The 138,023-nt window shown below is 35.5% G+C and overlaps 4 protein-coding genes across 6 annotated transcripts; 3 read left to right on the forward strand and 1 right to left on the reverse strand.

The window, feature by feature from the left end:
• The first annotated feature begins 1,694 nt into the window (after nt 1–1,694).
• Nucleotides 1,695–2,057, forward strand: LOC123680885 (secreted RxLR effector protein 78-like). The gene has a single exon (XM_045619004.1). It carries the CDS (start codon nt 1,695–1,697, stop codon nt 2,055–2,057), a length of 363 nt encoding a protein of 120 aa, XP_045474960.1.
• Nucleotides 2,058–29,232: 27,175 nt separating this feature from the next.
• On the forward strand, nt 29,233–97,248 carry LOC123680000 (ABC transporter G family member 20-like). 2 transcript variants are annotated; one of them, XM_045617625.1, is made up of 14 exons: nt 29,233–29,367; nt 52,825–52,930; nt 55,047–55,206; nt 77,527–77,663; nt 81,242–81,367; nt 81,421–81,514; nt 82,079–82,294; nt 84,114–84,232; nt 84,301–84,535; nt 88,658–88,835; nt 90,508–90,694; nt 91,565–91,830; nt 92,815–92,901; nt 97,023–97,248. In XM_045617625.1, exons 1-14 carry the CDS (start codon nt 29,364–29,366, stop codon nt 97,232–97,234), a joined length of 2,127 nt encoding a protein of 708 aa, XP_045473581.1. In that variant the 5' UTR covers nt 29,233–29,363; the 3' UTR covers nt 97,235–97,248. The 2 variants fall into 2 exon arrangements, with proteins under 2 accessions (XP_045473581.1, XP_045473582.1); XM_045617626.1 differs by having other exon boundaries at nt 29,235–29,367; nt 52,830–52,930.
• Nucleotides 97,249–107,209: 9,961 nt separating this feature from the next.
• On the reverse strand, nt 107,210–107,533 carry LOC123680887. Its single transcript, XM_045619005.1, has one exon. The coding sequence runs from the start codon at nt 107,531–107,533 to the stop codon at nt 107,210–107,212; it is 324 nt and encodes a 107-aa protein (XP_045474961.1).
• A 14,458-nt stretch (nt 107,534–121,991) lies between these two features.
• Nucleotides 121,992–123,743, forward strand: LOC123680337. Of its 2 annotated transcripts, none has more exons than XM_045618183.1 (2): nt 121,992–122,277; nt 122,335–123,743. In XM_045618183.1, exons 1-2 carry the CDS (start codon nt 121,993–121,995, stop codon nt 123,127–123,129), a joined length of 1,080 nt encoding a protein of 359 aa, XP_045474139.1. In that variant the 5' UTR covers nt 121,992; the 3' UTR covers nt 123,130–123,743. The 2 variants fall into 2 exon arrangements, with proteins under 2 accessions (XP_045474139.1, XP_045474138.1); XM_045618182.1 differs by having other exon boundaries at nt 121,992–122,374; nt 122,429–123,715.
• The last annotated feature ends 14,280 nt before the right edge of the window (nt 123,744–138,023 follow it).

Consider the following 138,023-nt stretch of genomic DNA (forward strand, 5'->3'; position numbering starts at 1 on the left):
TTAAACGGAAACGACTTAAGCTACGAAAAAGGATTGTGAATATCGGTACATGGAACGTTCAGGGTCTTTCCCTGAAGTTGAATGATGTTATACGTGAAATGAAAAACTCAAACATAAACATCGTAGTATTGACAGAAACGAAGAAAAAAGGACAAGGGTCGGAAAAGTTAGGATTTTATGATCATTTCTATTCTGGAGTAAGCACAGATAAAAGAGCTCAACAAGGCGTGTGGATAATAATCCGGAAAGATCTGAGAAGATGCATTTCATCCTGGGAGCCAATAAATCAACTTATGATCAAATTGGTTTAAATCTAATGGGATTCAAGATCACGATTCTGGGAGTATACGGGGTGAATGACGATGCGCTAGTGAAGGATAAGGATGAATTCTACGAACAGCTGTCTTATGAAAACTCCAATACAGGAACATCCAGGGAAATAATTCTACTAGGCGATTTGAATGCCAGAACAGGTGCAAAGTTATAAGATAATATTGTCGGCCAATTTGGCGAAGACATTTTGAATGACAATGGAACCAGGCTCATAGGAATATGTGGACATAATAGCCTAAAGATACTTAATGGGTTTTTCCAACACCGTTCAATTCATAAGTATACCTGGATTCAACCCACTAGAGATCTTAGGTCCATCATAGATTATGTGATTGTGCGACAACAAACTAGGATGAAAATTCAAGACGTTCGTGTTTACAGAGGAGTCACTTGTGAAAGTGATCACTACCTCGTCAAGGCTAAGATTGTTCCATTCGAACTGAAAAAGACAAAGCCCATATTGCCGGAAGCGGACGAACAAGAGATTAAGGAAGTCAGATTTAACCTTGAGAGTTTCGATGATGAAAGTATTAAACAGCTTTATCGATCCAGGTTGGATGAGAAACTGACAAGAAGACACTTTGACACCACCGAACAACTTTATGATCATATTAAGGTTTGTCTGAAGGAAGCATCGCTAGAGGCATTAGGGGAACAAGAGAAGAAGGCCGTACTGGTGGGATGAGGAGATCGAGGAGATAATTAAATTGAAAAAAGAAATACATACATTATCTGAATACACAAACAATTCAAAGTAGAATGGAATACAGAGAAGTCCAAAAGAGAGTTCATAGGGCAATTAGAGAGAAGAAGAATGAAAGTTGGGAAAGGACTTGTACTAGAATAAATACGTACATAGGAGGTACAAGGATCACAGAAAGCTGGAAAACCATAAGATCTCTCCGACAGCAAAATAATAAAGACATTATTTCACCAATATCTCTCCAAAAATGGGATGATTATTTCAGCGAACTCCTGACAGAAAAAAGAACTGAATATAAACAACAAAATACCACTGATCAGATAACAACTATTTCATCTCCCATCATAGTGAACAAGGAACGGGTCAGAAAATTATGCCATGGACTCAAAAATAAGAAATCACCAGACCCGGGAGACATCCCCCCCGAACTCCTCAAATACGGAACAGACAAACTATTCGAACAATTTGCAGATCTTTTCCAAAAGTGTCTTAACGGGGAAAGATCCCGGAAGAATGGGGGACCTCATACATAACAACCATACATAAGAAAGGTAGTAAGGAAGTATGTAACAATTTTCGTGGTGTAGCCGTACTAAGCACGATTTTTAGGGTGTATGGTAAATTATTGAAAGGAAAGATCGAAGCTGAGTATTGTTATATGGAAGCCGAAGAACAGGCGGGCTTCAGAGCGAGTAGATCAACCACCGATCACCTGTTTACTCTGACACAGGTTATTGAACAAAAGATTGCTCTGAATCAAGAAACCCGTCTTCTCTTTATGGACCTCAAAAACGCTTATGATAGTGTAACCCAACAAAAACTGTGGGACGCTTTGGAAAGAACCAATATAAGTGTAAACCTCATAAAGGCGATACAAGAGGTATATAGGGACAATTGGTGTCAAGTGAGGAGAGGACAGAGGTTGTCTAGAGGTTTCAGCGTGGATAAAGGTCTAAAGCAGGGTTGTTGTCTGTCACCCACCTTGTTCAAAATATACCTTGAGCAAGCCCTTAAAACATGAAAGAGGAAATGCCGAGGTATGGGCATACCATTGAACGAATCCATCCTTTTCACATTATGTTTCGCCGACGATCAGGTGGTTTTGGTACAGGATTACGAAGACCTTGCATACATGACACGTAAACTTGTTGAAGAATATGAGATTTGGGGCCTAGAGGTTAACATCAGCAAAACAGAATATATGTGTATTGGCGGAAAACAACGGGATTTGGTACTAGAACAACAGGTCGTAAGGAAATGTATTTAGTACAAATATCTGGGAGTACACATCACGAACAACGGAAGTATGGACGACGAGATAAAACGCCGTAATAACCTAGGCAGAATAGCAATCAGACAGCTGAACAGCGTTCTATGGGACAAATCCATCTCCAAAGACAACAAACACAGGGTCTATAATTCCATAGTTAAGAGCGTTGTAACTTATGGCAGTGAAATATGGCCATTAAACCAGAAATCGCTGAAGTTGATCGAGGCCACAGAGATGAATTGAATCCCCTGGTTTCAAAACCCGACAAATCCGTCAAAGTCAAGGTCAAATGTTGGAAAACCGCAAAAAACTATTCCGTTATGTTGGAATCGTTTGATTTCAAGAAAAACCTTCATTTATGAGAACATGAAAAATTTCAGTTAGAAAACAACCATGATTTAAAAAAAATCAGGTAATATCGCCAAAAATCGAATAAATAAAATGGAATTGTCGGGTTTTGGTTTTGAATTTTGGAAATGTCGGGATTTGAAACTTACTTGCATGGGCCAAGATATGAATTTTACCATTAGAAATCATTATGATGGTATCAATAATCTTCAATTATGGATTCAAACACATTTTTATTTATTGCTCTACTACTACTAACAACAAAATATTGAAAAAACTCGATAAAATTAGACTATTAAATCTGGTATTTCTTCTTCCACTTGCTCGCATAGATTTGCTGGCTCTGGAGTAGTGACATTTTCCGAGGAATTATAATATTTTTCTAGGACTGTCCCAGCGTCGGCCAATTTTCACCCCAATGTTTCTCAAATAAGGTCTTCACGTCACGGGACACACACCGCCGTTTATTCGAGATGGTATGATGCTGTTTGCCGACATCCCTTTTTTGAATAATGACTTGTATTCTCCAAGATCAGATCTTGTTTACCTCGTACTGTTTTAGTGTTATTCCTTCCTTTTTTTTATGTGAAATCTCTTACTCTGATTGAATCGGAAGTGCCATTGTGCTGGTAATTTGGTGGCTTTTTGGGATGCTCCCTTCCAGTCGTATACCTCTAACTCTTTACCCAAATTGAATAAAGTTTCGTGCACTCTAAATATCTCGAGATATTCCTCGGAGCAACGATTTGTTGAACATACCCACCTGCTAATTCTATGGTCAACATAGTATATGACATTTCATATATATGTCTGTGACTTTGACTTAACCAAGTTATAGCAGTTGTACAAGTTGTCGTAATACGTAATAAAAGTTTTATTTTCAAACCAAGTTCTTTACTGAAGTTATAACAAAATATTCCAAATCCTAAATATAATTTAACAGGTTATGGGACCAGACATGCAGATTGATATTTAGGTTTGGAGAAAAACAAGATTTTTTAAGAATAAAAAAATCTACCGGAAAATTGGAGGTTATAACGGAAGAGTAAAAGTAAGAAAAAGGCAAGAAAATGTCGTCAGTATCACTGCCATTTCCTCAATTGACGAATACGAATTATTCAAATTGGAGATTTCGTGTAGAAATCCTGCTGGACAAGGAAGGAGTGAGTCACGTGCTAAGAACCACTCAGGATGAATATAACGAACTCAGTCAGAAAGATATGTTAGCATTCGATAGATCAGACTCAAAAGCCAAAGGTACAATAGTTCAATGTATGTCTGATCAACACTTGGAATACATCAAGGATGCCAAAACTGCTCTTGAGATGTTACAATCTTTGAAGAACATATTTGAACGGAAAAGTCCACTAGCAAAGTTGTACATTATGAAAAGACTTCTGAAAATGAAATGTACAGTTGATGAACTACAGGAACATTTCATGAAGGTTGAAAGTTTGCTGAGAGAACTTGAAGGAGCGGGTGCAAATCTAGATGAAAGTGATAAGGTCTGTTATTTATTGTTAACAATGCCCGAAAAATATGACACAGTCATAACAGCCATAGAAACTGTTAACACAGGCATAACGTTGGAATTTGTGAAAAATAGACTTTTGAATGCAGAACTGAAGCTCAAAGATTTGCAGGGACCCACTGAAAGAAACACAGTATTTTTAACAAAGAAGAATCAAAAAGACTACAAATGTTATGGTTGTGGAGGAGATCATTTTCTGAGAGATTGTCCGGAGAAGAACAAAAATGAGGTATCAAGTTTAAGTAGAGGTAGAAGAAATTACACACAGAGAAAAGGAGGTAAATTCAACAGAAATGTCAATAGACGAGCTTACACAAGTGAGGAAAACACAGATGAGAAAGAAATAGTCTTCATTTCAGAAATTCTCAATTCAGGAGAGGTGAATATAACATATTCTGATATGAAAATAAATTTTGTTTTAGATAGTGGAGCCACTGACCATCTTGTCACTGAAAAAGTAGAAGAATTGATGACAGATGTAAGAAATCTAGACAATGAAGTGAAAATCAGGGTTGCAAATGGAAATTTTTTGATTGCGAAGAAAATGGGTACACTAAGAGTTATATATAAAAACAGGAACATACGATTTGATGCTCTTATTGTACAAAATTTGACAAATAATTTGTTGTCTGTGAAAAGGTTAAATGAAAGAGGACAAAAAGTGATTTTTGATGAAAACAAAACTTTCATAGAAAGTATGGATGGTACAATAATAAATTGCAAGTCTATGGGCAAATTATACATAGCATCATTCGAATTACAAGAAGAAGTATGTAACCTAGTAGCAACAGGAGATATATGGCATAGAAGGTTGGGACATATTTCGGAATGTTATATGAAGAAGATGAATTTGCCAACTCCAAAAACCACATGCAGTCCATGTAGAGAAGCCAAAGGAACAAGAGAACCTTTTGAGAGTAAACAACTACCGAGATCCAAATCTGTTGGGGAACTTTTGCATTCAGATATTGGAGGGCCAATACGAACCCCTACATTGAATGAGGAAAGGTATTATCAAACTATAATTGATGATCATTCACATTTTGTTACAGTATACCTGTTGAGGAACAAAAGCGAAGCACCTTTCAATCTAATGCAGTACATCAGAGAAATGAAAGCCAAAGGATTTGTGTGTTCGAGAATAAGAATGGATCAAGGAGGTGAATATACAAGTACCGAACTGAAAAATTTTTGTAAACAAAAAGGAATTAAAACCGAGTATACACTGGCCTACACACCACAACAGAACGGAGTTAGTGAGAGAGCCAATCGGACATTATTAGACAAGGTAAGAGCTATGTTTACAGAAACAAACCTACCTAGAAGTTTATGGGGTGAAGCTATTCAATGTGCCGCATACCAGTTGAACAGATCACCAACAGCTGCTTTGCAAGGAAAGATACCAGTCAGTATTTTCTACTCCAAGACTGACTTGAGCAAGCTAAGAGTATTTGGAAGTAAAGTTTGGGTTGTGAAAATACCAAATTCAGGAGACAAACTCGAAAGCAGGGCAACACCAATGAGAATGGTGGGATATAGCGCAAATGGATACAGATTGTGGAATCCACAAACGAATAAAATCATTATTTCCAGAGATGTCAAGTTTGATGAGAATGACACATCATATCAAGAATCTGATAACCACATGAAAAATGAAGAAAACTATGTAATTGGAGAACCGCAAGAAGACAAGCTATGTGACACAGAAACAACATCACGAAGACAAACAAAAATACCGTCAAGATTCAACGATTATGAATTATACCATGTTTATTGTCTTTTGACAGAAGCCGAAAATCCAAAAGACTATAAAGAGGCCATGAAAATTGGAAATGGATGGCAAGATGCAATAAGCAAAGAACTTATGGCACACGAAAATTATGGAACATGGGAACCAGCTATTTTACCAGAAGGAAAAACTGCCATTGATACACGTTGGGTATTTAGAACCAAGCAATGTGGAGTTAAGAAAGCTAGATTAGTAGCTAAGGGATATCAAGAAGAATATCATTATAATGCATATGCACCTGTAGCAAGATATCAAACAATAAGATTCTTTATTTCTCATGCTCTAGAAAAGAACTGGGATATAAAACAATTTGATATTCCTACAGCATTTCTCAATGGAAAACTGAACATCGATATCTTTATTAAAATTCCTGAAGGTGTCAATACAAAAGGAAAATACAATTCATTAAAATTGAAAAAGGCACTATACGGTTTACGAGAAGCTCCAAGACTTTGGAACGAGAGGTTTCAGCAATTTGCAGAAAAATACAAATTAAAGAGATCTAAAAACGATTTCTGCTTGTATACAGGAGACAATGTATGGCTCTTAATATGGGTTGATGATATAATTGTAACTGGCAGAAACAGTGACTTTATTCAACATAAATTAGAACTAGAATTTAATGCAAAAAATCTGGGAAAACTTCAAAATTTTTTAGGAATGGATATTATTGAACGAGACCACAAATGGCTTATCAGCCAGAAGAAGTTGATAAATAAAATCATAGAGAAGTTTAATCTACATGAATGTAAAGAAGCTCAAACACCTATGGAACCAAACTTCCAAGTTGAAGATCAAGAAGTTATTAAGGTACCATATAGGGAAATTATTGGATCCTTACTATATATTGCTACAATCAGCAGACCTGATATAGCATATTCTGTAATATTTTTAAGCAGATTTTTGGAAAAACCTACACAGCAAGTATGGAACGCTGCAAGAAGAATTGTACGATATCTGAAAGGTACTGTTAACTTGAATTTGACTTATGAAACAAGCAACGAAAACTTTGAGATAACAGCCTACACTGATGCAGACTGGGGAAGCGACCAACTAGACAGGAAAAGTGTAAGTGGTTGTGCAATATTTTTAAACAAAAATTTAGTGACGTGGATATCGAAGAAACAAAATGTGGTAGCTCAGTCAAGTTGTGAATCTGAATATCTAGCCAGTGCTGTGGCTGCTTCTGAGTTACTTTACTTAAAAGGTATTTGTGCAGATTTTGAATTGAACATTTCAAACACAATTTTATTGATAGACAATCAAAGTGCTCTTAAACAAATTGAAAGCTTTGAGAATAGTAAAAGGTCAAAACATGTTGACATTAAAGCTCACTTTATCAAAGATATTGTTGCAAAAGGCTTAATCAAACTATCATTTGTAAGCACAAGTGAAAATGTAGCTGATATTTTTACTAAATCTCTACAAAGAGAAAAATTTGTTTATTTCAGAAACATGTTAAATGTAAAATAATGTATTAATATTTTTTTGTTCGCAATTTAAAAATTGAACTCGAATCATTTCTAAAGCTTATTAACTCATTTTATGACGGTGTTCAGTTCACTTTGGAATTGGAAAATGTGGATAAATCACTCAACTTCCTGGATATTCAGATAAAAATCGTAAATGACCATCTTGATTTTGATATTTACAGAAAACCAACTTTTTCCGATGTTCTCATTCATAATAGTAGTTCACACCCTTATAGAATTAAAATGTCTGCGTTTCATTCCCTTGTGCACAGACTTATTTCCACTCCTCTATCGGAGAATAACTTCAAAAAAGAAGTTGAGATGTTAAAGTTATTAACAAAGAACAACGGCTACTCTCCTGACATAATAGATAAATTAATATTGAAAAAACAACGTGAAAAACTTTTAACTTGTATCTATCCACCTCAACCTAAAGATCAAATGAAGAGATTTGTATATATTAATTATATTCCACAGATTAGCGACATAGTTTGTAATAGATTAAGAAAAAACAGAGTTGATATTGTGTGTACAAACAAGAAAAATTTGAGATCAATGTTTTCTGATGGTAGGGATAAGTTAAGTGATTCAGAAAAAAGTGGTGTATATAAGTTGTTCTGTGACGAATGTCCTGCTTTTTATGTTGGTCAAACCGGTCGTTCTCTCAAAGTTAGGGTTGAAGAACATAAAAAATCTATTTTACAAAATAAATCCACAACGGGGTTTTCAATTCATTGTATCTCTTGTAACCATTTTATAGATTTCAATAAAACCAAAATTTTACACGAAGGAGAGAAAAGTAAGCGATTAGATCTTTTAGAATGTTTAGAAATATCTTCAGCACATAAACAAAAATTGCCAATTGTGAACGATCAGCTGGAGTTCCGCTTATCTCCGGTGTTAACATCTGTTTTGTTTGATGTATAATTTGTACCGTTTATTATTCTGTTTAGTTTTGAGAATGGGGTAAAACCCGAAACATGCATGTCAACGTAATATAATATTTTATTAAATTTGTGAACGTATAGTCAAGTGTTTTTATTTATTTATTAAAAATTTGTTATGAATATTTAAATTGAAGGGGGATGTTGAACATACCCACCTGCTAATTCTATGGTCAACATAGTATATGACATTTCATATATATGTCTGTGACTTTGACTTAACCAAGTTATAGCAGTTGTACAAGTTGTCGTAATACGTAATAAAAGTTTTATTTTCAAACCGAGTTCTTTACTGAAGTTATAACAAAATATTCCAAATCCTAAATATAATTTAACACGATTGAATCTTTTTTTTTATTATTTTCTCGAAACAACCAAAAACTCTATCTGGGGGATAAAAGAATGTCCAGTACCAAACAGAGAATATGAGTTCCAAGTTTTTAACTGTTGGAGGGGCATCTGCACTCAGCCATTTGATGCACATAGTAATCATTATCGAATTTTTATTTTGTCCCCCACCACCATCGGCAACTAGACGTGCAGTATTAATCTGGATAGAAACTTTCAGAATAATTCGTCAGTATTCACACTCAATAGAATATTGGTCGGAAATGACGTTGCACACTCTGTATCTCGCTTATGCTTCGGAAACGAGGTAAATGCCATAAAGCAAAAATGATTTTCCCGGTGTCATCTATATGACTATACAAGGTTTGTCCGGTATAAAATGAAACACCCTGTATATATCAGTGAAATTTCATAAACATCATAAATTCTGTTTTACTGGATTAGGTGTTTACATCTCATGAAAACACTGATGTTCAAATGTGATACCATTTTACCCTTAAATTATCACCATCCCGCATTTTATTTTTGTGTACCACTGAAGGAGGAATTGGAAATTTCTGATTCTTGGTGCACTTTTATCGATTACAACGCGGCTGATTATGACTCTATTGTTGACTTTTTGTCAGGTGTTGATTGGTCCGAAATGATAGGTATCGACGATATACAGTCGGCTGTGACTAAATTTTATGAAATTATTCAGATTATTATTGACAAATTTGTACCTCGATAAATATCTAAAATTTATAACTTTCCTCCCTAGTTCTCACACTAGTTGGTACTTCAAGAATTTATTATGTCAACTCAAAAAGCGCTGACTTTGTGCTTTTGGACTTCACAAATCCATGTTGAAATTTTGAAAAAATCTGGGATTTATGAAAAAAACTTAAAAATCTATTCACCAATTTTTTTTCCAAAATTCTTGGAGAATGATGTGAGGAGGCTTATTGGAAGATAGTTACTAGGATCCTCGACATTTCCTTTTTTATAGATCGGTCTGACAATAGCTATTTTTAAAGATTTTTGCAACAGCTATTTTTAAAGATTTTTGGAAAACACATTCCTTAAATGATTTGTTTATGACGAAGGCTAAAGGTTCTGCAATAGCTGATATAGATTTTTTGATAACCGTCATTGGTATTTCATCATAACCGAATGAAACTTTATTTTTCATTTTTTTGACAGTATCCACCACCTCCTCCATCGTCACTTCAAATAAATAAAAGGATTTAGGGTTGTAAAAGATGGAACCAGGGGATACTGAAGCCGAACTCGATACGGGATTGGAGTTCAGAATATTAGAGACATTTACGAAGTGGTGATTGAACAAATTTGAAAGCTGTTGTTTCCAACGGTACGGATCTTATTCAGAAAAAACTGCAAACTTTCGACGAAACGGTAGTTCGGTGAAAGCCCTTTACCGATTTCCAGAAGCGATAGAAACATGAATTTGATCAGAATTTCTTTCAACTCAAGAATTTGTCTAGTCGATAGATCAACATATCTGGTCCTGCGGTCCTGACAGAGGTTGTCCTGTACAGGGTGGGCAAATTTCGATGTTTTAGCTCTACAACTTTTGAACCAGAGGAGATAGACTAAATCTGGTACCCACTTCTCGATTTCTTTTTCTGAGGAACTAACAAGGGTAGTATTCATTTTTGGCCACCTTCTTTTGTTTTCGAGTTATAAGCGAAAATTGGAAAAATCGCGATATCGAAAAACATTTATATCTCCGCTAATACTGATGATAGAGCTCTGAAATTAAAACATTATACAGGCACTTTTTTAGGTAGAATCCAGTGGCGTGCTCGTCTTTTCAAAAGGGTTTTCAATTACGAAGCTATGACCCAAAGCTATGTTTTTTCAAATGGGAACATAAGATTTTCGTGTCATTTTCTGAAAGCTTAATTTTTCCCGATTTCAAAAATATATAACATCGTATGATTCGTATCGAAATAAATAACAGAAAATGGTCAAAAACCTTTTTTTACTTAAGAGTCTCAATATTTCTATGGTTTCAACTGTTGATGAGCCTCTCTATAACAAGAGCAGTGTTCTTCCGTCAATCTGATTATTTCTATGCTTTTCACTTATTTCTACAAAATTCGAATCTATATTTATTTTATACAAATAGTTTCGAAAAGATAAACGAACTTGGAAAAAGTTTCCCAGGTAGCTTGAACACAGTTTCAAATATTCATCTATTGAAATATCGAGAAGAGGTGTCGACTGTGCATTGTGCAATTGTTGTCATTATTAGGTTAAATATTATTTCTTGATTGTCCCTTCGTAATTAAAATGTTGAGTTCAATCATATATGCATTGTTTCATATGCTGTTTGAAATGGATTGGTACTTGTGAGTATCGATTCTGGAGACCTATGTAAATAATCTCCTGATACATGCATCTCAATACAACTCTTTCGATTGAAAAATTCGATCTTGTGGTTTCTCCGTTATTTCCAAATAAGATAAAAAATTTATAAAACATATCTAGTTTCGAATTTTGTAGAAATAAGTGGAAAGCATAGAAATAATCAGATTGACGGAAGGACACTGCTCTTGTTATAGAAAGCTCAATTTTTCTGTGTTCATCAACAGTTGAAACCATAGAAATATTGAGACTCTTAGGTGAAAAGAGGTTTTTGGCCATTTTCTATTATTTATATTGATCCGAATCATACGATGTTATATATTTTTGAAATCAGGAAAAATCAAGCTTTCAGAAAATGGCACAAAAATCTAGTGTTCCCATTTGAAAAAACATAACTTTGGGTCATAGCTTCGTAACGAAAAACCCTTTTGGAAATACGAGCACGCCACTGGATTCTACGTGAAAAAGTGCCTGTATAATGTTTTAATTTCAGAGCTCTATCATCAGTATTAACGGAGATATAAATGTTTTTCGATATCGCCATTTTTACAATTTTCGCTTATAACTCGAAAACAAAAGAAGGTGGTCAAAAATGAATACTACCCTTGTTAGTTTCTCAGAAAAAGAGATCGAGAAGTGGGTATCAGATTTTGTCTATCTCCTCTGGTTCAAAAGTTGTAGTGCTAAAACATCGAAATTTGCCCACCCTGTACAGTATGTATTTGACTAGACTCCTCCTAAACGGTTGGACGGATTTTGATTTTTTTGTGTTCAAGTGGATTGGCAAGAAAAATTCGGATTGAATAAAAATTGATTAGAGAAACATTATGAAAAAAACGTGGATCCAAACTCATTCTTGAATCCACTTGAACATACATACAAAATTTCATCGAAATCCGTCCAGCTAATGGACTAGTTTTCATTTTTTTGTTAAAGATTAATTCTGAAAATTTAAGTAAAATGAAACAAAAATGTGGAAGAATCATTGAAATATCTCTAGAAATGAAAAAGTTATGGGACTTTGAAGTTGCGCTTGGAAGAATAGTTTCATAGTACGTGTAAGTGGCGTGACGTCACACACTAAACGACTGGTATTCGCAGAGTGCTTACGAATTCATTGGTGTACAATCACTTGTGCCGTTCGTGTCGTGTTTTGTTCGTTACACGATGGCTGAAATAACTTACTATATACATACATATAAATTACTTTTTTCTCTTTTTACTTTTTACTCCTCACATAAATATGTTTTGCCATTGATAGACTTCAACAACCAGTACTCAACTACAAACTGTTTATGAAACGTTTTTTAAATAAATCATCGTTATAAGTTGAACCATGATGCAGCAAACTCAAACGTAGATACTTACTTGAAAAGTTTAACTCCTTTTATTTCAGCACTGACATAAGATGGATTTGAAGAAAAAAACTTCATCACTGCGAATATATCTATTTTAGATAAATTGTCACTTTGTCCTTTCACGAAGCCTTTTTCCATTATGGTGACATAAAAACAAAACTCGAGTTAAAACTACACTGTAAAACTATAAACGGCGCGTGAGCCTTGGCGCGGCTAACTATTTAAACGTAATTTATGGTGTAGCGATCACAGGCAAGTGCCGTGACGTCACAGACCAAAGACGTTCCGCGCTAAAATACGTAAATTTAAATCATCTATTTCTCAGTCATTTATTGATGGATTTTCAAAATGTTTTCACTGATTTATCAGTTCAGCTGAGTAGGTATATTTTTTTAAAAAGGGGATATATATTTTCTTCGCAGAATATAAATCTCCTCATGAAACTAAAAATATTATTCGTCTCCTTCGTTTTTTCCATAAATGAATTTTTGAATGAATGAAGATATGAAATGATTCATATTCAACATTCAATCACTTGTTTATGTATTCCATACGAACATATCCAAAAATCCAACAAGTTGTTTTCTTAATTTTACTTCATACCTCCTAGAAAACAGTCTAGGAGGTCACACATGTGTGACACCGCTATAATAAAATCTCACAAAAGTTGAATGTAGAACCAGAAAAGGATCTCGCTTATGAACGAGAGCCGTACCTCTAACCAAGTGAAAGGATTGCATGTATGAGCGGAAAACGCTCTCGCTCATGAGCGAGAGCCGTACGTCTCACCGTGTGAAAGGAACCTAAGGGATCAAATATTTGAGAGGTTTGACTGAGGATATTACGTTTAGTGATTGCTTCCCTGCTGTTTTACGACGATACGAATATATCAATTGCATTTGATGGTGTGGATATGGCGGAAGAGCTGTTTGCTGATATGCGGGCGAATGCCTCGAGGGGGTTCTCGGGTAATGGATTCTCTGTCAATAAAGAGAAAACTGAAAAGTTTGTTTTCTCTTTGAAGAGAACTGAGGTGAGTAGTGAGAAATTCTTGGGACTGCATTTGGACACACAGATCACTTGGGGGGCTCATGTGGATTACTTGAGCGCAAAGCTGGCAAAGAGCATTTTTGTATTGAGGCAGTTATCTTCCTCTGTGTCGGTTGGTGTAGTCAAGGCTGCATATTTCTCGTTATGTGAGTTCCATTTAAGTTATGAGATACTTATTTGGGGTCGCTGCAGTAGTTTTGAGAGAGAGTTTAGAGACGAGCTATACTTATTGTCTCCAACATAGGCTATCGATATGATTGCAGAGATTATTTTAAGAAATTGGAAATTACTTACACTTCCATCTTTATTCGTGCTGGAGTTATTGATGTATGCCCATAGGAGGTCAAGTATGTGGAGTTTTCTTGGATAAAGTCATCCTTATTTCCCTAGAATTGGGGATGATTTCTGTGTCCCATTTTGCAGGTTGAAGAAGTCACAGTGTGCGCCTGATTATTTATTGCCAACATTTTACAATGTTCTGCCTTCACATTTGACAAATCTTTTACTAATTTCTTTCAAAGATAAGATTAATTTTGTTACAACTGACTTCATTATGTAAATGAATTTCTCAACTGCAATTTTTCATTGTTTTAGATAGGTCTTATATCTTATTCTATTTATTTAAATATCTATGTAATGTGTCTTTTTTTGGACACAGGAGTGAAAATTATCCTAAGGTTACTTGTGAAAAAATGTAAGGTTTTAAACTGTGTACATTATCATGGAAAAAAATACAGGGTGTTACATTAGAAAATATCAAGAAAAAACAATTTGAAATTCTTCATATTTGGACATTGATAACGGACACCCTGTATAAGATAGGTTGATCTATCGACTAGGCAAATTCTTGAGTTGAAAGAAATTCTGATCAAATTCATGGAAATCGGTAAAGGGCTTTCACCGAACTATTGTGTCGTCGAAAGTTTGCAGTTTTTTCTGAATAAGATCCGTACCGTTGGAAACAACAGCTTTCAAATTTGTTCAATCACCACTTCGTAAATATCTCTAATATTCTGAACTCCAATCCCGTATCGAGTTCGGCTTCAGTATCCCCTGGTTCCATCTTTTACAACCCTAAATCCTTTTATTTATTTGAAGTGACGATGGAGGAGGAGGTGGATACTGTCAAAAAAATGAAAAATAAAGTTTCATTCGGTTATGATGAAATACCAATGACGGTTATCAAAAAATCTATATCAGCTATTGCAGAACCTTTAGCCTTTGTCATAAACAAATCATTTAAGGAATGTGTTTTCCACAAATCTTTAAAAATAGCTGTTGCAAAAATCTTTAAAAATAGCTATTGTCAGACCGATCTATAAGAAAGGAAATGTCGAGGATCCTAGTAACTATCGGCCAATAAGCCTCCTCACATCATTCTCCAAGAATTTTGGAAAAAAAATTGGTGAAAAGATTTTTAAGTTTTTTCCATAAATCCCAGATTTTTTCAAAATGTCAACATGGATTTGTGAAGTCCAAAAGCACAAAGTCGGCGCTTTTTGAGTTGACATAATAAATTCTTGAAGTACCAACTAGTGTGAGAACTAGGGAGGAAAGTTATAAATTTTAGATATTTATCGAGGTACAAATTTGTCAATAATAATCTGAATAATTTCATAAAATTTAGTCACAGCCGACTGTATATCGTCGATACCTATCATTTCGGACCAATCAACACCTGACAAAAAGTCAACAATAGAGTCATAATCAGCCGCGTTGTAATCGATAAAAGTGCACCAAGAATCAGAAATTTCCAATTCCTCCTTCAGTGGTACACAAAAATAAAATGCGGGATGGTGATAATCTAAGGGTTAAATGGTATCGCATTTGAACATCAGTGTTTTCATGAGATGTAAACACCTAATCGTAAAACAGAATTTATGAAGTTTATGAAATTTCACTGATATATACAGGGTGTTTCATTTTATACCGGACAAACCTATATAGTCATGTAGATGACACCGGGAGAATCATTTTTGCTTTATGGCATTTACCTCGTTTCCGAAGCATAAGCGAGATACAGAGTGTGCAACGTCATTTCCGACCAATATTCTATTGAGTGTGGTCAGTTATGTATAACTTTTGAAATTTCGAATTTTGGTCAAATCATAGTATTTTTGAGTGCTCAATTCAGAAAAGGTAAAGAACCTTGAAAAAAATTCAAAATGGCGGAAAACCTGCAACGTTTGCAATTTTTTTCCTCGGTGGTCAAATTGAATTTCATTTTTTAAATCAACTCATTTTTCTAAGAATTTTTGTGAAAAATTTTTTTCAAAAACAGAACAAAAATTTTTTTCACATGTCTACAGCGAAAAAAAAATTTCACCCAAAAATTGATGAAATTTCTCACGATGATATTTTTTTTCATACCTAACACGAATATATAACAGAATCGAAAAATATCAAACGGTTCCTTAATAACGGCCATCCGAATTTATCCTTCGGTTCTCTAACATAGTAGAAAAAAACAACTGGTTGGGCTATGAGTGGCAAAATTCTGAAATTGCACTGTCAAAACATTCCAGATGTTAGTATAAAATTATCAAAAATCAAACAAAAATTTCGTTATAATTTCAATGAATCTCTGTGGGGGAGCCGAACTCTCGTCTTCTCGAGTTATTACCCAGAATGTAAATTTGAACTGATGCAACAATATTAATTTTCTTTACCAACAATCCAGAGAATTTGTTTCTCTTAAGAAAATTCTGTTATTACATTGTAAATTTCGGAGAAAAATGAACAAAACTATGAACATCTGACTCAGCGTCCCCTATCAGAAGCAGCAAAAACAAATTTATCATGAGTATATTTTTTCCTTCATCAACAAGATCTCAAACGAGATCTACTTTGCTAAAAAATGTTGAGCCAAACTGAAGTTACAGACATTGCAATCAGTCCGATTCCTCCCTTTCTCCCACCCTTATTTGATGTCGTGAAATCGAAAGTGATAATTCAAAAAGATACAGAATTTTCCAAGGGTTACAGTTATGATATTTTTTCATCAACTTTATAGGAAATATTTTCGAGTAAAATTCATTTTTCTACTCGACGATATCTATTACGCCCCCTAGCGTTAGAGGTATGAACTTAAAACCAATTTCCAGTGTGTTTTCTAGTACACTTTAATAGTAAACATTTTCACCGCAAGTCTCTACGATGAGTGGATCCTGAGATATAGCCGCTTACCTCGTTTATTTGCCCATCCTGTACATGTAGATTTGAAATGAAACACATTAAAGAATTGAACATTTATTTGGGACACTTTTCCTCTTTTCACAATTCACCAATGGTTATGGTTATGCAACCCCCCCCCGAATCCGCCCCTGTGATGCTCGCACATTAAATAACCACTTGTAGTAAGGTACTTACATTTTTTCGCGTCCAGATGTGTGTGATACATAAATCTAATTTCGGTTTTTTGACCTGAATCGAAAAGATTGCAGTTTACGTTTCGTCGGTCTCATTATTATTGGCCGTTGTCCACCACATTATTATTAATAATTTTTTGTCAGAAATGTTTCTCGTTTCGCACACTTCCACCAGATTCCAATGAACTGCATAGGTTTTAAAGCCCCTAGTTTTTCGGGGCGTGCGCTTCGTGCGATTATGCGGTGATTCGCAATCGGGCTTCTTCATATTTTTAGTAATACCTACAATATGTATAAAATAACTGCTGAGAATTGATATGAATTTGCATATTTACATATGCAAATGCATCTAATCCGGTCTCTAGTCATAAATATGTTTTTCAAATATTTGAAAATAACTAATATTGCAGTTTATCAACGGAATACTACAAGAAATTACCTCTCTAACGTATGTCCTTGAATCCAAGATCTTGCTGCGATCATTTGAATTAATGAGTTCAATTATAATAGAAAGGAATAAACTGGAAAATTGATTGACTATGTAAATGAATATTTTACATCGGTTATACCCTTTCAAGGAAACATCGGTGTACCTACATTCATGGATGTTAATGAGAAAAATTGAAAAGAACTGTATTGATTCACTGTCATTCTCTCTACTCAATGTTTGTTGAGAATAAGAATATCTATACACTGTGTTCGTAAAGTATGGAACAAATTCATTTTCATCTTAACAGACCATTTTAAGAAATAATCCTGAAATTCCCAACAATTCCATACTCCAAAAAGGACTGTAAGAGGGCGTAATAAACCGTGAACAGAATCTTGCGAGGCAATATATTCACCAATAATTTGAATTTGGGTATCGAACATTTGATTATTTTTAACAAATATTTTATATGTTCGTTCCATCGAAGAAGACGGTCAACATGTATTCCCAAATATTTTATGGTATCGATCATTTCGAGGAACAACTCGCAGTCACAGCTATCGGTACAATGGTCTTTATCGTGAACAACTATAAATTTCTTTAAGTTCGAACAAGAAGCCTCCGTCAACGTAAAAGTTATAAATTTTTTTGTTTGTAGATTCATTGTTAGTAACAATTCTCATTTCTGATACCACGAAATTCAAACCCTCCTCAGTCCGCTTGAACACAGCCTCCCACTTATCATCCATAAATAAAATAACCGTATCATCAGCATAGGCTAAGATCTTGAAATTCGAATTCTGTTGAACATTATGCAGGTCATTTAGATAGATATTGAACAGTATCGGCCCCAAAACCGTTGTATCGTCCCCAAAACATGTTGATTCCAATTGGTACAGGGTGGACAAAAATACAATAGTTTTGTGTGTGCTCATAAAGTTACGCATAACATTCTTTATTAGTTAAATTAACAATATTATCAAAAATACTTATTGTCTAGCGGCAATTGGTTTGAATGTAACACCCTGTAGTTTGTTACATTTTTATATTAATAAAAATGAGATCTTTCCAAACATGTTTGGTACTTGTGGTCTAGCAGACAGAATATGAAAGAAATTATTTCTTATTTTTATACATTTTTAATAATCTAAAAATGTAACAAACTACAGGGTGTTACATTCAAACCAATTGCCGCTAGACAATAAGTATTTTTGATAATATTGTTAATTTAACTAATAACGAGGAATGTATAAACAACCAAGAGAAATGTATTGATATTTCCCGAAATCCAAAAACATACGAAGGCTTTCAGGAGAGGAGAAGAAAAAAATTAGTGAATATTGTCCACGAAAATATTTTGCTTGCATTTTTTGAAGATTTGGTATATTGCTCCGATTCTTGTTGTTCTTACATATGACTAATTTATGAAGTCCGTAGTTCCGGAAATATTCAACAGACAAGTGTGGTCAAAATTATCGATGTTAAGCTTAATGTTACAGAAAAAAAAACTAATGTTAAAATGATCGATGAAGCGGAAGCATTTGTGAAGTATAAAATTAAAGGATACTTTCCCAAATAAAATCAGGTGTTGTCCCGAGAAGAGCTCGAACAATTCTTGCAATGAGCTCCTAAAACATTTTTTTAATTTTTAAGGTGAAAATTTCATTGTGATTTCCTTTGTAGAATAGATTGTTATATCTGTAATAGAACGAAGCTCGAATTATGGAAATTGTTGGCGCCTGCAGAACGAACGCGTGAATATGCTCTCTTCTGATATCAATGGCTAGGTGATCGTGATTCGTTTCAAAGACGGATAAGGTAGTGGATGGGAAATTTACAATAATTAATACTAATAATAATCGTCTTTATTGGGCAAAAATAACTCTACTCTTACACTTTAACCCAGAATATAAAATATATCCCTTAATCTCAAACAAAAAATTAACAGATAGTTTTGGGCTGTTTTCATCAACTAACAGATGATAGACTATCTATCATATAGTTCATCATCAATATCACGACAACAATTGAAACATTAACAAATAATTGTTAATGTTTCAATTGTTGTCTTTGTTAATCATAAGATTAACAAAGGAAAAAAATAAACAATTATCTTTTGACACTTATGAAGCAATAGATCCGTGGCTGAATATAGTTGATTTTTTAATTTTTTATTTGAAACCATTCGATGTTGCTTTGATATCATAATCGATGTCATTGTTAATAAAAGCGGCCTGATATGAATTGGAACTTTTGAACTTAGATTTTTCAGAGTTAAAGAGAGTTTTTGCGTATGTTCGAAGATTTGTTTCAAATTGCCGTGCTTGGGTTGATTCAAGGATGCGATTGTCTGGGCCTCTTTCTCTGGATGAGTTGAAGGGAGCTCTTCAGGTTATTAGGAATCACCACTTTGATCAATCACGTTAAAATTTACAAAACAAAAAATCAATTGACAGATCTTCACGTAATTTGAATTCCTATGTTGACTCTGCAGGATTGTTCAGGGTGGGCGGTAGAATGCAATTTTCATGTTTATCTCAGGATGCTAAGCATCCAATTTTGCTTCCAAAAAAATGTGTATTATCTCGTTTAATATGTTTCCATTTTCATTTGGCTTCCTTTCATTCCAAACCAAACACGACTATCAGTCTTATTCGGCGAAATTATTGGATTTTGTCTTTCACAAATTTGGTCCAGGAATGCATTAGAAACTGCATCACCTGTACAAGATTTTTTCTAGGTGATGTGTCCACGCCTCAAATGGCCCCTTTACCTTCACCTAGGTTGAATATTTCGCGTCCTTTTAGCAAGGTGGGTATAGATTTCGTTGTCCCATTTTCCTACCGGTCAAACAATTCGCGTAAACCAACGATGTTGCAAGCGTATCTTGCTTCATTCGTTTGTTTTTCCACCAAAGCAGTCCATTTGGAGCTTGTGTCGTCACTAACAGTTGAAGCATTTTTATCTACCTTAAACCGATTTATATCTAGAAGAGGTCTACCTCAAGAAATTTGGTCCGACAATGGGCGCAACTTTGTGGGAACTTCTCGTTATCTGAACGAAGTTTCACATTTCCTGAAAGAAAATAATTGTGACATATGCGATAATATGTCACTTAGGACCAATCAGTGGAAGGTTATCCCCCCATATGCTCAGCATTTCGGTGGTCTTTGGGAGGCCGGTGTGAAGTCGGCCAAGAGGCTCCTCCTCGAAATTTTACGGACTACTGTTTGCATTTTCGAAGAACTCGCCTTTGTCTTCACCCGTGACTATCGCCAGATCCGTCAGAATCTGCAGATTTTCTGACAGCTAGGCATTTTCTGATAGGTGCCTCGTTGTAAGCAGCTCCCGAACTACACTAGTCGGATGTTGAAACTCCCATTAAGTGTTGGGAACAACATAAGAAAATATTTGAACAATTTTGGAAACGGTGGTTTAATATTGGTCGAATATTTGCACACTATGCTCCAGCGAAACAAGTGGCAATCAGAAAATAATTCTCTTTCCGTAGGAGACTGAGTCCTCATCAAGGCCATTGATTCCAATCCAGCCACTTAGCCTATCGGCCGCATACAAAAATTGTATCCGGAACCCGATGAAATTATTCGTGTAGCGTCTGTTAAAACCGTAACTGGTCAATATACCAGAGCTCTTATGAAATTGGTGCCTCTCAATTAATAATTTATATATTTCAATTTCACTTAGTTTGTCATCTTGTTATTATTTTTTTTGCCACCTTTTCTTTTGGTAGTAACTTCTCTTGAAATGATAACATTCAAAATTATCTACCTCACGTACATATATTTTGTTTGCTTTTAATCAATTGTATAAAATTAGGGTAATTTTAAGTGGGCGGTATATTCATGACAAATGAACATTAATTAAATTTATTGTTTTTTCGTTTTCTTTTATTTTTTGGTGGAATGTGAGTTTATGCTGTGGAATTATGAAAATTCTTAATTTCAATTTAATGCGTGTGATTCGTCAACTGTGGCGTTTGTTGTCTCTGTTCTTTTCAATTTCATAGAAAAATTAAAACGTAATAAGACAGTCTTGAGATAGCATCCATCGTGAGCATATCTGCATCTAAAAATCAATATTGTAACGAATTCGCAAGCCCTACGCCACTGCCTCTTTCTAGAAGGTACCGGACACACCGAGAGCTCGATAGAAAGATCAAGACGCTTCTAGAGAGAGTTGCGAGCGGTATATAACCAATCGAAGCCGCAGAGCAGGGCAGTGCGACAGAAACGGCGGTCAGTGCCGTACACTCAATTAGATATAAGTTGTAGAAATAAATTAATGTAGTAGTGAAAATAAATTAGTGCAATAGTTGAAATAAATCATCTGTAAATAGTTATTTATAGTTGTGTACCTGAAATAAATTAGTATTAGCCAGAAGTACCGATTTAATTAACCGAAAAACGTTACAATATTGAGTTAATTTACGTCGTTATTTAATATCGGTAGAATCCTGAAAATTATAATTTTTCGTGATTCTTTCATTTTCTTTTAATGTCGGCATTCGATTTCTGCTTCCTGAGTTTTAGTTATATCGAAACTAATTTCGATACACAGTATCGATTTTGACTCTTGTTACCAGTGGCGTGGTTTATAAAAACCGCAAGGATAAGTGTTATTCTTTCAACTCTAACAGCAATCATCACCAGAATTCTTCGTGTACATGATAGTTTGTCGAGCTCGATCACTCTGTTCATGGTCATTTGAGACACCATCCAAGCTCCAGCTCAACTTAACTGGCTGATAAAGGTAAGATTAATATTCTTATCGTTGTTTGGGTACATTTATCTATTCATTTGTGTTGGGAAATATTTCAGAATTTACAAAAATACAGTTCACTGCCTTTTTTTATAATTAAATTTTTTTTTTTACTATCATTTCTACCAAATTAAATCGAACTGAACCACACTTCAGAATTGAAATAACTCAATCCTACCCAACAGCAAGTTTGTATGCTTTCTGTACCAATATCTCACTCATTTCATCTCCAATACAAAGATATTTAGTATTTTCCAGATTCATTTCTAATCCCTTTAAAGCCTTATTTTTCATGCAAAAATGGTATTGATGATTTAATTTTTTTTTAATTTTTAAAAAAAACTTGGGGTAAATTCTAGTCACTAAGAAAATTCGAAAAGACATATTAAATTATCAATAATGAAGTAAGATTTCAGATTTTAAGAAATCATAAAGCAAGGCAGAACAAACCCACGGGGAAGAGTAGGTACCCAGGGAAGACCACCGAAAGAATGCTGGACGTCTACGTCTGAAGAGGCTGACTATGAACTACCAGCTCGTATAAGAAAGGAAAAGAAGAAGAAATCATAAGAAATGGCGCCCAGTATAGTCAAAATATTATTAATTTCTTTACAATTTGACTGAAAATTCACACTTCATATAAATTACATCAATCATATTGAACAATAATCAAACGGCTTATTCCAATATCAAACAAAATTTAAATTTCAAATGGGAATTCGATTTTATTTGGTAATTGAATAAACAAAGTGCAATATCATAATGGACCAAATAAAACACCGCGTCAAGAAATCTGGAATGGGATACAGACTAAGAACAGGAGCAGTAGGCAATCGTGGCTGAAGACGAAGACCTGCAGAGACTGCTATATTCGTTTTTCTTAGAATACAACATGAGAATATCAATAACAAAAACAAAATCATTAAGTATTCATTAACAAAGAATCGAAAAGATGCAAACTCGTCGTACAGATATCATCGAACCAAGATAAAACAGACGAAGTTCGTGATCAGGAAAAGTTGCAGAGTGCCGTCATATTCAATAACAAATATATAAAGAACAACTTGTAGATAATTTGCCAAAAACTGGAAATACTGAACCTAGGAATTTTACAGATGCAAACTACCAATATAAAAATGGTTTTCGATTTCAGGAAGTGTCTTTCAATAATGTAAGAGATGCAATATGTTCCCTAAAGGAAACTAAATCGAGGGACTACTACGGATTATCAATATCACTCCTGAAAAGGAATATAAATCATATAGTGAGGCCTCTCACTAGAATGGTGAACCGTTGCATTGAGGAGGGAGTTTTTCCAGATTGTTTGAAGGTGGCAAAAGTAATCCCTATACACAAAAAAGGTGATAAGAATGACAAAAAAAACTATCGACCGATTTCGCTACTTCCAATTTTCTCAAAAGTCTTCGAAAAAATAATCCATAATCAGGTAATGAACCATTTCGAGAGTGAAAATCTCTTCTACAAAAATCAATTCGGATTTAGAAAGAAATCGAGAACATGTGATGCTATATTACGTTTTGTTGAATATACGCTTGACTGTTTTGAGAAGGGCTTGCTTTCACTATCAATATTTTTAGATCTGAGTCGAGCTTTCGACTGTGTTTCCCCGCAGGCTCTTCTAGACAAGCTAGCAAAGTATGGGTTTGATGAGATTAGTCTTAGACTAATCATGTCATATATCACAGACAGGAAGCAGAAGGTCTTTTGCAATGGTACATGGTCTGCAGAGGGTCTGTTAAGTCTTGGGGTACCACAAGGTTCCATATTAGGACCCCTATTATTCATAATTTTTATGAATGATTTCTCCTACTTCATGGCTATGTATGAACACCTACTGTGGGCTGACGACTCTGGAATTACAGTGGGGCATCGAGAACTGCATGGGGTTGAACAGCTTGCGAGAACGGCAGAGCTGAGACCCAAGGAATGGTTTGTATCAAATATGCTAGTTTGCAATGCAGAAAAGACAGAAACTATGTTGTTCAATTTGAGGGAGATTTCAAATCATACTACCAGTGAATCGGTAAGGTTTCTGGGAGTTTATCTAGATCCAAGTCTCACCTGGATCTCCCATGCCAATGAAACAGCATCCAAAATAATAAAAAATACCTTCCTGCTCCGTAACTTGGCCAACATTGTATCAAAGGATGTTATTGAGGTTGCTTATAATAGTCTGGTCGAGTCACATCTGAGATACTGTGTACTGATCTGGGGTAACTGTTCTAGTAGGAAAGGTATTTTCAGATTGCAAAGAAGAGCAGTTAGAATAGTTGCTGGTTTAAACTACAGGGATGATTGCGTAGACGCCTTCAAAAAACTTAAAATCTCGACATTTCCGTCTATCTATATTTATGAATGTCTTGTTTATGCATATAATAATAACAGGGATCTTCCGAAGTTTGGTGATACCCATGATTATTACACACGATATAGAAACAACATCAAATCTAAGTATATGCGATTAGAAAAATCCAAGAACGGACCTAATTTCATTTCACATAAACTTTTTAATAAGATACCTGAAGAGGTGAAAAGGCTCAGTCTCAAAAAATATAAGCAAACTGTCGGTGAATTTTTGCGGCAGCATGCGTTCTGGAGTGTCCAAGAGTTCCTGTCCAGTAGTTTGAATTTTAATCTCTTTTGAATTAATTTATTCTTTGTGTTGTAATGTTTGTAATGAGGAATGGTATTTCATATCATTCATAGTCGTATTACTTTATTGAGTAATGCATTTATATTTTATATTTTGACAATGATACTCTGTATCATTTAAGAATTGTATAACTTTATTGAGTTATTCCTACTATTTTTATATTCTGACATTGATGAGAAATGCTCTATACAATTTCGAAGTTATTACTTTATTGAGTAATGCCTTTATATTTTGACAATGATCCTCTGTATCATTTAAGAATTGTATAACTTTATTAAGTTATCTCTACTATTTTTATATTCTGACAATGATGAGAAATGATTTATACCATTTCAAAGTTGTATTTTTTATCGAATCCTGTGACGTGTGCAATACAATGAATTTTTGTAAAGGAGCATCAATAAATTATCTATCTATCTATCTATCTATCATTCAAAAACCAGGATTAACAAAACTTGCGTTCGGCCTATCATGACTTACGCCATAGAAACCCTAGCGGGCAACAGAAAAAGAACCATATCTGGATATACGCTGAGAGGTAGAAGTGAAATACAATAATTTGAAAGGAATGCCAAATCCAGGACATCGTCAAATGGGGCGAGTACGACGACAATATTGGAACAACCAAGTCAGCAGAATGAACAAGTGAAAATAGGTAAGATTACTCGAGACGGAATCCCAAATACCAGATGACCCAAAACGCTGGAAGAACTCGTGGGTGTCTACATCTACTGAGGATTGAAGGGGAATTTACAAGCCTCAGGCTTAACATAAGATAAAAAAGAAGAATAAATAAAGAAAAAGAATATAAGAAATGGAACGGAATGAAGTTATAGAAATTATTACAAAAGAGAAGATATTACAATTTACTCACTGAGAAAAGAGATAAACAAAAGAAGAAAACAAGAAAATGAAAAAAATTGAAAAATTATGAGAAGCTTGAAAAAAGACATGGAATGAAAGAAGGATTTAAAAGATCACAGGGAAAATGGGAGATCAGAATAGAAGTGGAGAATGAGTTTATTGAATAGAAGAGAATATTATATTAAAATAGAGGAACAACGTGAAGAAATTGTACTGAACTGAAATTTGAACAAAGAGAAGAAAAGTTGGAAGTTATCGACGAAACGGTGGAAAAATTGGGGGATGAAATTTTAGAGAGGACATCAATAGTGAAAAACTAAAAAGATGTAGGACTAGAAAGTAAAATTGAAGGCAGAAGAAATGACATAAAACATAAATAATAATATATGGAATAATCTGGAAGCAGAAGTATATTATAACAATTGATTGAAGGCCGAATTGCAGATTTAAAGAAAGAAAATAAATATTTAGTGGTCAGGAGAATCAAGACACATAACTAAGGGTTGAATGAACTAATAAGGAAATAATTCAGCGAAAGTGAAAAGGACGATCCAAAAAATTTCAAGATAAGATAAATTTTTATAGAGTTTGAAGTTGATTTTCATAGTTGAGTTAGTTAAGTTTGGTTTTTTTTTATTATAGTTTTTTAATTGAATCTCAATTTTTTTTAAATGACTAGAATCCACCCCAAGTATTCTCAAAATTCAAAAAAAATATATTAAATCATCAATACTAAAGACAGATTTTTAGAAACCATAACAGTACATCCTCATATTGTATCGAGTGGACTCTAGGCAAGAATCATGTATTAATGTCCTTCTTTGGTCACCCTTTCACCGAATTTGAATAATATCGAACAAATTTATGAGATGTGGTTCATGGGTGGCACAGTCAATCCACGATGTTCACGTTATCTTATTTTGTTTATGACTAGACGTATATGTAACTTAATAATAATAATAAGGGTAGCGGTAGATGAATCTCTAGCGATTCACCTATCAGGAGAGTTGAATTCGCTGAAGGTGCTGCGCAGGATCCCCAACAAGCACTCACCCAAGCAAGTCTACCAAGAAGACGCATGAAACGGACAAGTTCGATAAATGTAATGATCATGCGCATATATTATGAAGTGACTAATATGGAAGAGGATAAAATAGGCTACCGGCAAAAATTATTTGCAGAATTCTACAGAAACTCTCCCGAACTCCAAGTTTCTGAGCAAAGAGTAGCCGACCAATACCGGGTCATATTGAGAAATAAACCCGATGAGAGACTTAACACCATAAAAAATTAAGTCCAACTGAGGCTACAGAACCTCACTAACAACAAAACGACAATTGAAGAAAACTATGATTGTGCTGAAAACCAACACAACATCAATGCACAAATGAACTCTGCGGAACAAAACAACGCAGATGTGATAGCAATAAGTGATGCTCAACGACGGAATATGTATATATGCTGCACCCGTCGAAAATCCAGAAGAAGACCAAAGAGAACTACTGGAGTGGTTATCTGCCACAATGAATGCGTTTATCCTTGAGATAGAAACGAAAATTTTGTGTTACAAATAGTTACTAACGAGTATCTAATGAATGCAAAAAATTTTTTCATTTTCGAAAAAGTGGTGCTAATTTCGCAATCTAGGAGTGATATTCTTTCATTATAGGTTAGGATACAAACAAAAATGTATGTCTTACAAACAGTTACTAACTGATTCTGTTTTCGAGAAAAATCGAAATCAAAGATTCTTATAACAGATTTGTATCAGCATAATTAAGTACTAGTTTACCATCATTGAATATTATCAAAAATCATTCTTGAATGCTCAATTTCAATGTAAAATAATGGGTGGTTTTGTGAACATTTACTCGAATGGGAAATCTGCTGTTTTTTGAAATTAATAAATAACGATTTATGATATTCATATGATATGAAGTTGATATAAGTATTCCAATACCTATATTGATAGGTATTGGAATACTTATATCAACTTCATATCATATGAATATCATAAATCGTTATTTATTAATTTCAAAAAACAGCAGATTTCCCATTCGAGTAAATGTTCACAAAACCACCCATTATTTTACATTGAAATTGAGCATTCAAGAATGATTTTTGATAAGAATATATTTCTATCAGTTAATAGGTACATTGGTAAACAGTTGTGGAGAACATTAAATTTTATGAGAAAATTTGGTTTTTAATTTGATACACGAATGCGTGCAGATGGGTACTAAAAATTTAGTGCTTTAATAGCCTTAACATATATATGCATTTAGACAAACAGTCTCCGATAAATAACACTGTCACATAAAACTATGAATCAACGCTTTCACTAATATACACTAGGGGAATAAATGAAAGGATCAAAATAAAATTCGAAATTTTTAGCGGTTTTTCAAATGGCTGTATTTTCGATAACAATAGTCGTATCTCAATTTGAAAAAAACATTTTTAAAGCTCGAAGTTTATAGCTTAGAGATCTCATGATGAAAAAAGGGGAGGTGGATCCATAAATACGTACAGGACTTGGAAACTTTTCGGGAATCCAATAAAAATTATCGCGAACGGTTAGAAGGTTTGATATTTATTTTAAACTATCATATCAATGAAGTGGGGTATTTCGAAATCAGAATTTCATGGAGATTATTAGTTGGTGTGATATAAAATTCAGCATTCTCATTCAAAAAGCAGGATGGTATCATGTTTTCCTTCTTTCGGACCAGCCTGTAGGGTCTAAAATAATTTGAGCTTATAGGCTAAATATTTTCGATTCCGTCAAAATTATCGACTGATCGAGCACTATTGACTCACCCTGTATATACATATAAATATTTGTTTTGTTATCACTTTCAATTCCTTGCGAAATTTTGCATGAATCTTCGTTTTAGCATTTTGCTGATTTCTAAATTTCTGTTCGATCGGATGAGTATTTTTACAGTTATTGAGGAAACAAAATTGCATGAACATTTTGCAACTGATTTCTAAATTTCTGTGCGATTGGATAGGTAGTTCTTCAATTATTGAGGAAACAAATTTTCGAAAGAATATAACTCCTGAATCATCAAACGAATTCAAGTATTCGATCCCTGAACCTACCCTGGAAATTTCGAGTCTCCAAAATATTCTGTTCAAGACTAATCGTGTACCTGGCGAACGGACAGAATTGATTTTACCACGAATTCTTCGTCAGTGAATCATTTGAGTCCATTTTCGGCTCAAAATTAAAAACTTACAGCATTTTGGGCTGTTGAACAAGCGTGCAATAAAAGTGTCATCCTTGATCGAGTGAAGGAATGGAATCATTTAATTCAAATAAGTTGTGCCAGTTCAATGAAAGTGTCAATCTTGATTGAATGATGAAATTGTTTAATTTCAAAGGTCATATTCATTAAATAAAAAAAAAACTTTATTATCGAATCATTGAAAGTGAGGAAAAAATTTAAATAGTTTACCTACTTCATTCTATCGTCTATTAGTTTACGAACCTTTAATATGCACACTAGTGTTCATAAATCGAACGGAATATAATTGGTTCTTCTCCTTTCCTTTTGTTCCCTCCATGTAATCAGTGATAATTCTCAACCGGGTAGGTACTGGACGTAGTAGCAAGTATAGTCGGAAGTTGAAGCTCGCTTGAAATTATACCTGAAGTGAATACCAGAATTGATTCTAGCTTTTCTCAGAACTGAATGATATGAGTGCAGTGTTGAAGAACTAACGAAAATGGGTGAGTGCAGTACTAACACTAACATCAAAAGTGAGGAACGTATAGCGATCGATGGGTTTATTTTTGACGTCTAGTCTAAGTTATTACATTTTAATCATCAATTATTACTCTTAAAAATGCTTATTGTTAAAGCAGTTCATTATTTACTCTACCGCACTGAATATTTCAACTCATCACTTTAAGTTTCACACCTTGGTGTATTGTTTCTTGCTATCCTACAGAATATCTCACAGAAATACACATTGCAAGTTTCAAACAATGGTTCATCGATTCCTATTTCTGCAACGCATCATAAAAAATCTAAAAATGAATATCCTACACGAGAGGTTTGAACCACGGATAATTTTTCGGGAAATTTCATTAAACAATTCTTAAGTGAATTTCAGAAGAATGTGGTAAATTATTATATTGAATACATACACCAATAGATTCAGATTTTGAATTGTGATTATTTAATATATATATATATATATATATATATATATATATATATATATATATATATATATATATATTTTTTTTTTTTAGATATGAATCTATTCAATTTGATTACTTCATTTGTAGACGAAAAAACAGTAAACGTCGGAGGGGTGCATTTCAAATTTTTTCTCTAGATTTCGAAAAATATATCTAAATTTTGAATTTTTAGTTTATTCCGAAAGACTACTTAATTAAAAAACTTCGCAACTATTAGGTTCGTGAATTTGTTGAAAAAGTTTTGTATTTAGTATCATCGTATCATTTTTTTTGCCTACGATACTAGAGATATATCAAGAACAATAGTCTAACAAAAACTTAAATAACAGAATTTTTTGTTGTCGAACTCGTTTCTTGTATGGCTTTCGAATCGATTTTGATTACAAATTCAAAACTACGAAATTATTGGAGGTTTTGCGATAAAAAAATATTGTAATGTTGAAAAAACTGAATTCATCATGTTGAATGATAGTTTTCATTTCGATTCATTGGTCCAATGTTAATTTTAGGGATCACTTTTCAAGCCGTTATAAAATCTTTTGAAATTCAAAATAGATTTTCATTCCTCAAAATCTGCTTTCTCAAAAATTGTCTTTGTATTGGGAAAACATAATATCTATTGCATTTATTAAAATCTCGAGTTTTGATTTGAGAAGATGCATCTTACGGTATAATTTAATTCGAATTAATTCAAAAAAATTATCATAGGCCTAGAAGTAGATTGAAACCATTGTCTGTTTTGTTATTGGTATCTTCATAAATCTATTCAACAAGCTATTGATAAGCTTTATGATTTAATTGATACCTACCTTATAAAGATAACAATAAGCATGAGCACATGGATGTTAAGAGCAGTGGCGGTGTGGATACATATAGAAACAAAAAGAAGAAACACTAAATGTATCTCTTGAGCTTTTGAGTGCTAATTCATTCATGCGCCTTTTGTATTCACATAACTGTATATAGTTAAAATGAAATGTGATTTTTTTATAATGGTTGTCGTATAGTTCACCTAGATGAAAATTTCTGGTAAAACATTATGGAATTCGGCACGAACATTCGACTGATATTTTATATATTGCATAGATAATCTAAGTTTAAATCTAATCGGATTTGTTATTACGGAAATTATATTTTCGATATTCCACTTGAATTTTTTATAATTCTACTGATGAGCATGAAATTTTTTATCTACTCGCAGAATTTCAACCTGGCCGGTTCTGTTGCCACTGAAATAGGTATAAGTATTATTATTATTAATTTTTTATTTGCCCAACAGATCAAATAATATTAATTTATTCACATGAAATGAATAATCACTTTTCCGTCATTTTTTCACGTGATAGCAGTTAGTTATATGAAACTTCCAAATAATCAACGCAGAGTGTTCAATATTTAGATGCTAAACCACAAAATATACCTGCATAGGAAATTGGTCGTGGTAGTTGATGACCAGTAATAATTTCCAGATGTGTTAAAAAATATAATCCGACAAAACAATACCATAAATCTTCAATAATTGAACGTTCTTTTTAGCAGTTATCTTTTTGCCATTGTCTGAATTTTCGCTCGTTAATAATCCACTAGAAAAGAACGACCATCAAGGAATGAGTCACCTTCAAAGATTATAGCTTTTCGATAATATAGAAAACTTCTAACAAGGAATTATATCTATTGTTTTCCATCTCATACACTTTCTCAATTATCGTACAGGAAGGAATTTTTTCACATTTTAAACTGTCTGCACATTCAACATGTGAAAAATGATCTTTGAACTTCTCGATTAAACTATTGTTTCAAGGCTACTATGATGAAATATGAAAAAAATAATATTTACCTACACAAAAACGATGGAAGCTTTGTGATCACTTTCGAGATGAAAAGGATTTTATTTTCAAATTATATTAATGATTAGAATATCTGGGAAAAATAGGAATTTTGTTCGCGGACGATTCAAGAGCCTTATCAACGACCAGCTCATGTGGATATGTTGTCAGATGCTTTGCAGTCGTTCGTGGTTCTCACTGAATAGGTTTGTTTATGAACCTTGAAAAAACTATCAAAAAGTACATTTCAGCCTAGAAAATATAGAGAACATCTCAGTTAAGTTCCTTGGTTGGTTAAATTCTCGTCTGACGTGGTGTGCTCAGATTGGGAGTTTTGCGAAATGTGTGAGCAGAAATATTTTGTTCAGTTGTCTACCCTATTTATATCTATATCTTTTAATACCATCAAAGTGGCATATGGTGACTTGGTTGAGTGTTTTCTAAGATATGGTACAGTCGCCGCCAAATAAGTTGGCAAGAACTTGGTTGCGCACAAAACTGAAGGAGGAGCTTATGACAGACTATGAGTACCTAATAAACCGAAGCGTTTCATTCAGTAGCGTACATATAAAGCATAACGAATTTCAAAGTGCATCATTCATCGATTATCGATATAGTGAATTGGTACTTCGTAAATGTAAACTTTTTCTATCTTTTCTTATAATAAATGGTTCTACTCTCAATGTCAAATATTATCCTCCGATATTTTTTTTCGCTATCTCGAATAATTCATTGCCGATTCAATTTATTTACCACGCCACTGAGTTGAGCAGTCTCGAAATCGGCAACAACCCAGAACCAATGCAGTAATAGTGCGAAGGAAATAGCATTATCTCTCTCTGCGCCTTAGATTTGCCATCTTATTTGGCGGCGACTGTATGTTATTGTGGCCTGCGGGATAATATTGCGGTGTTGAATACAATTTTTCCAATACAGGGTAGGGCAATTAGAATATTAAATAATCTGAATTGAAGAGCTTGTTATAAAGGACGTTTCAAAAAACTAGGCTCGTTGAACCTGCCTGGTATATTTAATATTAAAAAGCCTCTTATACTCGTATGCGCACAATAGAGCCGCGAAAAAACAGCTGATATGCTCACCACAGAAATAGAATCTTTAGTTTGAAAAAATTTCAATTTTGAAATGGAAAAGTAAGTGATAGATTTGGAGTATGATATTGGGTGTTCTCATAATGCTTTGGTTGTTTGGTGAGGCCTTCTTGAGCCTCTCTCATGGGATTGAGATATTTAATTACGAGATCACTGATATCATCACTCAGTGAACTTTGCCAAATTCATCTTCCATCTTCATAGTAGAGCAAGGTGACTCTGCCGTCGCACGGTTGAGTTTATACAGGGTGTCCCGAAAAGACCACGTCAAACCGAGGGAGAATGTAGATCAAAGGATAACCCACCGTTTTCGAGAATTTTTTTTTTTTTTTGGAAAATAATGAATTTTTGCCCCTTTCAATAGTTTTGTCCTTACGGTTGGTACAATTTTACACCTTTTTGGTTAATTTTTTCAGTAAAATATTGCTGAAAGATGATTTCAACGTTTACATTAAAAACATCCTCCGAGCATTTTAAATAATAATAATTAATCGTACTTTATTTCAAATCAGATTACATCACAAAATCATGAAAATGAAGTGAAACAGTGTCTTTAAAGGAGGGCAATGAGAAATATTTTTATTGGAAATTTTGGTGGTGGATTATTTTCTTCATGAAGTTTAGCCCATCGTAGTGGAACCAAAATGTACCGAGCTACTGCTGCACATTACACCAATAAATTGTTTATTTTATAGTGATTTCAAAAAGGTATCACACAAGTCATTTGTTATTCAAAGAAAAAAGACATGGCTTTTATCCAAATGGGTATGTTTCTGACAAAATCAAGTTTGTCAATTCTGTTAAGAAATCTTCGATATTGCTTTACTTAGTGAACAATGGCAATTGTTTACGTGCGAAAATATTACTCTATAATTATCCACCTCAACGAAAGACGAGTCTTCCTGTACCAAGGATGGGTACATGTAACATGAAGACCTAAATCCTCTGGACTTTTAATATTGGGGCTGCCTAAAAGACAAAGTATACGCAACATCCATACGTGATGAAGCCGAATTGCGGATGCGTTCTCTCAATTCGGTTTCATCACGTATGGGTGTTGCGTATACTTTGTCGTTTAGGCAGCCCCAATAATAAAAGTCCATAGGATTTTAGGTAGCCTCAATAATAAAAGTCCATAGGATTTAGGTCAGGAGAACGAGGAGGCCACAACGGTTCTCCTCCTCTTCCAATCCACCGGTGGGAATCTGTGCAGTAACTTCGAGTCCATAATGTGCTGGGCATCCATTATGTTGAAACCACATACTACGTCGCAGCGCCAGTGGCACATCTTCCAATAAAATGGGCAGCTGGTTAGTTAAAAATTCCAAATAACTGTTTGCGTTCAGTGAGGGCGGCAGTTCGATCGGGCCCAAAATTGCACCATTAAATATTCCAATCCATAAATTGATCTTGAATCGATATTGTGATCTATCTTCTCTCACCTCTGCATAGCTGGAGTATCATAAATCCATACGGATTCATGATACTCCAGCTATGCAAGTTGTGGAGATTCATGTACCCATCCTTGGTACAGGAAGGCTTGTCGCTCCAAATGATGATGATTGAAAAAATCTGGATCTGCATGATGTTTTCGCGAAATTTGCCGGCATAATTGAATTTCGTTGAGGTGAATAATTATGCGAGTAATATTTTCGCACGTAAACAATTGCCATTGTTCACTAAGTAATGCAATATCGAAGATTTCTTAACAGAATTGACAAACTTGATTTTGTCAGAAACATACCCATTTGGATAAAAGCCATGTCTTTTTTCTTTGAATAACAAATGACTTGTGTGATACCTTTTTGAAATCACTATAAAATAAACAATTTATTGGTGTAATGTGCAGCAGTAGCTCGGTACATTTTGGTTCCACTACGATGGGCTAAACTTCATGAACAAAATAATCCACTACCAAAATTTCCAATAAAAATATTTCTCATAGCCACCCTTTAAAATGTTCGGAGGATGTAAACGTTGAAATCATCCTTCAGCAATATTTTACTGAAAAAATTAACCAAAAAGGTGTAAAATTGTACCAACCGTAAGGACAAAACTATTGAAAGGGGCAAAAATTCATTATTTTCCAAAAAAAAATATCTCGAAAACGGTAAAATATTTATAATGGGAATTTGATCATAGCAGGTGTGTTATCCTTTGATTTACATTCTCCCTCGGTTTGACGTGGTCTTTACGGGACACCCTGTATATCCAGAGGTGCCGATTTAGAGAGATTTCCGTACAGTTACTGTATACACCACAGTGACGACAACTCCGGCCATCCACTATTAAAGGTCGAAGGGAAATAATAAATTCAAACATGAAGCGGTGTTTCAAGTTTCAGATTATCGACTGCGCTTGTGCGAAGGTTGGTCGGCCGCTCGTTTCTTTTGATAACGTCTTCACATTTTGGGGGGTTTGAAACCCCTGAACTATTCACAATCACTAACAACTCAAACAAGAATCACAGACTACTAAAGATGTTTCACTTTATGCATTTACAAAGGAAATCGTCACCGACGTTTTGTTGACCTTGAATTCGCTCTACTCGTATTTATGAATGAGCTTGGGGTGAATTGGGGTGAGCCAATCTGGGAGGAAGATTGTTTCTTTCGACCAATCTCAGAGATAGTTCAATTTGAACCGAGGATTTTGCGCTCGCTTAGGTTATGATATTATTAAAAATGGCAGGTGTAAGAAATAGTTATTTACGTAACAAGTCCGGAAAATAGGGTTTTTTTGGACGAATAGACAAAATTCCAGGACGAGCGTAAGCGAGTCCTGGAAGTCTGTGAGTCCAAAAAAACCATTTTCGGGCGTGTTGCGTACAATATTTTTTCGGCAACTATCGCTGCTGCTTTCCATATTTAATTGCGATTACGATAAAAAACATGCAAATTGTTGACAAATAATTTCATATGAACTGTCAGCCGTTTTCTCGGTTGCTATGGTAATGATCAACTGCATTTATTAAAAATATACCTACCAAGATTTTCATATTCACAATGACACAAACGACGTGATTCTTTTCTGGCCTAGTCCGGGAACTACGTACTTTCCGGACTAGGCCGGGAACTGCTACTTTCTCAGAGAAAAAGCGCCCGGGAAGTGAGCACTTCCCGGACAGTTGCCGAAAAAATTATATTTCGTTCCTGCCTGATTTAACCAATTAATCGCAAGTGATCTGTGAGTTACATGTCGATTTACTATGTTCTCCATTCAAATATTTCTCTCAATATAGGATCGCGCTTACTCTCTCTTCAGTCATAGTCGGTCGTAGTAAACAGAGGAATTATTCTTCAGTAAGACGAGAAAACTCGTCTGAATTTCAAAGATACTAAGCGACCAATGCTGTTAGTATTCCAAGGAATTCAATTTTTGATAATACATATTCCACAGTCAAGTGCATTCTTTATATCTCAAGGTGTACCTTTTTACAGATCTTAGAATAGTTATTTATAATACAAGTGCAGAAGGCATTGGTATTCTTCCACGAGTTCAAAATTCAAAAACGAGCCACGAAGTGACGAGTTTTGGAATGAACGAGTGGTAGAATGAGCCTTCTGTACGAGTATTATACATTATTTTCTCTAATTCATTGCATTTTCATTGAAATTAATGAAATATTTCCATAAATATAATTTAGTGATTTTTGCATTGAAAAATGTTAGTTGGCAGAACTGATTTCTTTAAGGCAAATTGATGAATTGACAGATAAAGCCGTGGCGGAAAGTTCGGAGTACCAACATAGAATAATAAAATATAACCATGAAAACTGTGCGTTTCTGATATATTCTCGCACGATTTTGTTCTACAAGATGTGGAAGAATGAACGGAATAACCACAGAATTGGAGAAATGCTCTTTGTTTTGTATTTGAAAATACCCATCTAAAATGAAGTGTCAAGTATGTGCCCTCCATTTCTGAAAATTATGAGGAATCCATATTGGTTTTCAATAGATTATTGCAACCTTTACAACAAGATTTGATTGCGACCACCAGAGTTTTGAGTTAATTATTATTTGTGCAGTGTTCCTCATCAAACTCAGTAGCAGCTTTATTGAAAATCTATACCAATTTGAATCAGCAATGAAAAGAAATTGGTTCTCGATAAATTATGAAAATGATAATTTGTTTGGTATCGGGTGGAGTGCATTGATTGAAAAATTCGATTACTCAAGCGATGAACCTAAATGGGTTATATACATTTCCGATAGAAATGTTTGTTGAGAAAAATCATCAAATTTCCTGAGGAATACATCACTTTTTAGAGAATTAATCAAATGTATTTGATAATCTTCTTCTTCTTCTTTATATATAAAATTCTTCTGTCACGGGGTGCGTAATCGAACTCCTCCGAAACGGCTCGACCGATTTTCGTGATCCTTAGCGAGGATATTAGTCAGGGGGGAGAATCGGACAACATCTATTTTTCATCCCCCTAAATGTTAAGGGTGGTCCACCCCTTAATTTTTTTTTTATTCTTCAGACAAAATTTTTTGTTTTTATTTTTTTATGATACATCATACAAAAATACATGCCACCCTAAATTTTCACCCCTCTACGATCAACCCTTATTTTTTATTTGGTAATTAAAAAGTTTTATTTTTTTTGCAAGAATTTTTTTTTATTTTGTCATGACTTATAATGAAAAATCTCATTTGACTCTCAATTTTTCACCCCTCTACGTTCAACCCTTATTTTTTATTTGTTAATTATAAGCTTTAATTTTTTGGCAAAAATTTTTTTTTATTCTATCATGACTTTAAATGAAAAATCTCATATTACTCTCAATTTTCACCCCTCTACGATCAACCCCTATTTTTTTTTTGTGAATTATAAACTTTAATTTTTTGGCAAAAATTTTTTTTTATTGTCGACTTAAAAAAAAAATCTGATTATACTCTCAATTTTTCATCCCTTTACGATTAACCACTTTTTTCTATTTGTTAATTATAAACTTCAATTTCTTTGGTAAGAATTATTTTTAATTTGTCATTTAACCCCTATAGAGCTGCATTTAATTATAACAAAGAAATTGACTACAGTACACTGCATATCGTTGCTATTGGACCAATGAACGTTATTTGTCAATATTGCAAGGCATTTAAGTTTAAAAATGAAGCCCCTGCATTGTGTTGCTCGAACATAATAAAGAAATTAACTTAATTCAGATGAAAAGGTAACAGACATTTCTTGATTATAGGGCGGTACGAAGTTTGCCGGGTCAGCTAGTTTTCTATATATTTTAGATATTTTTCTGTTCTTCAATCATTCTTTTTTTTATCATTTGAGTTGGTACCACATCTTATAAGCGATGAAACGAATAAAATATAAGGTGGAACAAAGTATTGTTCAATTACAGTTCCATTATATTATAAGGTTTTTTGAACTGGTTTATTGTTGTTGTAGAACTAGAAATATATCACAAGCCTTTCTGAGATTTTCTTCAGATTTGGTATTATAGGAGTCTACTTCTTGAATAGAGTGTTCAAACTGAAATTTCTTTAAATTCATTCTTCTAATTTCATTATCCTTTGACTGAAAAAATGAAAGTTTTTGATTGATATATTCTCCAACTTTATCTATTTTACCTTAATCAAATGACTCAACTTATTTTCTCGGTGTTTTGTAGGAATTCTTCATTTATGCAAAACTCATTTCCGTTCGGTTTTCAGATTTCCTTTAAAATTTTCTGTTTGGATTTGAAAATCTATTCCTCTTGATTTCTCAAACAGATTTGAAGTTGCAACGACAAGTAATTGCAAGTAATTTATCACAAGGTTGGTATCAAACTTCAATCAACTGGGTACAGGTATAGGTATTAAAATATTTTTGATGTTTGTTATTTGGTAATTAAATCGAATAGAACTTGATTATTTGAACTTGACAAAAAATCATGAATGATTCAATCTGACAAATTGAATTGTTTTGAACCTTGTAGAAAGTGACGGGAGTTGGGTTATCTTCGTCTTTTTTTACTACAGTAGTTCAAACTAGAACTCAAGGTCAATGAAACGACGTGCCTAAAAACGGCAGAGTGATTCGTCTTATTAGTCTTTGCAAGAATGCTTCAAAGCATGTGAAACAGCCCGGCACTCGAATGTTAATAGTGAAAATCAGAGATCTCTGATGAAAGTTCGACCTTTAATGGCGGACAGGGCTCCAACCAATCGAAATGCTGACGAGCAGTGTCGTCACTGTAGTATATAAAGTCACTGTAGATTTGCGTATAGTGACATTATATACTAGGTACAGTGACGACAACTTCGGGCATCCGCCATTAAAGGTCGGCGGGAAATAATAGATTCAAACGTTAACTGGTCTTTCAAGTTTTCCGTACATGTACCACAAAATTCAATTGAAAGCTAGGCCAGAACCTATGTCATACATTTTTTGGGTTTCATAGGAATACTCGAGAATTATAAAAAAAATAATCCCACCACATCTGTATTTCGATTTTTCTTATGAAAATATGTGTCAAAATTGTGCAGCACTTATGAGAAGTTGTGCTCCAGAAATTTACATAAAAAAAATTAAGAAAGTTAGTCCTGCACTTTCGTTTTTCTCAGATTGCTTCAGATACTTTTGCTTCATTTGTGCAGTTGCCTTGTTCTGGTCAGATTTTCATAAATAACATTTTACTTTTTCTTCAAAGTATGAAATATATAGCCCAACTATACAGGGTGAGTCTTAGCTTGTACATTTATTTCAACCGGAGATTCCTGAGATCAAAAGAGACACTTTTTTCTTTCACTATTTTTTCCGATTCGATTTTTTTTTGTCACTAAGTGTAGCGGACATTGATGGAATTTCATGTTCGGAAAAGATTCATCATGTCAGTAAAAATTAAATTCCGGAAATCATTTCCTCTGATTCCATTCCATTTGCGAGATATAACTGAAAATTACATATTTTTTTATGAATTTTCAACAGCCCATATCTTTTCAACCGAGACGAATCAGAAAAAAATGATAAAAGAACGTCAGGAATCTTTGGTTGAAATATGTGTATGTACAAATCAAAGACCCACCCTGTACAAAATAATTCTCGGTCAAAAAGACCAGAGCTTTTCAAATTTTTTTGTTTTTGATTAATTTTTTGTGGAAATTTCTACAGAATACCTACCTTTAAATGGGTGTAGCACAATTTCTTGATGTGAGTAAATTGATCCAGCACTTTTGGATTTTCGATTTTTTTTTCGAAAATCAAAAGGTGCTGGACCAACTTCCCACACAGTATTGCTTATACTGATTTTCCTACAATCTACTGATTTTTATTATTTTATGCATATGAGGAAAAAACTGTTATTTTTTTCTGAAAATCTGACTGGCATGAGTTGGCACAATCATATTACAAATTAATTTCGCCAAAAAAAAATAAAAATGCAGAGATAATTTTTTTCTGATTATTTATTCATTTTTTGGAAGAATAAGCGGGATATTAATGAAAATCACAGCGGCACAAATTTTTCCACGTGTAGCATAATTTTTTGCACATGTTTCCTTTGGAAAAAATCAAAGTGCTTCGCTGACTTTTGTTTCATAATTTCTCGGAAAATTCGAACAATTTTCGTAGAAATATTCACGGCATGAGACAAATTTTTTCATTCATTTGTGAAAAGAAGATAGGGAAGTGCTGGACCATCCTTTTTTGACTTTGGATTTTTCAGGAAATTAGAAACTTCAACAAATCCACCGAATAATTTCAATTTTTGAAGTTTTGTCGCCCTTTACTATCGCCTTCCTTCAATATTTCTTAAATCGAATAAATCAGATCCGGACTTACAAAATTTTAGACTTTTTCTATTTTCTTGAATATTGGATCACTCTGTACGTCAATATCATAATTTTTGTCGTTTTCGTAACCACAACGAATTAATTCATAATCAACATTCTAAAACTCAGCTTGCCACCGTCATACAGGGTGACCAATAAACATTCCCTCATGAAAGAAGTACAACCGATTCAACCGAATAAGATAGCGAAATCTGTGAAACAACTATATCATATCAACGTGCTCAAAAATGCATTAAAATGGAGGAATATCCTTTTGAACAATATCTGCTGAACTGGAAATATTTTATTTTTGATTAATTGTTTTCAAGATCAAATTTTTCCAATTTATTTGCTGTTTTTGTTCTATTCTTTATCCAGCTTGTAGATTGAAAGTTTTCCTAAATAATTTGAAGAAAATTTAGGTGAGACATTCGTGAAGGGTGAAACAACTTCAATTTTCAAGATAATTCTACCGATAAATTCAAAATATCTTGAACTATGAAATTTCTTTCATGAAGAAATGTTTATTGATCACCCTGAATAATGGCGCCAAGCAGAGATTTGAAATTTTTATAATCAATTAATTCTTTGTTATTACGAAAACGAAAAAAAATCATGATATCAACATACAGGGTGATTCAATATTCAAGAGAATAGAAAAGGTCTTAAATTTTCCTAGTACGGATCTGATTCACTCGATTTCAGAAATATTGAAGGAAGGAGATAGTAAAGGGCGACAAAACTTCAAAAATTGAAATTATTCGGTGGATTTCTTGAAGAGTTATTGAACTAAAAAAATTTCATTCATAAGGGAATGTTTATTGATCACCCTGTATGACCGTACCAAGCCTAGATTTAGAATTTTTATAATGAATTGGTTCTTTGTGGTTCCGAAAATGGAAAAAAAATCATAATGTTCACGTACAGAGTGATCCAATATTCACGAAAATAGGAAAAGTCTGAAATTTTCCTAGTCAGGATCTGATTTACTCGAATTCAGAAATACTGAAGGAAGGCGAATGGAAAGGGTGACAAAACTTCAAAATATGAAATTATTCGGTCGATTAGTTAAAGAGTTATTCAATAGTGAAATTCTGTATATCCCAAACGAAGGCACTCAGGCGATTGAAACCTCTTGATACGGGTCCTCCTTGATGACTCTAAATCATGGTATTCGTTTGTCGCATTCTTCCCGGGACACCCTGTATAAAACAATTCTCAGTCAAAAATTTTTGTGAAAATATAAACGGCACGAGAAAAGAAGATTCCTTGGATAAAAAAAGTCCTATGAACATAGAGCCACAAACGTTTCGTGATTGATCAACAAAAATCACATGTTTAGAAATTCAAAGTACGGAAGGAGAATTAATTCGTTCATATGAACAACAGGCAGAAATACCGACAAAGTTAATTCCCATTGGTAATTATGAGGGAATCACTGAGGAATAATTCAATCAATTTTTCACAACAAATTGGGAAGAAATCTCGAATAATACTGAAAACCGGCAATGGGAAACTATAATCAGTGAAGAAACAAGGTGTCAATTGGTCAACTTCGAAATTCTTAATATTTCGGAATTAAGAAAAATAATTTTCAGTCTGAAAAATAAAGGAACGAGTGACGATTTTCTAAGTGTGAAACTGATTAAGAATTTGTTTTCTGTTATAGGGTATCCATTATTATACCTGATGAATACTCCACTGGAGACAGGTAAAGTTCTAAACGAATTGAAGACCAGTATAATGATTCCCATACCAAAAGTGTCAAAAACAACAATTCCCGAAGAATTTAGACCAATAAATCTAATGATTGTCTATTTTTTGTACTAGCCGGGTGCTAAATATATTTTATTATTATTATTATTATCAAAAACGTGTCGCGTCATAGTCATAAATATCCAGATTCACGATGAAAGACACGTGAACTCATTAGGGCTGGTCGGCTCTTTGTGCCGAGAGAGAAACAACATAAATTTGGCGAATAGGTTCTTGAAATACGAATATACGTCATTCCATTCCCGTGAATAAGAAAGCTTTGCAGATGACAGCAGTCTTATAGCGTCCACGACAAACAAGAAGCCTGTATCAGCGTCAACATCCAGTTCCCAAAGAATCGCTCAAGCTGTGACAATCAACAAAGATCTAGAAGTTGTTCTACAATGGGGTTCTGACAATCTGGTTGAATTCAATGCCTCTAAGACCCAGGCTACTCTGCTCATAAGAAAAACATCGACAGTTGCACCCCAACTAATAATGGATAATAAAACAATAAAACCAACCAATGGACTTAAGCTTCTAGGGGTCATTATCAGTGCAAATGCAACCTGGCATGAGCACGTCTGCTCAGTTGCCAAGTCAGCTGCACAGAAGCTTAGCTATCTATTTCGTGCGAGGAAATTGTTCACTCCAAAGCAGCTTTTATTACTTTATAAGGCTCAAGTGCGTCCAGCTATGGAATATTGCTCTCATGCTTGGGGTTCAGCTCCTAAGCACTCGTTACTCCTACTTGATTCCATTCAAAAAAGAGCAGTGAGCCTAATAGACGATCCAACGTTAACTGCCAACCTTCATAGTCTCGATCACCGTAGGAAGGTTGGAGACTTAAGCCTTTTTTACAGATACTACCACGGAAGGTGTTCTGCTGCCATTGCCTCCATGATTCCACCAGGGGCTCAATTTGATCGACGAACTAGCTAGCCGATAATAGTCACCAGTTTGTCGTGCATCTTTCTACAGCTAGGACATCGGTGTTTCAGAAGGCTTTTCTTTACCGAACTGCAAGGCTATGGAATACCCTACCTCAAGATGTATTTCCCCTTGGTTACAACTTACAGCAGTTTAAGACGCACAAACCGATTTCTTCTAAATTCATCTCGGGGCGCTTGAAAGGGCGTTATAAGCTCAGTCTTTTCCCGAGAGATGCGTATGAAAAAAAAAAAAGTTAAATCAACGAACGCCATGCACTACTCCTGTCAACCTAGTTTTTAGGAGTAAAGTGTTACTTTGTAGTAACAATTTCAAGCTTCGTGCTACGCCGTTCACGTCATTACTTTTCTCATGTCGATTTCTCAAAAAATTTCAATTAGAATTCTTGTCGTGAAATATTATTCTTCTTGAGCTAAAATTGAAACTTCTTCTCAATTCCCAAAAAATCAACTCAGTCCGATTTGTAGTCAAGGAATTGTTGGGTTAGTTTTTTTTGTTTTTATTGAATTTTTTTATGGTTTTATGGTGCCAGTAAGAGTCTGGCTTTAACACACACTTCCTTGGGAAGTGTCCTTCGGTCGTTTGTGTTTCCTAGGAGCTTTTTCATCGTAGTCGCAAGCCTTCCTTATAAGAGGGTTTGCGTAATTTTCCATTTTAATGAAGGTCTTCACGCTCAGATCTTTTAGATGGTCATCTAGAAATGGTATTTGCAGGTCTTCATGTATCCGTACGTTGCTTACAAACCATGGTGCATTTATGGCTCGTCTCAGGATCGTATTCTGTACGACTTGAAGTCTCTGCAGATGCGTCTTTGCGGCGTATCCCCAAGCCAGACATGCGTAAGACATGACCGACCAAATGGTGGACTTATAGAGAAGAAGCTTGTTGAAAAGAGATATTTTGCTGCTTTTTCAAAGTAGCGGTTGCAACGCTGCCGCTGCTGTCTTTCCCTTCGTCACAGCTGGTTTGACGGGTTGGTTCCAAGTGAGCTTCTTGTCAAGTATCACTCCCAGATACTTGGCCTCGTTTTTCCATTGGATCATCCTACCGAACATTACGACGTGTCCGTAGATGGCTTCTTGTAGGTACTTCGTTGCCATTTTGTGACACCAAGAACTGGCCAGAATGGCGGTGTCGTCAGCGAACAGGTCCCTCGTGTCATAGGCTATTCGAATCACCCCCATGTATGTTATGCGCTTTTTCACGGTTTTCGAGCTATGAAATTTTTTATGAACTTTGAGAATTTTCGACTTGATACTTTTCTGTGATTTTTTTTGTAACTCAATCTCCATGAACTGTACTTTTATACATAAAATAACAAGCTTCCTAACTTTGATAAAATTATGGAAATGTTGGTCTCAAGTGAAAAAGTAACGTGAATTGGATTATGATCTAAATTTTCGCGTCCGATCCATCTGTTCGGGTATCGTTCATTCATTTTTTTAATTTACATTATGATGTGTGATTTATGCCATACCTTTTTCTTTTTTTATCTAAAACTTTTCTTGACCAACATATAAGCTAATTTTCATTAATTCTCAGCATTTTTTTTTTCATTAAAATTTATTGTGCTTCGATTTCTCAGATCATTAGCACTACGGAACAATACATTTCATTCACATAATGAAGTATTTTAACAAAAAAGAACTATTGAATAGATAAGTACAATATACGATCTAGATTGAATTGATTAAGTTGGTAAGTTGAAGAAATTCAATCGTAGATTCCAGATTGTCAGCTTCTGATCCCAGTGCCTGTTGTAGGGAGTTGGTGATATTAGTTTGTTCTCGTTGGAGTGCATAATTGCGACAGTCTATAAGAATATGATTGACGGTGATAGTTTGATCACATTCAGTGCATACTGGAGCATTCTCTCTGTTCAGCTTATGAGCGTGTGTGAGCCTGGTGCAACCCGAGGTGCAGCCTAGTCGTAGTCGTGATATTTTGACTTGATGTAGACGGTTATTCGGAAGGGTCATCATTTTGAGAGGGTTAGGTTTAATCTGTTTCAAAAACGTACTTTTCTGTTGCCATTCTGAGTTCCATAATCGTTCAACACTACTTGTTGCGGCAATTTTTATATCTTTCTTTGTGTGCGCCGTCATGTCGGGAATTTCATAATCTAAATTTGCTTCAATTCTTTTAAGTCTTTCATGAAAGGGAGGAATTATATTCGGGTTTGAATCATATAGCGATGAAAAGCGTGTTGATTTTATAATGGATCTGTTAAAGTGTTTTGGGATAGATAGTATTTTCCCAGCATAGACGATGGAGGCTAATTGTATCCGGTACTTAAGAGGCATTTCACCTAGTAGGGCCCAAAGGGGGAGGGTGGGGGGTAGTAGGGAATGCACCAACGACGATCCGCAAAGCTTTGTTCTGTATAACCTCAAGAGATTTGAAGTAGCTTTTCCTTGCTGTAGAGTGGGCCAGTATTTTTAAAAGGCAATTAAGGTCCGCTCCCCAATGTTGTTTTCCCAGGATTCTCAGTAAGTTTAAGTCTTTGTTACAACTTTTTTTGATATTTTCAAAATGATTTTTCCAGGTCAACTTGCTATCAAAATGAACACCAAGGTATTTAATATTGTCGGTAAATTGGAGTTCTTTTCCACCCATGGTGAGAATAGGGTAGGGTATAGTCCTTCGAGAGAAAACGATGCATTTGGTTTTATCTGGTGAGAACTGGAATCCGCTTGTGTCGGTCCAAGAGAGTAGGGAGTCCAAGGATTCTTGCAGAAATTTAATAAGAAGATTTATATCAGGTCCTTTTGAGAAAAATGCCAGATCATCCGCAAAATCAATACCTTCACGGGTATATTGAAGAAGGTCATTATGTCATTGATTGCTACCAAAAAAAGTGTAGTGCTGAGTACACTTCCTTGGGGGACACCATTTGCTTGTTCCCTTGGGGATGACATATAGCCACCTAAGCTGACTCTGAATTTGCGATCTTTCAGAAAGTTTTCAATGAAACTCAAAATATTTCCTTTTATTTTCCATTAATGTAGAGTCGTTATTATGTTGTGCTCCCAAACCATTTCAAATGCTCTGTGTATATCCATAAAGACGGCCACCAGAATATGTTTGTTCGCAAATGCTTCATGTATCTCGGATTCTAAATAGACTATATTATCTAATGTTGATCTTTGTTTTCTGAATCCGGTTTGAAATGGCGATAACAAATCGTTTTCTTCTAAATACCCCTGTAGACGTTTGTTAATGATTCTTTCTAGTATTTTGCACATAGTACAAGTTAGTGAAATCGGTCTGTATGACTTAGGATCATTTTTATTCTTGTTCGGTTTTAAAATTGGGATGACTGTAGCTTCTCTCCAGGTTTCTGGAAACACTTTTTTAAGTAAAATTTTGTTGTATATATCAAGTAATAATGATTTTCCTGTTTCAGGTAAATTTCTTAGAAAAGCATAAGGTAAATTATTATGCCCGGGACTGGAATCAGAAGTTTGTCCTAATGTGTACTCTAGTTCCTCACATGTAACTTGCAAATTCAATTGATTATCCCCATCATCTTCACTATTATATGGTTGGAGTTCTTTTTTCCGTTTATGTTCTAGAAATATATCCCTGTAGTTGGAATCACTAGAGTTGCTTTAATAGATGTCTGCGAACTTTTCTGTAATTTCTTTTTTGTCGGAAATGACTTTATCGTCAGATATTATATAGGGAAGTTCATTAGATACAGCGTTGCCCTTTAATTTTTTGACTTTCCTACATACCTCAGAAGAATTGGTACTAGTAGTGATTGAGGAAACATAGTTCTCCAGGAGTTTCTTTTGCTTTCTTTAATTATACAGGGTGTTTCCTAAACATGCGGCAAAAATTCAGGGGGTTGTTCCTTGGACTATTCTAAGAATATTTTGTCCTTTGATGATTTTTGAAAAACCTATTTGTTTCGAAGATATAGGGGAAACAAAATTTCAGATAATAACATTTTATTATGAAAAATTACATGAAAATTCAACTCAACCTACAAAAACTGTTGAAAATGACCACCTCTAGCCAGCATTCAAGCATCCAATCTTCTCCTCATTGACTGCCGAACCCTTTCAAAAAAAAAAAAAAAAGGTTTTTCAAAAATCATCCAAGGACAAAACATGCTTAAAATAGTCCAAGGAACAACCCCCTGAATTTTTGCCGTATGTTTAGGAAACACCCTGTATAGCGTGCCTTAGCTCGTGTTTTTTTATATTCTATAAGATTCTCGACTGTGAAATATCTCTTCAGTTTATTGAAAGCATGCTTGTTATCTTCAGTTGTTGCTTTACATCTTTCATTCCACCATGGTACTTTGCGTTTTCTGTTACCTGACCAAAATAACTTCTGAATCGACTCGTTTGCTGCTTGATTTAGGAGCATAGTGAATTGAGTAACGATATCTTCAATGTTTGCCTTGGAATCAACTGAAGATATGTGAGCCTCAATGTAGTGAGCATACTTAGTTCAATCCGCAGAAGTCAGATTCCACTTATTAGAGCTATATGGCGGTGGGTCAGAAGTTTTTTTTTGAATTCCGATTTTTAAGGGGATATGATCACTACCGTGAAGGTCATCGATAGATTCCCAACTCAGTATATGTTCTATAGTTGGGTCACACATTGTAATGTCAATTGCAGAGAATTGAGCTGTGATAGAATTGAACCTTATTGTTCCTATTCCAGTATTTAACAGAATGAAGTTATTATCATCCATGAAAGACTCCAGCTGATTACCTCTTTTGTCAGTTGTGGTGGAGCCCCATATGATATTATGGGCATTGAAGTCGCCAAGCAATATATGAGGCTTTTTGTTTCTTATCAGATTTTGGCTATTTGGTATATATAGATTCATGTTTGGCCTATCTCTCTTATTCTGAGTACCACAGAGTTTCAAATTTTAAGAACCACCTAGCGTGCTAAGTATAATCAGTTTTCAAGTGGAAGGCTGCGATAATTCAAAATGCCCTTTTTTGAGTTATCTCGTAGTTAACGATATATGACATACGTTTTTCACTATAAATTGGAACTCCAAAAAGGGTATTTTGAGTTATCGCATCCTACCAATTGAAAACTGATTAGTTAGCATGCTAGGTGGTTCTTAAAATTTGAAACTCTGTGGTACTCAGAATAAGAGAGATAGGCCAAACATTTGTTATATATTCGAAATCAGGGGAAAAAGAGCTAGTCAAATATAGAAAAATATACAGGATGTTCCATTTGAAAAAATGAAGTTGCAATCAATATGTTGCCCACTCTGTATATATTTTATTTTTTGAAATCATTTTAAAAGACACTAGTCGATTTCGTGAAACTTTTGTACGAAACATTTTTTGTACCTCTTTCAGTAACAAAGTTAAAGGGGGTTTAATTATGGTGAAAAACCCGATACAATGGGGGTATATTGACGATAACATTTCGAGTAGTCCTGGTATATCATTTGTAAACTCTTGAGCTATACTCACTGGGTCATTGGATCCAAAGGAGTTTCGCAGGAAGCTGGATATTTGATTGAAATTGAAAGTAAACTGTGAGCCGCTGTGATCTAAGAATTTCTGAATGGGTTCCATTTGCTCCTCAAAGGTTGGTTTTTCATTAGATAATTTATTTCTCTTATGCTTGTTCGGTATAATAAAATCCACTTGTTGGATATTCTGATCAGGTGTATTGGGTGTTTTTGGTGTAGTTGGGGATGGGGGTCTCTTGTTGTTTTTGGAGTTGTAGGAGGGTTGCTCTTATTGTGTTAAATCGAGGTCCAGTTCAGCAGAGCCTTTATTTGTTAGGCAAGGTGTGTGGGAAGGTCCTGTCAAGTCCATTAATTCATCCATTGTCTGTTGATTTGGCGTCTTGACGAGATTATCGTCAGCTGTATCCGTATTTGATTGGCTTAAAGTGGTGCAATTTTTAGCTATATGTCCAGACTGTTTGTAATTAACGGCAGAAAAAAAAAATAATTTTTGAGTAAATGTCTAGTTCTCTGATTTTTTCCACCTCGCTGAATTAGAAGGCTAATTCTAGCAAAAATAGACTGTTGAGTACCATTTTTTATTGATGATTCTAAAAGCCGACTGTTGAACTCAGTTTTTAAGCATACTTAGAAACCGTGAATTAGCCTTTTTACATTTTTAATTTCGATTCGAAAATTTAGATCATAATCCAATTCACGTAACTTTTTCACTTGAGACCAATATTTCCATAATTTTTATCAAAGTTACGGAGCTGGTTATTTTATGTATAAAAGAAGAAGATCTTTTTTATGATGGTCAAATCGAATATTCTCAAAGTTCATAAGAAAATTCATAACTCGAAAACCTTAAAAAATCGCATAACATGCATAGGGGTGATTCGAATAGCTCATGACACGAGGGACGTGTTTTTTTATTTTTGACATCAATCTCTTAGCCACTCTGTATATGCATACATAATCAATACACTGTGTCCGTAAAGTATGGAACAAATTCATTTTTAGCTAAACAGACCATTTAAAGAAATAAGTCTTAATTACGTTGATTTTCTATTTTAATTTACCGTATTTTAAAATGATAATCTAATATACAGGGTGAATAACTTTCGAGTAATGACGTCACCGTCATTTTTTTTAAATGGAACACCCCCATTTCGTCTGAATTTTCGGATTACTCTAGCTGGACTGATTCCAAAAATGTATCACATGTTGATTCCAATTGTTACAGGGTGAACAAAAATACAATAGTTTTGTGTGTGCTTATAAAGTAACGTGTAACATTCTTTATTAGTTAAATTAACGATATTATCAAAAATACTTATTGTCTAGCGGCAATTGGTTTGAATGTAACACCCTGTATGTTGTTCTATCTATACAACAAAGGAAATAATAAAGTAGAAAAAAGTTAGAAATCACTAACGTAAAGCAAGGAACTCTTGAGACACCGTTAATTTAGGCGCTTTGCGCCCTTGGAGAAAACATAATATGCAGTATGAAGGTATATGTGATCTCCAAGGGTGTAACTGGCGCATGAATGATTGAACGTTAAAAACTGCTTGACTTGACGTGAGTATTTCCTAATTTATTATTTATCTATCGCGTACTTTAATATTTTTGCAAATGAGAATTGCAGAACTTTTAAAATAGTCAGAAAGTATAAAATCATTCAAAACATTCGATCCAGTGTTTCTAGTTAGAAAAAAATCATTAAAAATAATTGATTCTGATTTTAATAATTACATGATTATTAGTAGTTTCCCACATTCTTGAAAACATCAAGGCCTTTCATAATCAACATAATTGATCGTGAAAGGAGAATCATCGAGGTAGGAGTTGTTCTTTTGCTGACACAATAACACTTTTTTTATCTTCTATAATTCAATCACGTTCAACTTTTTTGTTTACAATGAGTCATGTAGGTATTCGCGCGCTTCTTTTAGGGAACAGGGCGATAATGTTTCGCTTTCACTTTTTCCTAAGTGAGTATAATATCTATCTCCCTAGGTGCAGATTCATTTTGACTCTGAGCAGAATTCACTTGGACGATTCTTTCAATTTCTGGAAGAAACCTTCGTATGGCAGTTTAGAATAAACTCAATGAAAAATTTATAGTTTTTGTTTTTATTATTCAGAAAATTGAAAGGTTTATCAATCGTAGGTATCCCAGTTATTTCAATCTTGAATTTCAAAATTATATGTTATATCCAAAGCTGAAAGCGGAAGTAATATTATGCGACAATTAGGTTTTTTTTAGGAATGGGGGTTTTAGGGGGTTCAAACCCCCCGAAATGTGGAGATGTCACAATGCATTTATTAAAATGAAAAGAGACGAGCTGGAGTGCGCCATAACTGTCGACCAACCTTCGCGCAGCCAAGGACGATAATCTGAATCTTGAGGTTACAAATGATTTCGACATTGACATTTGGCAATATTCTTTTGCACATGTTGAAAAATCTGAAGATGAATATTTTGCGATCAAATCTATTTCTCCAGTTCAAATAGTTGATCCTAAAAACCGTCTTACCACGAAAGAAAAAATTTTTGGTGGAATACGAAAAGGACTAGGTGAGATTAGCGATTTTCTTCGCAAAACAGAATAGTATTGATTCACTGAATACGAAATAATATTGATTCACTAAATACGAAATACTGAATGTTAAATTAACGTACCAAGTTAGTTAATCGAATGAATAAATTTCATTCGGACAACGAAACTCAATCATTGGGCCAACTAACTCGTTCATTCCAATAATGAATTTCGTACATTGATTCAACGAATTCGTACGTTGAATTAACGCGTTCATTCCAATGAATATCGTAGACTGATTCAACGAAAACGTACATTTAATTAACGTCCAACCTTCGTTAATCCAATCAAAAAATTTCATTGCAACAACGAAACTCATTCATTGGGCCGATGAATTATCATACGTTGCCGTGGTATATCATAGTAGTAATATTTACGCACATTCGGTACATTGTCCCAATGTACGATAATTCGTTGGCCCAATGGAAGCGTCCACTGGCTCCATTTTAATGAATAAATCAATTGGCCCAACGTAATTTTTCGTTGTATTCACGTACTCCTTTCATTCAGTGAGCAAATAACTCGATAACTCTGAGAAAAGTTTCGGTGAGGTCCGGACCCCATCGAACTCCCCCCTTAGCTACGGCCTTGCTCCAGATTCAAACACCGCAGAATGATACTTATTAGTTGATTTATTCTATGGGCAAAAGAAATTAATGCAGTCTTTGTAAAAATTTAGGGATGAATTAATGCAGAAAATTTAGGGGTGGTTTTGTCATATGTGATGATCAATCAATAGTTATTGTTGGGTAGTATTCAGTTATTTAATTCTGCGGTTCAGTTTAATTTGATTTGAGAGAAAAAAGTTAAAAAAAATAAAATTGTATGTATTTTTGTCGAAATATATCCCGACACGAATGAAGAGATAAATGTACCCAATTAACGATAAGAATATTGATCTTACCTTTATCAGCAAGTTAAGTTGGAGTTGATCTTGCATGGTGTCTCCAATGAACATGAATAGAGTGATCGAGCTCGAAAAACTATCATGGACACGAAGGATTCTTGTGATGATAGATGCTGGGATTTAAAAACACATTTCAAACACTTTTTCTTGTGATCTCTATAAACTACGCCACTGGTAACACGACTTAAAATCGACATGAAATTAGTTTCGATATAACCTAAACTCAGGAAGAGAAAACGATTTCCGAAATGAAATCAAATTGAATGGAAACAAGAAAAATACTAATTTTCAGGATTCGACCGATACAATGAAAAACGTAAATTATCTCAATAATTGAAAAAAAGACACAGATCGCGATCGATGCTATCTCTTGACTCACTGAATGAAGTGATTTTGTTTTCATTTTTCACTGAAAACGAACAGCGACAACAAACGCCACAGCTGACAAATCACACGCATTAAATCGAAATGAATAATTCCTATAATTCCTTAGTATGGGCTCATATTGAACCAAAAAAAAAAAAAAATGATAAACCATAAATTGAAAATAACCTTCATTTGTCGCGAACATCTGTAAAAATAAGAAGACATTCACTGAAATATTTGCAGGAAAGATGCAACAGAATGCAGCTGTTCATATACAAGATGCCTATAAATCATATGACCAGAAAGCAGTCCTTGAGAACTTCTGTATGACTGTACCGAAAGGATGTATGTAAGTACAAAAAAGTAATTTTTGCACGATCCAGTTGGATTTCTTACGATATATTAGATATGCTGGTAAGATAAGTCTTGTTTAATGGTTGCCCTAGCAGTACCATTGGCCTACCGAAGGTCCAAAGGTGTCATCAAGTAAATTTACCGACGTCTGTATAATAAAACATTAAAAAAAAGGTAAAAACGGAAATAGAAAAAATTTCGACATATTTATTTAAAAAAATGGCATATACAAGATATATATAAAAAGTTATAATTAGAACATTTGTTCATTATACATATTAGTATATCAGTTGAAAATGGTATTGACTGAAACTAGGGACAAATTGTTTCTGACTGAAACGTATGTAGCAGAAATCTAACTGTTCATATGCCTCTCAGGAGCGAATTCTGAGGGGGGGGGCGTAGTGGCCATGGCTTTCCCCTCTCGGACCTGATAAATATAAAAATTTATCCTTAATTACCGAAAAATATGGGCGGTAACTCAGAAGGCTGAAAAATTGGATAAGATCTAGATTGTTAAAGACAAGTTGAATGGATTGGCATTAATGCATATACCTACACAGTGTCGTTTGCATCAGTCTGAATGCTGTTGATATTATCCAAAGAAAAATACGATAGTCAAAGAATAGGAGACTGGAATTTGTTATTTGGTTCTTAATATTTATATTATATATCATTTTGTATATGGTTATGTTTTTTTTTTTAAGAGAAATATGTTTCTATTTATTAGGCGTAGTAAAAAGAAATCCATAGTTTTTCCAGTAGATGGCTACAGTTCACTATAATTCGCATTGTACAAGCCCTATCGGGTTCTACCATATGGCGTCAGAAAGATGAGATTTCGTACTACAAAAACTTTTGTGACAGTTTTGTGATTAGTTGACTCAGTTTAGTTTGTTCGCGCGTCAAAGATGTGCACTATCAAAGAGAAGATATGCTTTATTTTACAGTGCAAGCTAGGCGGCTGAAAATTGAATAGTGTTTATGATACTGTAATATCCAATCACGAGCAATTTTGGTTTCGTCGATTCCGTTCCAGTAATTTCGATGTCAAAGATCCACTAACTGAAAGGCCAGTTGTCTAATGTCGATGAAATCATGGATTGTCCTTTTTCGATTGGCAAGAGCTAAAGATTGAAAAAAAAATGAACTCGATGTATGGGTATGGGGGAATTTCTATCTGTGAATCACTGCTGAATAGCAACAAAGTTGACCATATCTGAAACTGGTGATGAAAAGTGGATCACTTACGACAACGTCAAGCGAAAATGGTCGTGGTCAAAAAGCGGTTAGACGACGTAAAAGTCAGGAAGGTTTTGCTGTGTGTTTGGTGGGATTGGCAGGAAATTATCTACAATGATGCTACCCTAAGGTACAACTCGGAACAATAAGACCATCTGAAGGAAAAAATAGTCCAGAAGCTGCCAACTTTGTCCAACAGGAGGGGACAACGCCAGGCCACACACACCGATAGTGACTCGCCAGCAGCTCCGGGTGCTTGATTGGGAGTTTCTTATCCATCCACCCTATAGTCCGGACCTGGCATCAAGTTATTCCTTTTTTTTCTTGTCCAGGGCGAACAATTTTACTGGTGAAAAATTCACTTCAACAGAGGTTTGTGTAAATCGACTGTTTCAATTTTTGCTTTTATGAGAACTAACGATACTACTTTCAAAATGGCAAAGTTATCGAACAAAACGGCACAAATTCGACCTAAATGGGATCATTCTAACTATGGTAATTAAAGCCTTATTTTTTATGCAAAAATAATGGATTTCTTTTTACTATACCTTATATTTTCTTGTGCCTGAGTTTTTATATGAAATAAATCTTTATACATTTATGGAATATGTCATATTTTTTAACTTGTTTTTGTAGGTACTACAAACATTTTCGCGACTCAATTAATATGATCCATCTATCTTTAAAAACACTCAACTCAAAAGGTACCAACAAAAAATTCCGCTATTTTGCAAACCTATATGTTCCCCCCCTCAAACATCGCCTGGATCCGCCCCTGATGCTCCTCCAAAAAATTGTCTCTAAAATATTCTTGATAATTGATATATTATCTTAATTTGGTGGAATTATAATGTCAATTTTATTTTCAGTTATGGTCTTCTTGGATCTAGCGGCTGTGGCAAAACAACTTTATTGAGTTGCGTTGTTGGTAGGAAAAAATTCAATTCTGGAGATCTTTGGGTCCTGGGAGGAAAACCAGGTACAGTAGGCAGTGGGGTACCCGGTCCCAGAGTAGGATTTATGCCTCAGGTAAAAATTTGGATTAATTGTTAACAATTTCAAACAAAGTCAGCCATTTTTGCGCTCCTCTTATTCGTACCATCGTTCTTTAATATATACTATATTATATATTAATATATTATTATATCTTTACTATACCTGGTGATTTTTTAAGTTTAATCAGTTGTTTCCTTTTAAACGTTTTTGACTGATTTAACTTGAAAAAATCGCTCAGTATTGTAGAACAATGACAAATTCGATTTGAATTGTCTTAAATGAAAACTGAAGACACCTGAAAAATCAATGAAATTTTGTATTGAAAAAAATTGCATGAGCAACTACAACTAAATTCTTATGTATTTTGAAATTGTATGTTTGAAATTCGAATGAAATTATCATAGACATATTCTTCTTCTTTATGTGCAAATCGATCAATGGATGTTTGCGACCACATTTTGTCATTTTCCGTGGCTTCCTTGTCTCATAACTTCTCCACCACCACCAGCACCAACCACCCTGACACCAAAATTTTTGTTTGTACCTCAGGGATACTAGTTAAAAAATATCGCATTCCACTGTGGTACCAATTTTTTTCGATTTCTGTAGAAAAAGAAAATCAGTTTGAAAGTTCATCGTTAGTAACTGTTTGTAACATACAAATTTTTGTTTTTAACCCAACCTATAATGGAAAAATATCACTCCTAAAATGCGAGGTTAGCACCCACTTTTTCAAATATTTCATCTTTTTCTTTTGCTTCCGATAGTACTTAATTCGTTAGTAACTATTTTTAACACAGAAAATTTCGTTTGTAACCTAAACTATTATAGAAAACAGCAGCCCTTAACTGCATTTGGGAGCTTGATTTGAGAATAGATTTTTTTCCGTGTACAAATCCAGGGAAAAATGGACACAAATTCTGTGTTTATCAGTACCTATATCTGGATGCGATATTAACCAGTTCTTATATTATTACTTAGGTGTCAATGAAAAAGAAAGAAAAGAAAATTGAAGACGAACAAAAAACCCTGAAACAATAAGAAATTCTTGCCGACTCTCCTTTCCAATGAACTTTAACTTACCCTAGATGGTATTGGGGTTGAATTTAGGCGAATAAAATCCTCTTCAAAAAAGAGCTAATCAAGATCTTCAATCAACCAATAAAATCTTGATTATTTTTCAGACAAGAAACTTAAATTCCTTTTGGTATGCGATAAATGCCAAATATGTTTCTGTCTTGATCATCCGAAATCGAGAGAAGTCGCGTCTTCTCAAGAATTAGGAAAAAAATTCACATCGTCACGGTGCAATATTGAATATGCTTGAACTCTGACCATATTAATGCTATTTTAAAATTATTCTTCGCGCGTTCTGAACCATTACAATTATTTACGTGTGGGCTTGAATGATGTCTTCCATGACAAAAATGACATGTGGATTTTGATATGCATTTATAAATTGAATGCTGCGAACTTAAACAATTTGTGCATAATTTATTCTGCTTAACAAAAAGATATCTGTCTTGAGGTGTTCTGTTAAGATATTCAGAGCTTTTGTAAATTGTAAGATTCTGTTTATAGAATGAACATGCAATAGTCGAATTTGTTGTACCTACCCTCGGAAGCGTTATTTTGGTCTCGAGTGAGAGGAAAAACTTGGAACATTTTTCGAACTGAGTGATGGTGTGTTTGAGGATTTACCATCAAGCATCAAGCGTATTATATCTTTGTTGTACAAAGGCAACTAATTTTTTGAAAAAAGGTAACTCATCGGCTACCACTGGATTCTCAAACTCAAAACGTGAAATAGTTTCTTAATCTAAATGTTTTGTGGAAAGATAATACAACAAAAAATTCCATTCCTTTACTGGAATACCTGTATTTTCGAGCGCGGAAGGTTTTCTATGTAAGTGTCCAGTAAAAGTCTCAAAATTTGTGTATTCTTTGAATGTGTTCAAAAATGACATTAGCTGATGATGTCAATCTTCAAGATCTCATTATGGCTAAAGATGATCTATCTGGGGCTGACATTAAGGCAATCTGTACTGAAGCTGGTTTGATGGCCTTAAGGGAAAGGGAATGAAAGTTATGAATGAAGATTTCAAAAAATCTAAAGAAAGTGTTTTACACAGGAACACATTAGTGTTTTAAATGTTAATTGAAACTAATACATTTCTTCTCAATAAAAAATATAATTTGAGTATTTATATACTATAATTTTCTCAATTGAATAAATTATGATGTCAATTGATGATAATTGATGATAACACGATAACAGCATTATCATTTTTCTGCAAATGCGCGAAAGCTATAAGTCTTTTGTTATTATAGCGTTCTGAAAGTGATTCAAAAGCGATCGCATAATTTGCACTCGACATTGGCGTAGTCTGAACCAAAATGAGAAGTGGACCCCGCAAAGACGAAATCAAATAATTGAATTTCTCTATATTCGAAAGAGAAGTATTATTATGAATGAGATTCTCAAACATATCCATATCTGTGATCCCCAATGGCGCTAGCGGAAGTTGTAACACTAGTTCTCACCTCGAAAAGTTCCGGAAAAATTTTTTCAATATAGGAACAATTGCAATCAAATGCCTTTCTTATTATTTCCTCTATACTTATGTTTTCATCGTTTATAGCCATAAGAAATATGAGTGTTTGAGGATGAGATTTAAATTCTTCGCGGCATGTATCAATTTTCTGACACAAATTTCTGAACTTTGCCTGTTGTTTATATAAATTTTTGCTTCATTAGTAAATGCCTTCATTTCAATAATTTAATTATCACACATTGTTCTAATAAGCTCTTGCTTAGATCTTGTTAGATTTTATTCGCGGTTACCATTTTCGAAATTTTAAATCAACTTTTGAAACCCAGAACAGGATGGCACCGACCCAATCAATCTGCTGTTTCAAGAATGATATCCGACAATGTGCAACCTCACAAAAAATGACCAGATTTGTTGTTGGCAGATACGACGTGCGATTTGTGTCGCAGTTAAATTTTATTGAGATTAATTAATTCAAACTAAATTCTAAATTTATGGGAAATATTATTATATTGATACAGGAAGGAATGCACCTCCAGTTATACGAAGCGATCCTTCAGCACGAATTATTATTATTAATACAAATATAAGAGTAAAGAAAATAATTCCTATAAACTCAAAAAGTAATACACAAAAAAAAAAGTCCACAAATTAGTAGATCTTGCTATGAAAAGATTGAACCTTTCCTCATACGACGAACGAGTTATTGCGAATGGTATACGCGTCATCCAACGCTGCACTGACTCAAGACTGGCCTCCAAATGGGACCAGCATATTCTGAAGATGGTCTAATATAACTGGTGTAAAGAAAGAAGATGCAGAATGTTGATGTCACATCCGCAAAATGACTTCTGGATGGCATAAGTCAACTGTCTGGCTCTGGCAGTTATAACAGATATATGGTTAGACCAGCGCAGATCGTCAGTAATAGTCACACTCAGGTCACAATGAGTTGAAACACTTCCCAGCATTATGCCACAGATGCTGTACTCTCTTCTTGGGTTGTTTCTACCAATATGAAGTACACAGCATTTATTCACATTGAAGGGAAGTAACCAATTGTCACACCAAACATTAATTTTGAAGGATATCATAGTTAGACAGAGGAACAGAGGATAGAGGTTCCTTATCAAAGGTCCTGGAGAAATCAAGGTAAAGCACATCCACGGGTAACCCCAGGTCCCACGCTTTAGTCCACTCGTTGATGCATAAAATGGAGCGACCAGACAAGAATCCATGTTGTTCTTAAAGAATAATGTTACCAGCTAAAGCAAACCGGGTGATATAATCAGAAACGATTCTTTCCAGGACTTTCGAAGTCGAACACTGTACGCATATAGGTCTATAATTGTGCGTTGATAGTTTATCCCCTATTTTGAAAACCGGTGTTACGGATGCAGTAGGCCTTTCATTAGGGAAAGTAGAATACTTGAGAAAACATAAGAATATCCTGGATAAGGGCAAAGCAAGAGAATTGACCAATAACTGTCGAAGAAATAATGAAATTTAGAATATTTCGTGAGTTAAGCGTGCACTTACCTTTTTTGCGAGTGGACTGTAATCACAAGCGATGATAACAACAATTTCGTATTGCTTCTTGCGGCGGTTGAATTCATTCTGCTTCCTTCAGTGACACCGCAGACATGTGCCACCCTCAACAAAACCCGCGTAATTCAAATATTCAAACAATTACGAAACTCAACAAATAAACTGAGGTGAATTTCTTTCCTAGTAGAATAAAACAAAATAAAAATGAATTGGTGGAAGAGAAAATATCGAACTTATATATTTTGCAATATGAAGGGTAAAGTGAACCGTCCTGAATGTCCAGAGGCGACCTCTGTTTCTAGGTATTTCGTCTTGCTCAAAGCAGAAAGAAAGATATTGATATTGTTAATTTGATTCATCCTGTTAAAATATCAAGTACCTACCTACATTCATATTATTGGAGTAATTCCATGAATATTGTATAACTATCAATCGTGTTATTAAGTTTCTCCTAGCTCATGAACTGATGTTTGAAAATTAAAAATTTGCAACTGTTGAAATTATAGGAAATATTACTATAATGATTATACAGAGCGTCCCAAATTCGATACACACTAAAAGCATCTCTATAACTCTCTATAACTATAAGACTTATAAAAAACTTTGAGGACCCCCGATTTTTTTTTCCGAATTAATGAAATGACAGAAAGTAGATTATAGATATCTTGATTCGTTCTCAAGTTACAGAACGTTTCTGAAAAATGACTATTTCAAATCCTATTTGGATATATCTTGGTTTCTGTTCGACATATTCGAAAAATTCTGAAACGTTTTTTTTAGTAATTTTTATAGTTTATTTGATTCTCATAACGAATCATAGAAATTAATCACCGTTTCAGAGTTAGTCTGATGAAGGAGTCTAATTAAGACTCCAAAACGTCGAAAGAGTTCATTCATTCAAATTGTTATTATTCGTTTATTTCAAGTAACATTTTTTTCAACTGATTTACTCTTGAAATATTAACTCAAGATTATTTCATTCAATTTTTTTGAGCTTGTATCAAAAAATAAGGGGTAAAGCTCTAAATAAGTTTTTGGTATAAGCTCTAAACTTCTAAGAGGTCTCTTGAAGGCCTAGGAGAGTCGGGATAAAAAACATCAAACATTAAACAAAAGATATATTTCCTACACCCTTTGTAAACCTAAACCTTCAACTCCTTATAATATAAAAAACTAACTTTGAGCAAACATAATGAAAAACGTGTACACTTCCTTCCATAAACATACAGTTTTATTGATAAAGAGTCGGTAATCTTCACTTCTGCTTGAAACTACAAGAAACGAAAATTATATTTTCGATGAAAACAATTCACCGACACGTTTGCGATTTGTGCGTCTTCGACTTATAGAGGTAAAAATGGCAAAATATAACCGTAAAATAATATCGACTTGTGCATGGTTATTTTTTCCACTTGGTCAAGTTTTTCAAGGGGATTGAAAATAATTCCAGTTAACGAGGTTCGAATTAACAAGAGTCTACTGCAGGACAAAAAAAAAAGGCTGAAGCTTTCACAGATAATCTCGAAAGCCAATGCAGCCCTAATTAAAACAAAGCGGATTTGGACCAAATCGAGGACGTCAACCGCAAAGTGAGAGGAGAGCAACGAAAACTATTGGTTTCGAAATTATTCAGGAAACCCAGAACACTATATATCATGCAAAGTCGAATCGGTACTAGGACTAGGTACAGACGGCATCACTAACTTGTCGTTGCGAGACCTCCCTTGAAAAGCCTTAGTAGCACTGACATTTGACGAATAAAGTTAATACTGTGCTATGAATGAGGCACTTTCCTAAGGAATGGAAGAAAGCCTACGGGGTTTCATTCCACAAGGCCAGCAAAGATGTTAAATTCCCGCAGAACTACGTTCCTATATGTCTTCTCTGGTATATAGGGAAGATGATGGATGCGGTAAATAAATGGATGCGGTCATTTTGAAAATATTGAAGGCAATAACGGAAAAAAAGATCATTAAGTTGGAACCTTTCGGTTTCAAAGCCAACACTCCATTGTGTAACAAGTGCTCCGACAAGTGGAACAAATCATAGATGGATTTAACCGCAAACAAGTCATAGGGGCTGTGTTCTTGGATGTGGTCAAAGCGGTTGATAAAGTATGGTTTAGAGGACTGCTATTCAAACTGCCTCCGACCGGTTTTTCACTTTCCATGGTTATACTTATAGCCTCTTGCCTTCATTCTCTCAAGTTTGGAGCCAAAGTTGACGGAGTAATGTCTTCAGAGAGGGTGCTTTCAGCCGGAGTTCCGTACAGTGACTTAATAAAACACAGTGGCAACAATTCGTTCAAATTGAGCCTAAAAATGGCGAAATATATGGTTTTACCATAGAACTGATAGTATTCGATTGTAACGAGCGTTCACTAAAATTCGTGGTCAAGAGTGCTGTGGGGAAATTAAAGTGGATTTTATGTGATTACAAGTAGAGCTTAGCTTGTACCATATATACACTGCTCAACAATTGATAGGGATCACTTACTTGTTCTAAATTTATTTCTGAAATATTCGCTCCAAGATTATAAATTAACTCAGATATCAGAGTATTTTCAGTTGATAATATAGTTCACTTGAGAAAAGAATGAAAAAATGGAAAGTTGGAGAGAAAAAAAAGACTTTATTAGGAACACTCAAAATTCTGTGTTTGAATAACATAAAAATTTTATGATGAAACCACAAGAAGGCTGAAGTTTCGGTTAAGCTAGTACCTAGTTGGTCCCCCACGAGCTCGTCTCAAGCATTCTACCCTACGAGGCATACTTTCGATCAAACGATTTATAAAATTTTGGGGCAAATTCGTCCAAATATCCCGTAAAGCATTAGAAAGGTCCTCCAGGTTATTGATCGGTTGTTCTAAGGTTGACAATTGTCGAGACATCTCAGACCAGACATATTCGATGCAATTCATGTCTGGAGAGCGAGCTGGCCAGTCCATCCTATCAATAGCATGAGTTTCTAGCGCTTCATTAACCAGACGACTAAGGTGTGGACGGGCATTATCGTCAATTAAAATGAAATTCTCGCCCACGGCAGCCGCAAACGGAACAATTATGGGTTCAATAATCATATCGTGATATCTCTGGCTGGTCATAGTGGTGTTCTGCAGAACAACCAACTCTGTGCGTTGGTTCAAACAAATGCCTCCCCATACACATATAGAACCTCCAGCAAAAGCTGTTGTGGGTACCATAAACTGTTCTGCATACCTTCGACCTCTTTCCCTCCAAGCAAGAATACGTCCATCTGAGTTGACCAAACGAAATCTAGACTCATCCGTAAATAAACATCGGCTCCAATCTTCAAGTGTCCAATTGCGGTGCTCCTCAGCCCATTGCCGTCGATGAACCCGGTGTTCCCTATTCAAACGGGGATGTTGTACCCTCCTACGTGCTCTCAAACCACGAACATGTAGTCGTCGTCTTACAGTCTGGTTCGAAATTAGAACTCCTGTTGCAACTCTCAGTGATCTATTGAGCCGCGACGCCTGGTAAGTGGGATTTCTCCTAGCATTGAGGATCAAAAGACGATCTTGGGCAGCTGATGTACTGCGCTGCCGACCTCCCCCATGAACATAAGCTACTGAGCCGTTTTGGATGAACCTATTCCAAGCCCGACTCACGACACTTTGCGAAACATTCAACCACCGGGACACTTCTCGCTGGGACAAACCTTCCTGTATCTACCGTATGATTTGGTCTAGTTGCACAGGAGCCAAACGTCTTCTCGGCATGACTGATAAGCTGATATTGTTCTCATTTCTTCAATTATTGTCACCTTATGTGTTTGAACGAGAGAAAAAAACAGATTTAATAACGAATACCACATTACTTTTCACTCCACCTGTAACAGCCTACAGATAATAATCGATTTTGTGAACAAGAGCCGATGAAGTGAGGAAGACTTTGATATAATCAACTCAAAACATCTTAATTTTTCCTTAGAGAACATATAATGTACAGATATTCACGAGATAACTTGAAAAAAATACAAATGAAGAGAAGTTCATAAGTGATCCCTAGCAATTGTTGATCAGTGTAGTTCACAGATTCGAAGTATTATGAACATTATATGTATTCGACCGAAAACGGAGAAGACCTCCATGGCATTTTACGCTGACGATAGCGCCATTCTTGTCCGTTTTTGGTGTCCCAAAATGGCAACGAAGTACCTGCAAGAAGCCATCTCGAGACTTCAAACTTGGTTCGCTTGATGCACAATTGAAGTGAACCGAGAAAAAAGCGAAGCAGTTCTCTTCAGCCGAAAGAGGAAAGATCCCAAGGACACGTCATAATGTTCGGTAGGAGAATAGAATGGACAAACGAAGCCAAGTATTTGGGATTGATACTTGACAAGAAGCTTACTTCAAAATATGTCACATCATGACATCAGCTGTGACGAAAAGAAAAGTGGTATCGTCGCAACCGCTACTTTGCAAAAGCAGCAAAATGTCTCTTTCCTACAAGCTCCTTCTTTATACAAGTCCACCATCCGTCCGGTCTCGACTCACTTTTTCCCGGCTTGGGGATACGCTTCAAAGGTCCATCTGCAGAAACTAAAAACTTCAAGTCCTGCAGAATACTATCCTTAGACGAGCTGTAAATGCGCCATGGTTTGTCAGAAATGTCAGAAATCAATACCTGCAAATGCCATTCCTAGACAATCTTCTAATCTAAGTGTGAAGACATTCAAAAAAGAAATCACGTAAACCCCCTTTTAAGGAAGGCTTGCGACTATGACGAAAAAGTCCCGAGGAAACACAAAATACCAAAGATGGCAGTTCCCTAGGAAGTGCGTGTTAAGCCAAACATCGACTAGAATAGAGATTGTGTAATCATTACACAAACATATTTTATTGACATATTAGCACCTTCTAGAACAGAACACAATACTTCACCAGAGGAAAATATATTGAGAAGTGGAAAAAGGCTAATGGCTTAACTTCAAAAGAAAAAGAAGTTCGAAGTTCCAAGAATTGATTCAGTTCAATCTTGTATATCGGTACTCGGTAGCATCTCCGTCGTTAGAAAAGAAACAATTGAACAATCGAAACAAATTTTTTTAACGACAACGTTTACTCATATCTGTAATGTAAGAAAGAAAGTTTTGATAACGAAGTTTGAACCAAAAATTACTCGAAATAATAGCTTTTTTTTGATTATCGATTCGATTGTTTTTTCCTTATACTGGGTGTTCCTAAATAGGAGCTACGACGAAAAATGAGAAATTCCTTAATTATTTTAAGAATAGAATGTCCTATACAGATAAGTACCAAAACTCATAATCAATTATTTATTCATCACAGCTTACTGGATCTAATGATGATTTTAATTTTTCTGATGATTACTGAAGAATTGTTTGACAAGAACCAACAAGAAACCAAAAAGTGTAGTACCTACTGGACAAGAGTTTCTTTTAACTTTTTCTAAACTACCAGTGGTTCACCAAAAAAAAGTTCTGGTAGAAAGAGGCGAGCACTCTTCCAGAAAAAATATCACCCTGTTGATTTGCATTCAAAATTAGCATATCACATGATGAAAACATACAAATCAGAAATATTCATAACGTATACATTAGTATGCACTAAAGGAGGCATGCTCATAGTTCATACAATGTACAATGCGGCATACGTACAAGAGATCCATAACAAGAACGGTATCTGAAGAACGTGAGTAAAAATATAATTTGAAAACAATACAATTATTTGATACATTGTAAATGCATTCAGAAGTTAATAACTTCAGTCTGCAGTTGAATATGAATATAGGTACCTACTTTTAATTATGTGGTTTTAGAAATGCATAATAGGTATCCGCACTTCACATGGCATTGAAAAAAAAAATTAATTTACTCGAAATTCAAAAGATTCGAATGGAATAAATATGAATTTCTCTTCCGGCTTTTGCAAAAAAAGATGGAAATGAAATTCATATGTTTTCCATTTGAATCTTTCGAAATTTCAAGTCAATTTTTTTTGCAATGGATAAACTTTCGATTCAATTTTAAATTGACAATTATTTTTTCAATACAAACATAAACCTTTTGAAAACTTATGTAACAGGTTTTTCAAACCTATATTCATCATACGTACTTTTGAAAATTCTTTTCTATTGGCTGAAATGACAAGAGTAGAGGTAAACCTATAAACTCAAAACTGAAAAATATAATATAGAACTGAGATTTTCGAGATGTGATACAAAAAAGAAAAAAGAACGTTAAATTTTCCAAAAGAATCTCATCAATGTCTCTCCCAAAAAAGTTTGGAAAACCCTTCGTTCTGTAGGCATAGGATCTCAGAAGCCTAAGCCTTCTTATGGTATCGATGCTGACGTTTTCGCTCATCACTTTTCGTCGACTCCTATCACTTTGAGTGATGACCTAAAAAGGCCATGCTGAAATCACTATACACCACATCATTGCCTTCTAGACCTCCTTTTGATTTTGCTCCTGTCCGAGACGGTGATATCAGGAAAGCCTTGGAGGATATCACATCGAAATCGGTAGATTTGGATAATATCGGTACGGCTCTCATCAAACCTATTATTGATGGAATACTCCCAGTCTTAGAACACATTTATAACTTTTCATTTTGTAACGAAGTTTTTCCTACTTTGTGGAAGCATACCGAAAAAGCATGTTACTAACAATATAGCCGACATTCGACCCATTTCGATTCTGCCCACACTTTCTAAAATATTTTCAAAAATAATTCATTCGCAAATTATATCATATATGAATACCTATAACTTGTTTAATCCGTTTCAGTCTGGCTTCCGCAAGGAACATAGCACAACTACAGCATTAAGCAAAATAACCTGTGATATAAGTGAGGCAATGGATGGTAAGCTACTTACCGTGTTGGTACTTTTAGACTTCAGTAAAGCATTTGATACTGTGGACTTTGACTCATTGATTGCTTAGCTACGTTCCATGGGATTTTCTTGCAGCTCTAGGTCGTTCTTTGAGTCTTATTTGAGAGGTAGACAGAGTAGAGTCAATTTGGGCGATAGTATTTCGGATTGGGTGCAGGCGAGCGTAGGGAAGCGCAGGGTAGTATTTTGGGTCCCCTTCTATTCTCGATTTATATTTCTTCTCTTACGGAAAACATTAAATGGAGATACCACCTTTTTGCTGATGATTTGCTGCTTTATTTGCACACTACTGTGGAGAATTATGCGAGTTGTGTTCAATCGATCAATGAGGATTTAGCATATTTATCCCAAATGGCCTCAAGTTGGGGTCTATTACTGAATCCTGCTAAAACTCAATCAATAATAATTGGTATAGTTTATTCAAAGTCACTTGAACTATTCCATAAAAACTCTTGGCCATAGAAGCCTTTGAAGTGGATACCGCGATCTGCAAAATACCGGGGTTTATCTAAAAGTATTGTTAGGCAATAAATTCACTGGGCCCAAAGGAATTCCTGGAAACTTGGACAAACCTTGTATAATTGAAATATTCATATTCCTCCAAGTCATTTTGGATATACTATACCCGTATGTCTCTGAGTAAGATAAATCCACAGGGACATGAAATTTTCGTCAATGGGAGTAATATTCATGTGCGCCCGCAGAAATTTTTCTCAGGGGGGGCAAAATGAAAATTATTGAAAAACGATAAGGCGTCCATGATTGTCGTAGGCGACATCAGTATTCCGTTTCTTTCTATTTCTGTATTTATATTTATCACCAGCGTCTATTCTGAATTTCAAAAGATCACTAAAATTGCCAGAGTTGTTGTTGGTATATAGGTATATCGTGAGTTCCACAAAAAACTATAGTTTTTATAATCGGTAAATTTTTTTGTCTATTTTCTGCAACACTTTTTTTCTTACCTTCATCTATTGAAGACAATATGTCAGGTTTTTCATTTGATAGCACATCAATAAAATTTTTGGCACGGACAGTTGAATTCTTATGCCAAGCGGAACTAGCATAATTTTTGCCTGCATGTGTAAATCTTTGTATTTTATGTATGTTCTTTTTATGAATGCGCCTAAAGTACTACCATGGATCACAGATGATGGAAATATTACACAGTATTTACAGAGTGCACCTTTAAGGACTCTGGAATAAACCATCCATTCATATTGATCCAGCCATTTATCGGCATTTATTTGGTCTAACATCTTTTCTAAAATAAAAAGTTGCTGGTGGCTTATATGACATTCTTAGTAAATCATATTTTTGTTTGTTTTGAATATGAGAAAGCTATAAAATTTCCAATATCTGTTGATTGTCTAAAGTCTACCGCAAAATTTGGGAAAATTCAAGCCCGCATGTTGAATTTCGCTATATTCGTTTTTTTTTGTATTGCTTCTTTATTAGTATTATATTCCATATTCTCGCAACGTGAGTAATCTTGGTATAACGATCGATAAAACTTTGTCATGGGATGCTCAGGTTGCTTCTGTCCACGGAAGGTTTTATCGCACTATGCACCAGTTACGCCTCCTAAAGAACTTTCTTCCTCTTGTAATAAAAAAGTCCCTATTTTATTCTTTGTTACTGCCCAAAATTGACTATGCGGATGTGGTCTATATGGGACTGACGTCGCAGCAGCTCAGCAAGTTCGACCGATTGCAGAACGCCGGCATGAAATTCGTGTTTGGTATAAGAAAGTTCGATCATGTTAGTAGTTTTCGTCGGGAACTCAAATTGCTAACAATAAAGCAACGCCGTTATTGGCGCCTGTTGTTGTTTGGCTTCAAAGTTATGAGAGCTCGTGAGCCTAAATATCTCTGCGAGGGTCTTCGGGGCCTGGGTGGTGAGTTTTATAATACTAGAGCCCATTCCAATACTATTCTCAGGATACCAGCACATGGGACTAGTATTATGTCCAACAATTTCTCGTTGAAGTTCTCCCAGCTCTGGAATCGTATTCCTCCTTCTATCACTCGAAGTGTTACTTTTTCATCATTTAGGATTGTTCTTAAGAAGTACTTACTCACTTACTAACGAACTTTGATATAGAGGTAGGTTCATCGCGCAGTGAAATTTCGCTTTTCCCTTCTCCTTTCTTTTCATTCCTGTATCCCTAGTCTTATGTAGTCGGATTTTAATTCGGTTATTAAATTTGTGGCCATAAGCAATGAATCTCATCATATCTTGTTTTTACACAATTTTGAGGTAAGCAGGAATAGATCGCTTTAGTGATATGCTCACCTTTTGCACAATGATGTAACACTTTGTTAAGGCAATAAATTATTATTATTATTATTATTATTATTATTGAATTGAATGGACTGGAATCAATCAGTGTGGTTGGCTGGACCATCCATCCAGAGAGTTCATGACAGAGTTAACCGATCGCGATGACACAACCTCATCTAGAAGCCGATTCCACGCCTCGAATACCCTGTTGGGGAGAAAGTTGCTTTTCGGTATAGTCTTGAAGTTGTTTTTGGCAAGCTTGTAGCAGTGTCCCCTTTAACAATCTGTTCTGATTGAGTGGAAAGAGGTAAGCAATGTCTGAACCTAAGAGAGAATGTAGTGCTCTGTAGGTGATAATCAAATCACCCCTTCTCCTGCTTTCTGAAAAGGAACGCAATTCAAACAACCGCAGCCTTGTCTGGCAGTTCGGGCAATTCCTGCCAAATGGTAGACGGGAATTCCACCGCTGAACGGAATCTAAAAGTTCTTAATCCCCTTCAGATTAGCCTACCACACAGGACCAGCAGACTCCAGGATAGGGCGCATATAGATTGTGTGGAGAGACCTGCTTGTTGCTATATCACATCCAGCGAAAGTTTTAGACAGTCGGTAAGTCTAGCCCTAGACAAAGCAATAGAAATGTGCGTGGACCAACTCAAATTATCAGTGACGGTAATACTCAGGTCACAATGATGAGAGACGCTAGCTAGCCTCTGCCGGTCGATGAAGTAGGGAATCTTAGGGTTTCCCTTGCCAATATGAAGAACGCAACACTTCTAAATATTCAGTGACAACAACCTCTCCTCACACCACTTGTAGAGCTTATTGAGGTCATCTTGAAGATGCCCCGTATTAACCAATGGACAGTTATAGAGTTTTGCGTCATCCGCAAACATTGCACAATAAGACAGAAAGAGACGAGAAAGATTGGAAGAAAAGAATAGGACACATCATCGAACCTTGGAGGACCCCACTCAGGACCTCCACAGCTGAGGAGGAAAAACAACCACCAACCCTTACACGAAAAGAACGGTGGGACAAAAATAATTCGATCCAAGAAAGCAGAGTGCCTCTCACTCCCAAGCACTCAAGCTTCATCAGGAGTCGGCGGTGGGGGACACGATCAAATGCGCTTGCAGGTAAACAACATCAGCCGCACTACCAGAATCAATCCACTTGGTTAATACAGGTTAGTAAGTTTGTGATCGTGAACCTACCTGGAAGAAACCCATGTTCACCTCATTGAAATTACTTCCATGCAGGGGCTTCTCTCTCCATCTTTGCAGTTTTTCTTGGTTTGACTGATGGTTGTATGAAAATTGCTTCTTGTGAAGTTGTAAGGTGTTGATTCGTCTGCTTCATACAGTATTTTGTAGATCTTTGATGTGCTTGCTTGATCTCTGAAGTATTTCCGTTTGCTTTGTATCTGCCCAATAGCAAGTTCCATGATGTCCGTCAAACCCCTGCCTCCTTTATTTCTCGGCAGTGTTGTTCTCTCAATGCTGCTTTTGCTTGTTTGCTTTTGTCATCAGCTTTCTCATTTTACGTTGCATGTTTTCTATATCTATTTTGCCCAATGGAACTAAACCGAATGAGTATGTTAGTATTGAACATGCATGTGTTGATGGCTCTCGTCATGTTTCTGTTTTTGAGGTTTGTTTTTGAGATATTTTGGGTTCTCATAGTGAACTCAATCGTTAAGTCTTGCTTTATCTTTTGGTGGTTGATTCGTCGGTTCTGTTTCATTCCAAGGTATTTATAAAGATAATCCGGCTTCATTGCTTTTATTTCCTGTAAATTTGCAAGAGGGATCGATTCATCTTGAATTCTTCCTTGCACTACGATGAGAGTACGATATTTGTCCAATCTGAACTTCATACCTATATCTTTTGAAAAACTTTCCACTAGTTTGACCATAATTTCTAGGTGGTTCTTATTGCCTGTTATCAGTTTCAAATCATCCATGTACATCCATGATTGAGGGTGGTAGTATTATTATTCCCTCTAAAGTTGAAACCCTTTTCAGTAGCGTTCAACTATTTAGAGAATGAGTTCAGCGCCAAGCAGAACCAAAAATGACTCAATGATGGTTCTCCTTGAAAAATTAATTCTCAATTGGAATCAGCCTGGTTTTTTGTTTGCCATGGAAAGCTCGATGCTCGTTTTCCAATTGTCCATTGCAAACTTGAGAAAATTTGTTTTAATTGGATTCATCTTGTATATTTCCAAAATTTTTGGGAGCCAGTCATATGGAAGTGGGTCGAAAGCCTTCTTATAATCAAAATAAGTCATGAAAAGGTTTCTATGTTTCTTGAAGGCCTGGTTACATATGATGGAATCTATTACCAAAACATCCTTTCTGCTGTGTAGTCATTATTTTATTTTACTCGCAATGTTTGTGGATAAGAGATGCTCAACATGATATGATGATTTTGTATATTGTTGGTAGGCATGTTATAGGTCTGTATTTTGATGGATCCATAGTGTGAATCTGGAGAATCTTTAAGTATTAGGTGAGTTATACCTGTTGTTAAAAACGTTGGCATTTCTCTTGAATTGTATTATGCTAATTATTGATTCGACTAGACTGCCGGGCAGACACCATAACTTCTTCATTCAGAATTTGTGAATTCCATCTGGGCCTGGGGATTTTCAATTGTAATATAATAATAATTTCAACATTATAATTTCTGATGCATTCATCAGAAATTATAATCAGAAGAGTGCATTTGGTAACCATTTGAAATCGACTGAACATGAATTTGACAAGGAAGAAGACATACAACTATTACATAACGTTGGGAGAGAAAATAAATTGGACTTACTTGAAATATATGAGATAAAGAAAAACTTAAAGAAGAACGCAACAATTTGTCTGAATAATCAAACTGAGACCTATCTTTCATACAAACCCATTTTTGAAAACCTGATTTAACTCCAACTTAACTTAGTGTAGGTAGATGATTGACTCTGTGTAATTTTAACAGCGCAGTGTTTATTTTCAGTGGTTGACCGTGTTTTTGAGAACATAACCCTAAAATTAAAATCAATATTTTCGTGAAACTTATAGAGAATTTTTCGGTCGTTTTGTTATTTGTTTTCAGATTAGATGTGAATACTTTTTATTGACAAGTGAGCATATTTTGTGTTTTTATTGTAAGAATTTAGTTGAAAATTGTAATATAATCTTCTAGAACTCCTGAGAATGCCTAGCAGGCGAAACTAGTCGAGTAGATCTTAAAATAAAAAAATTCAGTGAGTACAAACCTTCCTTTTTCTCCCAATTAAAATGATCCTGGATAATGGCTATATTTGTGATCAAATTTTATACATAATACAGTCTACGTGAAAAAAGATAAAGAGTTCTCTAATGATTTCCTCACCGCTAAGGGGGTCAGACAGGGGTGCATACTCCCCCCTCTCCAATATTTACGGTGAGTGGATCATTAGGAAGGCAACCCAAAAGTGGAGAGGAGTAGTGTCGATAGGAGGCAGAAGAATATGCAATTTGCTTTACGCCGACGACACAACTCTGTTGGCACAGTCAGATGAAGAGATGGCAATGTTGCTCCAACTTATTGAGCAGTATAGCACAGAAGCAGGCCTGAAGCTTAATAAAAATAAATGCTCCATTATGGTCGTCGAGAAAGCAGGGACACTGCCAGAATCCTTTCGGATGATTCCCAAAGGAAGGAAAGAGTCATTTACCTGGGGGCATGCATTACAAATAGAGGGGGTAGTGAAGAAGAAGTTAAGAGACGCATCGGAATGGCAAAATCAGCAATCGCCAAATGTAAAAAACCATCATATCAAAGTTGTTATTGATATTGATGAAATCGCTAGTGTTTCCGGTTGCCACATACGCATCGGAGTCATGGACTCTCAATCGAGCTCTCAATGCATCCTGTCGACGAAGAATTGAGACCTTTGAAATGATCAGCTATAGAAGATTGCTCAGAATACCTTGCACTTCCTGCAGAACAAATACATCAATACTGCAACAACTGAAAATTAATTCGAAGGACAGACTTCCATCATACAACGACGGATCTTTAAATACTTCGGTCATATCGTGAGGAAGGATGGAATGGAGAAGCTGGTCATTCAAGGCAAAGTCGATGGAAAAAAATCAGACGATCACCAATCCGGTTCATTTCATTTACCAAATAAAAACTCTAACACTAACATGCAAATGGAGAAAGTAATGAGGATCGCTGAAGACAGGGGGGCGTGGAGCCTGCTGTCCTATCGGCACACATGATGAGTCACGACGTACGAAATGAACAACGGCAGAAGAGAGGTTAATTTGTGCATTGATGTTGTGTTGGTTTTCATAAAAACGCAGTTTTCTTCATTTGTCGCTCCATTGTTAGTGGGTTGTGTTGGGGAAATTCTTATCCTTTCCTCAACACTTGAGCAGACCTATTTGTCTAGTCTAGACTTCAACTACAAGTAAGTTGTAATAGGAAATAGTCTCTAGCTTGGACTATTTTACGCACTTTATATGTGAATAATTTCCACTCAAATTATTGCAAAGGGTAACAGTAATAAATACTAAACAACTTACTCGGTAACAGGTTTATTTTCTGAGAGGTAGAAAATATTGGTAGAATAATTCCTCTTAATGCAGGTTGAATACACGTGTAACACAAGGTGAATACAAACAGAGAACACGTGGAATACTAGATTAATAAAAAAGTGATAGTATCAGATGAATAAGATAAACGTAAATAATTATACAAACAAAGCAAAATAATAAAAGTGAAGATATTTGGGTAGGCAACCCAAAAACATATTGGAGAATTGTGAGGAATATACGATTCTCCAACAAGTTGGACTTTATTTTTTATGTTGTTAAGTCTCTCATCTGGTACAAGTTTATTCCTCAATATGACCCGGTATTGGTCGGCTACGCTTTGCTCAGAAACTTGAAGTTCGAGGTAGTTTCTGTGGAATTCTGCAAACAGCTTTTGCCGGTAGTCTATTTTATACTCTTCCATTTTGGTCACTTCATAGTATATGCGCATGATCGTTTCATTCATAGATCTTGTCCATTTCATGCGTCTTCTTGATACACCTGCTTGGGTTAGTACTGGTTGGGAATCCTGCACAGCACCTTCAGCAATCGGATATACTCGTGTAGTTCTTCTCCTAGAATGTTGAGATTGTGGAGGCGTAGCGTTTTGTTCGACAGACGCCTATCTCTTCTTAGCACTCTGCCACCGACGTTCCGTATACTGACATGTCCAGCGCCGGTTCCAGACATGCCCTGACCTCAGGCAGCGACTCTATATTGCTATTCCTTAAATTCACCATCATTCATGGGTTCCTCAGTGTCGTGGAGGAGACGGTCTTTGATCGCTTTTAACGATCCGCAGAGCTACGGTGGAAACATTCTTGAGCTGCTTTCCACACAGCTTCGTCCATTACCCTGGACAGGAACCCTTCGACAGATTTCAGCTTCCCGGGTCAGGGAGCTCCTGGAATCTGCGGTGGACAGGAGCCGATTCAACTCTACTGATAGGTGAATCGCTAGAGATTTCCAGCCGCTACCCTTTTATTTTATTATTATTATTAACAAGGCATGGTCTTAAGATTAAGGAAGAAGCAGAAGAAGAAGATATAATTACCCAAACTCTTAACCCTGTCAGTTTTGTGGTTACGCAAACATTGCATAATTTTTCTCGATTCTTGAATCAACAGCAAAACTAAATTTCTAAGGACCATATTTACGGAATCCTCATTCGGATTTTGCCCATCAAGCTAGGTTGACATGGGTAGTTCATGGCGTTCGTTGATTTCACTTTCTAATTCACGGGAATAGAATGACGTATGTTCGTATTTCAAGAACCTATTTACCAAATTTATGTTGTTTCTTCGTCGGCACAAAGGGAAACCGACCAGCCCTAATGACTGCACGTCAATCTGGAAATTTGTGACTATGATGCGGCTCCTTTTTGATGAAAATTAACTTTGTCGGTATTCCTGCCTGTTGTCTATGACCGAATTAAATCTCATTCCGAATTTCTAAACATGTGATTTTTGTTGACCAATAGGACTATTATTATCCAAGGAATCTCGCAGCTCGCTTCTTCGTTTTCTCCTGCCGTTAATATTTTCACAAAAATTTTTGTCTGAGAATTGTTTTATATAGTTAGGCTATATTCAGGGTATCCCGGAAAGAATGCGGCAAATGAATACATAAATGAAGGTCATCATGGAGGACTCGTATCAAGATCGCCGTTTACTATATACAGGGTGATGTTAACCTTATAAGTGAAATTTCATAGTTCCTCTTTAACTAATCGACCGAATAATTTCAAATTTTGAAGTGTAGTCACTCTACTATCGCCTTTCTTCAATATTTCTGAAATCGCGAACAAATCAGATTCGGACTTTTTCTATTTTCGGAAATGTGGCCTGTATGTGCACTTTATGATTTTATCTCGAATTCGTAACCACAAATAATTAATTCAGAGAGAAAATTAAAAAATCATTATTGGCTCCATCATACAGGGTGATCAATAAACATTGCCTTATGAGTGGAATTTCATTGTGCGATAAATTTATCAGTAGATTTATCAGTAATTTTCAGTTATATCTCGCAAATGGAATGGAATCGCACATGAACAAGCAAAGACTCGACCAGTATAGTTGGGCTATATATTTCTGCTGACTTATGTCTGTCAGATTTCAAAACAATTTACTGATAACTGATTTCCATCCTTTGAAGAAAAAGTAGAGAGTTATTTCTGAAAATCTGGCCAGAACAAGGCAACTGCACAAATGTAGCAAAAGTATGTGAAGCAATTTTCGCCGAAGAAAAACGAAAGTGCACGACTAATTTTCTTCATTTTTTTTACCGAAATGTCAGGGGAAATACAGATGTGCTGGGGTGGGTTTTTTTTTTCTAATTTTAGAGTATTCCTGTGAAACCCAAAAAATTTATGACATAGGTGCTGGCCTGGCTTTTAATAATTTATTTCATACGTTGAAAGCCAATAAACATGTTTTGAAAAATATTTTCAAAGTAGTATGTAACAAAAAAAAAATCAATGTTACAAAGAATCACAAACCTAGTACAGCACAATTCAGTACAAAAAAATCTTCTTCCACTATGGTCGCTCCAAGACCACGAACACGTTAAATATCTAACATGTTTGATATCCGATTTTACGTTCGTGCCGCTTTCGAAACCATCCGCTTCGAGAATAGTTTCACAAAACTCTTCCGTTGACACGAGTCGATCTCCACACATAACTAATCTCGCTTGTGCTTCACTACCCGTCTCAACTAGGATAAATCGTTCATATTGTGAATATTCGCTCGACTCTTCCGTTGCATGGGTCGTTTTCCAAGTATTCTTGTACCACAGCTGTGATCCACTAGCCATGTCAACCCTTTTTTTTAATGGAGGGAAATGCACCTTATGGACACCCAACAAATCCCGACTAGTGTAAAACACCTATCGGCACCTGCTAGATAGTGTTAGGCTCTCCTGAAGGGCATACTCACTAAAAACCTCCATTACACCTCCGCCGAACCCGTAGAGAAAGGTTCCAAGGACGCCAACCTTCCTCTTACGCATTCAGCCTCAGTTCGGCCGGCTCACCAAGGGTTTGCTACTCTACGGCGGAATGTCCCTCTTGTTTCACGCTGTCCTGCCCTAAGGAGTCTGGGATAGGGCAGAAGCAATTCGTTGAAGGTGATAGAGTCATTCAACAGGTAGCCCAAAAAGCGTGGGGCAACTATCCATCAATGATCTCCCTCGTTCCATGGTTTCCCCCATAGCTCTGATTACGGAACTCAAGCCTGAGGTAGTTCCCCGTAGGAACTTGGTCGGCAAGCCTCCTCCCTTCAAACTTATTCTTCCACGAGGAGACGCCTCTTGACCCTGGTCTTGCGACCTTTGCGAACTTGCACAACTTACGCAAACCCTCCTCACAGCATAGAATCAGTCTCATTTTGTGTAGGGAAGTTATAAGGATGGGGGTTTTTAGAGGGAGTTTAGTAGTTTTGAGTGTGAGCAGTGGGGTTGAGCAGAGTATTAACATACTTTTTCGTTATCCTCGTTTCCTAAGATTCGAGGTCATTGAAGTCATAGTTACTCCTCGAATAGTATACCGTGAATTTCACTTAAGGTACTAAACTGGCGCCCGCGGAAACATAAGTAACCCCTATTCTACCAAGTATTCACTGCCAAAAGTCGGCATCTTCTTGCTTCCTTCTCGTCCTCTTGTGTCTCCTTCTGCAAGACCTGTCAATGATTTTCACCTACCTTTATGGCCACTGTCTGGTCGGTTCTGCGCCTCTCTGGTGGACCCTGCTGCTTTACTTCTCTTCTCGTGTTACTCGTTCTGCTTGAACCTATCGCTTGGAGGGGTAGAGATAATGGGATGTTATTAGGGATGGGTGAGGTATTGGCAGAAATGTGGTGTTTGGGGGAACATGGGATTGTTTAAGTATGAGGAATAAAGCAGGCTGGGATTAGCCACGCCACAATTTTTGGCAATCTTAGTTTAACTGTCTACTTAACAGCAGGCAATTACTACAAGCCCTCCCACCACGACAAGGTGCTGACCTTGGAAGAGAGCCATGTCAACCTAACTTAAACGAACTTAACCTATGCTTTCAAGATCTGAAGCTAACTTGGAAATTTAATATTAGTAGGTCTTGCCGTTTGCTATCGTGTATAGGGCTGGCAGGACGGAATCCAATTTGAGGTCAGAATCGTCATCAGTGAGTAGAATCAAGAGTAGAACTTTATCGTTTGAGACCATTCCGGGCTTAAAATTTGAAAATCAAATACACTGTGGCGAAATGCTATAGCTATACTTCGCATTGATACCTATTCTATTATAACAGTACGAAATGAAGTCACTTTATTTTTACTATTATTAACTTTTCGGTGAATGAATGCTGAAAAAAAAGGATGAAATATATGATATAATTTTGTTCATTCTTGATGTGTATTTCCTGTTCAGCTATTTGATGTTGAAAAATTTTAAAAATTACACAATTTGATATTGATATCTTTCATCATCAATGGTATAAGGATGAAATATTCCTCAATATTGTTTTTTTAAGGATATTGCTCTTGTGGGAGAATTCACAGTACAAGATGTTATGTACTATTTTGGAAGACTTGCTAATAAGAGTGATTCAGAAATTTCCACGAGCTTTCAAGAACTGAAGCAGCTGCTTGAACTGCCGCCTGATGAAAGGTAAGTTGAAATTTTATATGAGGGCAAACATAATCCACTTCACATGTGAGGAAAAAAAATTCATTTATATCTTTCTTTACGACCTTTCACGCAGCCATAGAAAAAATTCAAATAAAAATCACTCAGAATTTTATTCAAGGTATTTGGAATGACTACATTATACAGGGTGTAACATGAGTGACTGGCCATAGCCTATTGGTGAATGGATGTCATTCAGGCCTTTCAGAAAAGTAACTTTTTTTGTATCCTAAGATTATAAGTTTCGGAGATACAAGGTGATTAATGAAAATGGGCCTAAATTACTGATCTCCATAACTTGGGAATCAGCAGTTCAATTTTGTGGGTTTATTCACTTTATTCAACCCTTCAAAACGATTGAAGTAATTTCAATATTTTCAGAGCAGTACTCAGATTATTTAGTATTTTCCTTTAGACTTCGAAATCTATATTTTTTACAAGTTTCAGAGAAAAATCGTTATTGGCATGAAAAAATAGATAATTCAGTCTAATGAATTCAATTTTTACATTGAATGGCATACTTTTTTCAAGAGAGTAGCAAACGAAAGAATTCATGTGTTATGTTTTTATTGAAAAACGGTCCTGTTTTTATTTCTTTCGAGATAACATTCAATGCAATCTGATAATTTTTCGGATTTTATAGCTTTCTGTCCAACTCTCTTTCATTGTGCACCCTCGGCATCTACTGTGTGTTGTAACAGGCTGCTAAAATATTAATTAGAAATATGCTTGATGAAACTATGAATTCTTTAGAAACTGGATATTATATTCAAAACAATCAAAAATGATGTAACCCATTCAAGGAAATGTAAACCATAGAAATATTGAGATAGAAAAGGTTTTTGACCATTTTCTATTATTTATATTAATACAAACCATACTATGTTATATATTTTTGAAATCAGGACGAAATTAAGCTTTCAAAAAATGGAACAGAAATCCATTTCTGTCGTCTGCTTGACTTCGTAATTTACCTATTTTTTACAAGATACATACCAGAAATTTCACGTTCTCTCACGTAGATTGCAAGCGAACTATGTACAAAATAACATGAAGCTCATTAATTTCACGTGAAAATAAATCTACAAAATTCTATATTATTTCCAAAAATATATTTTCTTCACATGTATCGAACAAAATGACATACTATGTCGTTTTGTCCATCAGGATAGTAGGTATGTCATTTTGACCGATACATATTTTTTTTAATATTGGAGCACAATTTCAAAACAAAACTTACAAAACCAATATTGATCTTAAAACATATGTACATATTATAACGTCATAACAGTAATAACAAGAATACATTAAATATACAACGAATATTGTCATGGCACTCTCCAGAATCAATTTAGAAACCAAGTGAACAAAAAATATTGAACCGACCAAAATAAATTTGTAGGTATTGCACCAGTGAAACAGACAGTAGGATGTCAATTTCTTCGCAGGATTGTCATCATCTCAAGCGGGACCTGAATCACTGTAAATCCCCGAGCAATACGCCGCCAATTTTGAAAAAATCTAAAAGTACATTTTGTCCCTATATGTCGTTTTGTCCGCATTTCCATTTAATCATTAGAAATGATTATTTTGAAAACGTAGTGGAAGTAATTGTAGTGCAATATGCTCAAAGCTTCCAATTAAAAAAAAGAAACCATTTAGTTCAATCATCATCAAAAAAGTGATCGAAGATAACTCACACTACACATAAACATTCCTATAAAAAATAGTAATTTACGTAACAAGTCCGGAAAATAGGGTTTTTTTGGACGAATAGACAAAATTCCAGGACGAGCGTAAGCGAGTCCTGGAAGTCTGTGAGTCCAAAAAAACCATTTTCGGGCGTGTTGCGTACAATATTTTTTCGGCAACCATGTAAAATAACACTATCGCTGCTGCTTTCCATATTTTATTGCGATTGCGATAAAAAAACATGCAAATTTTTGACAACTAATTTCATATGAACTGTCAGCCGTTATCTCGGTTGCTATGAATTCTATGATTCTTTTCCGGCCTAGTCCGGGAAGTAGGTACGTACTTTCCGGACTAGGCCGGGAAATGCTACTTTCTCAGAGAAAAACCGTCCGGGAAGTGAGCACTTCCCGGACGGTTGCCGAAAAAATATATTCCCAGTAGAAATATATATATAATATATTTGTTTTCAAAATAATGACTTCTACTAGACCACATTGCTCCTTTATGCAGATTTGAAAATTGTACAATGAATCTTTATAACTTAACAAAATAAAACGGCTGATATTTGGATATAATTGATGAAAATAAAAATGAGTCCTACAATATTTAGTACAATTTCCAAACGAGTAATATCATCATATGATATTTTTTATAACTTATGTAATTGAATGCGAAGTTATTGCTATTAGTATACAGAAGGAGCAAATTCAAATGAAAATAACAAAATATTGCAGATTCCCGAGATAGGGTTTCTAAAAAAAAATTTCGATTTGTTTCTAATCTTTTTCTGAAATTGCGGTAATTACATTTTAATTGATTTTGCGGAACATATGGGATGAAATTTTGCTTGAATGCAGAATTATTGCAAGAAGATAATTTTAATTATATCTCTCCAAAATGTTCACCTGGTCGGAAGGCAAAACGTAGGAAAATGTTGAATAGTTCCTTAGACGACCAAAATCTCTAGAAGAAAGATGATTTTAGATTCACTTTATTCTTCGTGATATTAGATTCAATCATCACTGGAATCAAGGGCAGGTGTTCTGTTATCAGGGAGGTAAATATTTTCCTTTCTTGTGGCAATTTCAAATCAAGAAAGATGAAGATATCGAGCCTACAGCAGAAGTTTAAATCGATTAATAAATTATTCTGGTGAACGATTCATTTAAAAATTTTGCATAGTGCAAATTTTAAAAGCGAATAAATTGGTTCCAGTAGTGTTGAATAACATACCTATTCATCAAGAACGAAGTTTTAGTGTTTAAAAAAGAATAAAAAATTATCATAGTTTCGATTCCCTGCAGCCAAGACCATAAAATCCTAATTTCAATAGCTATTTGTAGGTATGAAAAGTACAAAAAGTGCGTTTCTTCGAACGGAATAACTATCATGGGATAGAAAGAAATTGAAATTTTCTTTCAGACCATATAATTATGATATTTGACTATCGACTTCTCTTATAAATATTGTTGAATTCTAAAGGAACGAATTATTCATGGAAAAATGATTCAAAAGGAAGGCAAGGAATGAAATACTCAAATTTTGATGAAAGGTTAAAATAAAGACCTGTTATTATGCAGGATAAAGAAAGAAAAGAACCCGATATTTAAAGGGTGAATGAAGGCAAAGGCGATGGATTTGTAATTCGACATCATGTAAGAATCTGAATCAAAATGGTGGGAGCTTCTTGGGGCCCACTTTTTCATATTCCCCTGGGCTCTTAATTCCTGTCAACGGCCCTGCCTAGGTATACTAACTGGTATCTAGGCATTTTGGGAAATCTTACTACTAGGGATGAAATCTTGGAGTTTTGAATGCATGTCGAGATCCCATATCACGCATTACAATGATATTATTTCTTGCAGATGTGTAAAAGAATGCAGTGGCGGTCAACAAAGAAGAGTATCTTTCGCTGCTGCACTGATCCACAAACCAGAATTACTTATATTGGATGAGCCAACTGTGGGTGTGGATCCCATCCTCAGAGAAAAGTAAACATTTAAAAATATTAGTTTCACTATACTAAGAAGACTGTGCTTTTTAGGATCTGGAATTATTTGTCGGAATTAACCCATACACAAAACACGGCTGTGATAATCACCACACATTATATAGAAGAGACCAGGCAAGCCAATCTTGTAAGAATTAATTAATGAAATTAAATTATTTATTTATTTGAACTCTTTATTGCATAAAAGGTTGTACAATAGTTTGTTAAAAAGTGCAAAAGGCGAGCATATCGCGAAGCGATATCTTCCTGCCAACCTTTACAGAAAAGTCTACAACTTAATGATATAACAGTTCGAGTTTTTCAAGTTCTATATACACATATATAAAACAAATCATAACAAAATTTAAATAACAGCTATGAATTATTCAAAAAATTCACTCAAAAGGATTGTCGAAATTCTTTTTGTTGTTGAGTTGGTATAACTGTTCCCAGTAGTTAAGGGGTCTACCAGTTCGTTTGTTCACAGTGTTTCATTTTGTGTTCTCGCTACGCTCGGCTATGAACTATCAGCCGCGGCAGTCAATCTACTACTTTGCTGCCTAGTAAAATAAATAAGTATTTTCTGATTATTTGCATAGTACGGATTTGATACGGGTTGAGCACGATAAGAAAAAAGGAGGATATTTTATTTTACGCTTTACGATTAATTTTGTTTTTGTAGGTATTCCTAATTAATTATTTTTGATTTTAGATTGGTCTTTTGAGAGGCGGAAAACTTTTGGCCGAAGCATCCCCTGATGAACTTCTTCGCAAATTCAACACAGGAAATTTGGAAGAAGTTTTTCTGATCTTAAGTCAAAAGCAGGAAGCTGGAATTTTAGATACTACATTCAAGTCGACTGAAAATGACTTCAACTCCAACTTAAGCCTCGAAACCGAATCTGAAGGAAATAATAGATCAATGCAGGTAAAAAATTGCATTCGTTCTTCAATTTTTCTGAATAATTTACTAAGACATTGCTTATCATACTGATTGTCTGGAAAATATTAGAAATAAAAAACCTACCAGATCATGAAATAAGACAGTGCTAATTGATATCTATTGACAAATTAACTTGTGAGGTCCATTTTTGATTATCCTAATGAACTCAGTCCTTAGGTTCGAAACATTTTCAACAAGTTTAACCTAAGTTTGCAGGTGGTTCTTATGGCCTGTTATTGGTTTTGAATCAACTATGTATAGCAGATGATTGAGGATGTGGTCTCTAATTTTGAAACTTTTTTGAGTAGCGTTCAGTTGTTTGAAGAGGGAATTCAGTACCAAGCAGAACCATAAAGGGATCAAAGAATCTTACTGCAAAATTCTTTTTCTATCTGTAATCTGCTTAGTAGTTATGTTTGCATAGAAAGTTCGATGTTCGTTTCTCAATTGCACCTATACTTCAGGAAGTTTTTTATAACTGGTCGTTCTTGTATATTTCTAATATTTTTGTCTGCCATCCATGTGGAGGTGAGGTGAAAACCTTCTTATAATCTAAAAAAGATTTCTATGTTTTCTAATGGCTTGGTTTTATATAATGGAATCTATGTATTACTTACTGTTATTTCGGTTATTGGTCAGTAGTCTGTATTTTGTTGGATCCGCTCTCCTTCAGTAGAGGTACGTGGTACCTTTGTCAAGAATTTTGGCATTTCAATTGGATTATTCCTTTTATGAATTCGACTAACCTGCCGTGCAGACACCAAAATTTCTTCAATCAGATGTGTTAATTTGGGCCTCGATATTTCCAATTATTTGTGTTTTTCAGTGATGGCGTTTTTATCTCTTTTGTTGATAAAAATCCATACACATGCATGATTAACATACAAAATAACCTCATAACTCACTAAACAACTGGTATAAGAATAGAGAATGCAAATAAACCATAAAAAGTTGCCTCAAATAACATTTACAACTCTCCTGAACAATTGCCCTCCACTCACAATGAACCAAGGCCAATATCAGTAAGCTGTCAAATACATGAGTTTGCATGTGAAAAAAATAATCACTTGGGAGAAACACATACAGAATAAAAGAAAACAAATTGATTCGACACTAAGAAAAGTGAATCGGCTAATGGGGCGGACATCTGAACTAACAACAGAAAACATTCGACTCCTATGTAAAAAATAAAACTAAATAAACATATTGAATCAACCTGACCAATATCTTCAGGAGTTGAGTCATTACACACTAAACAATAAAAAACCTTTCTTCCAAATTGAATATTAATATGCAAAACTAAGTCTTCAAAACAATTTAATTGTGCAAAAGGTTTATAGAGTTTGCCTCTTATCCATGTTTAGTGAAAGCGATCCCCACAATCTGCATCTGTGAGCTGTCTTTCACTGATCGCTTTCCTTATCCCTTCTTTCCAAGTCTTCCTCTCTCTTATTCCTCTCACTGGGCACTTACCTACTTATTTCAATGCTATTTTATGTAGTCTTTCTTCTGGAATTCGTTCAACGTCGCCTTACCATATACAAATAGGTACCCGAAATCAATGAAATCATTCTTCGATATTTTCTCATTTGGATAAGTGCTGTTATAATCTTCGATCAATGATTTCTTGATTTCTTTCTGAAGCTAAAATCTAATCTCTGAGGGATTATATTTATTAACACTTCAACCAAGATAATAATTATGTTTTCTTCAAGCATTATCGCAATATTTAAATCTAATGAATATCTTGATTATTACAACATTACCACAAAAAATATTTCGCTTTCTAATTTTCGCTGTTCAGATCCTCACTCAACCAAAGAAAGAAAAGAAACCAAAGTCCTTGAGTACCATGACGATCAACCTCCACAGAACAAAAGCGTTGTTTGGTAAAAATTGGAAACAGTTCTATCGAAACACAAGGTAGGTTCATTTCATACTCTTTATTCAACTAAAAGATACTTATCTAGACTTTCGTATTCTTCTTACAGTGGACTCCTATTTCTTCTGTTATTTCCACTGCTAGAGATTTTTGCCTTTATGATAGGAATTGGGAGAGAAATAAAAAGTATACCAATAGCGATAGTGAATGATGAAAATATGAACAACATTTGTTCGGGCTTTACTATTAATGGTAGTGCTATACCCTATGGATATATAAACTGTCATTTCTATAACTTGAGCTGTAGATTTTTAACATTTCTGGATGATCCTATGTTAGATATGGTGAGTAATTGATAAAATTCATCAACTGTCGAATTTTGATCTGTTTTGACCTCTAACAAGTAATTTGAATATTTTGTTTTAATTGCAATTCCTTTGAAATTTAAGTAGATCCACATATAGAGTGAGGATTTTCAATGTTCAAAGCTTCCTATACCAACTCGAAGACCCCCTCCGAAGCTAAGAAGTGGTACGAGTTAGAAGTTTAGTCTTTGAACGGACCTTATTAATTTCTTTATGTTCTTTGAAATTCAAGAAGAATCCCATAACAAGTATTTTTTTGTGTTCCATTGTCCAACTTTTGAATGAATTAAAGAGATTACTTAATTAATGTAGATGTGGTGACGTCTACCATGTTCTTTCAATAATAATTTTTTGAATTAATTTATAGAGAATAAGCCAGAAAAAAAATCATGTTACTTCTTCAAAATGAGTTCATATAATAATACATTTTTGACATTGAACAAAATGCTAATATCACATCCCCGCCTGTAAGCTATCAGTTCAGAAGAGAAAACTCCCAGTCGGCATTCTCACTCCCCGATAGGAGAAACATTCACTCATCCCGGGTATTTAAAATAACAGGATAGAGCTCGGTTCGCGACGTGTACCCGTCCTCGTTGTCCCTCTTGTCTTCATCCTCGCGATCTTTCGACGCCTCTTAGTGTTTTTCTCACCGTACTTTCTGTGCTAAAAATAATATATTTCCGTATTATATTACAAATACCCGTTGAATCGTGTGTCGTGTGCCAATACGTGTGAACACGATTGTCGTTGTGTGAATAGTTCATTTTGAAATTCAAGAGAAGAATAGAAAAAGTCGGAAAAAAAGCAGTGACGAAAAGATTAACACGAAGAAAAAATAAACAGAAAAGAATAGATAGTCCAATAACAAGGAATTTATCGATGAGATCAAGATCTAATTCTACACCGTGAGAAATAAACAACATAAATATTTGTGAAGAGATAAAAACGATTGAAGGAAACTGTGACAGAGGGAAAAGAATAGCTAAAAAGGACGGAAATGAATTGAATATATAAGGGAATTACAAAAATTTTAACGAAATTAAAGAGGATCTATGATATCTAATAACACCTCCCATAATGACAATGAAACTATTGATAAACAAGCAACGATTGAATCAAGCCAATTGAATCATGAAGCGTGCCAAGATACAGATGATATGATAGTAAAAAGAAATTGAAGCACGGAAAAGAAACAAACATTCAAAATGATATGAAAAAAAATACCTAAAGATATAGAAAATACCAGTTATATGATTGATAGAATTATTGAAGCAATAGAGACAATAAACAATTTTTTCCAGAGAGGAAAACTTGAAGGCGAAGATATAATAAAATTGAGAAATTAACAAAAGTCGTTTAAAAAATGGGAAAATTAGAAATGGAGAACAATGACAGAGGAGGACTTCAGAAAAAAAATAGAATAACTGAGCCTATTGAAGCGCACCAAGAGGACCACACGAGAAAAACATCTAGTGAAATTACTGAAATATTTCAATCTGAAGAAAATAATGAAAAGAAGGAAAATGAAAAATGTAAATGAACCTATATGTCTCTCAGCACATTGGAAAAAATCAGATCAACTGAAAATGTTGAATATAAACAATTTCAAACTGGCTTCAAGCTTTTGCAGAAAGGGGGCTATGGTGGTACTGCTATTTATTTAGATAATAGGATGAAATCCAATAAAAGAAGAAAAATAGAGGAAATTTCAATAGAAGAAATATTTGAATGTTCATGTATCGAATTTGTCTTTGAGACAGAAAGCATTATACTTGCGTCGATATACCGACCTCCAAAAGGAGATTTCCAAATATTTTTGAATAAGGAAGAAGTGTTGTTATAAATAAAAACTTAGAAAATATTCTTGGCAAGCGTTATCAATTTTGAACTCATCAAATCGAGTAATAACAGATCCCAATTCTTTGAGGTGTTGAGTTCTTTCAATATGTTTATCCAACAATTTTAGAAAATACCAGAATAACGCCTAACTCTGTATCGACAATATTTTCACCAATGTTCCTAGCGAAGTTGTTTAAAATTATGTATTGTTCACCATAATCTCTGACCATACAGCCCAGAAAATTATACACCAAGTTTCGAGACAGGAAAAGGAGTCCTGCTTTTTGAAAGATTTTTCAATGTCATTAATAGGGATGAATTATTTGACAACTTGAAAAAACAAAATTGGATCTTTGAAGTGGATGTATCCAACGTTAATAAACAATGGTATGTATTTATAAATACATTCATTATAATATTCAATGAGAGATTTCCCAAAAAACTGTTCAACCCCAATAGAAAAAATCAATAAGAATTTATACCCTATTACTGAAACAGTTAAAGAAAAGAAACGTAGATTAGCTAACCTTTTGTCATTAAAACAACTTGATAATAAATATAGGGAAATGTACTCACTCGAAAAGAAGGAGTTTGATCTATTATTGATTAAAGCTAGGTCAGAAAATTATGAAAATTGAATAAAACTATCCTATAACAGAAATAAATGTATGTGGACTTTATTTAAGGCAATAACAGAAAAAACTAAAACTACACACCAATGTGAGATTGAGGGTAATCCTGATGAAATAGCAAAAAATACAAGAAATATTTAATTGATATAGTTCCGGATCTGATGAAAAATCACCCAAAGAAAAAAAACTTTATTCAAATTTCAATTGATATTTTTGAAAGCTGTTACCGAAGAGGAGCTCTTGGAACTAAATAAAGAGCTAAAACCTAAGCATAGCTCAGGTGAAGATGAAATTCCAACTGGTCTCATTCGCCACATAGTTCCATCGATATCTGGTGTTCTGCGTCACATAGTGAACTACTCACTTAAAGAAGGAGTGTTACCGGAGGACTAGAAGTTATTATCAATCAGACCAATATATGAGGGTAAAGGAGACACCAACTGATTCGATAATTATAGACCCATAAGCTTGCTTTCAGGATTTTCAAAAATCTTCGAACTTGTGGTGTATGTCAGATTAATGGATTTTCTATCGGTCTGTGATGTTATATCTGACAACCAACATGGTTACATCGGAAATAGGTCTACATAAAGCGCCTTATTCCAATTCACACAGAAAGTACTGAAATGCTTGGAAAGAGGAGATATGAGGGTGGGTATTTTGCTGGACTTATCAAAGGCCTTCGATTGCTTGGACAGAGAAATATTACTGGAAAAACTAAAAATGTATGGAATAAGGAGACGTGCACTGAAATGGTTGACATCGTATTCAGAGGATAGAATCCAAAGAGTTAGGTACCATTCAAACTAGAGGAGTATCACATAAGTAGAAAATAGTTGAGAATGAGTTTGGTGTAATTCAGGGCAGTATATTAGAAGCACTCATGTTCATCATTTATATCAACTATGTTATAGTTATTTGGGCTTAGATCCGTCAATCGTGAAGGATATGTGATGGGTCCAATAGTTCTTATCCATTTATTTTTGAATTCTTGATGGAAATGAAAATATTAAACTTATGTAACCCCTGATATTCTTAAGTAACCAACAATGAAATAAGGAAAATATATAAGTTATGTATGAATCCAAATTTGGGCATATAGATAGATATGATGAATTGTTCGTTCGTTAATGAAAAAATGTTTCATTGTTATTGAAATATATTATTCATTAAATTTAATGATAAAGAAATACTTCGTTACAAGGCCTTCTTGAATTGAAGAAACGAAATCATATATATGTCTCCAAAAAAGCATACTGTCAAAATGCAGGAAAAAACGAATGAATATAATTAATGTTAGATGCCGCAAATTGCTAACGGTTTGAAATGGAAAAAATATTATTTAAAAAAAAATAAGAATGGAATAATCTTTCAAATGGCATAATAGGAAAAGACATGTTCCTGACATGTTACCTTTTTTCGAGAAAATTGGGGTTACCAAGATAAGTGAACCACCGACACACGGCGGATGAACGGACAAAATCCATTGTGACCCCAAATTGTTCATCGATGAATTGAACCCAATCGTTTGCAAAATTCAAAAATTATAGTAATTTGGAAGAAAACATATTTCAAAATATATGCTCTCATTTATTATGAGGGATAGTTTTCATTGTTATTCTTTCAGATCTACGTCGATAGCATGTCGGAAGCAATGAGTGGAATAAAACATGGAAAATGGGTTGGAGCAATACACCTTTCAAGAAATTATACCGCAGCTTCCGAGGAACGCTTCAACTCAGGTCCTGATACGACAGATGATGCCTTAGATTCAAGTCAGATTAAAACTTATCTTGATATGTCAAGTAAGTCAAAAAAATTCTATTAACTAATTTGCACACAAATCTCTTGTAACACTAATACCTAATTCCATATAGGTTCATATACATAAGTTGGGATAACAAAATGATCAATTCAGATGAATTTTCATTTCCAATGATTGTAACATGAAAGTACCCAAAATTTTTTTGTTATTCGCAACTGTATATAATAATTTATTTCGCACGTTTCGCCTTCTTCAGTATACATACAATTCAAATTTACATCCAAAAACAACATACATTAATAAATTAATGATTACGTAAATATCTCACTATTTGTTTTCGTTGCCGTCTTAGATTCGTCTGGTGGGTATTGTATTGTCATTTATATGTCATTATTTTAAACGTCAATGGAGTATATTGTCTTCTTCTTTCATTTGATGGTCATCGCAATATTGGCAGTTTTGTTTTCTTGAGTTTATTAAGAAAGCCGGACCTGAAAAAAAAAATACAGTTGCTTTGTCTGTATGATTCAGTTGTTGCAGAGAATAAACGTACTAAATATATTGGGTGGTTCAAAAGTTATAATTGAAAAAATCTGTATCCTGATTATAAAGAGAGATAGATCCTTCAAATATAGGTTATTTTGGCTCGCCTCAGTGTTCTCTATCTACCCTTTAGCTTCCGCTCATTCACCAATGAATCACCATCACCCTGTATAGCACTGCCCAACTTTCAAATTTAGTTTTCTTAATTCGTCTTAGAACGTTACTGTTAGTAAATCTGTCCTTCCATGATATCTACATCATCAGTTATGAAAGGTGTCGAAATCTGACATTTCGGTGGTTTCTCTTCGTTCGACGTAGTTCGCGAATGACGTCTCGTGAATCGGTGTATGATTAAGGTGTCTGAATTTAAAAAATATTATCCAAAGATCGCAACATTTTTGAAACGCTTGGTGATTGGTGATGAAAAGTGAATCATTTACGACAACGTCAAGCAAAAACGCTCGTGGTCGAACGTGGTGAGCCGTCGGAAATGGCCAGGAAAATTTTGATGTGTGTTTAGTGGGATTGGCAGGAACAAAAGTTATCGAACAAAACAGCGCATATTTGGCCTAAAATGAATCATTAACTATGGTAATGGATTTCATTTTACTACACCATACTGTTTTGCGCCTGAGTTCTCTTATGAAGTGAATTTGTATTGTATTGCATTGTATTTTATTTATGAAATATGTGATATTTTTTTAACTTGTTTTTGCCCTACAAAATTTTTGGAAACTGAATATGATATGATTGACTAATATCCATCTTTCTAAAAAAAAAACACTTGACCCAGTTGGTACCAACAAAAATTTTGTTGGCACCTATATGAGCCGTGACTTTCTATGCCCCCCCACCTCCCTAAAACATCGCCTTAATCCGCCCTTGCTGAAATCTTGCTCAACTGTGATTACTTAGTTGATTTCTTTTTTACACTGGGCATCACTACTTTTCTCTGCACTATGATCTCTGTTGTAATTGATTTCTTCTAGAGCTTCTTCTCTTCTTCAAGATTTCAATTCTAAATTTCTAGATTCGCACTTTCCTTGCTTTTTAGCTCCAATTTCCAATGTTCACTTTCATGTTGGACTTCTTTATGAGGTTGCTATTCAGTTGATTTGATAAGCATGTTATATTACATCGCAGAATAAAATATAAATTTTCCGTTTCAGATCGTCAAATAGGCTATACAATAAAATACAAATTACTGGATCTGTATATGGACTTTCAAAAGAGCATCTTCAATGATTGTGATTTCGAGAAGGGATTTGCAGAAAACCCCATCAATTTTTTTGATCCCGTTTATGGAATAGACGGAGAACATTTCACTGAGTACCTACTTCCAGGAATTGTCAATACGTAAGTTTGCATCATCGGAAGTTACCAACGTCATTGTATGTAATCTTTTACTAGAGAAATTTCAATTTCATTCTAATTCCAATGCATTCGCCATAATAGACCAAACAGGGCCATCGCTAGAGTTTAATTTAGAAGCGACATTTCAAGCTTGATTACCAAAAATTTCATTTGTGGAAGTAGAGGATGAGAATGTAAGAATGTCAGAAATAACTGGAAGTAATACAGACATTTTAACAAAAAAACCATCAAAGGTGTCGCATTATGCATTATACTCATGAATATCTCAAATGACGCGTTATCTCCCTCATATACTCCCCTATATAGTAATTATTGACGCTAAAACTCATGCACTCATCAGACTTGTCGGTGTTCTCTCAGATAAACTTGCCCATTTTTTTCCGTTTTTGGGGCGGCTCCTTGATGTTCAGAAATAATTTTTATTTCCAATTATCCAATCAGAATGTCGATTGCCCAGAGGAATGCAAAAATGTTGGAGAAATGACGAAGATCTATTTTTCCTTTTCAATCCTGAAATGAATTTAATTTTTTGTAAAGGTTTGAAATTTTTGGTTTTTTATAAATGATAATGATAATGAATGTTTCCCCCATGTTATTATCGAAATTTTTCAAAAAGATGTCTTATCCGGTAGAACATCCGGATTACCCAATGTTCATTCTTTGAATTCTGCACAGTTGACTTCTTTTAGGACGAAAAATTGGGTCTCTGGCTAGAAAGGCTCTGCGACCAAGTAATCAATATCGGAGTAAATTAACTTTATATCTGAATTGAATAGAATCGATATTCATTGAATTCCACTAAATATTCTCTCAATAACATTACCTATTTGAAATGTATTTATTCATTTTTAGAATAGCCTATTTTTCTGGAACATTACTCACCTCTCAAATAATATTAACGGACCGACTGGAAGGTGTTTGGGATAGATCAGCTGTAGCCGGTGTTACGGCAATGGAAATTACTATAACCCACTTCATCCTACAATTTTTAATATTGCTTGTACAAAATTTGGAGATATTTGCAGTTGCCTTCCTCCTTTTCGAACTAACGAGTGTTGGAAGTTTATTCACTTTGTACTCCCTGATTATTCTCGAGGGCATCAATGGAATGGCACTTGGTGAGTTCAACATTTATATTACTCTTCAACATTTCAATTGAAACTAAATTTCATACAGAGGAACTTGAATGCAACCAATGCACCGTGAAAAGTTTTCTTTATTTTTTAAAGTATAAGGCAACGAAAATAAAAACTTTATCTCAGATCAATTAACAAGAACTCATGACAACTTTTCTATTATTGAATAATTTACTAATTAGGTACAGTAGAAGCATTATGTGGAGGAATATAATGCAGGGACAAAACTGTTTAGAGGGGTACTACAGGGATATCGAAAACGAAGTTATGCAATTAATAGGACGTTACTCATCAAACAGGATTAAGGTTTTTCCAAAAATTAAGTGATGGTTTCACATATCAACAAAATGAATAACAAGTTATTTGACAATTCTGACAGCAGCCCATTACTTAAACAAAAATAAATAAAAAGAATACATTATATTTTTGATAATTTTTTGCGAAACAAACTTTTTCTTCGAATAATCCGTAGAAATTGAATGACAATGCGGAGGAGGCGATAACTCTTCCGAGCAAAATATCTATTTTCACAATTCGTTGTTTCTACATATATATTTAAGTTTATGCTTCAGCCTGCAAGTCTCTACAAAATAATATTTATTATTTCTGGAAAATTCTATTCATTTAGTTGTCATTCTCAACTATTGATATTTCAGAATTTGGGTTTCAATAACCTTATTTTTCTGAACTTGAATACTTGCTGGAAACATTACAAAAATGGCAGAACTCTAATCGTAAAGTAGATACTTATAGGCGAAAGTTGGAACTATTTTAATATTCCTAACTTCTACTGATCATTGAGTCGTTGTGGCAACATCGCACATTATGTTTGTCCTCTTCTTGTCAAATATTGACAGATCAAGAGAATTTCACGTGGTGGTGTTTCCTCTTACCAATAAATATTATCATTTTACTGTAGAAACAGAATTGAAGTTACATTTAATTTTTGAACCATTTAAATTTCAGGGTTTTGGATATCAATTGTGAGTAGCAATTATACAATGGCAAATATTCTCACATGCGGAGCATTTTATCCCATGATTTTACTTTGTGGTGAGTATAAACTTTGAGTGAAAAACGTTCTATGTGTAATGAATGTTTCATTTCACTATGAAAATTCCAAAAACGAATATTTCCTGAAAGCACTGCTGGCCAGTAAAAATTATTTTTGATATTTTTAAATTACTCACCAAACTTATGAAAAACTCAAACTCATTCCTATTTCTAGATGTTCTCGTATCAAAATCCAACGATTCCTTCACACACACGATTTACAGAAAACCAACCCACACAAACCGCTACCTGAATGCGAATTCACACCATCATCCGTCTCAAATCAACCCTGTATTGAACTCTTCAATCCATAGATCCATAAAACTGACAGATAACCTACACCTTCCACAAGAAATCAACATCCTCCAAACCACCCTACAACAGAATGGCTACAATTGTCAACAAATTCAGAAAACCATTAACCGACATCAGACCTATACACATCAAACCAAAAATCCTCCAGAAAATTTCATTCATAAAAGCTTTCCTACCTTTTATCAAAGGTGTCACTGACAAAATCAGTCGCATCCTACAAAAACAGGATATAAAGACAGTTTTCACAGCTGACAACAAAATTTCCAAATTTCTTCGAACACCAAAGGAAACCAACAGACGTATAACTAACAGAGTATATGAGTACCAAATGGCAATACGCCAAGGAGATCCAACATCTGCCCTATTTAAACACTACTCTAAAACAGAACATAACGTAGATTTTGATGGATGCAAGAGCATCTCTGCGGAGGAAACTCTCATAGGTAGGATAATTCGTGGAGCAACCAAAATCGAAAAACGACCCAATTGCCTCAACAAACGGAATGCTGGTCAAAGATTACCTAACACCTGGACCTTTGATTTCCCGTCCCATGGCAACACATCGATCGATAACTCAGCCCTCGACAACAACCCGACCGACAATTCAGCCTCATACCACCCATACCAGGCTCCCAGTTGCTACCCGATAGATGACTCGAAGTCTGAACGGAACTTACAGCCAGGAGACTGGGAAGATAGAAGAGGATGGAAGCTGAGAATCGGAAGGCGTAAAACGCTATAAAACCGATATATAGATAAATATAAAGCATTCAACAATCAAATCAGCATTCTCCACGCCTATGCCTCGCACACACAATCGGCTAGCTTGATTGTGATTGGCGACACTAAACTTACATCTCTCTTGTACTCGAGATCGAGCACAAATGCTTACTTTCCGTTCCTTCTATCTATATTCCAAGATAACAACCCGATCGATGACTAGAAGTCACTTGACAACGACGCAACCGGTTCCTGCGCATTCTCCAACGCGTAGGATAATAAACTAAATAAAGTTTATTATTATCGACTTTTGCCTATACGCGAAGGGTTTCTCCTCGCCGTCGGCTTCTCACTCCTCGCTAAGAGGAACATTCACTCAATCCCAGATATTTAAAATATCAGAAGGGTAGAGCTCGGTCGTGTCCGGTCCTTGTAGTCTCCCTGGTTCTCGTCGAACTTCTGGTCCTCTTACACGTGATCCTTGGACCTGCCCTTCGCTTCCTAGGAATTTTCTCACCGTCCTTGCAGTACCTAAAAGAATAGCTTTTTGCATTATATTACATCTATACTCACTAAGTCCCAGTTGCTTGATATTCCTCTTGAGATTTTTGGGCGCTATTCCAGTTGTTGAGATGATAATTGGAATAGTTTTCGTTGATATCATTCCCCACTGACGCTTTATCTGAAATTCGAGGTCCCTATATTTTGAAATTTTTTCGACCTCCTTTTGACGCAGGTTGTTGTTATTTGGTATTGCAACGTCAACGAGTAATGCTGTCTTTTGATGTTTATCGACTAGTAATATATCTGGTTATTATTATTATTATTATTATATTATTATAAAAGTTTTACAATTGCGTTCTGGAACGCAAATTCAGTCTTCCAAAAAAGAAACGAATTAACTCTTTTCTTGGAAGAAAATAAAATTGATATACTTCTCTTGGGAGAAATCTATTCGAAGCCAAATAGAATTTAAAATAAGAAATTATGAAGAAACATAGAAAAGACAAAGAACATGGTAGATGAGGAGGTATAGCCGTCTTAGTGAAAAGAGTAATTGCACATCCCGAACTACCAGAAGTTCTAAGTGCAAATATCGAAGAAAAAGGGGTAAGTGTTAAAACGAAAGCAGGTGAAATAAACATTAACCCTGTATCCAATCCCTAAACAATGGGTTAGAAGAAGCCGATAAAAAAAAATTGGTCCGAAATAAAAAACCTACGATAATTGCAGGAGACTTAAATCCAAAACATCCTGATTGGAATAGCAGGAAGATAAATCCCCAAGGAACTAAACTGAGAGCTATAGCAGACAAACGTAATTTATTAGTACTAGGACCAGAAGATTCCACTCATGTCCACGAAACCACAGGTACGATGGACGTACTGGAAATAGCATTAATGAAAAATGTATTAGCGAATTATTGAATAGAAACCAAGCTGGATCGGATCTTGATATTAGAAATCGGAACAAACTACCCACGAACCGAAAATCAATTAATTGGGCATAATTTAAATAAATAATTCAAATGAAACGTGTAAAGATAGAAAACTAAGAACAGCTAGACGAAGCAATCAAAGATCTAGAAAAAAGAATAATCGCAGCTGAAGTACAGTCCACCAAGATCAAAAAAACACCGAAGAAGAAAACGTTACCTCTAGACGTGAGAATTTTGTTAGAGGAAAAGAAAAAGGCGAATAAACAGTATAGACGCACATTAAACCCCGGTGACAAAACTATACTGAATAAACGATGTGAAAAACAGAGTCAGACAAGTGTTCAACGAAGACTGGGACAAGAAGTTAGAAGAACTAGATACGGAAGACCCAATCACTGTGGAAAATGACGACAGCACTAACTGGAAGAAAAACGAAAGCGAAGATACCAGCACTGAAGAAGGGGAATCGAATAGCTGTCACAAATGAAGAAAAGGCAGAAATGTTTGAAGAATCTCTGGAACATCAATTTAAGCTGAATCCAAAAATCAACGAAGACCAATTCAACCAATCAGTCGAAATACACAGAAATATAACAGACGAAGATCACAATGAAATAGAAGAAGATTAAACAGAAGTGACTAAAGAAGAAATTGAAGATATTCAAAACATAAAAAATAGAAAAGCACCCAGAATAGACGGAATACTCAATCAAGCAATTAAAAACTTACCAGGAGAAGCTCGAGATGAAATCGTTGAAATAGCCAGATTCATACGAAAAACAGGATATCCAATGAAATGGAAAACGTCGGATACAATATTAATTTGGAATAAAGGAAAAGACAAAAAAGACTCAACAAATTATCGACCTATAAACCTATTATCGGCAATTGGTAAAGTGGTAGAGAAATTAATTCACAGAAGACTGACAGAATTCGTAGAAGAAAAGAAAATAATTCCAAATTCCAGATCACCAAACGGAAAATTTTAAGGAGCAAATGAACCTCTCTACAGATACCGGTGCAATTTTCTTGGATATAGAAAAGGCATTTGATAAAATGTGGTATCGGGGTCTGATATGCAAAATGGAGTTGATGAAATTTCCAATCAAACTTACGAGATTGATACAATGGTACCTGGCAAATAGAAAATTTAGGGTGAATACCGATAGTACCAGGTCAACGAGAAATAGAAGCCGTAGTCCAAGAATCGGTGATAGGTTCAACTTATACACGGCAGACATGATCAGCAACAGTCTGTAACGTGACTAGATTTCTATCATTTAGTACTACATCTCCTACATTAAATATAGAGAAAAAATATATACATTTCAGATACTCTTTTCCGCCGTCAGTTAGTTTTATTTTACTTTTTCTTACTTGTACATGTCAAAATTCCGGTGTAAAAATAAACATCTTTTAATTGCTCTTCATAGAACGAAGTTTCTGAAGTGCTTCTATTTCTTGAGCTAATTATTTTTTTAATGAAGGTTGTAGTAGTCGATAATAATTTTGAAGTTAATCTTTTCTGGGATACTAATTTAAAAAAAAATTTATATGAAGAAAGAGAGAATAATAGAAAATCAAAATCATATAGAAAACTAACTCCTGCACATTTATATACTGTATTTTTACAATTTTCGTTTCACAGGAGTGATATGGCCATTGGAAGCACAACCTAAAATAATGCAATACATTTCGAGTTTACTTCCATTTACTATTCCGACACAGTCCTTCAGGAATGTCTTTATGAAAGGTTGGGGTCTGGACCATCTAGAAGTACTGAATGGTGTAGGTGTGGGAGTCCTTTGGTTAATCTTTGTTGTAACACTTTGTATTTTCAAACTGAAAGCTGTACAATAAATGCTGCCAATTTTTAAAGTCAATAATTTCCACATAACACTCTGTCCTTCCTAATTTTCAAATATATTATTTTTTTTAATTTAGATTTCTACACTTCTAAGAACAATTTTTAACCATTTACTATCAATTTACGGACCATTTACATACTTCATGGCAAAAAGCAGGTATATTGGAAAATTGAACGTCTTAGAGGAGATACTTCATTTCAGGTTACGTTGTTTTAGTATGTTTATCAGTTTCCGAACTGATAAACATGAGGTTACACTTGCGAGCAATGGTGCCAAGGGCGGTCCTAGCCTTAAACTTTGGGGGGGTCACCGTTATGATCTTCAAGTTTTTTTATGGAACCAATTATGTAAATCGGTATCAAGTCCTAAAGTCTCGAAAATTTCCTTATTTATATAAATAATAATAATGATAATAGTTTATTGTGACATAAACATAAATCGCAGAGGTTGAAGCCTGTACGCGATATTTATCAACATTAAAATATATTTATTTACTTATCAGGGTTCGAACCATTCAGGTTGTAATTAATATAAAATTAAATAGTAAATCGATTGTTCAATATAAAAAAAGAAAACAATTGGCAATTACAACACAAAATTTAATTTGGTCTTTGCACCCTTTGAAAACCTTGTAATCACAGCGTCTTCGTCAACATCAATGTCCCTGTGAATGTTCAAGAGAGCGAGGCATACAAGGCTTTCTTCTCCCATCTATGCTCGGAGTCAACTTTTAACTCGATGCATAGTTGAAAAGTTTCGTTCTCCAGTGGCAACACTTACTGGCAGTGTAGCGAGAATCCGAAGCAGGCAGTTGAAGGCTGGATACAAATCCTTGTCACATTCTTCAATTATCTGCATCAGACAAGTGGGAACATCTGGTTTTGGAACAGATTTTGATAGTCGCTTCCACTTAGCTACCCACAATTGGTATTCCGCAACAACAGAAGAAACCGGTACTCCCAAAAGTCCACTGTGAGCATCGGCTACCTCTCGTAAAACTTGTATGTCGTAATCACTGTAAGAGGTTCTTGGCAAGAGTACATTCAAATTGAACAGTTTCATTATGTCTGCAGACAGACGATCTTTCAAATCGAATAGGACACTGTTCAACAATGACACATACACAACTTGGTAAAAGTACTCCTCTTCAGAGTCAGCCGGGACATTTGCACGCTGCGTCTGACGAGATACTGTTCTCGGCTTCTTAATAACAGCGTCCAATTCTGATGCTATCTCTTTAATCTCTGAATAAAGTTGTCTATTAAATACTGTCTTGCATTTAGCCTCTTTTCTTCCAGCCCAGCCAAAGTGTCCTGAATATATCCAGTAGCTTTCTTCAGGTCAACTGACGGAGACTGGAGAAATCTGCTCAGAGACACTATGGTACCTGGAAAATCATAAATTCAAATAACAATAAAATATAAAAATAAAATACATAACAGGTAAAAACTCACTCAAGAAGTACCTACCGAGAACGTCAAAAAGACAAACTCAAGATACAATGAAGTCAGGACACGCAGGGCTTGATACATTCAGTTTACTTCTGAGGCAGTCTTGCTATCATTCCATTTAGAAATATTCAAGAGAGCGTTGCATTGTTTAATAAGGGCATCTCCTTGAAATTGAACATGTTCATCATGTCTTTCGACCAAACGAGTTTCACATAAGCCTTGGAGTGCACCCTTTAACTCTTCTTTGAAAACAAGCTGTCTCTTTGCTGAAGCATTCACGAAATCAATGACCTTTTTCATTGTCGCTGTGGTATTCTTGCAAGAATTAACATTTGAGCACTTTGCCAAAGAATTATCCAGTATGTGGCTACAACAGGGACACCTTTTTGCACAGATAGTGTTCTCTATCAATACTTTAGCAGCCTCTTTCACATCCGAAGCCATAGTTGAACAGCTATCAACTCCTATCCCCACACAATTCTTCACATCGACATCAAACTTCGCCAATAAATCTTCCACAATATGTGATATGGCTTTGCCAGTTAAGTGTCGGTCCTCACCTTCAACATCTTCGTCCCGAATGGAGGCATAAGCAGCACAGAACGTGTTAAAATCTTCTCTGATCTGCGATGTGTGTTGAAGGTCGGTAGTTTTATCAAATATTACTGAAAATAGTCGGGCCTCTTTTATTCTGTTCAGAATTACTGACTGAATTTCTTCTTTACAAGCATCTATTAGTTTATTTTGTGAATTGTTACTTATGTAAGTGGCGTTCGACATTCCAGAATTCATATGAGCCTCCCGCTGCTTATCTCCTTATTTCCTGCTTCATTCAATTTGGAACCGTTGCAGTGCTCTAAAGTTTCCATCATTTTTAGCAACTATATTTCTTTTTTGTTTGTCTTCAGAGCCAGAGCAGTCCTTTTCTATACATTTGTTATGAGATCCATAGTGTCTGTGACCTCTCATCGCAATTTTCTGGCATAGGATTAAGCTCGGGATTAAGGTGCTAAAGATTGGCCTCAAACATTGACGGTTTTTTTCAACTTGAGCTTTTCGTTGGCTCGACACCATATTCATGACTTCAATGGACGGGTTATGATATGTAAGCAGAAAGTTTTTCCCGAACTCTACCGCAGTTTGGTGGTACTGGTTTCTTTCATGGGTCATAAGTGCTCCCTTTTCTCCAAGGAGGTCATCAAAAGCTTTAAATGGCTCTCTCACTAAACGACCCAGTGGATGTGTATTTTTTTGACATTTTTTGCCGAAGAGAACACAATATTTGCAGTAGAGCCCTTGATCTATGTGAGACAGCACAAGCCAGTGGAACTTATCTAAATGCGATCTTTGTCCATATTTTTTCATAGGTTTTTCTTTTTTATTGACGATGCAGTGAGGAAACACATATTCTGCTGGGGGAAGTCAAGGACTTTGCAAAAGAGTTACTTTAGTTTGATCATTTAAATTGGATTGCTCTACATAATTTCCTATGTCAGACGAAAAAAAAGAATTCTCTTTATTTTCGGGAGCAGACATATGGCCAGATTGTCCTTCTGGAGGCATCTTGAGACATAACTGCTGTTGATGGTCTGGGGATAACTTCCTCTCCATTGCACTTCATAATTCTAGGCTTCTTTGCAAAAAAACTGCCAATCGTCCTATTTCCAGCAGCACGTTTTAGGAAGCACGATTTTTTCAATCGGTCAGTCTGACAATATATGAAATATGTTTAATATTTCTATTTAGCATGAAAATCATAATTATAATCTAAGATGACGTGTTACGTATACATTTATGAAAAAATAATAAAGAGTACAAAGATAAAAAAAACACTTAAAAACTGAAAAGAATTCAGTTCAAAATTTGGTATATATTTACAATGGCGTATTAATTTAAATAATGCTTCAAAAGTGATTAAATTCACCAGACTTCTTGTATTTTCTTAATTGGTTCTCGTTAGAAATGAGTAATTCATCACATTTCAAGCTTTTCGTGGAAAAAAAAGATTTCTTTTCGTCAAAAATTATGATTTTATTGATCATTCACTTCCGATAGCGGCCATGAAGTTTCGACCGCTTCTGACATCTTTTACGTTTACATACATACATACTTATTTGTCATAAAAATTTACATATGATAGTAAAATAGTAGACAAATATTTCATTTTAACCTTCAAAGCTCTACACGGTATGTCACATAAAGTAAGTAATTGAAAAATGAATATTTCTATAATTCAAATCAGTAAGTAGAAGACGAATTCATCACATCGACAAATTAACAATCATTCTTTCTAAATTCAATCAATTCAGAAATTTATTGATTTAATGTTATAAATTTGAAACATCATGGCCGCCATTAGAGATGAACAATATTTAAGATCGTAGTTTTCGATAAAAAATAGTATATTCCAAACCTTGGGACTAAAGTAGTATTTTCAAACCCGAGGCGAAAATACACTGATGGTTTAAAAAGCACTCTGTCATTCATGTTTAGTTTGAACATGGAGAGAACTGAAACTTCGATTGTTTTTGATATTTGATACTCAAAACTCTGATTTTAACCCTCTTCCATCAATAATTAGAGAATAATGAACCGATAAATTGAAATTGAATGATTTTTCTTTATTCTCCAATTCGACTTCGACTTCTCCAATTCCTCCGACTTTTGTGGAAGAAAAAAATTGATAATTACCTAATACTAATTATATTGATGAAAAAATCAAAAAAATTCACATTGCGGTATTAATGGGTATTTTAAAAAATAGAGGTTATTCTAAAAATTGTGAAATCGCTAAATTAACTGCTAGAAGTGAATAATTTTGGTATTCTAGTATAATTCTACAAAATTCTAAACTCAAGAAAATTAGAGTAGTATATTTGATTGCTTTCAGAAATTCATTCCAACTGTAAAAAGTTTATTATGAAGTACACATATACCTGCAAAAAATTTTTCACATCTATTATTGAATAAAAATATAATAATAATAAGTTTATTGAAGCAAAAAAAATATAACAAAAAACAAATATTTGAATATTCTAAAATTGAGGTGACGTAAGAAATGAATTATTATGATATGTTTCACAAATAAATTGAGGATATAGATTCTCTCAAAATTTATTTTCTCTTTTAATTAGATTAAGTACTTACTTGGTGGAATTTCATATCAAATTGATAAACAAAAAACACTTTTAATTTCAACAAATTTGGAAATGTGGAAACTGAAATGTTTATTCTCGTCAAATATTTTTATCTGACTTTCAAATTTTCATTGATCATTTCTCTAATGAATTCTGAAAACTTGGATGCATACATTAGTTTCAAATAGTTTCTCTTCCAGGGTCAATGTATAGGGTATCTGTAAATAAATGCGAAGGACTTCACGACATGATTCCTCGATGAAAATTAATAGGGGTAGTTTTTATAATTTTTTCGAAATCGACTCTCCTTTCAAGATACAGCCTTTGAAAGTCGTTGACGAATTGATGGTTTCAATTTTTTTCTACAGGTAGGTACTAAAAATCACTGAGTCATAAAATTCTACATGATATGGAGCACAAATCAAATATTGCCCACACAATTTTTCCGATCTCATAACTATTTTATTAATGGTTGAAAATAGCAACCCTTATGATTTTCCTCCAATAATTGCTTTCGTGGAAAAGATTTCCGAAAAATAAAATCCTTTTATGGTTACCCATTCAATTATGGAAAAAAAAATCGGTGGTAACCATTGTCTTTTCAATTTCATCGAATGAATGTTCCATAGAATGAAACATATCACAAGATTTTGTTGTTATTTCTTCTTCTTCTTCTTCTTCATTCTTCTTTTTTAGGCGATTCGCCTGTTTCTTTCCGTCGAATCTCTGCCTACACCGTTGTTATTTCAACCACTAATAATGAAGTTATGTTATCGAAAAAAATTGTGTGAGCAACATTTATATTGTACTTCATATTGTGTAGAGTTTTATGAAATTAAAACCGTCAATTCGTCAATAACTTTTAAAAGCTGTATCTTGAAAGGGGGGTCGATTTCGAAAAAAATTTAAATGAACTACCCCAGCTAATTTTCATCTAGGAATCATGTCTGCACATTCTTCACATTTATTTACAGATACCGACCCTGTATATTCTATAATTAAAACATAATATATGGACCCTAATAACTAATGTATGCATCTAAGTTTTCAGAAAACTCAACTGGGGGAAACACATAAGTAAGACTCTTTCCAGAGCCACGGCGGCCTGCAAAAGACTCTTTGGAAAGACATGGGGCATGAAACCGAAAATGGTACTGTGGTTATACACAGCGGTAGTACGTCCTATTGTCACCTATGCGTATCTAGCATTGTGGACAAAAACCACTGGCAGCCGGTTGCATAAACTGCAAAGGCTGGCATGCATTGGTGTTACAGGAGCTATGCGCACAGCTCCCACAGCAGCCCTGGACTTGCCTCCCTTACATCTACATGTGACGAAATGTAGCCTGCTGGAAGCAATAAGAATTTCCCTCAATGGAAAGTTCCTACCTGGAAACTGGCTTGGACATATGAGGATATTGAATCAACTAGATTCAAACCGCTTGGCGAAACCATCGGATGTTATGCCCACCGTCTTCGATTTTGAAACGGTCATAACTGACTGTCCTTGTGCAATAAGTTTCATAAATCGTTTGGACAAAAAGTCATCCGTATGGTTCACCGATGAATCAAAATCAGAGAAAGGTACTGGCATTGGGGTATATGGACCTAAACTGAGGATCTCTAAAGCCCTGGGAAGTGAGCCCTCTATTTTAGAGACCGAGATACTGGCTGTTTACGTATGTGCTCAGGAATGTCTTGAAATGAACCTCAAGAGGAAGCATGTCTACATCACCACGGACAGCTAGGCCATGCTGAGATCCCTGGAATCGTACTACCAGGGGTCTCTATTCACCTGGGAGTTCCGTAACACCATAAGGCAACTGGCCAGAGGCAATAAAGTGACTGTTCTATGGGTACCAGGGCACTGTGGTGTTGAAGAAAATGAAAAAGCCGATGAACTTGCGAAAAGTCCATCAAGGTTAACACCTGCTGGTCCTGAGGCATTTTGTGGGCCAGGAAAAGACGAATATAATATCTAATACATTAATTATCGAGTTCATTTTACAGTCGATGCAACGTGACTCTTATCTGTCCTCGTTCTTTTATCTTGCTAAAAACTAGTATTCGTGTTTCTTTGTCGTTCTTTGTATATAATGAAAACAAACGCCAGTTTACCAACCCAGTGGCCTAGATGACGGACGTTACGGTTGCAGAGCATTACCTGCCCCCTGTTCCTGCGTTTATATTGATGACGTGATGAACCTAACGGCGTCATCGATTAATCTGAAAAATTTAATAAAGTCTGAATCGTCCTATGTTTCCTACAGAGAATTATCGAAGCTGTAACGTAACTCATATCCATCCTGGAACCGCAGCTCGAAACTTGGGACAATCACCGCAGGTGAGCTTTGAGATCTTGAAGCTCACTGAGCTGTAGTCAATTGACGGGAAACAAGCTTTCAAGCTCAAGCTCAGTTGAGCTTTCTTTCCCTTATGACGGAAGAGCTTTTACACTAGGGAAGCTTTTGAACTTTCCCCGTATCTATCGTAGATGAGCTTTTCCGACACGATTTTTAAACAACTGGAGACTGAGACGTTCGATGGAGCGGGCAGTTTGTTAATGTGGAGGTTTCAGCGTCCGAGGGAGCGAGATTCCCGACACTTACTCCGCCCTCTCGGCGTTGGTGATGGTTTTTAGCTAGTTTCTGACCCGATTTTGCGGAATTTCCCCTAATTGAACTCCCTGGGGGGCATCAGCTTAGGGTTGAAGGCACTGGAGGCTTGAAAGATTTTAGCCGAGGCCGAACTTAGAAGAATTTGAAAAAAAGTTGCAAAATGGCGAAGGAGAAGGGTAACGGCAATTTTTCATCTGATGCGTCGGGGACCCTGATTAATGATAATCTCTACCAACTTGCAGGCTGCCTCCTCAATCAAACAGATAATGTGTGATGTAAAAGTTATATTATGTCTTTCATTTTGAAGTTGTAACGGTTCAAAATTATTTTCATGTCCAACATATTAAATTGGTTCATTTTGAAAGCAAAAAGGATTTTCCTCTTCTCTTCCTCAGTCCATCTTGCGGGAATAATTGAAATCAATTAATGAATATGCAGAAATATATTTTATCAAATGAGTAACAATATGAATAAAAGACAGGTGGCGATCGGTGTCCATGGCTCTCTTAATTCTTATCTGATCGGTAGTCGATAAGAAAGATTCCAGATTTTTCATTTCGTATTTCGTTGTTGACCTGAAAGGGATTTGCCAATTAGAAATATAAAATTACCGTTTTAGAACAAGAAATTATTGTCGTTTCGTTCAGTAACATTCAGATATCGTCCAAATTCATAAGAACCCTTTTTATATTAAAAGGTGAGTCTCGTAAGACTATTATGTTTTTTGTTACATGTGAGAATTGTAATTTTTAGGGTTTTCCTACCGGAGGTTTAGGAATTATCGATCTGCTACAGTAAAGTCTCGATTACGAAATCTACGTCAGGACTGTTGATTTTACTTACCTGATTGCATCAATCATCATATATGTACCTGTAGAATTCCTGGAACTGCTGCCACCGCCATTTTGTTTCGTTCGTTCTTCTAACATCAAGGCCAGTATTAAACAAAACTGTGATAACTTTTAACTGCGAATTCCTGAACATCAAGGAAAAGTTTGGTGTACTTATTTCAAAACTGAGTGTGTGAACTACCTACGTGCCTTCTCGTAGAAACTACTAACCCTATATGAACATTATACTATTTCTTGCCAGAATATCAACGTTTCATTAATTCATTGTCACCTAATTAATGAACCATACATAACTGCTTGTTTCTTGATTTCCAAACAGTTTAATAATCTTAGTTAATTTGAGCTAAATCAAGTGGCGCCCATTTTTTATAGTTAAAGTATTATAGTGTCTCTAAAATTATAGACCCACGACCTAAATGCTCTCTGGCGAACAGCTGCCGTTCGCATTGGTGTAACGTAGTGAAAATTACGTGACAAAGTGTTCTGGCCTCTGGGTGGTGTCCCTTTTCGGCAGCAGATTGTTGATTATATACTTACCTAATATGATCTGCAATGGAAATTCGAGCAACATACTTGGCTTCCGGATTTGTAGGGATTGTATCCACATGACAGAGGATGACTAGAATTGATGGGACCCGCTTTATTGGATGATGTGTTGGAGCCCACGGCGATGTATATTTCTTCATCAATTTTTTTATTTGTGTTGCTGAGTCGAGACGAGAGATTTTTCTTCATTCCGCCTGACCGCGAACATTATTATGTTTACCTGCGCTTGCGGCAAGGCATATGCCACGTAGAGAGGCCGAAGAGACCATGAAAGAAGATACTGAAGGGGTGCACCAGACAGCAGTTCCTCTGAGAGGACCTGCAAATACTGTCAACGTGATTTTGCCAACTACATGGCCAAGAGAAAGTACCTCTCTGTGGCCCACCCACAACAATACAACCACAAATTATACGTGGAAACAAAGTCAACTAACAGACGACAATTGTGGACTGATGGAGAACTTGAAGAGATGTCAAGGCTGGAGGTAGTTAATCAGATTTTTTTAAATACTCATGGATGGCATCAAACTTCTGTAAAATTATTTCAATGAGAAAAATTCAATTCAAAAACACGAAAACGAAAATAGGTTAAGATTAAATTATTACTTGGTTCATCCATTGTTATTTAATAAATAAGAAAATATTGGGAATATTGGACACAATTTTATTCTATTGTTTAATTTGTAACAACGCCGACGTTTCGAAACAGTTCGTTTCTTTTTCAAGGCTAGATACGACAAACAACATTGTACGCTTATTAAAATCATAAAGACAATTTTCAAGGAATCGAAATTCTTTTACACCTCAGATAATCAACATCAACATCCATTAAGTTATTTTCAATCTTAACTTATTGAAAATAACTTAATGGATGTTGATGTTGATTATCTGAGGTGTGAAAGAATTTCAACATCCATTAAGTTATTTTCAATCTTAACTTATTGAAAATAACTTAATGGATGTTGATGTTGATTATCTGAGGTGTGAAAGAATTTCGATTCCTTGAAAATTGTCTTTATGATTTTAATAAGCGTACAATATTGTTTGTCGTAACTAGCCTTGAAAAAGAAACGAACTGTTTCGAAACGTCGGCGTTGTTACAAATTAAACAATAGAATAAAATTGTGTCCAATATTCCCAATATTTTCTTATTTGTTAATATTAAATTTCAAGGTTAATGGTCAATCATTTATATTTCAATACAATATTTCCATTTACAGTGATAAACCAATACTGGGTGGCATCAAATAATATCAATGATTATTAATGAGCTGTAATTAATTCTTTCGTTTGCTTCTCTTTTGGAAAAAGCGTGCAATTTATTTATTTACTCAATTCAACATAATTATTACAAAATCATTATATCATATTATATATATACAACGAATTTGATACAGCTGTCGCCGTTTCTCGCATCCTAGCCTCCAACGCTTGCAATCATTCCAGTCATCTGGTTGTAGACCTCTATCCTCCAACGCACAGTCTACCTCCTGTCTCCAGGACCTTCTCGGTCTTCCCCTTTTCCTACGGTTGGTGGGTTTCCACTGCAACAATCGTTTTGGCCATCTTCGATCATTCATCCTCTCGACATGGCCATACCATTTAAGCCTTTTGCATTCAATGGTTTCTATGATGTCAACATCTATACCCATTATCTCCCTGATAACATTATTTCTCACCTTGTCCATTCTAGTTAGCTGGCACCATCTTCGCCAACAATTCATTTCCATTGCTCTTATTTTAGAGGCATCTGATTTATTTATTATCCAAAGTTCTGAATCGTATGTAGCCATACTTTTTATTATACTTTTGTATATTCTGATTTTTGTATTTCGAGTGATGCGGTTATTCCAAAGAATACCATTCAATTGGCGTATTGCTGTACTACCCTGTTCAATTCGGGTTGCTATTTCCTGTGTATTCCAACCATCATCTGAAACGCTTACACCGAAATATTTATAGCTGTTAGTATTCTTTGAAATAGACCACACTTGAAAATAGACCACAGTATACAACTATTGGTAGCGAAAGGGATAAGGTTAGGCGTCAAGTATGCTCAGATACAATAACAAATGATATCGGGGTTGCGCAGGGGTCCGTTGTGGGTCCATTTCTCTTCCTCGTGTACATTAATGATATAGATATAGGAATCGATTCAGATTTTACTGTGTATGCGGATGATTCTGCATTTGTCACCAGTGACCGATCATTGAGTTCTTGAGCGGAAATGTAATTCGGAATTGTCTAGCGTAATGGAATGGTCCAATGTTAATCAACTTTTCTTGAATTTATCCAAAACGTATTACATGGTTTTTCACAATGCTCAGAAAACTGAAGATTTGAACATGAAGATAAGTAGTGGTGACATTAATGTAGTGAGATCGCACTGTGTTTCCTTCTTGGGAATCATTGTTGATGACACCCTCACTTGGCAGTCCCATTGTGAAAAACTTGCGTCAAGAATAAATAGTGCGTGTTACCTCCTGCGCAGTCTAAAGGGCATTCTAGATCAAAATGATTTGATCGGCCTTTTTCATGCGCAAGTAATGTCAAGACTTAGGTATGGTGTCTGCTTTTGGGGAATATCTGCGGAGCGTATTTAGAGCACAGAAACGTGCCATTAGAGTAATGACTGGAGTTAACCGATTGACATCATGCCGAGACCTATTTAAAAAGTTTTCAATTGCCACACTTTCCGGTCTATATATAATCGAGTGTGGTGTATATGTGCACAAGAACAAAAAGAAATTTACGAATAATGGGTATAATCATAATTTCGATACAAGATTTAGAAACGACCTTAGAATACCTACACATCGACTCTCGAAAACCCACAACTTTTTCCTCGTGATGTCTTTAAAAATTTATAATAAGATACCAGCCTATATACGACATATCTCGGATCTCGTTCGTTTCAGGAGAAAACTCAGTGAGCTTATTGTCAGTCAATCCTTTTACAGCTTAGAAGAATTTTTTGGAGAAAAAGTTTGATATGAAAGTTTTGATTTTTAAAATGTTTTTTTTTTTGTGAACTAGGTACATGTTACTTCTTTCTTTTTGTTATGACTTTTTCTATACCTTGTTGGTCGATGGAAAATAAAGAGATTCTATTCTATTCTATTCTATTTGGGTGCCTCTTAGTTTTAAATCGCTCCCTGTATCCAACTACTACATACTCTGTTTTTGATGGATTAATTGTTAAACCCCACTTTTTATATTCTTCATCTATTTTCCTCAACATGTAATGAATATCATCTTGATCCTCAGCAAATATTACTTGGTCATCTGCAAAGTGTAAGCTATATAACTTATAATTCCCTATTGGCACACCCATAGGTTCACACTTTTTCCTCCATTCTTCCAAAACACCCTCCAAATAAATTTTGAACAATGCAGGTGCTATGCAGCATCCTTGTCGAAGTCCTTTATCTTTCTTGTCAGTTTTCGTTCTATCTTTATTGAACTCGTCATATCTCCGTATAATTGTCTCCCAGCATTAATGTAAAATGGTGGAATTCCCTTGTCTCCCATCACTTGCCAGAGTTTGGCCAATGAAACACTATCATATAAGCTTTTTGTAGATCAATAAATATCATATGCATCTCCATATTGTGTTCCAGACGCTTCTCTATTGCTTGTTTCAAACAAAACACGATGTCCATACAAGAACGACCAGCACGAAAACCACTCTGATCCTCAGCATCTTCTCAGAAATCTTCAATTTCGGCAATTATCTTTCCATATAACCTGCTTATTGATTTGGTAACACTAAGCCCTCGGTAGTTCGTGCACTCTTTTCGATCGCCTTTATTTTTGTAAATATTGCTAATCTATGCAGTTTTCCTTTCTGGAGGTAGTTCTTCGCCTCTAAAGAATAAGTTAAAGGTGTAAGCCAAAAACTGAAATAGGGCCATATCAAACATTTTTAAAAAATCGGACCCCTTACGGTTTATGAGTTTATTCGCTTTCAAGATAAGTACTTTTATTGCACTACCAGTTCGTCTTTGTCTGAGGTTGATTATTTTCCTTCAACTATCTCTCGGCATCGACCTTTATCTGTAATTTTGCATTTGTCATCGGTGGGTAAATTTCAATATGTAGTTAGTAAAGAACTGAACTGAGTAATTCACATCGAAAAATTGTCTGGGCTGTGTTGTACAATTTATTGTGTTTCATTCAAATTGAAATTTATTTGTGAAGACATCAGTTTTGAATTGACTATATCTACAAGGTGTTCCTAAATACAAATGAAAATGACAAATTTCATTTCAAGAAAAAAAAGTCCTATAACATGAGTCCGCAAACGGTTTGTTTTTGAGATACAGGTGTTAAAATTCAAGTTTTTCTCTCATAGCACCTTCCCTTCACAAAATATTCAACTTGAATTGGCATAGATCAATTTAATAATAATTAATGATTTAATTCAATTTACAAGTCCAGACAGACCAAGTTTGGCAAATGGTTCTCCTCAGAACCAAACAACCGGTCCTTCTCAGGACCACGACCCTGAAGACGGCAGGTGAATGCTTGCCGAAACGTCGGAAACAACCAACCGCATAGATGATGGAAACAGCCCGAATAACTATCTAATATATAGTCCATCATCAATATCAAGACAACAATTACCCCTTTTTTATCCATTGCAACTTGCTACACGGATTTTGAATATAATGACAAGAAAACCATCAAAACTATAACCATAGTACTCACATACCATGATATAATCCTGGAATATTCCTCAGAAATCCCTGAATGGATATTATATTCCCAATAATCATGGAATAATGCAGGAACGTACATATGCCCTGGGCACATTCAAGAAATATACAAAGTGGAATATTTCCAGAACATTCTTGGAAGAATATACCAGGTATATTTCAATGGGAATATTCCTGGAATATGGTATAACAAATTAACCTTATGAACATATGTAAAAAAGAAAATGAGATTAGGTTAGCTCTCAGTTGGAAAAGCAACCTTATATACTTATTTCAGACTGTTGGTTATTTGGCTAGACCATACTGATGATGACCAAATGAGGTTGCTTTTTCAACTGAGAGCTAACCTATTCTCATTCTCATTTATTTCAAAAAAATATCTGGAAAAATTTGGGTGGGATATTCGAAAAGGTAATTCTAGGAATATTACAGTAATATTACTGAATCATTCCATATATTCATAGAATATTTACTTGAGAATATTCCATGATTATTCTCTGTCTATTTGCCAGGGATGATCTCAAAAAATTCCGGATATTCTATGGATATTCATCGGTAATATTATTGGAATAATTTGTATGGAACACCCGCGGAATATTCTGGAAATATTCTAGATATCCATAAAATATTCTTTTTGGTATATTCTGTGACTATCTGAGGAATTCCCATTCGCATATTCAGGGAATATTCCTTCAATATCCTAGCATATTCCTAGGATATACTTATATTCCTAAATGAATGTTCTAATATTATTCATGGAATATCTATTGCTACTATGATACTATTATACTATGATATAACAGAGCTGAAGAAATATCAATTGTAGCGTGCTACATTTCAAATTTTATATATTCAACTGAGTCAGACAGTTGATGGAAATCTGGGCGTACGCCAATGCGTATCTTCGTGCATATGTACTCGATACTTCGAAATTATGATATCATTTTCTTTTCTAGTTTCTTCGAACGTACATATATCGATAATTATCGCTGCAAAATAGTTATAATTGTTTTTCTCTAGTTCATTCATAAAACCCTGAAAAAAGGGTTTTTTTTTGGTATATTTTCTTTGCTGAATTCCTGATTGGTTCTTGATAAACGTTGAAAGTTGGATAATTACATTGAGAGTTCTTCGTCTAAAGACAGCCCATCATTGTCAATTGTCAACTTACAAGTCAAATTATTTACTCTCCTTACAATTGAAGAACTGCCAGACCTAAGTTCTTATCAACTTCGGTGGAGGAAGATTGGCTCAGTATAGAGCTAGGACTTTTACCTCTTCAGGAAAGTAATTTAGGATCTTAGAAAATTTCATTCTTTTTTTATACAATTATAAATTTCGGATTCACTTGTATATATTTTCATTTTATAAATATTGTATGTAAATTTTTCTGGTACCAGATATTTTAAAGATTCGGATTGTGAAATACTTATGTAATTATAAGAGGTGTTTGATCGACCTGGGTTTTTGTCCCTTCCATTTGGTAGATTCAGGGATCTGAACCACGACTCAAACAAACGACTGTTCTCGGGCATTTTGAGTTGTAACGAAGAGGTTACACATAATTTTGGCGCCCAACGTGGGGCCGTTAAGGTCTTTTTGGCCATTCGATCACTAGATCTCTCAGTTTGCCTGGTGGGGGTGACTGTTTATTTGGGGTTGATCATTATCCTCGTTCCGGATAGTTCAGGTTATTATTTTTGGGATCATCTCTCGGCAATTATATCTGATTTTTCAGTCGGGATTTATTTTTTGTTTGTTTTTTTTTGATAAGTTTTCAATTTTTCTCTTCTACCTTATCTTATTCCTTTGAATTTTCTATCGTGGAAAATGTCTCTCAACCCAAATTATCTAAAACAAAATGAACTCGCTTATGAGATTGCGATTCGAGGTATTGAGATCCCGTCATCAGTGGATGACAAACGTAAAATTTTGAGAGGTTTACTTTCACAAGAATCCTCAGATCGTAGTTTCACTGTCTTGTCTGATCCTTTTTCCTTCAAAGAAAATGTTGAAGGCATTAAAGAGAGTTTAACAGATTTGAAGGAGATTTGCGCTAAGTTCAATTCAAATTCTCCTCAAATTGATCACAAACGTATACTCACTCGTTTAACTCATGTAACTGGTAGAATTCAACGGCTATCGGTTGATAAAGATGATGAATCTGCTATCAGACAGAATCTTTATAAAGAAGTCTTTATGTTGGAGTCTGATATAGCAGAAAAGGTGTCCCCTCCTGAAGCTCATTTTCCTTCTACCTCAACACCTGTGAAGTCTGCAGGTTTGCATCATCCTCTGTCTCCTGTCAACGCTCCAACTAATTCTAAATGTATACCTGTTTATAAGTGGGGTTTAAAAAAGTTTTCGGGAAAGGAACCATTAATTCCATTCTTGGAGTTGGTTGAGTCCCTTAAGGTTTCTAGAGGTTGTACAGATTCGGACCTATTCGACTCTGCTGGGGATTTGTTTGAAAATGATGCGTGGACTTGGTGGCATAACAACCACATCAAGAATCGTTTCCTGAACTGGAACGAACTCGTTGATGCCCTGAAATCTACATTTTTGCATAGTATTTATGACTCAATGTTATTGCAGGATATCAAATCTCGTAAGCAGAATCCTCGAGAGTCAGTTGCGCTGTATATCACTTTTATGGAGGCACAATTTTATAGATTAAATAAATGTCCTTCAGAGATTGAAATGGTTAATATTATAAGGAATAATTTACTTCCTGACTATGTAAAAGCCCTTGTTTTACAGGATATTGCATCAGTATCTCAGCTGACATCTCTTTGTAGGAGAGTTGAGGATGCTCTCTGTTTAAACGTTTCAAATCAGTTGGGAGAGCTCCAGGTGTCTGAAACTCGATCTAATGTCAGATGTTGGAACTGTGGTGAGGAAAACCATCGTTACAACGAATGTAGGAAGTTGAGAACGCGCTTCTGCTTTGGTTGCGGTCAGAGGAACGTTATCAAGTCCAACTGTCCTCGGTGTTCAAAAAACTAACAGAGGGTCCACAATCCCGCAGGTATTGGAGGCCCCTCAAGTCAAAAACCTGCTCCAAAACCGAAACAGAAATCGAATCAGAAGAAGAATTAATTTCTTCGTCACCCATAGTTATGGAGAACTCCGATTTATCTGTTCCTGAAGCGGTAAGAAAGGTTAAAAAGAACCATAGTGTCTTGAGAGAGACCAATCCCTTATTAGAACTTCGTCAGAAGGACAATCGTCCTTATCTAACAGTTCAGGTAGGAGGTGAGCTTTTATCTTCCTTGGTAGATAGTGGTAGCAACGTCACAATTTTAGGTTCTTCTTCTATTCACCTTTTACGGAAGATGAATCTAGGCCTCCACTACGACGTATCGGTTAACCTTACAACGGCCGATGGAAAGCCTCAGAATACTTTGGGGTATGTCAACCTTCCCATAAGTTTGAACGAGGTGACCAAGGTACTCAGGGTACTTGTCGTACCCTCAATAACTCACGACCTTATTTTGGGTATGGATTTCATACATGATTTTAATCTGACTCTTGATTTCAGAGATTTTTCCTATGGTTCCTCTTGTTTATCTTCGGATAACTCTGTAGCTGTGGTTCGAGCTATACTCGGATCTGATTCATTGACAGAGCCTCAAAAGTACGAATTGGACTTCGTTATAGATTTATTTAAACAAATTGCGCCCTCTGATAGATTAGGTAGGACTCATTTGTATCGGCATCATATCGATACAGGAGATGCCAAGCCAGTTAGACAAAGACAGTATCCACTTTCTCCAGCAATGCAGAAAGTTTTGAATGTGGAAATTGATAAGATGTTGGTGCTCAACATTATCAAACCTATCTCCGGGTATAGCCCATGGTTGTCTCCACTTTGGTTGGTCCCCAAGAAGGATGGTACACACAGGGTTGTATTTGATGCCAGGAAGTTGAATTCCATCACCCTACCTGACAGTTATCCTATGCCTCCAATTGATTCTGTTCTGAGTAAGGTACGTGATGCATGTTATCTTAGCTCAATAGATTTAAAACAAGCATTTTTCCAAATTCCGTTGGATGAAGAATCCAAAATAAAAACAACTTTCGCTATTTCAGGCAGAGGCTTGTTCTGTTTCAATGTATTACCGTTTGGTTTAAATTGTGCTTGTCAAGCAATGGTGAGACTTATGGATATGGTCATTGGACCTTCTTTGGAGCCCTATGTATTCTATTATGTCGATGACATAATCGTTTGTACCCCTACTTTTGAAATGCATCTCGCTGTCCTCAGAAAACTATTTCACTGTCTAAAAGAGGCAAATTTGACAATAAACTTTGATAAATGTAAGTTTTGTAGACCCTCATTAAATTTTTTGGGATTTGTTGTAGATGAGAATGGTCTAAGAACGGATCCATCTAAAGTTCAAGATATTTTGGATTATCCCATTCCCAAAAATACCACACAAATTCGTCGGTTGATTGGTTTAATCGGTTATTATCGCAGATTTTTAAGAGATTTTGCTTCAGTGTGTAGTCCAATAACTGATTTATTAAAGGGTAGGAAGAAAGGTCAACCAGTTGTGTGGACAGATGATGCAAATAATGCTTTCCTCAAGATAAAATCATTGTTAACTTCAGCCCCTATTTTGGCGAGTCCAGATTTTTCAAGACCATTTAGTCTTGCTTGTGATGCAAGTGATAGTGGTGTTGGAGCAGTTTTGTTTCAGGAGGAAGATGGACTAGAACATCCAGTCGCCTACTTCAGTAAGGTTTTGAATAAGAGTCAACGTAACTACTCAACCACAGAGAAAGAACTACTGGCTATCGTACTGTCTATTGAGAAATTCAGACCATATATTGAAGGCACCGAGTTTACTGTCATAACGGATCACTCTTCGTTGGTGTGGCTTAATTCGATGAAGAATCCAAATCAACGAATCTCTAGATGGATTATGAGATTATCTTCTTATCGTTTCAAAATAGTGCATCGAAGTGGATCCCTCAACACTGTTGCTGATTCACTCTCTCGTATGTCGACTGACAGTATACAGGTTTCAATTTTGAATCTTTCTCAGTTGAAGGTTGATAAATGGTATAGCAATTTGCTGACAAAAGTTAGTAATAGTCCAGATCTGTATCCCGAATTTAAAATAGAAAATCGTGTCTTATATAAACATATTTTGCCTAGGTATCGCTTAGTAAATGACTCTCCCGAATGGAAAATTGTTGTGCCCACTCCTCATCGGTTGGAAATTATGAAGGAATTTCATGACGAGCCAACAGCTGGACATTTTGGTGTTTACAAGACATTACACCGTGTCTCGTCTCTATATTACTGGCCCAGGATGAAAAACTCTATTGTAAAGTATGTTAAGAGTTGCAAGGTATGTGCTTCTTGTAAACCTGGAAACCTACCTCAGGCTGGATTAATGGGCAAGTATCGGAATATTAACTTCCCATTTCAGTTCTTAAGTGCCGATTTGTTGGGACCTTATACAAGATCTAGAGCAGGTAATCAGTATGTTTTAGTTGTAACTGACTGGTTCACCAAATTTGTTTTTGTTCAGCCACTTTCTAAGGCCACTAGCAGGTCCATTGTAAAATTTATCGAGAATCAAATTTTCCTGATTTTCGGTTTCCTCAAATTTTTGCTGTGGATAATGGTTCACAGTACGGGCGTGACAGCAGCAACGGACCTAGCAACGGTTCTCTTAATCCGTTCTTCAAACAGTTCTTCTTCTAAGGGCTCTACCAGGGATTTTGGAAGGAGGATTGACTCATTTTGACTCGAATCGATTATAAAATATCTTTTGAACACGTTCTATATGGTGAAATGATATTTACCCCCTTGTTATCCCCTACCTACCCCCCGAAGATTGAAAAATTCGGTGGTCGACTAAATTGACCGTTGCTGGGGATTTTTTGATGCCAATCGATTGTTTCGATCGAGATGAACACGACCTATATAGTGAAATAATTTGTGACCCCCAAACAAACCCCCTACTCACCCCTCGAAGTTTGGAAAATTCGGTAGTCGGCTAAATTGACCGTTGCTGGGGATTTTTTGATGGGAATCGATTGTTTCAATCGAATTGAACTCGACATATATGGTGAAATAATTTGTGACCCCCAAAAAAACCCCCTACGCACCCCTCGAAGTTTGGAAAATTCGGTGTTCGGCTGAATTGACCGTTGCAGGGGATTTTTTGATGCGAATCGATTGTTTCGATCGAGATGAACACGACCTATATAGTGAAATAATTTGTGACCCCCAAACAAACCCCCTACCAACCCCCCGAAGATTGAAAAATTCGGTGGTTGACTAAATTGACCGTTGCTGGGGATTTTTTGATGCGAATCGATTGTTACGATGGAGTTGAACACGACCTATATGGTGAAATAATTTGTGACCCCCCAAACAAACCCCCTACCAACCCCTCGAAGTTTGATAAATTCGGTAGTCGGCCAAATTGACCGTTGCTGGGGATTTTTTGATGCGAATCGATTGTTTCAATCGAATTGAACACGACCCATATGGTGAAATAATTTGTGACCCCCAAAAAAACCCCCTACGCACCCCTCGAAGTTTGGAAAATTCGGTGTTCGGCTGAATTGACCGTTGCTGGGGATTTTTTGATGCGAATCGATTGTTTTGATCGAGATGAACACGACCTATATAGTGAAATAATTTGTGACCCCCAAACAAACCCCCTACCAACCCCCCGAAGATTGAAAAATTCGGTGGTTGACTAAATTGACCGTTGCTGGGGATTTTTTGATGCGAATCGATTGTTACGATGGAGTTGAACACGACCTATATGGTGAAATAATTTGTGACCCCCCAAACAAACCCCCTACCAACCCCTCGAAGTTTGATAAATTCGGTAGTCGGCCAAATTGACCGTTGCTGGGGATTTTTTGATGCGAATCTATTGCTTCGATCAAGTTGAAAACGACCTATATAGTGAAATAATTTGTGACCCCCAAACAAACCCCCTACCAACCCCTCGAAGTTTGAAAAATTCGGTAGTCGGCTAAATTGACCGTTGCTGGGGATTTTTTTATGCGAATCGATTGTTTCGATCGAATTGAACACGACCTATATGGTGAAATAATTTGTGACCCCCAAAAAAACCCCCTACGCACCCCTCGAAGTTTGGAAAATTTGGTGTTCGGCTGAATTGACCGTTGCTTTGGATTTTTTGATGCGAATCGATTGTTTCGATCGAGTTGAACACGACCTATATGGTGAAATAATTTGTGACCCCCAAACAAACCCCCTACTCACCCCTCAAAGTTTGAAAAATTCAGTAGTCGGCTGAATGGACCGTTGCTGGGGATTTTTTGATGCGAATCGATTGTTTCAATCGAATTGAACACGACCCATATGGTGAAATAATTTGTGACCCCCAACAAAACCCCCTACGCACCCCTCGAAGTTTGGAAAATTCGGTGTTCGGCTGAATGGACCGTTGCTGGGGATTTTTTGGTGCGAATCGATTGTTACGATCGAGTTGAACACGACCTATATGGTGAAATAATTTGTGACCCCCAAACAAACCCCCTACTCACCCCTCAAAGTTTGAAAAATTCAGTAGTCGGCTAAAATGACCGTTGCTGGGGATTTTTTGATGCGAATCGATTGTTTCAATCGAATTGAACACGACCCATATGTTGAAATAATTTGTGACCCCCAAAAAAACCCCCAACGCACCCCTCGAAGTTTGGAAAATTCGGTGTTCGGCTGAATGGACCGTTGCTGGGGATTTTTTGATGCGAATCGATTGTTTCGATCGAGTTGAACACGACCTATATAGTGAAATAATTTGTGACCCCCAAACAAACCCCCTACTCACCCCTCAAAGTTTGAAAAATTCGGTGGTCGGCTGAATTGACCGCTGCTGCGGATTTTTTGATCCGAATCGATTGTTTCGATCGGATTGAACACGGCCTATATAGTGAAATAAAAAATAAAAGTGCCGGTTTAGTCCCTGAAATTATGGGTCGAAACTACTATAGTTTAATCCATGAAGTGCTTTAGGTTTATTGAAGCACCCCGAAATCATAATCAATAATTCTACTTTCGCATGAGAAATAATTGGACTTCTCTTGTCATGTAAATTATTGCATTTGTAAGCAACACAATTCAGCACCATTTTCATCAGATTTATATAATTTCACAATGAAATAAAAAAATTCAACGGACAAATCCACAAGATTGCAATCCAACAGCACAAGTGCGACCGAAACAGAAATACTACACGCTATATATTCTTCTCTGCCTGTTGCGCCGCCCTCACTTTTTCGACTTGCTCTCTATGGGCGCCAGGGCAATACCTCCTAGAAAACAGTAGTCTAGGAGGTACTGGCCAGGGCCGTATCTAGGTAGTATTGCGCCTGTGGCAATATATTTGACAGCGCCCCCCATTTTCGAGATTTTTTTTTATCCATTATATTTTCTTATAGTGTTTTTTCTTCATAATTTACGTCATATATTTTCGTTAGAGTTTTAAAATAATACACAATAATATAGATATTTACTTATTCGATTAAATATTATTATTTATATAAAAATAAAACAAATTCCAAATCAAAATATTTATATTCATATAGTAAATAGGTACCTATATCTGAAATTCATATATTTCTACTTAATTTTTGAAAATACTGAAAATGTAAAGTATTTTTTCGGATAATTGACTAGAAAATTATAATCGATAATCACAATTATGTAAGTACGTTATTGGTTCAAAATCTAACTTTTCTTGATTTTAATTCGGCAAATGAATCCACTAATTTCGAGTAATCTAAGGTACATGTCACTTCCCTTTCGATTGCAAGGATTGACATATTTGATAATCGCTCTTGTCCCAAGGAGGAACGAAGATACGACTTTATGAGTTATAGTTTGCTAAAGGAACGTTCAAAGTAGCAATTGTCACTGGCAAACTCAGAAATATTCTCAAAGCCGTTTGTAGATTCGGATAAATATTCTCAAGAGTGAGATCATATATACCATTCAATATTTGTAATGGTCCCATTTCGATAAAGTTGTCTATAATTAGGTTACTTTGAAATTTGAAACTTTCAATTTCCATTGAAAATTCATGTGCATTTAAATCAGAAGGATATTTTGTTGCAAGATCTGCAGCACTTTTCTTCAAATCGTCAATAGTCATAGATTGAATAACACTTCCATTCAAAAAACTGAAGTTGTCGGCCACTTCCTTCAAAGCAACAAATCTTTTTCCCATTTCCATTATTGTTTTATCAAGCACTTGTAATAGTCCAATTCTGAGTTTTGCATTTGCATCAAAAAGATAAGCTTCATCACTAGTTAGTTCTCCTGACATTTTTGGTTTCTTCCGTTTCCTTGACTTATGTAATATTGCTTCAATTCCGATTTTATCTGCTTCAATTTTTGAAAATTCCATCAATGATGGGAAAAAGTTTTCTCTATACGCTTTTAATTCGTTTAATAGTCCAAGTATCATTCGTGAGCTTTTAGAAATATCAAGTTGCTTTTCCTGCAAAGATTGATTGATTCTATTTATCTTACTCAACAGAATATCCCCATGCTGTTTTAGTTTATTTAAATGATTTTTTTTTAACTTTTCAGTTCTCTTTATGTTTGTCATTAATGATAGTTATTTAAAAAAAGAGCCGACATAAATTATTCTCGTTATATGAGCAATTATTGAACATGTGGTATATTCCCCAATGAACCAATCATTTCGATTTACCAAGATTAAGGAAATTAATCTTTTTGGAAAAATACTATACGTGCGAATAAACAAATACATATGGTATTGTGTACATGAAGAACACAGAATGTTTCAAATAAGTGTCTTAGATTATTGCACTGAGACATCAAGGATTCACGAAGTCGCCCACCTATTCAACGAAATCATACAATTCGATATATGAGTTCAATATGCTGCATTTGATTGCCATAGTGAGAAATTGCGTCGTCTCGCAATTTTTCGAATTTCGGAGCTCAGTGATTGTTTGGGGGTCACAAATTATATCACCATATAGGTCGTGTTCAATTCGATTGAAACAATCGATTCGCATCAAAAAATCCCCAGCAACGGTCAATTTAGCCGACTACTGAATTTTTCAAACTTTGAGGGGTGAGTAGGGGGTTTGTTTGGGGGTCACAAATTATTTCACCATATAGGTCGTGTTCAACTCGATCGTAACAATCGATTCGCATCAAAAAATCCCCAGCAACGGTCCATTCTGCCGAACACCGAATTTTCCAAACTTCGAGGGGTGCGTAGGGGGTTTTTTTGGGGGTCACAAATTATTTCACCATATGGGTCGTGTTCAATTCAATTGAAACAATCGATTCGCATCAAAAAATCCCCAGCAACGGTCAATTTAGCCGACTACTGAATTTTTCAAACTTTGAGGGGTGAGTAGGGGGTTTGTTTGGGGGTCACAAATTATTTCACCATATAGGTCGTGTTCAACTCGATCGAAACAATCGATTCGCATCAAAAAATCCCCAGCAACGGTCAATTTAGCCGACTACTGAATTTTTCAAACTTTGAGGGGTGAGTAGGGGGTTTGTTTGGGGGTCACAAATTATTTCACCATATAGGTCGTGTTCAACTCGATCGAAACAATCGATTCGCATCAAAAAATCCCCAGCAACGGTCAATTCAGCCGAACACCAAATTTTCCAAACTTCGAGGGGTGCGTAGGGGGTTTTTTTGGGGGTCACAAATTATTTCACCATATAGGTCGTGTTCAATTCGATCGAAACAATCGATTCGCATCAAAAAATCCCCAGCAACGGTCAATTTAGCCGACTACCGAATTTTTCAAACTTCGAGGGGTTGGTAGGGGGTTTGTTTGGGGGTCACAAATTATTTCACTATATAGGTCGTTTTCAACTTGATCGAAGCAATAGATTCGCATCAAAAAATCCCGAGCAACGGTCAATTTAGCCGACTAACGAATTTATCAAACTTCGAGGGGTTGGTAGGGGGTTTGTTTGGGGGTCACAAATTATTTCACTATATAGGTCGTTTTCAACTTGATCGAAGCAATAGATTCGCATCAAAAAATCCCCAGCAACGGTCAATTTGGCCGACTACCGAATTTATCAAACTTCGAGGGGTTGGTAGGGGGTTTGTTTGGGGGGTCACAAATTATTTCACCATATAGGTCGTGTTCAACTCCATCGTAACAATCGATTCGCATCAAAAAATCCCCAGCAACGGTCAATTTAGTCAACCACCGAATTTTTCAATCTTCGGGGGGTTGGTAGGGGGTTTGTTTGGGGGTCACAAATTATTTCACTATATAGGTCGTGTTCATCTCGATCGAAACAATCGATTCGCATCAAAAAATCCCCAGCAACGGTCCATTCAGCCGAACACCGAATTTTCCAAACTTCGAGGGGTGCGTAGGGGGTTTTTTTGGGGGTCACAAATTAGAACAAAATGGCGCCACGTAACGACAACAATGCAGAAAATGCTTGTAAAAAGTGCAGTAAGGAAGTGAAAATTTGTGTGACCTGTTATTCGTGTGAAAGTAAATATCACCCTAGCTGTATCCTTAAAATAAATGGAATTTATGTCGACAGTGGAAAGGTGCTGTGTTGTGATGACATAACCTCCAAATTAATTGAATATAGAAAGATGGAACAAGAACTCCAAAAAGCGAAATCTCGTTTAGTAAGTCTGAATCAACTATGTTTTGAACAATCCATGAGTCAAACAAATATGATTGAAGATGGAAGCATTGCGATACAAGAAGACTGTAATGAGGACATGCCAAAAAAAATTGAAATAGAATCAACAGATACAATAACAACAGGTGAAAACAAGGAATATGAAATAATGTATTTGAATAGAATAATAGAGGAAAAAGCGGATATGAATGAAGAATTACGAGACAAAATAAAGGTTCTGAATAAATATATATCGTTATTAGAAAAGCTTGACAAAAACGAGACTTCACTAGTGCCATCTCCAAGGGAAACATCTAATCCTACAGATAACTGTAATCATAAATTTAAGAAGAGTAAAATGCCATCTGATGCACCCACATCTGCAGATAATGAGATTTCAATGAAGAAAACTGCGTCGACCCCACTATCAACAGCGGTGATAACAACATATGCAGATAAGACGAAGACAATGAAGAAATCTGTATTGACTCCAATATCAACAGCGGTGACAACTCCTAGAAGAACGGATGATGGAAATAAATGGACAATCCCTGAAAAGAAAAGAAAAATCAAGCAAGGAACGGATGAAGGCGCCTACTCACTGAAAGCTGCTGATCGCATGGCCTGGTTGTATGTCGGACGGGTGAGTAAGAATTGTACCGAGGTAGACCTTCTCGAATTCTTGAGAAAAAAAAAGCCTCACAGAAAATTCGAAGTTCAGAAAATATCAAAACCAGAGAGCCCCAATACATCATTCAAGGTGGGCTTCGACTTCGAGTTAATAGAAGATCTGAATAAGGAAACATTTTGGCCTCGAGGAATAATAATAAAGAGATACCGTTTTTTTCGAGAACAAGGACAATTCAAAGAAGCTAGAAGATCACCCTCTCAATTTGCTCAATGTTAACGTCAGATCTATTAATGAGAAAATTGAACAACTACAGGAACTTAGTTCGTGTTGTACGATTGCAAACATCAACGTACAGTCACTGACGAATAAAATTGACGATTTTATATTTTTCATAAATGACCAGAAAATAGACATAACCTGTGTCACAGAGCATTGGTTTTCGGATGACTTGCTGAATAAGGTAAAATGGGGGAGTTTAAATGTGGCCAGCTCCTTCTGTCGCAATACATCAAGACATGGAGGTGTTGCAATTTTTGTAAATAAAGAGATGCAATACAGAGAATTGCAAAACGTAACAAAGTTTTCTGTGGAGAAAGAAATTGAGATAGCGGCAGTCAGGCTTCCAGTTTTACGGCTTATTATGGTGGCTTTATATAGGCCTCCATCAGGAGACTATCCTACATTTCTGTCAGCTCTCGAATGGGTACTGGAGGAATGCCTCGGGAGCTACGGAGATGATAGAATTTTGGTGGTTGGCGATTTTAATGTGGATTTCATCAAGACTTCCAAAGATAAAACTAAGTTGATTGAAATGCTCAAAATGTACAGTATGAGATATATTTTCACAGAACCATCTAGAGTGACAATACATTCGAGTACTTGTATAGATAATATGTTCACGAATGTAACAGAGAGCGAGTGTGTGCAGGAAACCTATGAGCCCTTCTTGTCGGACCATAAGGCACAAATCTTGAGGATACCAACTGCAATCACGAGACCTGAAAATGAGATTACAAGATTCAAAATCAAACGGCAATTCAACAATAAAAATACCCACCATTTCATAGAAGGAATCAGATCCATAAACTGGGAACTAATATGGAATGGAAACGCTGGGGTGCAGTATGGCAACTTTCATTGCACTCTTGTAGATCTCTTCAACTCATCTTTTCCTGAAAAAAAGATCAAAGTAGTACAAAGAGGAAAATACCACTGTAATAAAAATTTAAAATACCTGAAGAGTAAAGTAGAGGCGGCACGGACAATCGCGGAAGTACGAAAAGACGAGCCCAGTTATGCACTTTACAATGCTCTGAGAACCACATTGAGAGAAGAAATAAAAAATACCGTAAAATCCAAGAACTCAAAGAGAATAAACAGTGCAGAAAATAAATTTCAAGAAATGTGGAATTTGATACGTGAAGAAACAGGAAGGAAACGGAAAGTTCAGGTGATCTCACACACAACCACTGCCGAAGCACTGAATGAATACTTCATTTCTGTCGGCGGAGACATATAAAAAGCGGTGCGACCATCTTTGAATGGTTCGAGCGTTCTGATGAAAAATCTCAGAATAAATACAATGAACTCTATGTATCTGAAACCAACAACGGAGGAAGAAATCATGATACTAACAAATAAGCTGAAAAACAAACATACGAGGGATTTCTACGGCATTTCAGTGGCGCTCCTCAAGCAAATTGTTCCACACATTAAACAACCATTGTGTAAGATGATCAACGATTGTTTCGAACAAGAGATATTTCCACAAGAACTCAAGGTCGCAGTGATAACACCCATATCAAAAGGAGAACCAATTGAGAATTTTTCAAACTATCGGCCTATTTCAATCCTGCCAGCCTTCTCAAAACTCTTCGAACTACTCCTAAAAGAACGATTGGTGGGTTTTCTTGAGAGCAATAGGTTCATACATGACTCACAGCACGGTTTTCGAAAAAATAAGTCAACTGTTTCAGCAATGATAGACCTAATGGACACCATAATCGAGGCTTATAATAATAATGAGGAAGTGGAATTGGCCTGCATAGACCTGAGTAAGGCTTTCGACAGCGTTTGTCATAGAATTCTCCTCGACAAACTAGAATATTATGGAATAAGAGGAAAAGCTCTTAACATGTTCGATTCCTACCTAGCAAAGAGGTCGCAGGTAGTGAGGTGGAATGGAACGGTTTCCAATTTGAAGGAAATAAATGTGGGAGTGCCGCAGGGATCGATTCTGGGTCCGATTCTTTTTATCGTCTTTACGAATGACCTACATGCCAACTTGAAAGCGGATCAACTCTGCAGCTATGCAGATGACACGGCTTTCATGAATAGGTCGAGAAGTAAAAATATTATTCAAATAAAAACATCAACATCGCTATTGAGTGCTCAGAGTTGGTTCACTACGAATGGTCTACTGATGAACAAAAATAAAACCCAGCAGCTCTTGTTCACTAATAAAGAAAGAACAAATAATTCATTGAAATATCTGGGTGTGACCTTTCACTCATCATTAAGCTGGAGTCAATACATAGACGAATTATGTAGCAAACTCTCGACCTCGATCTACTTAATAAAAAGAATGAGAGTTATTTCCAACAGTGAGACAGCCAAACTCGTGTACTACTCGACATTTCATGCGAAAATGATATATAGCATTTTGGTGTGGGGACATTGCAGTGATGCACAGAGGGTTCTGCTGAAACAGAAGAAGGCCATAAGGGCTATTTTTGGGATACATCATACAGAAAGTTGTCGAGATATTTTCAGGAGGGAGGGTATGCTCACCTGCACTTCGGTTTTCATCCTCGCTGCCGTGACTTATGTCCACCGAAATCTCGAGAAGTTTCGAACCAACGCCGACTTCCACGAGTACAACACCAGAAGAAAGCATTTACTTAGCATTCCTTTCAACAGAATAGCGAAAGCGCAGCAGGGAGCAAATCACATCGCACTGAAATTATATAATAAATTGCCTGAAAATCTGAAGAGTTTGAATGACCTGAAATTCAGTAAAAATGTAAAAAAACTACTACTGAGAAAGACTATTTATAAACTCGAAGAGTTTTAAATGTTTATTTTATCTGTGATGTATTTATTATGTTATACTCACCTTTTTAGTCCATTGTCGATATTGGCTTTTGCCTTCATATTTGTATTTTACTTTTCTGACAAGTCGTGTATTATTTGACGACAACTATTTATCATGTACAACATTCACTTATTTATGACAGTTATTAATTATTTTTACACACTGTACATGTATAAATAAATAAATAAATAAAATAAATAAATAAATTTCACCATATGGGTCGTGTTCAATTCAATTGAAACAATCGATTCGCATCAAAAAATCCCCAGCAACGGTCAATTTAGCCGACTACTGAATTTTTCAAACTTTGAGGGGTGAGTAGGGGGTTTGTTTGGGGGTCACAAATTATTTCACCATATAGGTCGTGTTCAACTCGATCGAAACAATCGATTCGCATCAAAAAATCCCCAGCAACGGTCAATTTAGCCGACTACTGAATTTTTCAAACTTTGAGGGGTGAGTAGGGGGTTTGTTTGGGGGTCACAAATTATTTCACCATATAGGTCGTGTTCAACTCGATCGTAACAATCGATTCGCATCAAAAAATCCCCAGCAACGGTCCATTCTGCCGAACACCGAATTTTCCAAACTTCGAGGGGTGCGTAGGGGGTTTTTTTGGGGGTCACAAATTATTTCACCATATGGGTCGTGTTCAATTCAATTGAAACAATCGATTCGCATCAAAAAATCCCCAGCAACGGTCAATTTAGCCGACTACTGAATTTTTCAAACTTTGAGGGGTGAGTAGGGGGTTTGTTTGGGGGTCACAAATTATTTCACCATATAGGTCGTGTTCAACTCGATCGAAACAATCGATTCGCATCAAAAAATCCCCAGCAACTGTCAATTTAGCCGACTACTGAATTTTTCAAACTTTGAGGGGTGAGTAGGGGGTTTGTTTGGGGGTCACAAATTATTTCACCATATAGGTCGTGTTCAACTCGATCGAAACAATCGATTCGCATCAAAAAATCCCCAGCAACGGTCAATTCAGCCGAACACCAAATTTTCCAAACTTCGAGGGGTGCGTAGGGGGTTTTTTTGGGGGTCACAAATTATTTCACCATATAGGTCGTGTTCAACTCGATCGAAACAATCGATTCGCATCAAAAAATCCCCAGCAACTGTCAATTTAGCCGACTACTGAATTTTTCAAACTTTGAGGGGTGAGTAGGGGGTTTGTTTGGGGGTCACAAATTATTTCACCATATAGGTCGTGTTCAACTCGATCGAAACAATCGATTCGCATCAAAAAATCCCCAGCAACGGTCAATTCAGCCGAACACCAAATTTTCCAAACTTCGAGGGGTGCGTAGGGGGTTTTTTTGGGGGTCACAAATTATTTCACCATATAGGTCGTGTTCAATTCGATCGAAACAATCGATTCGCATCAAAAAATCCCCAGCAACGGTCAATTTAGCCGACTACCGAATTTTTCAAACTTCGAGGGGTTGGTAGGGGGTTTGTTTGGGGGTCACAAATTATTTCACTATATAGGTCGTTTTCAACTTGATCGAAGCAATAGATTCGCATCAAAAAATCCCGAGCAACGGTCAATTTAGCCGACTACCGAATTTATCAAACTTCGAGGGGTTGGTAGGGGGTTTGTTTGGGGGTCACAAATTATTTCACTATATAGGTCGTTTTCAACTTGATCGAAGCAATAGATTCGCATCAAAAAATCCCCAGCAACGGTCAATTTGGCCGACTACCGAATTTATCAAACTTCGAGGGGTTGGTAGGGGGTTTGTTTGGGGGGTCACAAATTATTTCACCCTATAGGTCGTGTTCAACTCCATCGTAACAATCGATTCGCATCAAAAAATCCCCAGCAACGGTCAATTTAGTCAACCACCGAATTTTTCAATCTTCGGGGGGTTGGTAGGGGGTTTGTTTGGGGGTCACAAATTATTTCACTATATAGGTCGTGTTCATCTCGATCGAAACAATCAATTCGCATCAAAAAATCCCCAGCAACGGTCAATTCAGCCGAACACCGAATTTTCCAAACTTCGAGGGGTGCGTAGGGGGTTTTTTTGGGGGTCACAAATTATTTCACCATATAGGTCGAGTTCAATTCGATTGAAACAATCGATTCCCATCAAAAAATCCCCAGCAACGGTCAATTTAGCCGACTACCGAATTTTCCAAACTTCGAGGGGTGAGTAGGGGGTTTGTTTGGGGGTCACAAATTATTTCACTATATAGGTCGTGTTCATCTCGATCGAAACAATCGATTGGCATCAAAAAATCCCCAGCAACGGTCAATTTAGTCGACCACCGAATTTTTCAATCTTCGGGGGGTAGGTAGGGGATAACAAGGGGGTAAATATCATTTCACCATATAGAACGTGTTCAAAAGATATTTTATAATCGATTCGAGTCAAAATGAGTCAATCCTCCTTCCAAAATCCCTGGTAGAGCCCTTAGAAGAAGAACTGTTTGAAGAACGGATGAAGAGAACCGTTGCTAGGTCCGTTGCTGCTGTCACGCCCGTGTTCACAGTTTGTTTCTGCTGAATTTAAAAACCTAATGAAAAAGTATAAGGTCCAGAAAATCTTCTATAATGCTCGTTTCCATCCCCAAATCAATCCTACAGAGCGTGTGAACAAGACGATCGTCACCGCCATCAGATCATATATTGATGGTGATCATAAACTTTGGGACCAGAATATTCTGGAAATCGCTCAAGCAATTAGACTTGCTAAAAGTGAAACTTTGAAATATAGTCCCTCATTTTTAGTTTTTCTAAGGAATGTAGCTACAGATGGATCATTTTATGGTCTTATTTCTGATAATGCCAATAACGCCGTCACTGTAGGAAATAAAGTTTTGGATTCCGATATTGTTCAACAACTGCCTGAACTTTATGAAGACATTCGAAAACGTTTGAAGCATTCTTACGAGATCAACGCTCGTAGATACAACCTCAGAAGACGAGATTTACGGCTGAAGGTTGGAGATAGAGTGTGGAAGCGGAATTTTGTGCTTTCTGATGCTTCTAAGAATTTCACCGCCAAGCTTGCTCCAAGGTTTGTCCCATGTATTGTGAATAAGGCGATTTCTTCGCTTGTCTACAATCTCGTTGATTTGTCTGGTAGAGACCTCGGAAATTTCCATATCAAGGACATTAAGCCCGATTTAAGTAGAGAAGATGATCCTACTGATTTCTCAGATGTTCAATCCGAATGACCTGAATGTTTTGTGTTTTGTTAGTATTAGGTATTGGTTTGTATCGCCTGGAATAACAAATGCCGTTTTTCATTCCTCCTTTCCTCTTATCCTTTCCTTTTCAGTATTCGATTGAATTGATTGAATTGAGACAAAAATTATAAATTGAAGCATTTAAGGCACTTATCTTTATTTCTATCTCTCATTTATCTTTATCTCTTATTTATCTCTCTTTGTACTACGAGCAATTATCTTCTTGTAATGGAAAGTAGTCTTGGCCATTGCAATTATCTTTATCTTTTCTGCTCTAGTATAATTACTTTTCAGCCTTTATTATATGCTTCTACCTCTGTTCGAATCAACGTGCAGTTATACAGTATCTAATGTGCATTGCATAAATCTTTGGTGTAACTGTTTTGTTGTTTTGAAGTAACTAAGTCTTTTGTGTCTTTTCAGATGCAGTTCTATGTCTCTATGAAGTCAATTTCCTTGATATACCTTGTGATCCCTGGATCACTGGCGCCCATCATTTTCTCGTTCAGTTAACTTTGTGGATAAAGAAAAAGCTCATTGTGAGCAAAGACCTTTTTTTTGGGGGGGAATGAGGAGTGTGTAGCGTGCTACATTTCAAATTTTATATATTCAACTGAGTCAGACAGTTGATGGAAATCTGGGCGTACGCCAATGCGTATCTTCGTGCATATGTACTCGATACTTCGAAATTATGATATCATTTTCTTTTCTAGTTTCTTCGAACGTACATATATCGATAATTATCGCTGCAAAATAGTTATAATTGTTTTTCTCTAGTTCATTCATAAAACCCTGAAAAAAGGGTTTTTTTTTTGGTATATTTTCTTTGCTGAATTCCTGATGGGTTCTTGATAAACGTTGAAAGTTGGATAATTACATTGAGAGTTCTTCGTCTAAAGACAGCCCATCATTGTCAATTGTCAACTTACAAGTCAAATTATTTACTCTCCTTACAATTGAAGAACTGCCAGACCTAAGTTCTTATCAACTTCGGTGGAGGAAGATTGGCTCAGTATAGAGCTAGGACTTTTACCTCTTCAGGAAAGTAATTTAGGATCTTAGAAAATTTCATTCTTTTTTTATACAATTATAAATTTCGGATTCACTTGTATATATTTTCATTTTATAAATATTGTATGTAAATTTTTCTGGTACCAGATATTTTAAAGATTCGGATTGTGAAATACTTATGTAATTATAAGAGGTGTTTGATCGACCTGGGTTTTTGTCCCTTCCATTTGGTAGATTCAGGGATCTGAACCACGACTCAAACAAACGACTGTTCTCGGGCATTTTGAGTTGTAACGAAGAGGTTACACAATATATAGAAATCTATTTCAAATATTTTAGTTCTTCAAAATAACACCGATTTTTTCAGAGGGCTCCTCTTCACGGACCAATTTTTTCCAGTCAAATTTTTGAGTACAACTAGATGGCGCTCAATATGAACAAAATCGAATAAAGCACTACACTGTCTTACTATCCATTCCTTATACTATGTTACTACTATTCTCAGAATTTATTAATGTTTTAAGCAACTAGTACTGTATGGTGAAAAAGAAATGAAAAACAAGTAGTATTTCCAAGTGTGTAAATATCGTAAAATATTACTTATCTATCTGGTTAATGTTTCGGCAAAATGCCATTCACATAACCATTGTCAAACAGAAGATTTTCGCGCTATTACGTAGGAATCAAAGTCGAAAGTTACCCAAGGAGCAAGGTCTGTAGATTACACAGGTTGTCTCGTAACTCGGGTTGAAGAGTGGGGTAACGCGTCATCCGGTGTCTGTCAAGGTCTATAGATTGTCTGTATCGCCATTGGCCATCATTGACAGACATTTTATCGTAGCTATTTTATGATTGAAGATATTAAAGACTATTTAGGAGAGGCTACAAACGATAAACGCGATCAAACTAATAATAAGAAAATCCGTGAAAACCCACGATTTCATTGCTATCAAATGTTATTTATTTGAATGTGTACACCGAGTGACGTCACGAGTGGTTGACGCTGATTGGTTGAAAGTTACGAGACAACCTGTCTAAATCTATAAACCTTGCCCAAGGAGAATGCACTCCATCGAAGGAGAGTAGCGATATACCGGTTTCACCCTTCTTTGGGATCATCAGTACCGCATAACTCAACCCAAGATGACGAACAACCAAATAAAACACTAAATTACAAGAATATTTGCAATGAGAAATATACAGGATAGATAAAGTTAAATTTTTAATTAAAAATTATTACCTGATCTCTGGGATCGCACTTAATGTTTTTATATGAATTATAATGAATGAACAATATTGAGTGGTTAGTATAATATTTTTCTAGAGGTATGTTGAGCCAAATAAAACACATATTCGCCTCAGGTGGGATCCTTTTTTTCAGAATTTCTTGTAATGTGTAAGTAATGTGATGTATCAATTTATGTCGTATTCTAATATTGGTATTTTGTGAAGTAGTAGTGCCTAGATATTTGGTTTTTTCAAGTTTTTTGGCAGTATATTTAAAAAATTTTATAGTTTTTTATTTTGTCCTGAATTAGTTCAATGTTTCCTGTTTTATTATATTATTTCTTCGATTGGTGTATACCTTGATTCATTTAGAATGATTTTAAGGAATTTATTTTGTAACACTTTTAATGTTCTCAAATTTGACAATGAAGTTTTGCTCTGTATTGGATCTGCATACAGGTATACCTGACGGATGCATTGTTTGTATAATCGAATTTTTGATTTTTTGCTGAGTTTGCTTCCCTTAGACAAAAGTGGGTACAGACTGCGAAGTAGTATGTAGCACTTCTGTCTAATGTTGTTTATGTGGTCATTGAAATTTGATTTTCTGTATAGAGTGAGACCTAAATATTTGTTCGGAATCCAAACAAATAAATCGTCATTCAAATTAGTACGGTGTCGTTGAAAGAATTGACTTATTTTCATGAATAAGAGTATTTAAGGAACGATTTCAGTATAAATTGATAGACAGAAGGAACTAGATTGATACCAGTAGGTTTGAATCCTGCATCATTACCCAGATTTCGTAAAAAGCCATGTTTATTAGTTTGAAATTCAAGTTCAAACTTACTGGCATTAATCTCGTTCTTTCTGTCTATCAATTAATAGTAAAATCGTTCCTTAAATAATCTTATTTATCAAAATAAGCCAATTTCTTCAACGACAACCTACTAATTTGAATGTCAATTTATTTGTTTGAATTCCGAACACTGACAGGAGAACTAAACTGGCGGTGTGTGACGTCATCACTAATAGAGCATTTTATAATAATAATATTATAATAAGTCCTTTATTTCCAACAGGTTTAACTCCCAATTACAGGAAAACACAACTTTAATTACAGTATTTTAACAATATACTAATCATTACGAATGGCAATGTACATAATCATAAAAAAAGAGATACACCAACCCAACCCAAGATCAGCTCACAGAGCTGTGAAAATAATAGGCCTCCTCGATGGACCGAGGAGAATCGTGATGTATGTCACATATAATTGCGAGCGAGTTGAACAACTTACATGAATAACAAATTGATGATCTACGACTCGAATTTGTTATCCCCGCTCCACAGTAGAACACCTCCTCACTCCTGGAACCCAAACGGGGAACCAGAAATGGCAAACTAGACAAAATCTCCGAACAATCTACAATGGACTGCGCACAGAATCTTGAAAGTAATAATTTATGATCACAACCTATGGGTGGGTAAACACCATCCTCCCTCCAAATTAAATATTTATAAAATTTTCTCTGAATTGACTCAATTCTTCTCCTGTGATATTCATATATAGGTCTCCAAACTATGTTACAATATTCCAACCTGCTTCTAATTAAACTATTAAATAGAGCTATCAATGTTTTTGAACAACAGAAGTATTTTGTGTTTATAACTATAAATCCATAAGTTTTATTGGCAGCAAGTATTAACTGATTTATATGTGGTACGAAAGAACAAGTAGAGTCACATAAAATTCCCAGATCCCTAATTCCTGTTACACGAGTAAGTACTGAGCTGCTGATCCTATAATCATATTCAATCATTGTTTTCTTCTTTGTGTATGTCATAACGTAACATTTGGAGATATTCAAGCTTAATATATTACTAGCGCACCACATTGATAGCCGATCAAGAGCCGACTGTAGTCTGATACAATCATTAAGGTTGAGTATCCTGAGATATATCTTCAAATCATCCGCGAACAACAGTACTGCTACATCTATAATTTCGACGATATCATTTATGAATAAAAGAAAAAGCAAAGGCCCGAGGTTGGATCCTTGAGGAATTCCAGATAATGCACAGAACTCGATAGAGCAGCAATTCTCAACCTCAACAATACACATCCTATCTGCCAAATATGATTTTATCAGGTCAATCAATTTCGGTACAAAACCAAACTTAGATCTAAATTTGTTCAACAAGATGTTATGATCGATCTTGTCAAAGGCTTTCTGAAAGTCGGTATGAATTACGTCCATCTGACTGGACTCATCCAAAGTTTGTAGTACATGTTCAAAGAAACAAATAAGATTGGTATTAGTTGATCTTTTGGGCATGAAACCATGCTGATTCGGTTTTATTTGGTTCTTGAGTGCAGGAAATATTGAATTATAAAGAATGATCTCATAGATCTTTGAAAAATTCGACAGGATGGAAATCGGACGATAATTCGCAACATTTGATTTATCACCTTTCTTAAAAACTGGTATAATTTTTGACCGCTTCCAAACAGAAGGAAATGTGCCCGAAGAAGCTGACAGATTGAAAATATGTGCCAGAGGTGCAGACAGAACACCTATGCAGTCTTTAACTAGAAAACATGGGACTTCATCAAGCCCAGCGGTAAACTTATTCGATAACTTTTTCGATGCTTTTATAACGTCAGTTTCTGTAATCCTACCAATATTGATAATACTACTATCGCTATCATTCATATCAACCAACTCTTGACTGTTATAGGGCGCGTCGTACACACTACAGAAGTGCTGGGCAAACGCATTAACAATTCCTGTGTTCTGTGCAACATTTTTTGATCGGCACTTAGTACACCGGGTATACGAGAATGACCTCTGCTCTCTTGCACTAAAGACCAAAAACTTGAAGGATCTGTCAGGAGTTTCTGTTCGGAGGTACTTACATAATTTTTGTAAGCTTTGTTTATTTTTGATTTGAGTAAACCTCTTAGTTTTTTATAGCGGAGATGATCGAAGTAATTATTAAATTTCCTATAGTTCTTTAAGGCAGTTTCTTTGAGGTAAATAGTATCAATAATATCGGCTGTGTACCATGACGGAAAACGCCTCTTTCTCAAAACCTTAACTGGTACAGTGTTCAGAAAGATATGCTGTAGAAGTTAATGAATTTGGCACAAGCCAAATCCAGATCCCTTCATTTATAACAGGTGACCAGTCAGTTTCACATATAAAGCGGTACATATCTACATAGTTTGCCTTTGAAAAATTAAATTTAGAATACGCGTAGACAGAGTCAGAAATTGAAAAATTTAAATTTCTTATGTTTTGTTCAGGAAACAAAAAACCTCAATTGATGGATGATGAGAGTTCACTGATACAAGTGAATAGTCTGAGCCGGAAACACTACACTTAAAATTAGAAAATACCAAATCTAACAATACATCTCTACAATTTCGTACTTTATTATATTGATGAAGTTCAAGTGACTCAGAAAGCGTGTTGATTATTAAAGTACGGTTATCGGACAAAGAATTTTCAGTATATTTAGGACAATTAAAGTCCCCCAGAACAATCAATGTACTATCTAGTAATGGACTGAATGAAGACAGTGAATCAAACAGTTGTTGATAAGTTGCAATATATGTTCGTGGTGGAACATACAACAGTACTAAAATGAAAGAATGAGGTCCATACATGATCTTACAAGCTACTGCATCGACGGAAGGGGTAAGAGTTTTAAGCCCTGATAAATCAACTTCAACTGCACATAACTCACTGCGAACTGCCACTAGTAGGTACACCTCCGCCCGTTGACAAACCAGTAGTAACTAAGTTTCTATCACATCTGAAAACACTGTACTCAGCGGGAAACAATTCACCATCATACACACCATCCTTCAGCCATGTTTCGGCAAGACATACAACATCAAAATCACCACTTGCTACAGCAGACCTGAGTTCATGAGTTTTAGGATTGAGGCCACGTAAGTTTTGATATTATATAACGTGCTTCCTCGAATTGTACCTAATTGGGGGAATTTAGTTTAAAAGTCTAATAACGGGAATTATCCTCGACGGCTTGCCCAAACGTTCAAACTGTGATGGCTCTAGTGTGGGAAATTAGGTAATATGGTTCGGAACATCTCATCAACAGCTTTGCAATCACTAGTTTTTCACTCATCATCATTCATTACATCGGTTCCTTCTGGCAGCCCATGTATAATCAAATTATTCTTGCGTAGCTGACGCTCCTCGAATTCCAATAAAATTTCTTCAAATTCTCCATCATCCAATTTCTTATCCTGTGGTTGTGAAGAGAGGGTCTGAACTGAGACTTTAAGCTGTTGTATTTACGCCTGTAGAGAAGCAATAACTGCCCTCAACGATGCAACATCGCCACCCAAATTTTCACACTTGGGGCAATTCCATGCAATCGACAATCATACGAATTTCGGAGTTCCCTATACCAACACATGCACCTCCAAAGGTGTTCCTGCATATGACACATGATAAGACCTGATGATTCACGTATTGTTTATTACAACAATAACATATCTTTTTAGTCATATTGGTCCCCGGTTATCAATTTCAATATTTAGGCAATATAATAATAATAATAATAATAATAATAAATTTATTCACCACCAAATAGATTACATATTTCATATAAGTTCATTATCTCAAAATTAACATTGAGGAAAGTGATCCAGCCTAAATTTTAGAATTTGTGTGCCGGGATCACCCTCATACTGAAAATAAAAATATATATGACACGCCTGAAACATGCAGCTTTTGGGATGGCAGTCCGGGAGATCGATAATGGACAAATAGGTGTAACTGGAATCTCTGAGTTTGCACTTATGTTTGTTAATTTGCAACTATGAAAATGAAATTTTTTTTTTTTTATATTGTTATAATCTACTACTTTTTCAATCAACTACTAAAATACTTTTTAGTTTGAAAACACTTTTGCGAATCTTTCTTTATTCTCCTCAATAAAAGATCTTATTAGTCTTCTATTCCTACCTCTCATAATCAACTCTTTCAATGTGCTTGGAAGCACGTTATAGAATTTCGGCAAAAAGAAAGTTACGAACCTAGAGCAAAAAGAATTATTTACTCCAGGCATATATAAACGTTCACTTATATTTGTTCTGGTAGAATAGTCATGTAAAATTACAGGAAAACAATTATATATTTTCGGCAAGTAAGTCAAACACGAAAGAATATACAGATTTCTAATATTTAAGATATTTAGTTCTTCATAAAGTTTCAATGTTGGATATCTTCGTGGTTTACTAGACAATATCTTCAGAATGCTATTCTGACATGTTGTCAAAATTTTTAGGTTAGCGTCATATAGACCCCCCCAAACAACAATGCCATATCTCAAGATGGACTCGACCAGCGATCGATACAACAGGAGTATTAATTCTCTGTCCAATATCTCCCTAAGTTGGAAAAATTTGTACATTATCTTGCGAATTTTTGATGTTAAATATATTGCATGTTCACTCCATTTCAAATTTTGATCTACAATTATTCCCAGGTACTTTATTGATTTAGTTCTTTTTATTTTTATACAGTTACATGTTTTTTTATTATTGCAAGATGAAACATGGATAGTAAGATACTCCGCTTTAGGTTGATTGGCATTAGTTGGAGATATTGTCATGAACTTTGTTTTTTCGAAATTTAAGTCCAATCTACTCATTCCTAGCCATTGATATATTGCTTCTAAACCAATCTCTGCCAAGTTATATACTTCCTTCCATGAATTAGAAGAAAACAGAAGAGCCGTATCGTCAGCATATGACACCACATTGCAGTCTGGGATTAGGCTGCCAATTTGGTTTATATACGCCAGGAAGAGTATAGGACCCAATACCGTGCCCTGTGGTACCCCCGTGGTAATTGATGCGTAGTTACTGAACTTATTATTTATTGTTACTTTTTGCCTTCGACCCGTTAAATAATTTTGCAATAAAAGTAGAGGACCCCCCCGTATACCCAATTTTTCCAATCTATCCAAAAGAATGTTGTGATCAACCCTGTCGAATGCTTTAGATATGTCCAAAAAAACCATCAAATCTTTTTTGTTGTTAGAATTATGTATGTAAATATCTTTTATTAGCTCGAATATTGCATCTTCCGTAGATCTTTTCTTTCTAAAGCCGAATTGATTGGTGAATAAAATGTTATGCCCCTCAAAAAAATCTTCCAACCGTTGTTTTATGCATTTTTCAAATATTTTTGCAAAGTTACTTATAACCGATATTGGTCTATAATTTGTGAGTTGACTTTGATCACCAGTTTTAAAGATTGGTGTAACAATTGAAATTTTCCATGCACTCGGTACCATACTTGACTCTATACACTTGTTATATATATATACTAATGGTTTAATTAGAAATTTCTGATATTTTTGAATTAAATTTACCGCAATTCCGTCTTCGCCGGGTGCTGAGTGAGCTTTCAATGACTTGATATGCAAAAACAATTCATCCTCCGTTACAGGATTAAGAAATATTGAGTTATTATGTTTCATAGGTTGGCTGACAGAGTTTGGTAGGTCCAGATTTTGATCGACGCTGTTTTTTGTATTCATAGGTATATTGGTAAAGAATTCATTGAAAGCATTTGCTACCTCTTCATCT

This window comes from Harmonia axyridis, chromosome 5 (genome assembly GCF_914767665.1).
Source record: "Harmonia axyridis chromosome 5, icHarAxyr1.1, whole genome shotgun sequence".
In the NCBI taxonomy this organism is placed as follows: Eukaryota; Metazoa; Arthropoda; class Insecta; order Coleoptera; family Coccinellidae; genus Harmonia; species Harmonia axyridis.

What these genes read in the sequence shown, in the direction of transcription:
- LOC123680885 (XM_045619004.1), top strand. Translation starts at nt 1,695, where the DNA reads ATGGAAGCCGAAGAACAGGCGGGCTTCAGAGCGAGTAGATCAACCACC.
- LOC123680887 (XM_045619005.1), bottom strand. Translation starts at nt 107,533, where the DNA reads ATGGACAAGGTGAGAAATAATGTTATCAGGGAGATAATGGGTATAGAT.
- LOC123680337 (XM_045618182.1), top strand. Translation starts at nt 121,993, where the DNA reads ATGGCGCCACGTAACGACAACAATGCAGAAAATGCTTGTAAAAAGTGC. An exon ending in TACAATAACAACAGGTGAAA is followed by an intron (nt 122,375 to 122,428) that starts ACAAGGAATATG and finishes AAAAAGCGGATA; the next exon opens with TGAATGAAGAATTACGAGAC.
- LOC123680000 (XM_045617625.1), top strand. An exon ending in AGACCAGGCAAGCCAATCTT is followed by an intron (nt 81,515 to 82,078) that starts GTAAGAATTAAT and finishes TTTTGATTTTAG; the next exon opens with ATTGGTCTTTTGAGAGGCGG. An exon ending in GAAATAATAGATCAATGCAG is followed by an intron (nt 82,295 to 84,113) that starts GTAAAAAATTGC and finishes TTCGCTGTTCAG; the next exon opens with ATCCTCACTCAACCAAAGAA.